Genomic DNA, 101,986 nt, shown 5'->3' with positions numbered 1-101,986 from the left:
CATTTCCAGTTCTCCTCTTCCTTTTGATCTAGTATCTCTCCATTTCAAAGGCATTCCCGGAAGCATCCAGTGATATCACTACTTTATCAGCCACCGTCTCAGCCTCATGCCTCCTTAGCCCTCATCCCAACATCCAAACCCCTCAAATATGCTTTCAGTTAGCTTCAACTGCCATCCATTTCTATACTGTGCCACTGTTCCCTATTTCCCCACCCAGCTTCACAAAATGCTGCTTCTCCTCAGGGTCCCCTGAGTGCTGAGCCACTGTGCTCAGCATAGCTGGACTGATGGCACCTGTTTGTATTTGCCACTGGGCATTTTCCTGTACATATGTGGCTTGTCTTGCCAATGGACTGCAAATGTATCCAGGCTCACACCTTCCATTTTCATTGTATTTTTCCAGCTTCCAGGATAGATGTTACCCATGGTCTTTACCTAATAAATCTGTCTGATTGCTGAAAGAACCTTCCTTTTTTTTTTTTTTTTTTTTTCAGTCCCAAAAAGTGGAAACTGAACAAAATAAAACAGAGGAAAAAACCTGACTGGGAATGTAGCTGGCCAAAGCTTTTGTCTAAGACCCATCCCAAGGCCTGATGGCAATGTGTTTACCAGGGCAGGTAGGCATGGAGGCTGTTGCCCAATGAGTGCCCAACTACTTACCCAAAGGCCACAGTGCCAATGGCTACCCTCAGCCCCTGTTTGGGTGGTGACTCTATTTCTTCTACTATAAAGGTTACTGGCCCATGGTGTAGGTAAGTGAAGTTACCTCTTCAAATTAATAGCACTTTTCCAAGAAGAGAAAATAGCTGGAAATCTTTAATGGTAGTGCCTTGTAATTGGAAAAAAAAAAAAAATTCATGGGTGATCTTTGGAAATGAATGTGCCTAAGGAGAGACTCTGTATTTCTGCTTGAGGACCCTGGTAGTTCAATGAGCCCACTTTCTCCTCTGTTGCCCCAAAAGAGGATTAGAAATAGTCCCCCTCACAGAGGGGGACTTACTGCAGTTCAGCCAGCACTGCTGCCCAAAGGGACAGAATGTGAGTCTCCAAAGGTTCACCAGCTGGTGGGAAAATCATCTTATATGTATGCCTTCAGCTGAGAAATCATCAAAATCAGATGTATTACTTGTCACACCACAATATCTCCAAATTCCAAGTTATGTTCACACTAAAATATTATTTCCATTATTGCACCACATTATATTTCTCATGATTAAGCCAGAAACCAACTTTTCTATCTATCTGCAACCCTCACAGAGGATCGGACAAAGGGAGGACCAAATATTCTTTCTTAGGTTGAAATTCTGAACACCAGATAGGTCTGGTATCGTCACATTCATTATACTGTAAGCAAAATGTAACAACAATATAGTTTATTGTCCACATTTTGTCATTGTCACTCCCAGGCCCCACATTCATTTTGTTTTCATTCTGGTTTTGGTGTTTTCCTACTAACTTGGGGTTCAATTCCTAGGTAATAATATCTATATAATCACATTTCCATTGATGTATTACTAGATTACTTAAAAATGAATCTGTATGCAGGCTTATAAATCAGAACACCACAGAAGTTTTACTCTGGAAAGGAGCTACGAGAAAAATGTAATTGAACTTCAGTATGAAAAGTGACTGTTAACATTTACTCCAAACCCCTCCTTTCAGAGATGAGGAAAATAAAGAAAAGAGAAATGAAGTGATTTGGTTAAAGGCACATAGTATATGGCCAAGCCAGTATCCAAAGGCAGGCGTCCTTGCTATAGGTGTCCAAGACATCTTCCACTGAGCCTATGGCAGTTGGGTAGGAGGGCAAACTAAGTTAATTTAGAGGTTGGAATGCCAGAAAACTTTTTAGAGATATTACCAAGGTGGAACCCCCAGGCTCAGGAGATTCTTAGGCATAGGGAGCAACAGAAGAAGAAAAATACAACTTAGCACGCTACCTTCTACTGGACCAAGGACCTGCACCTGGAGAACCAAACAGAAGGTTCCTTCCTCCACCATTTCACAGATCCCCAGCACCCAATGTCCCCCTCCCCTTGACCCTTCCTCAAACACTACCCGGCCCACATGTTTACCCGACACTATACTCCTGAGTGGAGAGTATCATTTATCCCTACTTATCCCTCTGTCCAAAGAGAGGGCATGGAAGCTTCCCACACACCTTGCCCTAAGCATCTCTTCCATCTGGCTGTTCATCTGTACCCTTTGTAATATCCCTTATAATAAATCAGTCAATGTTTATTTGCAAGACAGGCTTGAGAGAATCAAGGGTAAAGTCCGCTAAAGGGAGGAGACTGAGTAGCATCAGCCCCTGGGTTGAAAGGGATGTTTGGATGAATCTTGGATCCCAAGAAGAGGCAAGAGGAGACTGGAGAAGGAGCTAAGAGAAATCACTCTTTATCCATTTATATTATGATGCATTATGGAAATAAATACCACTCTAACACTTTCAGGACACATTGCATTCTCCCAGCACTTATTTTTTTTTTTTTTTTTTTACAAATTCCATCATCCTACCTTAGGTTTTTTTTTTTTTTTTCTTTTTTCTTTTTTTTTTTTTTTTAACATTTATACTTTCATTTATTCAAGCTGGATAATACATATCCTCAATAAACTCATACTTTCAAATATTAAAAAATAGAAAAAAATGGGAATCTTTTCCACAGAGCCTTTTTGTCTATGAAAACTGCCAGCTTGGCAGTAAGGTGTTCTTGTGAGGCTCCAATCCTCAATAGAACTTAGGGATACTCCTGCCCTCTTGGTCACTCCCAGCAACACTGAGATTCCCTCAGTACATGTCACCATCCATTAAGCGAGGGGTCCCCACACATCCCATCGTGCTCCCTTCAAATAAGAGGCCCTCGCACTGCAGCACTAGCCCATTTATCAGGCCCAGGGACCTGGAAACCCTCGGTCCCGCCCTCTCCTCAAACAGGACGTCCTAAGATCCCGGACCGGCGTGGCGCCCCTCGCCCAGCTGTCCAGGCCTCAGCCCATTCTGTAGTCCCGCTGGTTCCCGCGCAATCCCAGTTAGGCAACGCGACACTAACCGTACTTTGCTGGCTTCCATATTTTTTTTAAAATCCAGTATCTATCTCTGCAATATTAAAATCCTCCAAAGCATTCTGTTTGTTTTGGGGGCAAGAAGGTAGTGGGGAAGCTGTGAGTCTGCATTGCATTCTAGTGTGGGCCACAGAGAAGGGGAAAGTCTAGTTGAAGAATGGATGATGGCAGCCACAAAAGGGAAATGGGCTTGTTTCTGGAGCTGATGGGAGGGAAAAAGGGAGTCAAATGAGAATTCACTTGGGGTTAGCATTAAATCCAAGTGTGTGTTTAGATACAAGCCTTTACTTCAACACTCTCCTTACCCTCACCCTGAATAAATCTCACACCAAAGTAAGAAAGGAAAAGAAAAAAGAAAACCCATTCACATTCATCCTATTAAAAGTAATAATAATAAGTATTGAGGAAACTCAGGCAGTTGTTTTACTCTTTTAATGTATAATGTGTATCCTAAAATGTATCTGTAAAATGTCACCCAGAATAAATGGGACTGCCATAGGAATCTCTCTCTGAGAATAGAGAAAAAAATGGTCACAGATTTTAATCAGTTCTGTGACTCGCCTTCCCTTCCCTTTTCCGCATGATCTTCAAGGAAAATGGTCATCAAGTACTGTACTGAGCTCGTGGTAGATTCTTGGGAAGCACCATGTCCTTCCTTTTTTCACCAAGCTCCAGCCAGACACACCCCTTAAGAAGAATTTATCTGATGTAGCTAAGAACCTGCCTGTGGCTCCCTGTCCAGCTGGCATCAGCTATCAGAAAAGTGCCCCAGAGGTGAAAAAACCATCAGTCTCAGTAGTTCTGGCTTTATTTCCAAATCTTCTAAGAAACAAGAACGTACTAATGCCAGCCAATGCTTTATCAAAGCCTGTCTTAGTCACCTGAGGCAGAGTCAGTGATACTATTATTTCAAAAGCAACAGAACTAAATGAAGTATTTGCTAATGTCTGACTTTCCTTTTAAACCAGAAGCAAAAGCCTTTCTACCCAGCAACTAAAAATCAGACGAAAAATGCAAATGCACTAAAATAATAATAGCTGACTTCATTTCACACTGCCAAATGCCAACTCTGGTAGTCACATGTTTACTGGTGCCTGCCTCTATTCAACAGAGACTCTGTGACATCCAGACATTCAGACTGAGAGAAAAATAATTGAACAACTTCCTTCTTCCCTAATCAACAGCAGCTCTTCCATGCCATCTCTTGGCGCATCTCAATTCACATCTCTGCTACCCCCAGATAGTTCTCATATCTCCTCAAATCTCCCACTTGCAAGAGTACCTGACAGCCCACTCCCAACTATACACACATTTACTCTTATCTCTCATTTTATTATTTTAAAATGGAAATAACTTATTTTCCTGAAAATACATGAAAGTTTTTTTAAAAAATAAAAATAGTCCAAAATCTCATCACTCAATTATAACCAGCACCAACATTTGGGTTCATCCTCTCCTTAAAAAAAAAAAAAAAAAAATCTATCATCTATTTCAATGGATTTAAACTAACCTCTCGTTGGAGAGTGGGTTTCACAGAAGTTTGAACTCTTTATCGTACAAACATGGTAGCTGTGATGGACATAAAAAGATATTTAAGCCTATATGAATTAATGGAAGATGGAGAGATATCATACAGAAAGTAAAAGGCAGAACTGGTATCAATTTGATGTGTTCTTTTGAGTCAAAGTCCTAATTTTTATCCTATGTTACAGAAACTGGTAGATTTCACCCAAATTTCTTCTTATCTTCTCCCATAATGTTAGGACTCCTGAATTTTAGCTGGACACATGGCCACCCAGAATAAAGATAACATTTCCCAGCCTCCCTTGTATCTGGTGTACCCACAGACTATGGTCTGGCAAGTGGAGTGTGAAAACAAGTGATCTGTGCAGCTTCTTGGTTGTGTCTTTCAAGGGACAAACACCTGGCCCTCCCTTCCTTACATCCTTTTGCTTGGACTGTGGCTGAAGGGTTCATCTTAGACATGGAGATGCAGGCAAAAACCGAGCGTTAAGATAGATGGAGCCTGGGTCCCTGATGATTTCACAAAACAGAGCCTCCTTATTAACCTGATTTTTTTTCATTATTTAGAGAATACTTTATTAGTTTCTGTAATCAAACCCATGTAGATAAGACCTTACATATTTAATACAGTGCGTTATGCCTGTACAAATGGGAAAAAAAAATTAAGTTTAACGTTTCTAGACCAATATGGCTGTTAATTTCTGTACAATGCCAACTCAACACAGTAAACTGGGATACTTTTTCCAAAGTTGACAGCACAGCTAAAGTTTCCAAAAATTCAAATTATATATATATGTATATATATATTTATATAAAAAGACCAATAATAGCAGTATGTTATGCATCAATAGCAGCAACAGCTTTTCCAGGTTCTGCAGTCATCTGAACAATATTATAGAGATATCAGCACACTCCATTAAAAAAAGGGGGGAGGAGGGAGAGGTAAAAAATAACAAAACCTCAGAAAACAGCAAAGTTCTGTTAGTGTCGTGGTACCTGGCACCGTTTTTTATATTAGCTTCTGAATCATCATCTGGAAAGAAAATATTCTAGAGTAACATCATTAAAAACAGCTCTGATAAAGCACACTCACTACTACATATCATAAAGCAGGTACAAGATGTTTTACATTCACAGAGGTATGATACTGTACTGTCCTACATCTATAATACTAGAGGATACAGTTAAAAAGGCATTATTTGAGACCTGATTCTACTTTTCCAGCAGAAGGCCCAAAGGATGGTATGACACAGCTCTGTAAAGAAATGCACCTTCTTAGACGGATTTCCTTTCATTCATGGCACAGTTCTAGGTATTCACTGTTCTTCATGAACATCAGCTAAAAACCGCTAAAAAAAAAAAAAAAAAAAAACCGGGGGGAAGGGGAAGGAACCATTGGATTCATACAAAGATGACTGAGTGGAGGCAAGCAAGACTCAGCCTAACTAGTATTTTACCAGATCTGTCATGTTTGAATGGTGAGAGCTCCATGGAAAAAAGGAGACACCAAGTAGCGCTTCAAAGCTGCAGATCACAACCAAAACACAGCATCATTTCAAAGAGAAGCAGTAGTCAAACATCACTCACTTGGATATGGTTCAAGGATGCTGATATCAATATTTAATCATCTGCGCACTTATCCAGGAAGGGGAGATCAGTTACTACAGTACTTTGATTGTGCTCAACTCAATCACCATGTCACAAAAATAGCAAGCTGCCATAATAAAAAATAAGGCTCCTCTATCCAGCACCAGTTATCTTCAGTTCTTCACCTCCAAGCCTACAAACACCACAACCATATCCAAAGACCATAAGGGAGCAAAGAAACCACATCTGATGTATTAGCTGGGACCACCACATTGTTCAGGCTGAGCTATTCCTCTACGGTGTTATTTTCCTTGTATTTCTGGTGTTTCATCTAACCATAAGGATTTTTAGGTCTGAATTATATGCACTCAAAAATGAGTGCACATATCTCTAGATAAGTTCTGACTGAAGATGCATGGCCATCAACTGAACACATGTCATATAGTAGGTGCAAGCTTGCAAAGCCTCGTTTTTACTGGTGCAGCAGCTGTGTGTCTGTGTAAATTGCTCCTATGTCCCTTGTGCATTTCCAAGCTCTGGACATGATAATGTCACAGACCATTTTACCCCTTTGGCTGCTGGCAATATCTGACTTCGTTCTCCCTGTTCCCCACCCCCACCCGCCCAATCCCCTGCAATAAACCACAGCCTTTAAGGTTTTGTTTCTTCAGTTTTGATAGCCTGAGGTTTGATTGGTCCAGTTCTAACAGGTTTGGTGGCTATGGAGGGTGCAGGAGGTGGTTTTTCTTCTACTTTTTCCTGACAGACACCAGGAGGGTCAGTCAGTGTTTCAGGAGGTTTACTTGAATCACTGTCCACTTTCTGGGCTTTTCCTCCTATCTGTTTGCTCTGTTGCTGTTCAGAGAAGAACCGTTGTGTGGACTGAAGGACCTCTGCTCTCTGCTTTGCCAACACCTAGGACCAAATGTCTTGTGGCTGAGTCCTCTTCCCACAGCTCTCTTCTGGGGTGCAAACTATGTAGGAAATGGCTGTGTCATTCTCACAGTGGCAGGGGCTGACTGGAACTGCTTCTGATAAACAATGCTGTTCATTTTGCTGGACTGGCTGTTTGGACTCGTGGAAGTAGCCCGGAAGTTAACTTGATTTTTTTCATGAGAAAAAGATACATTTCTTTCTATCTTGTTTAAGCCACAATTATTTTGAAATTTTTTTACATATAACTGAAGCTAGATCCTAAGTAGTATATCCCCCAAATGACTCTTAGTGCCATAGTAAGGAGCTGTGAATTCCCAGGCTAGACCATTTGAATGAATCTGTTTAAACTGGCATTTCTTATCAACTGAGGTTCTTATGACCGCGTTGCCAAGTTTTCCAGCGTTCGTAAAAATACCTGACATAGTACCAAGAGCCTCCCAAGGGCAGGTCAGATGTAAGAACTGAGCAACAATAATCCACCCCAGAAGATTGGCTGACCACCATGGATAGCACTGCACAGGGATCCCATGCACATTTTAGAACATTCTACTCATGCTGGTTCTGGGCCACCTTGTTAGAACTGTTAGGTAGATAGTGAGGGATTCCGGGTCTCCTAGGGATGAAAGTGGGTGCTGTTGCCTTGGTGCAATGGCCGCACCTGGGAAGAAGGGCAAGGGTGGGCCCCAGGCCCACATCTTGGTCCTGCTCCACCCTAATCCTCTCCCAAGTGACTGCCATACCTGGGGGAAGAGGGAATACCCTATGAATCGGCCAATCATAACTTAGTGTACCAGCTGCAAAAGAATGCAGAGGATTCTCTCACCCATGGGCCATGCAGCATAGGTACCATAGAGACCGGAAATTGACCTAGAACAACCCAAATGGGTAGTAAAACAGGTCATGCAACTCCGAACTGTCTAATCAAAGTGGTTACATGGTGATCTCTGAACCACAAGGGAGGTCAAGATCAGGGCACTATAAAACAAGATGTAAACTGTAACCAACTCTCTTTTTGCACTCTTCCTTTTGCTCTCCCTTTGCTGGGACAGTGGGCCCAGTCGTCATCTGTGGCGTGTGTATCATGTTCTGCAAACCTCAATCTTGCTCTATAATCCTATCTTTCTCTCCTCAATAAACTTCATTTTTGTGCTTGCCTAACTTTGGTGTGTCTGGTCATTCTTCCGCCATGAGCACGCTAAGAACTCGAATTTCAGACTAAAACTCGACAAAACCACAGAACCTTGAGCTTTACTGCAGACCTTTTAAATCAGAAACCGCTTTTTGACAATATCGCAAGTGATTCACGTGCACTTTGAAGTTTGAGAACAGACTACATGTGTGTTTTAAAATATACATTTACCTGGAGCAGAAGATCTCAGCTGAGGTACCAAGAACCCTTCAACAGATATGCCCTCAAATTTTGATCATTCTGTAAAATGCATTTGAGGGACAACTGAATATGCATGATCATAGTAGCTAACAGACAGAGCACTTATGTCTCAGGTCTTGTTCTATGTGCTTTACATGCAGTAGTAATTCATGTCAATTTTCAGTCCCCTATGAGGTAGGTAGGTACCAGTGCAGTCTCTATTTTATAGATAAAGAGACTGAAGTGCAGAGTGATAAGATGGTTTCTATCACCTGCTAGTGAGTAGCAGAGCAGAGATTTGACCCCAGGCCATCTGACTCCATTATCTAGGTAATGACCTTCAAACAGTCCTCTAGACTGAACAAATCCTGTGTTAAATTACAGACCAGTATACAACTTGGGACAAGTAAGAGGCAAGAGAGTTAACATAACATCAAGCTCTGCCAAAGACAGATCATTGTATTGGACTGCACAATGATTTGGCCTCATGATCTTATAAGACAGGGAGGTCAGGGCAACTACCAGTTCTGTTCAAACAGCAAAACAGCGGTGGAGGATAACCAAGTGCCAGGACAATGGTTTTGGACTCTTTAATAACTACTGTAAGACACTGTTATATTGCTATAGTTGTTGAGTCATAGTTCTGGCTGACTGGCTTATTGTTGTTTAGAGCATTTTAATCCTTTCAAGGACCTGCTGAAAACTGCATTCTTTTCTCTGTCTACCATATTCACTCTCACCTATGTACTCATGACTCCTAATTTGATGTTTCTGACCCCAGCATGGCCTCTGCGCTGGTCTTACATATCCTACTTCTTCCTCAACATCTCCACTGGGACAGAAAATAGGCTCCTCAAATCTAACAGGTTCAAGTACAGCTCTGGATTCCCTCTGGCTAATTTACCCCTTACTTCATCTTCCCCATCACCATTAATGGCTTTAATAGTCACCCATTTTCTAGAAACAAAAACATGGGCATAAGATAAAAGAAGGAATTGCTGGCCGGGCGCGGTGGCTCACGCCTGTAATCCTAGCACTCTGGGAGGCCGAGGTGGGCGGATCGTTTGAGCTCAGGAGTTCAAGACCAGCCTGAGCAAGAGCGAGACCCCATCTCTACTAAAAATAGAAAGAAATTATAGGGACAGCTAAAAATATATATAGAAAAAATTAGCCGGGCATGGTGGTGCATGCCCGTAGTCCCAGCTACTCGGGAGGCTGAGACAGGAGGATCGCTTGAGCTCAGGAGTTTGAGGTTGCTGTGAGCTAGGCTGACGCCACGGCACTCACTCTAGCCTGGGAAACAGAGTGAGACTCTGTCAAAAAAAAAAAAAAAAGAAGAAGGAATTGCTTCTTTTATCTCACTTCCCGCCTCCAAACCACTAGTAAATCCTGTCAGCTCTGCCTTCAAAATACACCCTAGATGTGAGCACTTCTCTCCTCCTTTACCACTGGCTCCCTGTGTAAAACTATCACAATTTCTTGCCTGGATTTTTAATATAGCTTCTGCTTCAACTATTGCCTCTATGGTCCCCTATCCATACAATGGCCAGAGTATTGTTTTTAAAGATATATCAGATTATGTCATTAAAATTCTCCAATGGCTTGCCACTATAGTCAGGATAAAGCTTAGGCCCTACTTACACCATCTGGCCCTTGGCTACCTCTGCAATCTCATGTCTTCCCATGCCCTCCTTCTTCTTCTGCAGACATGGAAGGCTTTTGTTGCTCCTTCATTCTCTCCTTAAGTCCTTTGCCCTTGCTGTGTTCTCTGCCTGTCCCCTGGATATGTGCATGTCTCACCCCTCATTTCATTCCAGTTTCTGCTCAAATGCTTTCTCTAACCACCCTCTGTAAAATAGCATCCAACTCTCAACTTCACTCTTCTACTTTCTCACCCTTCACCCTGCATTATTTTCCTTAAAAGCACTTATCACTACTTGAAACTATATGTATACTTGTTTTCTTTATTGTCTGTCTTTATCACAGAGATAAGGGACTACAATAGTAGGGATTTTGTTTTGTTTATAAAGGAAGAAAAGTGGCACATATGAGTTGTTCAATAAAGGACAATCAGCTGATTAAGTTATGAGTGTGTTCAAAGTTCACAGAAGTTTGGAACTGACTTAGAGGTCAGGGCAGGTATGATAGACCTGCCTCAGAGAGATGGCCACTGTTTTTCAAACATATATGAGGATGAACCAACTCCTGCTTACCAGTTATGCCTTTATTATCTTAGCCTCTTTGGGATTTAGCAAATAAAATATGTTCATAACTAAACCAAAAAATTATTCCTTGTTTATATGAAATTCTAACTTAAGTGGACATCCTGTATTTTATCTAGCAATCTTATTTATTTATTTATTTTTACTTTTTTTATTTTAGAGACAGGGTCTCACTTTGTCACCAGGCAAGAGTGCAGTGGCCTGATCATAGCTCACTATAACCTCAAACTCCTGGGATCAAAAGATCCTTCTGTCTCAGCCTCCCAAAGTGCTGGGATTGCAAATGTGAACCACTGTGCCCAGCCCCATCTGGCAGTCTTATTTGAGAGACTTGAGCCCTTATACCCTCTGAATGAGGTAAACCCCATATTTCATCAGAAAACAACTTACCTCAAGAAATTTGTATGAACACTCACTCCCTTTCCTTTTTTGTTTCACCTAATTCTTTTCAAGTGTGAGTTTTGCAACTTAGTTTTTCAATTCTTAATTTTGTTCCTTCTCTATATTCTTTACGATTACTGTAGTAAATGGTTATACAAATGCACCCAATAAACCTCTTCTCCCTGGGCCCTACCTTTGTGTAGTCTCTCTCCACATGGCCTCTGGTTAGGGCCCTATGACTTGCTTTGGCCAATGTGACAGCAAATATTACAGAATGTGAGGCAAATATTACAGAAGCCTGATAAGAGCCTGTGCACTGGGGCATGGCCTCTGGGAACTGCTGCCCCACCACGTGAAGAAACTTAGTCTAGCCTCTTTGGGGATGAAGGACCTTATGAAGAGAGGCTTAACATCCTAGTTGAACACAGGGCATGAATGAGCCCAGGCAAAGCCAGCTGAAGAGCTGCAGAATTGTAAGAAATAGTTGCTTTAAGCTACAGAGTGGTTTGCTATGCAGTGATAAATGAGAAAGTTACTTAAAATTTCTGCGAATGTATTTTACTTACCCTGTTTCTTATTCATTTATAATAGTTTTGCTTTCTGTATTTTTAACATTTTATAAAAATATGGTTTTAAAATGGGGCTTGTTTTCCTTCTCTTTTTGTAGAGAGCAATGCTATTTTTCACTGGGCAACTGAGCTAGTTTAGGATTCAAGTTAAAGGAGCTACTTTATCAGAAGCCCCAGCTTCTGCCCATTTTATTCTGTTTCTTAGGCTTATTGCCTCACTAGAGTGTAGGGCACAGGATGGTAGAGCTTCTGTTCTATTTATTGCTGGATCACCAGCACCTACAACACTATCTGGCACATAGTAAGCACACCCAATTAATATTTGCTGTATGTTGAATGAATGACTTGCTTCTCTTATCTCTTGTCCTCACAGTTGATATCCATCACCAGCCTATGAAAAGAGCACAGGTGACTGCACTTGAAAGGCCAGCCTCCAGTGCCAAGTGGATCTGCTTTGCTGCTGTTCCACATGGGAAAGGGACTGTGTCCTTGTGTGGCCCATCAAGATCCCATCTTCAGTCTCAGCCCTTTGGTCCCATCACACCACTTTGAACAGAGGTAGAATAATGCCCTGAAAGCCCTGCAAAATTACAAAGTCTGTTCTGGGACTTTCAGCTTTGGGATTGTTCTCTCTTCTAGACTCTTTAGTTCCAGTATTTACTACTCTTCATGGTCTCCCACTGATGGCCTTGAGAAACTCTTCGACAGTCAGAGAGCCATGTTGTTGATTATTGCTGCTGGTTACAAAAAATAGCTAATAACGGTAACTGGCATTTAGGGTGCCAGGTGTAGAATTAAGAACTTGCATGAATTAACCCAATTACCTAAAAAACAGCCTATGAGCAATTACTATAGTATTCCCATTTTACAGATGAAGTGCTTGGGGTGCAGAGAGATTAAGTAACTTGGTCAAGGTCACATAATAAGTGGCAGAGGTCACATGTGGGTCTTTCTGAAACCAAATTCATGTTTTAACCACAATACTTCCTCATTCAAATATATATAATATATATTTCCATTGTCTTGTAGCTCAAATTCCTCATGATCTCTCTCTCTTTCTCACTGCTGTTTGGTATATGCATTCACAGAAGATCAACTTTGTGAATAAAGAGGTAAAAGTATTATACCTCTTGGTTAATGAATCTTCTCATGAAGCTGCTATTTCTTCCCCTTCTGGGGATTTTCTCTTTCTCTGGCCTTTAAATTATCTACGTTCATTCTCTGATTATATAATATGATGATATTGGGTGTTGGATGCCTGGAACCCAGAAAAGTTATCCAAATCCTTGAGATATGCGTTTGTCTTCACAAAATGTTTACAAGTTCCTCCCACACAATCATTTCAATAATTGAATTTTAATATTCTCTCGAGGCTGTTTCCATATTATTTCCCAGAAAGGGTGGACTCTATCATTCAGGACACTAGGGAACACCTTCGTTTTGTGGTCATCTCTGGCTATCTCCAGTGATTTGCATTCAGACACCCCAGTGTGGGTGCACATCACCCATAGCCTTATAAGCATTGATTGTAAACCATGCTTTTGACTGCTTTGCTCTGTGTTTTACAAATATTTTGCACGAGAGCCCTGTACACATAGGCTTGAACACTTTTTTGAATGTGGCTGCACCCTCATCCTTAACAGAAAGATGCAAATTTTCTCTAAACCTTAAAACAATGAACTCAAACCTGGATGCCTATTAGAATCACCTAGGGGTAGAATGGGAACCTTAAAACAATACAGTTGCCAGGTGACACTTCCAGCTACTCTGATTTAATTTGTGTGGGGTGGGGAAAATGATAGTATATATAAAAATCTCCCCAAGGGAGAACCACTGTCCTAAGGGATTATAAAAAAAATTATCTATGTGCTTTCATACCTCACTTCATGCTAGTGTGAGGACAATTTCTCTGTTAAGAATTACAGGGTTGGCCGGGCGCGAGCACTCTGGGAGGCCGAGGTGGGCGGATCGTTTGACCTCAGGAGTTCGAGAGCAGCCTGAGCAAGAGTGAGACCCCATCTCTACTAAAAATAGAAAGAAATGATATGGACAGCTAAAAATATAGAAAAAATGAGCTGGGCATGGTGACGCATGCCTGTAGTCCCAGCTACTGGGGAGGCTGAGACGGGAGGATCCCTTGAGCTCAGGAGTTTGAGGTTGCTGTGAGCTAGGCTGACGCCACGGCACTCACTCTAGCCTGGGCAACAGAGTGAGACTCTGTCTCAAAAAAAAAAAAAAAAAAAAAAAAGAATTACAGGGTTATTGCACTTTAAGCCTGCAGTTCTGAAACCATCATGCCTCAGAAGCATGTGGAGGGCTTGTTAAACACATACTGTGGGACTCTATCCCCCAAACTTCTTTATTTACTTATTTATTTTATAAATTGACAAATAAAGATTATATATATTTATGATGTACAAAATGATGTTTTGTTATATGTATACGTTGTGAAAAGGCGAACTCAAACTAATTAACATATCCATTACATCACATACTTACTATTTTTTTTGTGTGGTGAGAACATTTAAAATCTACTCTCTTAGCAATTTTCAAGTATTCAATAACATTGTCATTAACTATAGTCACCATGTTGTAAATAGCAAAACTTCTGATTCAGTAGGTCTGGGAGCGACTACAGCATCTAACTGGTTCCCTGGAGATGGGGATTTAATACTTAACTTAAGGGATTAAGCATTGTATTTCATCATTGGGTCGTGAGTCACCCACGACCAAACCGGAAGGTGTTCAAGAAAGCCGTTTTTCCCATCCAAGTACTAACCAGGCTCGACCCTGCTTAGCTTTCAAGGTCAGACGAGATCAGGCGCGTTCAGGGTGGTGTGGCAGAGGACAGAAAACCGTTTCTAAGGTCCACAGAGGCAAAATGACTTATCTAAGATCATTCAGGCTTCTGGTTCTGCTTGAAATTCGAACTCGGGTTCCCTGACTTCCAGTCCATGATATACTGACTATGGCATCCTGATCGATAACCCTTGCTAGCGAAATTTGAAGTAGGTCACATCTGACCTTTGTGTACAAACTTTAGAAAAGCTGCTGCGGTAGAGGCTTAGTAGCAAGTGCCCCTTGGGCCGTGTTTAATACATACAGAAACTACTCGCCGATTTATTTTTGTTTTGGTTTTTAAAGTTTTTATTAAGTATAACATCCACACAGAAAAGTGCACAGATTCTCGGTGTACAGCTCCATAAACTCAGATCAAGAAGCAAGACAAGCCAGCTTTCTGACTCTCAGGGGCAAGATTAAAACAACTCAAAAGATGATGCGAGGGCTTAGGGAGCACCCTGTTCCAGCAAAAATTGGAATAAGCCTAAAACCTCCTGCGAGTAAGTGTAAATTTAAGCAAGGCATTCTTGCAATGTTGAATTCAACATGGATGGCATTATTTTATCTAGAATTCAGTCGAAAGTGGGAAGTAAACTCCCACTTTCTCCCCAGTACGCCCGCCCCGCACAGCCTGGGGTAGACTCTGTGTTCGCAGAGAAGACGCTGCTCTGTAGCTTTGTCCAGGGTAGTTCGCGAAGTAGCAGTTTAGCTTTCAACAGAATTCCCAGATATTAAAGGGGAAACCAAAAACAACAATAGAAAGAAAAAACCAAAAAACCAAAAAAACAAAACCGACTAGCTTTTAGGTAAAGCCAGAAGTAAGTTTTTAACGCCAACAGCCAACAGCGAGTCAGGATGGCCGAGCGGTCTAAGGCGCTGCGTTCAGGTCGCAGTCTCCCCTGGAGGCGTGGGTTCGAATCCCACTCCTGACAGCTTGACTTCCTTTTTTCCCCCGTGTTTAACGTTAAGTTTTCCTTCTTGTCATCTAAGAATGATTCTTCTTCTTCTTCTTCTTCTTTTTTTTTTAAATAAATTGCCCGAGTTCTGGGATAAAGGCACTCTGTACTCAGAAAATAATTAAAAAACTACTGATTTTAATCTCGTCTCCTCCATTTCTTTGTCTTTGTCTCTCCCTCTCTCCCCTTCACAGGCAGACTTGAATGAATTACTCTTCAGTTCATGTCTCATTATAATTATTGATGTCTTCAGGGCCCTTCTTTCATTTTTTTTTGTTTCTAGATTCCATTTTATTTCACTTTCCTCAGTTTCATTCCTCACTCCACCCCACCCCAAATCCCCATAAGAAATCACTGGAAACGACATCTTTTTCTTTCATTATGTATTTGTAGAATATGTGTTATTGGTTTAAGTGCATGCAAGTTTAAAAAAAAATTTTATTTTAAGTCATTATGGATACATACTAGTTTAACATCTTAATGGCGTACATGTGATAGTTTCATACAAGCACACAACGTGAAATGATCAAATCAGGGTAACTGGGGTAGTTATCACCTCAAGTACTTTTCATTTCTTTGTGTTAGGAATATTCCAATTTCACTCTTTTAGTTATTTTGAAATGTACAATAAATTACTGTTAACTATAGTTGCCCTATTGTGCTACCAAACACTAGATCTTATTCCTTCTATCTAACTGTATTTTTCTGTCCATTAATTATCCCCTCTTTATCCCCTCTCCACTGCTCTTTCCAGCATGCATTTTTAATTTACATAAGGGGCATTGTGCCATGGATCTTATTCTATTTTTACTTTATTCCTTTGGCCCGCAGTTTTGAGTTTATGTTGCTGTGTGCACATCTAGACCACATCTAGATCAATTGCTGCATAGAGGTCTGCCATGTGAGGCCACCTACTCCCCCAGGAATGACTCCCAGATTGGGTCCAACACTTTGCCACTACAAATAAAAGTTTATCAATGAACATATGCCTACATTTTTCATTATGAAGCTGCATAAGGTTTTCCTTGAGATACATTAGGAATGAATTGCAGGCCATGAAAGTCTGACAATCTACTAATTTTGCAGTTCAGAACAGAACCCAGGACCCAGGGAGGATGATTTACACACACAGAAAAAGTTCATATTTAGTGACATCTCCAGAAATATTCCTCAAATTCCATTTTCCAGCTGTTCAGCCTGTTCATCTTGAGCATTAATAGCTATAGTTACAAACATTAATAGGCAATGTTTCTATTTTGCACTCATAATTTATGGCAAAACGCCAATTACTCAAAAATCTCAGGTGACTAAAACCTTCTCACCATTCCTTTTAAAAAAAAGAAATCCAATCTAATATTAGGTTACAAAAGCAAAATATTGGGTGAATCTCTTTTATGATTATTGATATTCAAAATCATTCTGTTCTCTCCCTCTAGCCCAAGTTTCTCAAAACTCACAAAAAGATTCGTACATATACTGAAAGAAAAGTGAATTGATGTCTTAGAAAGATTGTCATCAACAAGGCTAGAAAAGAACAAACAAACAAGGTTTCCCCTTGTGACCCAAGTGGCCACATATTCATTCCATTTCTGTCCACTGTGACATTCTGATTAAACATGATTTTGAGTCCTTGCTGCCATGACAACATAAGAGAAAGAAGGAACTGGCAAATACGGGCACCCCCTAGGGTGTTAGGAAAAACACTTAGAGGTGCTTAGAAGGCCAGGAGGCTGGTCCAATTCAATTCAGGCTGCCTGGGCTCACCGCTGGACTCTGCCACTTACTAGCTATATGACCTTCCAGGCAAGTGACTTTGCAACCTCATGCCTTGGTGTCCTCCTCTTTAAAATGGAGGGAATAATTGTACCTTACTTCATCAGTATGCTGTGAGGATTGCATGACTTAGTATATATAAAATGCTTAGAATAGTGCCTGGCAAATTTTTTTTTGTCATAATAACGTACCTGTTCATATTAGTAAGGGTCCTTCAGAGATACAAAACTAATAGTATATCTATCTATATCTATATCTATATCTATCTATCTATATCTATATCTATCTATCTATCTATATATATAGAGATTAATATTTATGATGAGGAATTGGCTTACACATTTATGGGAGGATGAGAAGTCCCACAGTCTGCCTTCTGCTAGCTGGAGACCAGAAAAGCAGGTGGTACAGTTCAGTCTGAGTTCAAAGGCCTGAGAACTCAGGGAGCCGATAATATAAACCCTAGTCTGAGAACAGGAGTAAACGAGATAAGATGTCAAGCAGTGGGTAGAGGGAGAAGGAGCGAATCTCTTCTTCCTCAACCTTTGTTTTCTTCAGCCCCTCAGTGGATGGGATGATGCCCAACCTCGTGGTTGGTTGCAAGCAAATGGATGCTTCTCTATGAAAGTTTCTTTTCTGAAGTCATGTTGACAAATATTTGTTTGCACTTAGATTTTTCCTTTCCAAAAAATTCTGACCACAATGCAACTTTTTAAGATAGCTAATCATAGGTTGTTTTATATGGTTGGATTTTACTGGCTGCTATGAATTGTCAGAGATGCTACAACCTTCTCAACAACAGCTTTATCAATTATTCCAAAGATTGACCTTTCTAAAAACATTGCCTGGAGATTGTGAGAGAGAATCCATTTGGGATTTCCCCAGGAAAGAAAATAGAACGACAAGAGATTTTGATGTTGCTTGTAGTTTAAATTTGGTGTTTGCCTTCTGCTTTCCCTGGTTCCTTTTGCATTTGTTGAAAAAACATTACCTGTGGGATAAAGATGTAAGAAAAACAAGAAATGCAGAAATCCGCTCTTCCAAAAGAAAGCCAAATTCATCTTTGCCTCTTTTTCATTAACAATAAGGATCCACTTTCAGATCCACATAAAACAGGGAGGTGAAGGCCCATAGGGGAAAATAATTTACAGGGTTACACTTCGATTGGCCATGGTTAATTGGAAGGAAGAAGAACCATGGAAAAGAAAGGCCCCGCTGGGATTCGAACCCAGGATCTCCTGTTTACTAGACAGGCGCTTTAACCAGCTAAGCCACGGAGCCAGCACGTCTCGTGTTCTCCCAGTCAGCTGAGAAAAGGAATGATGTTTGCTTTTGTTCTGTGCATTTATTTACTTTCTTGTTACTGAAGATAAGGAGCAGCCAGAAGCTTCCTCAGACCCTGAAGAAGAATCCTGGCTTCTCCCCAAAAGACTTAAGAAACCGCTCATCTGCAGGAAAACTGAGTACTTCGCGCAGGGGTTGGGTGGGGAAATGCATCGCGGGTGCTAGCCTGACTCCCCGGTGCGCTCAGAGGAGTACGCCAGCTAACCGCTCCGAATGGCAAGAGTTCAGCAGCTTATCCTAACGCGGATGAAGTATGACCTGAGGCATCAGGGAGTACAGGGTAGGAAGGAGGGGAGCCAGCAACATTTACAGAATACTCCTCCAGGTCGTGTAACACATTTACATCAGAACACTCCCAGCACCAAGAATGGGCCTCTGCAGGAAACAAGCTGTTTCTTATTTCACGGATTTTAAATTAAACTGGAATTTAATTAAAATTCCAGTCCTTACCCCATTTCTTTCTGCTAAAATTGGGTTCCACCTATCTGCTTCTTGCTTATAAGATTAACTAATAGAATTCCAGAGTTGCTCCTTTAAAATGCAAGACTTGGTAACTAACAACCTAATCTTGGAAAAAGATAAAGGACAGGCCTCCTCCCCACTGTAGCTGTAGAGAAGCTTTCTTGTCCTAATACTTGTCCAAAGGATCTGATTTGATATGATGTCAAATTGAGAGTCTTCACACGAACTTCTCTATTGTCATGTGGGCTTGTATCAATATTTGTAACTCTTTCTAAATTACTCTGTTCTCTGTTAAAATAAATCTGTCCTTGGGAATGTAATTTGAACAAAGGCATTTAATGAAACTCTGAAGAGTTTGTAAATTATCGCCATAGCTATAGTTTTCCAAAGGGAAACCTATAATTGTGATTAGTTGTTTTACTTGAAATCTCTTGTCCTGGTGATAATGCTGAAATCGGCATTTTGGTATTTCTAAGCTGCATTAATATTTGAAGGATTCCTCTGTCATAGTCTAAGGCAGCCATTGGCACTTACCTGTGCCTACATACATCATGGGGGGAACAATAAGAGTTCATGCCTGTTAGAGTTCTTATTTTCATAAGAAGAGTGAAAGTCTATGGAACTCAACACTCAGTTTGATTGCAACTCATGAAATAAGCACCTATTTATTTAATATTATAAGCTTAGCCATCATATTATTAGTGTGCTTGGAGCCAATATAATCATCATAAACAGGCAATCACAACTAACATGGCTTTGACCAAACTGTGGGAGGTGGCAGGCAACAGAGCCAATGATATTTGGTTTGGGTTTTTCCTTTGGCTGGCAGCTGACAAAAGTCTGCACAGAACTTCTAGGATGTCAAAGGAGTTGTTTAATGAGCCAGAGATAAGCCTTGGAAGAAAATTGAGACTTTGGGCAATCACTTACAGAAATCTTGATGTGAATTCTACCACTCAGTTCCCACCATGATCAAGATGGTAGGGATGTACCATGGAAGCCTCACGTTGGCTCTGCTCCACACATCTGAAATTGCAGAAGGTACAAATCACTGTGTCACAGACTACCAACAATAACATAAAGATATATAGGAGTGGCAGACACTGCAGTTTACTATATGTCTGGGGACAAAACTGAAAAAATAGTGCACTGAGACACAGAGGAGAGTCCACCACTGTGATAGTTTTATGTGTCTACTTGGCTGGGCTATACTACCCAATTATTCAATTAAACACTAATCTGTATGTTGCTGTGAAAATATTTTGTAAATGTGGTTAACATCTACAATCAGTTAACTTTAAATAAAGGAGATTATCCTTGGTAATGTAGGTGGCCCTCGTCCAATCAGTTAAAAAACAGTAAGAGCAAAACAGAGGCTTCTCCAGGGAATAAGAAATTCCATTTCAAGACTAGGACATCAGCTTTTGCCTTCCCCACAGGTTTCAGACTTACCAGTCCCCACTCACAATTACCTAAGCCAATATATATATTTTCCTACTTTTTTTCTTTTTCCTGGACTTTGTTTCTCTGACTGATATAACCACTGAAGAAAAGACTGGAAGCTGGAACTATTATGGAACTGTCAGAAAAGAACCCCCAGTAGAAATATTTCCAGAAACAAAGTAAAAGCATTCCTTGTAATGAATATGGCTGAAAATTTTGAAGCAGCCAAGAAAGTCCTTCAAAATCTGTAAAACAAAGGGAAATTTTTGTAGACAAACACTGAGGAGAGCAAATGTGGACAGAACCTTCAGGTAGCTGGGTTAAAGCCCACTTTAGAAGTGCAGGATGGGACCTGTGACTCCCAGGGATGCCCTAGGATCTGGCGTCCAGTCCTGGGTATGTGATGAGGATAAAATAGGAGCTGGAGGTATCCCAGTTTGTTTCATTTCTGAACATTCAGGCACAACTGTTCATGTTTCCAAACTCCTCTTCAGGGCAGAAATCTACTCTTACTTCTAATGGGGAAAGGATGATCTCTGAACGTGGATAAGAAAATAAATGTTAATTTTGAGAAAGATGTTACTGAAGTTTTGTATTTTCTTCCATTATGAATGTAGGCAACAAACCACAGTGGTATTTAAGCTCTCGTGAGTATCACTATTGGAAATCACAAATATTTTCACATCAAAATATAGTTGTTACAAATTCCTTAAAATATCATTTATGTTCATTACTGCTTTGAGAGTACACTATTTATTAGAACTCCCCAGTCCCCAGCTGGATAGTGTCATTTAGTGTATTAATAAAGGATCAGGCAAATATTACTATGTCATAATCTTAAAATGTTTTGGTAACATATTTCAACATAATTGGTCTCCTTTTGAAATCTTATGTATTAACTTTTTATGTTTAAAAGTATTATTCTGAGGTGGAGTCCATGATCACACTATCCTAGGGGTCCATAGTATAAAACTTGAGAAGATCCCTGTTGTATTGTCTACGAAGGAATCTATAACTGGGTCTACCTTAACGTTTATGCAGAAAGAGCAGAATATTTTTTGTAAGGGCTGTTGAAACCTTATAAACTGAAAACAAAATTTTTTAATCTCAACGTGTATATTCTCAACATCAGGCAGTTTTACTCCTGTTTAGCCCTCAACTTATTTACAGTGCTACCAGGCGTGGGGATAATGATTTCTTCTAAGAAATATAGAGACTGAAACACATCTGAGACACTTGTTTGCTTTCAAAGCGAACCAGTGAGCATTCATGTGTGTGCGAGAGTTGATGATGCTCCTTGTGGTAGGAGCAGCATGTAGTGAAGGTGCCTAGAACAGTCTTGCTTAGTAAATGTTTGAAAAAAAAAATTTTTTTTAAACAACCCACAGAGAGACACAAAAAAGATAGGATCATGCAACCATACAGCAGCTTCCAATTTCCTATGGAGTACCAGCCAAAGTCCTTCCTTACAAGGGTCTACAACAGCGGTCCCGAATCTTTTTGGTAACAGGGACCAATTTCATGGAACACAATTTTGGGGGGGAGGGTCGGTGGGAGATGGTTTCGGGATAATTCAAGCGTGCACTTTATTTCTACTATACATTATAATATATAACGAAATAATTATACAACTCACTATAATGCAAAATCTAATGCCGCTGCTGATCTGACAGAAGGCGGACCTCAGGCGGTGATGCTAGCAATGGGAAGCAGCTGAAAATACAGATGAAGCTTCCGTTGGCTCTCCCGCCCGCTCACCTCCTGCTGTGCGGCCAGGTTCCGAACAGGCGGCGGACCAGGGTTAGGGACCACAGTTCTACAAGGCCGAAGGTGATCTCCCAGGGTTTCCTATCTCGCTGCACTCAGCACCAGCCTTCTCAACATTATTACTCCCAAGCTGGCTCCCACCTCCAGGCCTTTCCCCTGGCGATTTTCTCCTGTTGCAGATCACTCTTTTCCCCCTGATACTCTCATTTCTCTCTTGTTCATCACCACCTTCACTGCTGGACTTTCATATCCTCTTTCCCTGTTTTATATTTTTTTCTCTAGGCGCCTATCACCATTATTTTATTTATTTAGCGCTTTATTATCTGTCTCCACCACGGACATGTAATCTTCTTGAGGTCAGGGGGTCGCATCTGGTTTCTTCATGGTTGCATCTCCAGTGCTTTGAACAGCAATACTGATTGCATGAATGAACGCATGAATGGAAAGGAGATACTGGAGCAGAGAGGGTGTAGAGTTTGCCTTTAACAACCATTTTTCAGCCTGCAGAGAGAGATCAACCAAGAAAGGAGTAAAAACAATGGCGCGTATGCACAAGTAGCCCCCGGAGAGACCATACGCTACGAGCCTAGATAAACCCAGTAGACGGGACTTTCAGCCACAGCCCAGACCTTGCAAGCAGAAGCGGTGCCGCTGACTAGTTTTTTATGAAGGCACACCTGCCGCCATATTCAACGCACGTGGGGCCAGTGGCGCAATGGATAACGCGTCTGACTACGGATCAGAAGATTCCAGGTTCGACTCCTGGCTGGCTCGATGTGCAGGGGTTTCTTTTACTTCTTTACCTTCCTGATTGTACGAGAGTTCAATAGATTAAGAAAATTCGTGCACGGTAAAGGTTGCCTAGAAATCTCGGAAGCAAAGTTCCCGGTTTATGACCACAGGAATCATTACTTCTTTGCAGAGCAAATTCCACGTCCGACCATGTGGTGGCACTAACCAAAGCGTAGCTAGAGAAACGTTCGCCGTCCCCAAATTGTGCCCCGCTTTTCAGTCCATTTTGACTATTCGGGCGGGGCTATGGCTCACGCCTGTAATCCTAGCACTCTGGGAGGCCGAGGCGGGAGGATCGCTTGAGCCCAGGAGTTTGAGGTTGCTGTGAGCTAGGCTGACGCCACCGCACTCTGGCCCGGACAACACAGTGAGACTTTGTCTCAAAATAAAATAAAATAAGTTTGAAGTAAGCTGTTAAGCAAAGGGGAAGACAGCAAAATCTTCAGGTTGAACAGCAATAATGGAGGGTTATTCAGAAACAAAGTCTCTATTTTGTTCTTTCTCATCTAGTCACACTCGTAGAATAAATTATTAAGGATTTGCTTTCAGGTCTGCACGCACTGCAAGGGCTTGGTCTGCGCTTCGGTTCTCTAATTTGAGAGGCCGGTGAGGATGCACATACACACCAACGCAACACACTATTACTGGGATAGGGACAGGAAGAGAGGGTGTTACACAGAGTGAAGTGTTGACTTGGAAGCTCTCTCTCAGCGAGGGTTTCCGTAGTGTAGTGGTTATCACGTTCGCCTCACACGCGAAAGGTCCCCGGTTCGAAACCGGGCGGAAACACAACTGGGCTTTTCCTCGCAAAAGTAGTTCCTGAATTTTTTTTCTAAAAATTTTCGTGCCATCATAAATTTCCCGTCTTTCTAGATCCGGGCCTCGGTGCTAGTGCGGTCTTGGGTGGGTCTCTGGGTGGGTCCGGAGTGCGGCGGACCCACGTATCACGACGGGGAGAACCGCAGGCTCTCCCGAGCTCGGACGCGGGGCGGCCCGCCGCCTGCAGCCCCGGAAGCGTATCCCCGCCTCCCCACGCCTTCCTGTTGCCGGCGGTGCCCGGCGGTGCCCGGCTCCGCTCGTCCTCAGTGTCCCAGCGTCTGCTCTGGCCCTGCCCAAGTCGAGCGCAGCAGCCAGGGCCGCAGCTGGGATTCCCGCGCCCCTCAGACGGCCCCACGAGACTCGGGTAAGTGTCTCGCAGGCCTCATGTGCTCCTCCGGGAAAAGGGGCAGGGGACGGTTGGTGGTCCCGCTGCCCTCCGTATACTTGGTACCCTCTTGTTATGTGGCCTTGGTCGTAATTAGCGGCCTTGGCCTCCGACAGCCCTGCCTTGCCCTCTCATCTTCAGACTAACCACAATATCTTTTCGAGCTCCGAGTGTGAATCCCTGGGATAGACAGAATCTGGAAGGTGGGGGATCACAGAAATCCGCAGGCTGGACAGGGACAAGTCCCCATGGGCGCTTTAGGGCAGATAAAGGGAAAAGAGGAGAGGATTTGAAAGGATTGAGCTCACCGGGCTGTGGCCTTGAAGAGGTTGTGGCGGGCGGGCTGAGCTTGTCCTGGGCTCTCCCTCGCTTCCCAATTTACAGGGCGTCGCCTTCGGAAACCTCCATCGAGAAATCACCGAAGGAGCTAGTCTTCCTCCACTTTGACCTTCTGCTCTCCTAGTCAACAAGAGGAAAATAGATCCCAAAGTTAAGAAATGGCCGAACTATCGATTCTGCGTCTTGCCTTGCAGCTCGAGAAAAGTCATTGGCAGCACCTGTTTAAAATAAGGACTTGTGCCTGGTGTTTGGCCGTGGACCTCTGCCTGACATTTGTCTTGCTTACAAGTTACTTGGATCAATCTTGGATCAAACGCTTTTGTAGGAAAGAAGTCTTGGTGTGCCACTTGACAGCCCCAGGTGTATCCTCAGTATTTCCTTATTAGATGTATTATTACTTTTTCTAAAGATTAGCCAAGCCTGACCTGTCAGATCACATTGTTCCAGGTTCCCTCAAATGACTGATAAGAATGTGATGTTTTTATGACCATAAAAAAAGGACAGTCGTTATCTAATGATTGTTTTCTTTTATCATTTTATCACTTTCTTAAACAGGCTGTTTGGATAGGGATTGCCTTTCCCAAACCTGTAACTCCTTAACTCATAACTTCTCTGAAAGACCCATGCTTTTATCATCTTGCTGGTTCCCTTAACAAGATAATATTTTAGCTAGCAAGATAATGTCTTGGTTAGTAAGACAATAAGCTTGGACAAGACTCAAAAGCAATTTGTCTAATACCTTTTTATGTAAAATCCCTTCGATACCACCCAAAAATACAGGCAAGTTAATGTGGTGCCCTGCAAGGGGGCAAGGTCACCGGGGCCAGGGAGGTTGGCATGGATTTATCCTCTCCATCTTTCTATGATGTCAGTGGGCAGGAGTACTTTAGCCCAGAAGCTGTGCCTCTAACCAACCTTTGCAGGCGGGTGACTGTTTGTTTGGGAGGCCTATGGCTCACTCCACTCAAACCAGATGCATTCTGGCAAGATGCAGCAGCAACCCTACCCTTTTATAGACATGCTGCCCTTTCTTACCCTTCCTTTCAACATCTGCCTCCCCCAAGCTCTCTCACTTAACCTCAAATGGAAATTCATGCTGTGTCTGTAATACTTTGGAAGATGGAGAACAAGTAGGCCCTGAAAAGTGACTGATACCATGTGACCTCTTATTCCTGTACCACACTGCATTTTGTATGTGAACCGTTTCTTTTTAATATATCCTTTATTGTCTCCTTCCTAAGTTTAGCATTAATAACCTTCTTCCAGGTCTTCCCTCCAACCCAAAGGCACTATCTCTCCATAAGTAAGAGGCAGGGAGGGAGAGAGTAGCCTTCTGATTTGGGGGAGGGATTGAGGCTAGAATCCAAGTTAGAACTACCTCCTGGAAATCCAGTTCAGTGTTCATCAGGGGAGCAAAAGGATGCTGCTAAAATGGACTTTGCATGTGTTTGCTGGTGGGAGTACTGGATGAGGTGGGATTTGGTCCATGGACACCTAAGACAGACTTGCTATGAAAGAGAAAAAAAAAAAAAAAAAAAACCAGAAAAAAAAGATTTTGAGAGCATGGGCAAGATCTCAAAATTAATCTAATCCAAGAGGTGTCCCAGCTCACTAAGTTCTTACACTATTCCCTTCTGTGTTGGTCTGCTATGGCTGCCATAACAAAATACCACAGACTTGGTGGCTTAACCAACAGAAATTAATTTTGTCACAGTTCTGGAGGCTAGAAGTCCAAGAGCAGGGTGTAGGCAGGGTTGGTTTCTTCTGAGTCCTTTCTTCTCGGCTTACAGATGGCCCACCTCCTCATTATGTCCTCACATGTTGTCTGTGTCCTACTAATCTTCTCTTCCGATAAGAACACCAGTCATTTTGAATTAGGGCCCACCCATAAGACCTCAGTTTACCTTAATTATCTCTTTAAAAACCCTATTTTACTTTTTATCTCACTGTTAGTCTTTTTTTTAAATCTATTTCTGCCAGTCAATTTAAACTCACTTTTTCTAATGAAAAAATGCAAGTTTCATAGCTAACAAAGGATTGGAAGAAGGATGGAACATATGTTCTTTCTCCCCTTTAGCTGCTGAGGGAAGAAATACCTTTCTATATTACAAAATAAGCAATATGGTTAAATGAGTACATTGAGAACTTTCATAAGAATTTCAGTTCTGTGCAATGCAAAGATGAGAAGAGTGATTCAAAACTTTCACTAAGTTGTTCTGTTCTTTGTTACCATAATTTTGTTCTTGGAAGAGTTTTTTTTAACAAAGGGGAATTGTTATATTCCTAAAACTTTAAAAATTGTTGCCATGTCTTGGGACAATAACTTCAGTATCTGTCTTGATAATTTCTTGCCCTGGTGATATCACTGAAAGTCAGTTCTCTGTATTTCCAAAAGCTATAAAATTATTTATAAGATTTATCTGCTAGTTAATAATTCTTTTTTCCCAAATGCATGAGAGAGTATTTGTAATGACTCCTATATTTTATTATTAACAAATTATTTCTTTTTGAACTCTTAAAATGTGAATTGTTTACATTAATAGACTTAATTTTTCAAGCAATTTTAGGTTTACAGAAAATTGAGCAGAAAGTACAGAATTCCCACATACTCCCTTTCCCTGTACCTCTTTCTCCTGTGAACAACTTGCATTGGTATAAATTTGTTACAATGGATGAACCAATATTGATACCTTATTATTAACTAACATCCATAGTTTACATTAGAGTTCATTATATAAAGTTCAATAGGTTTTGTCACATGTATAATGTCCACTGTTATATAATATATACCATTACAGTAGCATACAGAATAGTTTCATTTCCCTAAAAATCTTCTCTGCTTCACCTCAGATAATTTCTTTTAAGTTAGTGCCACTGTGCGGTAAGAGCATCCTTCTTCTCCAACTCTCCTTGGCCTTTGTGGATATGAAATGAACTTTTACCCCTCTGGCCCTTTTTCATTATTTCTGTATCTGTCTCCCACATTTGTAAGGTCTCCGAAGAGTCAGCCACCCGGTCTCCTGATCAGCTTCTTAAAGGTGAGTTTCAAGAATTTAATCCATATTCACATATTCAGATACAGTATTCAGGCAGCAACCTGTCTTCCCTGATTTTATTTTGTCACCTGCTGTATTTTGGCATTTGACACATGAGGATCATGTCCCCCCTACTTGGGATGGATTACAAGGGATCTAATCTGAAGAAGACTGAAACCCTAACACACAGGAAACAGATTGTGTCAGCATTTCCCCACCAGGAGATGGGCTGAGAAACACAATTTTGGAGTGAGATGGAAGGAGAATGGTATGGAGTGTCCATTCTTTAAGGAAATGTGTTCTAGATCAAAAGCTCACTCTTACTCTTATGGTTAAATAAACACTGTCATTCTCTTAACATAAAGGTTTCTAAGAATATATGCAGACTATTTAGTACAACCTTAATATTTATTGTCTGAGTTGGGAAACTTTTTGAGAGTAAAAGGGAGCTTTTTTTTTTTTTTTTTCCAAGGGACAAGGTCTCACTCTGTCTTCCAGGCTGGAGTGCATGACTCAGTCATAGCTCACTGCAGCCTTGAACTCCTGGGCTCAAGTGATCCTTATGTCTTGGCTCCGAAAGCTCTGGGATTACAGGCGTGAGCCATCACACTTGGCAGAGCATTATTAATGACTACTAGGGCAACAGGTGTAAATCAAGTCACCCTTCTATTAGACCGGATGATTTTCATGCCATAAAATGTCTCTCAATATTGGTTCTTTCGTTGTAAAAATGGCTATCTTTCTCCTACCCATTTCTTTCTGGTCACACTGTTACCATACTCAAAGCTGACCTATGTGATCTCTGGCATCCTTCTCAATTATTTTCTTTAACAATTATTTTTCTTTATGGTGTCTGAATTTGCATTTTTTAAAAAACTTTTGTTTTCTAAGAATTATTAAAACATTTCTTTAGAGTACGTTTGGGGGAGAAGGAAAGGGGCAAAAATTAGGTGTAAATTCATGTAATGTCTAGAGAAGAATGTCTTCCGAAGAGAGCAGGTCAGGCGTAGCTGGATTGGAACCGCAGTGTGTCTCAATAGCAACAGAGAAGTCAGTGGCACAGTTACTTTTTGACCCCTCAGTAATTCAGCCTTCCTGAAAAGAAGGCAAGGGAAAGCGCAGTCAGAGAAGAGAAGGATGCAGCTAATTTCACATTAGCTTTCCAGTGAAGAGCTATTCAACATTTAAACAGAACTGTTTCATTATAATCCTTGTTCCCAGAGTGCCTTACAAAGTACCAAGGGAAATAATGACGACTAGTTCATGGCACACTCTCACTTTGGTTCCTCCCTCTTCTTTATACTGTCTCTCCCCTCTGTTCTGTAAGAAGGAAAGAAAAATGCAAAATTTGCAGAAATTCTATTTATAATGAAAAAATTTGGGGGGAAATGGATAATTTAATGTCTTAGCATGCTTTACAGCAATTATTCTGTTAGCCTTGGGACATACAAATCATATCTAAGTCTGCTCACATATGACCATGTTTGCCCACTATATTTAGATGTAAGGGCAAGCAAAAAATCAAAACTCTGGAGTAATTTAGAAACAAGATAATTTTTTTCTTAAAATATAATATTGTGGAGTGGGGGCAGCTAACAGTGTTACAAAATTTCCCAGGAAATGTTTTCAAGGGTGGGGCAGAAGGTCTGAGTAGCTAATCTTCGCCAAAAGCTTTAAAAAAAAAGGCAGAAGTGCCCATGAATGCCAGCCATAGGCCCAGGTTCTAATTACCCAAACTCAAAATGAATCATTTACTATTCCTACCTATATGGCTCTGAATTTGTGCTCTGGACTACGCACATTTTAAAAATATTTTTATTCTTCAGCAGACACAATTTTTCTGTGTAAGATATAGAGAACACATCAGGCATGTGCTTTCCTCCTCTTCAGTTTAAGGAAGAGAATGCCACTCCCACCCCCTTATCTCTGGACTAACCTCCATACCCCATGCCCTCTCCAAACATGTCCCTTTCCCAACCCCCAAGAGGTGATTCCTGTCCCAATTTTTATATTTATCCCTTTTATTTTACTACCTCCTTGTACCCTAAACATGTCATTGTTTTACACATATAAATGGATCTATACATATTCTTCTGTAGCTTGCTTTTTTTGCTCAACATTTTCTTCTTGTGATTTATCCTTGTTTTCGCATGTAGCTGTAATCTATTTGTTTCTGCTGCTGAACAGTATTCCCTTTTATAGATATCATCAAAATGTATTTATCCATTCTATTATTGAAGGATATTTGAATGGTGTACAGTTTTTTGAAATTGCAGTGTTACTATAAACATTCTTGTAGGGGTCTCCTGTTTATACCTCCAAGAATCTCCCTAAGTAAACATCTAGAAGTAAAATTGCTTTACATAATACCACATTGTTTTCCAAAGTGAATACACTAATTTGCACACATACACCCCCACCCATCAGTACTTAAGGGTTTTGATTGGTTCACACCTGCTGAGCCCTTGATATTATCAGACAACTTAGTTTTCATAAATTTGATAGGTATAAAATGTTATATCCTGTGGCTCTCTTATTAAATATTTTATGTGCTTATTCCCCATTCATGCTTCTTCAAACTACTTGTTAACACATTTGCCCATAGTTTTAAAATTTTTGTTTTGTCCTATTCTCATGGATCTGTAGGAATTCTTTATTTATTTTTTTTGTAGAGATGGGGTCTTACTGTGTTGCCAGGCTGGTCTCAAACTCCTGGCCTCAAGCTATCCTCCTACTTCAGCCTCCCAAAGTGTTAGGATTATAGGCGTGAGTCATCAGGCCCAGCCCAGGAATTCTTTATATATTCTGGATTCTAATCCTTTGTCAGTTATATGTGTTACAAATATCTTAGCACAGTTGGTAACATATTATTTTACTTTTATGCTATCTTTTTGATTTACACAACTTATTAACAGTATATTTAAATTTGATTTTTAATGTTAAATTTGTGTGTCTTTCCCTTTATGGTTTACACTTTTTATGTCTTGCTAAAGAAATCTTTCCAGGAGCAGTGTAAGGAAGACAAGCACCCCTGGGACTGGCAAAGCCACCTTCCAAGCACTGCAGCCACCATGCCCAAGAGAAAGGCAAAAGGAGATGCTAAAGGTGATAAAGCGAAAATGAAGGATGAACCACAGAGGAGATCAGCACGGTTGTCTGCTAAACCTGCCCCTCCAAAACCAGAGCCCAGGCCTAAAAAGGCCCCTGCAAAGAAGGGAGAGAAGCTTCCCAAAGGAAGAAAAGGAAAAGCAGATGCTGGCAAGGATGGGAACAACCCTGCAAAAAACCAAGATGCCTCTACAGTCCAGTCCCAGAAAGTGGAAGGCACTGGGGATGCCAAGTGAATGTACGTTTTTGATAGCTCTCTACTTTTAGTGACTCTAGTGTTTGAAATACTATTTTTTTTAAGTCAAGTTTTATAAAAATGTAGGATTTGGGTGTTTTTGGTTTTTTTTAAGTTATATTGTTAGCACCCAGGACACTTTGTTGTTTTTTGTGGAAAGGGCAAATACCACTAATAGAGTGTGTCTCAGAAACTGAATTGAAATGGGGAAAATAGTATTTTCTGTTTTGGTTTTCGAAGACTGTTCTTGGTTCCCAGGAGAAATTCTCTGACATTCACATGTTAGCCACTTTGGCACAGAAGCCTTACAGTATGGGGAAGCCAAACTTCATATTCTCCTTCCCTGATGCCATCAGCATAGACTTGGCCTTGCCACCCCTAAAATCAACTGTGTTAGGTAACGAAACTGAGGCTCTCAGGTGATGACATTGAGATATTGTCATTCAAAAGGGCCAAGATTCCAATTTTTAGTTTATGGATTCCTCCTGTTCAGAACTCTGCAGGTTTTAGTTAATTTCCTCCATGTCAGAGTTGGCCTGTGAAAAGCTTATACATGCCTCTTGTGAAGTGTCCACCCTCTCTGAAAACCTTTCCTGTTCAAAGCAGCAACAAAAGATGTTGACTTTTACAGTGACTTTTTCGGTATGGGAGTTTGGAAGTTATAAAATGTTACAGGTTGTCACCTATGTCCTGCTGGAAGTAACTGTTTTTGAAAAGTATTTTATAAAGCTGAATATAATTTGGCTTGGGGAGATAATTTCCTACCCAAAGTCATAAAGATATTCTTTACTGCCTTGTAAAAGTTTTGTAGTTTTGCTTTTCACATTTGTCTTTAGCCTGCCCTGAACTGATTTTTATGATAAGTATGAGGTAGAAGTTCAATTTAATATTTTTTCCCATATGGATAAGTGCTTGTCTCAGCACTATTTACTGAAAAGTTCAACCTTTCCCACTGATCTGTAACACTGGCTCTTTCATAAATTAAGTTTTTTGTATGTGTGTGGGCCTATTGATGGTTTCTATTCTGACTCACTTGTCAGTTTGTTTAACCTTGTGGCACAACTATATAGTCCTAATTACTACAACTTTAGAAAAAGATCTTGATGAAAACTGAAATGCCTGCACATTTTGTCATAGTGTTGACCAATCTCACCTCTACCTCCAACATTACCACTGATTTTTTTTTTCTCCTTGGGAGTGTCTTGGCTATTCTTAGCCATTTGCTCTTCCATACAACTTCTAGGATTACATTGACAAGTTCTAAATCAAACAAACCAAAAACATGTTGGAATTTTGATTGTATTTGTGTTAAATTTATAAATTAATTTGGTGAGCCATGTCATCTTTGCAATGTTGTCTTCCAGTCCATAAATGTGGTATAGCTCTCTATTTAGGCTTTTTAAATATCTTTCAATAAAGTTTTATAATTTTCTCCATAAATGTTTTTTGTTAATATTTTCTAGGAACTTTCTGAAACTTTTTTATGGTATATTTTTAGTTATTACATTTTCTGTTTTTAGTTAATGTTTTAATTTTTGTATCCAGCAAACTTACTACCTCTCATTAATTCTCATATCTGTAAATTCTTGTGTGTTTCCTATATAGACAACCATATGTTTTGTACGTACAATTTTGTTTCTTCTTAGTCCTTATACCTTTTATTCCTTTTTCTAATGTTAGGCATAGTCCAAATGCTGCGGATAACAGCAGAAAAAAAAAAAAGACGTCTCTGCTTTCTCAAAGCTTATGTTCCAGATGGGGAGGGGGGAAAGGGTAGAAAGTATACAAATTTATGTGACAAAGGGCCTTAAGTAAAGAAGTGTAGGTGGGTGCTATTTAGAGTGGTTAGTGGTTATTTCCCTCTGATGAAATAACATTTGAACAGAGCCCTTAATGAAGTAAAAGAACAAAAGATGTGAATCTGAGGGGAAATCATTCCAGCAGAGGGAATAGCAAGTGCAAAAAGATGACGTGAAAATGCATTTGGCATACTGAGGAAGAACAAGGAGGCAAAAACAGCTGAATTGGAGTGAGGGTGAGGAAGAGTAATAGTTGATAGATTGCAGAGATAGCCAGGGCCAGAAAATGAAGGATTTTTGCAGCCTGTAAATTTTCTTTGAAAGTAATGGGATGCTCTTATAGTTTTGAGCAGAGATATGACACAATCTAAGGTGATATATATATATATATACACACACACATATGTGTGTAAATATATGTGTGAGTGTGGATGCCTGCTGCATGGGCAATAGACTGTAAAAGGCTAAGTGTGGAAGGAGGAAGACCAGTTAGACAGTTGTCACAACAGTCCAGGCAAAACATGTTGATGACCTGGACCTGGTAGGGAGCTGTGGAGGAGAGTGAATTGGATGTGAAGTGTGAGAGAGCTGGCAGTAAATAATGAATGCCAAGCTTGGATGATTGCTTAACCTCTCTGAGCGATGGTTTCCTCAGTAGCAAGACAAGAAATTATACCTATTTTGCAGTTTCTAAAAGAATCAGAGATACTGTAGGGAACTGATTAGTATAATTTACCCAATTAGCATATGATGCATAAAGCTCTGTTGGAAATTTGAAAAAAAAAAAAAAAAATTCATATTTACCGGGACCTCATCACTACTGAAAAACTGAAAAGAAAAAAAAAAGATTACTCTGCAAAACTGAGGGCCAGGGCCAGGCCTCCTCCATAGTAAGGCCTCTCCCTTACTAAACCCAGTAGTGTATGTACTAAAACTGGAATTACATAATTTCAACAACAATGTCTCCCTTTGTAATATTGAATTGCTGGAAATTCTGCTTTGTCATGCTGTGTCACTATGCTTCCTCTGCTGAACTATTTCCATTCCATTTTCTTTGGTAAACTACAAACATTTATCTGTATTTTCTCTTTGCTAGACAACAAATCAGGATCAAAGATAAAAGAAACATTCTCTGTCTTCAGAGCTGTAAGTCGAATGGAGTAGAGAGATAGGTCACCACAGAGTAGTGTGCTTTGTGTTGCGGTAACACTGAAAGAGACTGGAACCCTGATGCCAGAGCAGAAGGGGTCTTCAGGAGAACTTCCTGGAGCATGTTGACACCTGAACAGCAAAATGAAAACATATATGAGGTGGTCAGGCAAGAAGTGGGGAAAAGGCTTCTAGAAAGAGTAATAACATTTGCAAAGATGTTAAGAGAATATGGTGCATAGAAGTCAATAAAGTATTTGTTGAATCAAAAAAATGATTAGGATGAATAACCAAACATGTTATGCTTTTGACTATAAGGAAAATTCTTATTATGTGTTAATGTTTACCACACAGTGTGTGTGCCCAGTGATTTACATGCATAATTTTATTTCCACAACCCTATGAGTTGACTAATATTATTCTCATTTACTTTACATTCAGTTAAATTGAGGCAAACAGAGATGAAGTAACTTGCCCTGAGGTCATACAGTGAGTGGTAAAATCCAGAATAAGACCCAGGTAGGTCTATGACTCCAGGGCATACAAGTCCCTGTTGTTGAAAAAACTGAGGCTCCCTGGTATAAATCTCAAATGTAACTCATCCCAAAAAATAATTTGGTGTTTCTGAGTAAACTAAGGAACTTCTAAGATACTAGGAAACCGTATTGTACAGGCTAAACAGTTAAAATTTCCAGTGAAGGGTAGTAATGAAATGACAATAAATTCCAGGGGAAAAAGTGTTCATAAAATTTAGAATTTTAGTACGTCTTCTGCACAAAGGTGCTAATTTTTTAGATAGAAATATTCCTCTACATAGGGGCCCATGAAATCTAAGGAAAAATAAAAATAAAAAAAAAAATTCCTGAAGTGGGGAAGAGTAAATTAGGAAATCATAAGTCAATCTATAAATCTTTTTGCCCACTTTCCTGATCCATTTGGCACCTTACCATCCCACCTGTAAATTTACAAATTAACATCCTGGTTTATAACTATTTTGAGAAGTTCAGTGTCTGACATGAATGAGCCTGAGTGATCCAGAGTTTTTAATATCAAATTTCTGACCCTCAAATCTGAGACATTAAACCTGGAAGAGTTGGAAAGACGAGGGAGGGAAATTTATTTTGCTGTATCCGCCCTTATTCCACTACATTCTTTTCTCAACAGTGGTTACAATGATCCTCGTAAAATGTACGTCATTCCTCTCTCAAAACCCTCCAGCGGCTTCCATCCTGGGTCATACAAATGACCTACAAAAGCCCTGCTGGAACCGCCCGACGGCCTGGCCCTCCAGCGGCTCGGCGCTAGGGAGCCTTTCTAACCCGGTCTAGGCCCATGGGAGATCGCACCTCTCGGTGTCACCTTGCGCCGACCCACTCTGGATTGTGTCCACATTCCCCAGCTCGTAGGGGAGGCTGGGACCCTACGTACTTAACAGGTATTTCTCCTCAGACCTCTGGAAGACCTTGCTCCCGGCTTCACGCCCTGGCTCAAAACAGCACTGAGAGGTCTCTTCTGAGATTGTAAATGTCTGTGGGACTTCTTAACCTCTTAGGTGCCAGGGAGCCCTCTGGCCCCAGGATGAAGCCCTTGTCAAAATTACATTTTTTAAAACACACAAAAAAATACATAGGATTACAAAGAAAACCAATTACACCAACCAAAACAGTTATCAAACAAAATAATTTGTGATACAGTAATATGTGTGCTTCTTCATTAATGTATTAAACATTAAACATCAAGACCTGCCTTATGACTACCATAATTTCAAAATAAGTATTGGATATTTGTAACAACCTACTGTGACGTTAAAAATGTGATTTTTTTGTCGCCTAGATGTATAAGTGAAGGAGATGTTAAATTTCAGTTCTAGGTTAGAGATTTTAAAGATGTAAAATTTTTTTCCCCATCCAACTTCACCAGCTCCCAGGCTAAGGAACTCTGCAAAAGTGATTAACACAGTGCTTGGCACATTGAAAGCCTGGCACATTGAAAGCCTTCCATAAATGTAGGTTTTTAGTAATTTGTTTTTTCTGCCTACTACTGACTTGAGAAAGATTTTAGTAATTTTTTTTTTTTTTTTTTTTTTGAGACAGAGTCTTGCTTTGTTGCCCAGGCTAGAGTGAGTGCCGTGGCATCAGCCTAGCTCACAGCAACCTCAAACTCCTGGGCTTAAGTGATCCTACTGCCTCAGCCTCCCGAGTAGCTGGGACTACAGGCATGAATCACCATGCCCAGCTAATTTTTTCTATATATATTTTTAGTTGTCCAGATAATTTCTTTCTATTTTTAGTAGAGACAGGGTCTCGCTTTTGCTCAGGCTGGTCTCAAACTCCTGACCTCGAGCGATCCACCCGCCTCGGCCTCCCAGAATGCTAGGATTACAGGTATGAGCCACCGTGCCCGGCAGGTTTTAGTAATTTTATCATTACTTTTCCTGTACCTGCTCAAATTTCTTTTAGGTGATCATAATGGACTTAATCACATGAAGTCTTTGAGAGTTAAAGACTTCAAGACTAGTCCCAAGTCTCACACACTCCTCGTACTACTATGCCTTATTTAGGGGACAATAATTTTGAGACAGATGGTGAGACAAACAGCCATGTTTATCACCTCTGACAGGTATTCCTTGATTCATTCAATAATAGTTGCTCACATACCAGGCAGGTGTCAGGAGCTGTGCTGGCAAGGGGATGAGGACACAAAGATAAATCAGAGTTCAGCCCACTAATTTAGTCAATTAGACATGAGTGCTAGGATAGTGCTGTCCATATACTTCAGCAGTGGCATAAGGAAGGGTATATTAATCTGGTGGGTGTGGGAAGTAGCAAAGTAGGAAGAAAGAGCAAGAGGCTTTAGGGAGGAGAACCTGCTTTTAAAGATTAGTTCCTTGATTTATTCACCAAGCATTTATTGAGATCCAATTGTGTGCCAAGACTAGGAGGCAGGCCCAAGGGCCCTGACCTCACCAGAGAGAGGAGGAGATCAGCTCCCAGCAAAAGAGAAAAAGCTTCCCATCTGATGAAAGAATAGGAAAAAGCGAAAGTAAAAAGATCAAGGTTTGACCTCATGGTTTCCAAGCCATCCATCCATGCAAAGAAAGACTCAAAGGGGACTTTGCACAAAAGGATTTGGCTCTAAGCATGAACTTTGATGGGAAGAGCTCCTAGAGTGCTCATATCTTTCCAGAGACCTGGCAGCCATAAGTTAAATTGAGATTAGGTGAAGCATAAGAGGCAAAGAAGCGGGTTGTGGGGAGATTTACCATCAGAGGCAAAGCCAGGTCAGCAGGACCTTCTTTCCCTTGCAAAGGACTTCAGATTTTATTCTCTTTTCCTGGGGAAAAAGCCTGATGAGATTTGAATTTCACAAAAATCTCCCTGTCAGCCTTTCAATGGTTGAATTAGAAGGGAGACATTGGAACCAGAAATTTCCTGACTATAAAATATACTGCTTTATTTGGGCCTAGAAATCAGGACTTTAAGAGAATGAGGTAGAACAATTATCCATTTTGCTAAAAATAAGGTAGGTTTTTTTTTGTTTGTTTCTTTGTTTGTTTTTGTTTTTGTTTTTTGAGACAGAGTCTCACTCTGTTGCCCCGGCTAGAGTGCCGTGGCGTCAGCCTCAAACTCCTGGGCTCAAGCGATCCTCCTGCCTCAGCCTCCCGAATAGCTGGGACTACAGGCGTACACCACCATGCTTGGCTTATTTTTTCTATATATATTTTTAGTTGTCCATATAATTTCTTTCTATTTTTTTTTTTTTTTTAGTAGAGATGGAGTCTCGTTCTTGCTCAGGCTGGTCTCAAACTCCTAAGCTCAAACGATCCACCTGCCTTGGCCTTCCAGAGTGCTAGGGTTACAGGCGTGAGCCACCGTGCCCAGCCCATTTTGCTAAAAAAGGTAGTCATAAGACAATTGCCATAGTCCCCACAAGAGATGGCAAGAGGCCAGGCGCGTTGGCTCATGCCTGTAATCCTAGCACTCTGGGAGGCCATGGCAGGAGGATCGCCTGAGGTCAGGAGTTTGAGACCAACCTCAGCAAGAGTGAGACCCTATCTCTACTAAAAATAGAAAGAAATTAGCCAGACAACTAAAAATACATAGAAAAAATTAGCCGGGCATAGTGGCGTATGCCTGTAGTCCCAGCTACTTGGTAGGCTGAGGCAGAAGGATTGCTTGAGCCCAGGAGTTTGAGGTTGCTGTGAGCTAGGCTGATGCCATGACACTCTAGCCTGGGCAACAGAGCAAGACTCTGTCTTAACAACAACCACAAAAAAGAGATGGCAAGAGCCTTTTAGTGGTAGGATGAGAGCATAAAAGGAAAGATTTTCACAAAATTCCCTGCACTTCTCCCTCTGAAATATTAACAAGGTAGATTTGGCAGTTGAATATGGAAGGATGGTGAGGGAAAGGAAGGAGTTTGAGAGGGCACCCGAATTTCCAGCTTTGGAATTTATGTGGATGGTTGTATTACTAACCAAGATAATACATGAGACAGAAGAGGAGAGAGGGGGAGGCTGATGTGTATCAAGAATTGTAAAGTGTCTGAGATTTTACCCAACTTGCAAGCTAACAAGTTGGCCTGACACAGTTTCATGGATGCTGGTAGAGTTCATGATGCCTCTGGGTCGAGACAAAAAACATTTTATTATTCACACTAATAGCACTAGCCAGATTATCAGCATTTTTGCTCCGTTTCTTCAGCTCCAGTTTCCAGAAGGCAACACCAAGAGGGCTATATGACACCTGAACTTGCAGTGGCTTGTGTTACAGGAGAGGAACCACAATTCTGGGGTTCCAAATCTGGTACAGTGGGCAGTAAGCATGCCTGCCTGTTGCTATGGAGAGAGACATTACAACTATCTTCCAAGGCTGTTTGCCATATAAGCATCCTTGAAAAGATAATCCAGAAAAAAGAGCAGTCAAGAGCAAGTCAAGAGCAATTGCCTCAATAGCAAGACATGAAGAAATGTAAGAAACCCATGGAGAATAATCTCTTAACAATGAATTCTGTTTTTAGTAGTTGCGTTTTAGGGGTTCAAAGACATCCAGGCTAATGGAGACAAATGGTCATACAGGTTTAGAGATCAGAAGAATGATAAAGACTGGACTATAATTTAATACAGTGTCATTTAATGGATGCCTAATATATAAATTGTTTGCCTCTTGGAACTGGAGTAACATCCTTGGCCAGTCTGTCAAGCAACCAGTTGAAGTTAGCTGGATTCTTATTGCTGAAACATAGATAACAATCAATACAATAAGGCTGATATTTCTGCAAAATATAAAAAGTTCAAGCAACTGTCTTCTCTTTCTGTCCCAAACTTCCCCAAAGACTGTGAAAAGAAGGGAAATCTTTTCACTCTCATCTAACTACCGTCATCTAACTATACATACTGACATATAAGTAAATCCTTAATTTTCTTAAGCACTGTAGCAGGCTCAGCATTTATTATTTTACTGTTTGGCACACTCTCTGAGACCACAATGTCTGAATCATTTTAGAATGTTCAATTTTGTGATGCCCTCTGACCCTTGTTTTTTAATTTTTTTTTTTTTTTTTGGAGATGGGGTCTTGCTTAGTCACTCAGGCTGGAGTATAGTGGCCAATCATAGCTCACTGTAACCTAGAACTCCTGGGTTCAAGTGATCCTCCCAAGTAGCTGGGACTACAGGAGCCCACTGCCACGCCCTGCTAATTTTTAAATTTTTGTGGGGGACAAGGGGTGGCATCTTGCTGCATTGCTGAAGCTGGTCTCACTCAAGCGATCCACCAGCCTTGGCCTCAGCCTCCCAAAGTACAGGGATTACAGGTGTGAGCCACCACACCAGGTCATCACCCTTTATTTTAATAAGATTATGAGAGGTGCCCTGCAATATTTAATTAAAGTTAGTGGAAGTTTCTTTTCTTTTGAGAAAGTGCTGAGCATTGTAAAGCAATGGATTAAATATGGAGTCACAACCCAAGTGGACTTTATTAGCCCTGACAGACAGGAAAAGCTTTAGTCTATAGCTGTGTGGCTTTACCAAAGTTATGAGGTGATGAGCACTTAAGATATTTCTTATGTGACTCTAATAGCAATGGTAATAATGATTACAATGGTTTACTTTTTCTGTAATATTTTTCTTGCTGTAAAATGCTATACTTTGAGGATTAAGCTCAATACCTTCAGATTATAAGGCTGACATGCTACCTCCTGTACTAAGAAGACAATTGTCAGGAAGTGTTCTGTTATTTTTGCTAGAGATTTTGTTCATTTGATGTTTTTAATAGCAAGAAAAAAATCTAATTTCTTCGTTATCCTCTGGATCCATTAGGCTAAAATTTCTTCTTTGGTCAATTACTAAATTAAGTTCCAATCAAGAGCTGCCAATTTCTGTTTTCTTTAGTGGCTTCTAGAAGGGCAGAGATGATGTTGGTGCCTATATGCTTAGGTGACTTGAGGCTTTGGGTCACTCTAGGAGAGGGGACTTGAATTTAGGGGAAAGGGCAGGGCAGGCAGGCCGCCTAGTACAGCACCCACTGTCCTGTATTACATGTTATACTTCACCTTTATGATTTACATTACAGGCCGGAGTTTCCCAATGAGGGCAACATAAAATCAACTGAATGATAGGGAGCAGCAGTTTTAAGAACAGGATAGAACTGGAAATAATTGGAATGCAGTGTGTGTGGGAAGAGTAAGGAATAGTTCATGCAACTTTTGTTTCTGTTACATGGGTATGGCTGGATGGAAGTGTAAACTAAACTTCAAACTGTAGGTCACGGCCAAAATAATTTGAAAGCCACAGCCACTAAGCCCAAACTCTGACCACATCTATACACCAAGTCTGTGCAGTTTACCTGGGCATCCTCAGAGCTGAGCAAAGCAGGGGATGAGAAAGGAACACATGAATGGAAAAGAGAGGGAGTTATTCTGCAACTTTTTTGATTTTCAAGAAAGAGTTAACCTTTGATAACCTGTGACCATTGTTATTGAAACTTTTACTCCTGTTGTAGATTATCTTTTCAAGGATGTGTATATGACAAACAGCCTTGGAAGATAGGGGTCGTGCCTCTCTCCATAGCAACAGGTAGGCATGCTTACTGCCCCCATACCAGAATTGGGTTCCTGTAACACAACTCACTGCAAGTTCACTATCTACACTCAACTTCTGTGGCCCCAATGTGATCAATCTCTTCTACCATGAATTCCCGCAGCTCTTCCAGCTCTCCTGTTCCAGCACCCAATTCAATGAGCTGCAGCTCCTTGCTGTGGGTTTCATAATGGCAGGTACCCCCATGGTTCTCATTGTCACTTCCTATGCCTATGTGGCAGCTGTGGTCCAGCAAATCTCCTCTGCTGAGGGCAGGAAGAAAGCCTTCTCCACGTGTGGTTCCCATCCCCCTGTAGTTTTTGTTTTGTTTTGTTTTGTTTAGACAGAGTCTCACTTTCTTGCCAGGACTAGAGTGCCGTGGCGTCAGCCTAGCTCACAGCAACCTCAAACTCCTGGGCTCAAGCAATCCTCCTGCCTCCACCTCCCAAGTAGCTGGGACTACAGGCATGTGCCACCATGCCCGGCTAACTTTTTTCTATATATATTTTTAGTTGTCCAGATAATTTCTTTCTATTTTTTTTTAGTAGAGACAGGGTCTCGGTCTTGCTCAGGCTGGTCTCAAACTCGTGAGCTCAAACGATCCACCCGCCTCGGTCTCCCAGAGTGCTAGGATTACAGACGTGAGCCACCGCGCCCGGCCCCCCTGTAGTTGCCATATTCTGTGGTTCAGGTACGTTAACTACAACTTTAACTACAAATGCAGCTTGGTTCAGCCAAGCTTTCATATAACGATATAGCTGTTGGAATCTTTAACACGGTCATCAGCTATCCATGTTGAATTCAATCATCTACAGCCTCGGGAACCCTGATGTACAGGGCGCCCTCTGGAGGATGCTCAGTGGGGTGCGGTCGCAGGTTTGAGGAGGTCTCAGTAGCCCTTCTTCCCTGTGTTTTTTTGCACTAAGGGGAAATTCTTCTAGAGCCAGGGATTAGGACAAAATGGTCCAGAACTGTTTCCATCTCACTGAGGGTGAGGACAAGTTTTTGCATAGGATAATAGTTATTGTTTCTCAAAGAAGCCCCAGCCCAATTGTAGGCAATGGGTGTATAGGTTCTGCCAGGACAGCCCCTTTGACAAATTACAGCTTTAGTCACTGTGTCCTCCCTTTTCTGGGTGGAAGTGAAACCTACGAAGCTGCGAATGCTTACAAGGTTCATGCTTCAGAGGGAATGACTCTTTGGTTGGTTATAGCCTAGGTTCCCAGAAGTTTCCCAGAAAACTTCTCCCACTTCAGGGGACATATTTTTCCCTCAAGTCAGGTATGATTGTTCTGTTTATAAAACATAGGCCTAGAGATCAGGATTATTTTATTTCTCCGGTCAGTCCTCTCTAAACAAACAAAAAAAGTAGCCCGTTCGTATTACACAAACCTCCCAGAGGATATAGAGGGGACAGATGAGAAGCTGTATGGTTATGTATTCTCTAGTAATTCTGGAGAACATGGTAACCTGTGTACAGCCCACTGACCTGTTTTAAGTGTTAAAACTCCAGTCACACATATGATGATATATCTCACGATGCAAAAACGAATTTTCCTCATCTATCCTTCTATATATGTTTAAAATCTTTTGAAAAGATAAGAACTCATAATCTAGGCCAGGCACGGTGGCTCATGCCTGTAATTCTAGCACTTTAGGAGACTGAGGTGGTAGGATTGGCTTGAGGTCAGGAGTTCGAGACCAGCCTGAGCAAGAGCGAGATCCTGTCTTTACCAAAAATAGAAAAATTAGCCAGATGTGGTGGCACATGCCTATAGTCTCAGCTACTTGGGAGGCTGAGGCAGGAGGATCGCTTGAGCCCAGGAGTTTGAGGTTGCAGAGAGCTATGATCATGCCACTGCCCTCGTGCCCAGGCAACAAAGTGAGATCCTGTCTCCAAATATAAAAAGAATTTATACTCTAGACATTATTTATGTATTCCAAAAAATCCCAGACTACTCAATATGAAAATCCTCTCTAAATTCTCATTCTTAGTCCCCAAACCTCTTAGCTGAAACAATCTATAACTACAAATACAAGTCATATGGTGATGCCTCACCCTAAATATCCCTTATCAATAGGGGAGCACGGCGATGACCTAAAACATTATCTCATCTTACTTGCTGTTTACCAGCCTTCAGTCCAGTCATTATTTAGCTGTATCTTCCTTCCAGCTCTCCTTTTAGGACTAATTGTCCATTTCTGGCAACTCTACTGTGCCACTGATGTTTCCTAATTCATTTCCCTAAAACTTTCTTTTGACCAGCACCTATGACTTGGCTTCTCCATAATATTTTATGGGGGCAAGGAATTGGAAGGATGCAGTAAAGTAGAGACGAAGAAAAGTGACATGAAAGAGGAAAGCAACACAACATTGTAGGTGCAGAGTTAGTGGGAAAATGAAGATGAACAATAGGGAATAGGCAAAAATGGGATAGATTACAAGCAGAGGGGGTTGAGGAGGAAGGATGGGAATGTCAGAGAGGACCAAATAGGGTACAGAGATAGAGAAGGAGATGAAAATAATGGAGGGATTGGACAAGATGCCTGAGATTCTTGAAAGATTAGAGGAAGAAAGTAGGGGAATAGAATTAGTAGGGCAGGGATGGGAGGTCTGGGCTTCCCATTCTGTGTTGTCCAGCAATAAGCAGTTCTGGCAGCCCTAACACCATCATTGTAGTCCATCCTTTCTACTAAGAAGGAAATAATATTTTAAGTTTTGCAAAAGGTGCTAAAAAGTACACAGGGTACTCATTTCCAGTTTCTCTAAACAGAAGTCCTCCTAGAATGTCAGAAAGAAGGTTTATCAGTTGAGAAAAGACAGGAGAAAGAGTGCCAAGTACTTTGTTCAGCTGCACGCATTCTAAAATATCATCAAAGCTTGTGACTAACTGCCCAATATACACCCCCTGCCTTTGGGGCCATGCCTGCTAACAGTGTTAACAGACAGAGAAAAGAGAAAAGAGAAAAGAGAAAAGAGGGCTCTTTCCTGATTCTTCAGTCACCAAACTTCAGGGATACAAACAGTGAGCTTCCTCCAAGAATCAAGAAAACTGCTGGTGGAAGATCTGTGATGTGGTTCTCACTTCATCATTTCTCTCATCCACAATGTACTTGACCTTCAGGAAGTTCATTACCTTCTCCGGGCCTGTACTTGGCAGAAGGCACAAAGTAATCATTAAGGTTCTTCCACCACTAATGTTCTCTTATTCTACTAGTATGATTGAATAGAAAGACTGTCTCTGTTTATCCTGAGAGAGTTACCACATCTTCCACCATCGCTCCTCCTGCCTACCAGCATTTAACACTGCAGCAAAACAGAGCTTACTGTTTACCTCCAAAGACCCCTGTGCCTCTGGCATTTTTCCCATCTGGTCATTCATCTCAAGCCCCAAGGGATGATTTTGTCTTGGTATCATCACTGGGGTGGAATAGAGCAACTGGGTTCAGCATCATAGAGAATGACCAAGGACACTGATTCCCAGCTGTCTGTTCACCCTCCAGGATCATAGGGTTTCTTTCACAACATGGAAGATTCCATTTCCTTTAGAATGTCTTCTTTTTTTTTTTAGTCCAAACTGGAAATCACTCACTACTTAAAAATTCCATTATACATGTTATATCATATTATAAAAGTCCAAACAATACAGAATGTGATCATCACCCTTCTATACCTCAATAATCTCATTCTTTAAAAGTTTAACTATTATTGTTTTGTGTTCAGCTTTCCAGACGTGCACACACACACACATTCAAAACCCTACTGTTTTGTAATTTATTTTTCTCTGTCCACATTACATAATTCTTACATATCAGCCTACAAATATGTCTTGTCCATTTTAAAGGCTACATAATATTCCATTCTATGTATAAATTATAATATATTTAAGCAAATCCCTATTGATGTAATTTATTTCCTATTTTTGCAACTTCTAATAATATTGAGATTAATATTTATATATCTTTCTATACATCTGAAATTAATTCCACTGGCTAAATTCATGAAAGTAATTTGTGTATGTGTTTGTATATGTATGTATATGCACGTGCACTAAAGGAATTATGAATGAAAAGTTAAAATTTGGTAAGTATTCTGCCTTTCTATTTGCCAAAAAATGTGCACCATTTTATAATACATCCTGATTGGCAGTATATGAGAATGATTGTTACTTCACACCTTGGACTTCATTGGGTGTTATATCTTTTTATCTTGAACATAGGATAAAATATTGAATTATTTTTAAATTTGAATTTCTTTGTTTATGGTTGAATAGGTTTTTACACACAGTCATGCATCACTTAATGATGGGGATAACATTCTAAGAAATGTGTTGTTAAACAATTGTGTTGTGTAAACATCACAGAGTGTACTCACACAAACCTAGACGGCATAGCTTAATACACTCCTAGCCTATATGGAATAGCCTATTGCCCTGATCACTGTTACGTATGCAGTCTATCACTGACTGAAACATTAGTATGTGGCACATGACTGTATTTGTTATTTTTATTTCTTCTATGCAAATCACCTGTTTATATTTTTTTGCCCCTTTGGTGGTAGTTTATCTTTTTTTAATGATTGGTAGAAACACTTCATGTTTTAAAATGGTAGAACTCTTTGCCATATATGTTGCAAACATATTTCCCAATTTTCCATTTGTCTTTGACTTTGTTTAGAGTGTCTCCTGCCCAAATTAAATTTTATATTTTTTATGAACTTTATCTTCTTTGTTTTATGTCATGTTTAGAAAAAAGAACTTTTCCATCTAAATGCTGTATGAATATATGTCTGATGTTTTTCTAGTACTTTTACATTTCTTAAGTAATATTTAATACAGTTAGAGCTTATATTTGTATGTGTTCTAACTTTTTCCCAGTTGATAATAATTGTCCCAGCACAAGAAAATGTAAGCTTGATTACATATATAGAGTATGTGATATTATATATAATAGTATTAATATAACAGTGAAAGAAAAAAATATCTGAACTGAGACAAGAGCTGCCACCCAAGAAGTTTGTAGTTCAAGTGTAGCCAAGAGAATTATCTGCTAACACACAGGAAACGATACTCAATAAATAACCAAATCTAGAATCTCCAGAACTTAATATTCATGATGTCCAGGATACAATCCAAAATTACTCAGTATATGAAGAATCAAGAAAATGCAACACATTTTCTAGAGAAAAGAAAATCTGTCAAGCTCAACCCTGAAATGAACTAGATGTTGAAACTAACAGACAAAAATTTAAAGGAGCTATTATAACTATTCTAAATTAAATAAAAAGAAAAGAAAAAGAAAACATGTTTTCAATGAATGAAAATCTTAGCAGAAACAGACACAATAAAATGGAAATTCTAAAAATTAAAAATACAATTTGCAAGATAAAAATTCATTGGGTGTATTTAACAGTCAAATGGAAAGGTAAGTAAACTTGAAAGTCAAGAAAAATTATCTAGGTGAAAAACAGACCAACATGAGAAAGTAACTTTGACATATGTTAGAGGAATGTAAACCTTCAACAAGATGCAGGATGTACTTTCTGACTTAGAAAATAAATGAAAAGAAATAGACAAATATTAATCTACAGATAGAAATACTAATTTTTATGGGAAAGAGGCTTGTAACCAAAAATAAAATTGCAAATGTCCTACCTTTACCTTTGAAATGGAGATATACAAAATTAAACTAAGCACCTTTGAATTTTGCATTTTTAATACAAGAAAATTTATTTGCAATGAATGCATCTAATTTACAAAGAGGAGCAACTGTCTTGACTCTTTGATATTCTGACAATTTGTTTTAATATATTGCATCTTAAATGGCTTTAAGCAGAATGCAATAGTAGTTTTTAAATCTCCAGTATTTGGATCTCCTAAAATTGATTTGTGATATTTTCTTAGTATGTAGTTAAAAAAAATTTGGTAGTGGCCTGGATGTATTAGTATTCTTAAACAATACTAGTCATACTGAAATGCTGTAAAAGATGTTTCAGTGACCTGAACTTCATTAAAAATATTTTATTGTAACTGGGTTATGAGAAAATGTCAAACATGGCAATATTTTCATTTAAAAACAAGATAAGCTTAGAATTATATCTTAAATATATTTTGGGCCGGGCGTGGTGGCTCACGCCTATAATCCTAGCACTCTGGGAGGCCGAGGCGGGTGGATCGCTGGAGGTCAGGAGTTCGAGACCAGCCTGAGCAAGAGCAAGACCCCCCCCCACCCCCCCCACCCCCCCCCACCCCCACCCCCCCGTCTCTACTAAAAATGGAAAGAAATTATCTGGACAACTAAAAATATATATAGAAAAAATTAGCCGGGCATGGGGGCACATGCCTGTAGTCTCAGCTTCTTGGGAGGCTGAGGCAGAAGGATTGCTTAAGCCCAGAAGTTTGAGGTTGCTGTGAGCTAGGCTGACGCCACGGCACTCACTCTAGCCTGGGCAACAGAGCGAGACTCTGTCTCAAAAAAAAAAAAAAAAAATATATATATATATATATATATATATATGATAATTTGGCTTTCCTTAAAGCCAGAAAAGTAAAATTATAATAAATTCTGATTTGGACATAAATAAAATATTGAAACTTAATGTTGTTTTAATACACCTCCTCTTTACTTTTTCAATGTTTTTACAACTACTTTCACGTTACAGGAAAAATTAACCATTAAACATTAATGAGAGTGTGTATACAATTGTAAACTCTTCCTTTTCCCTTGGGGCATCTCGGGTTGACCCATGCCTGTGATCACTAGCAGGTCCTTACACCCCTTTTTCCACAATTGTACTTCCCCACTTCTGTATCTGCTCCAGGATCCCTCCCCCACCAGCAGCAGTCCCAAATCTCCCACGAATGCCTCAAACACTCCAGGAATGGCCCTTTTGTAAACTGAATGTATAGATAGAGCACTCTTGACATAAGTGACTCCATCTTAGAAAACTACTGCATGTCAAAAGGCATCATGCCAACAGAGACCTGATGTTCACAGACTACATCCAACCAGATAAAGGCATAACCCTTTGCTGTCAATCGTCACCATAGGATTGAAGGGCCATAAAAAGAGCAGGACTTTACCAGCTAGGCCCGGTCACCCTCACAGAGACTGTGCTGCTGTCACTTGTGGTAAGTACCCAGCATCTGCTACAGAAGGCTGTGCCCAAATCAAGCACTCTGCCTTGCATGACGCAGACGTCCGTCGTCCGTTGACGGCCGACTGGCCAGGCCCAGGGCACTCTCCTTGTCAACGTCACTCTTTTTGGACTGGTTCATTAACCCCTTTTCTATCCCCTTTTTTCTTGCTGTTAAATGTCACTTTGTGACATACGTCCATAACATTTAGATACTGATTAAGTATGTCGACTGACTTGTGGGTCGGCTTGAGCCTGTGCGCCCAGGGCTCTGAACAGGAGTGAATGGGAATACTGAGGAGAACTATCTCCTTGGGAACTTCACCCAGCTCATGACTTTTGTGGTTGAAACAGCATCAATAAAAGTCTGATCTTATGAAAAGACACAAACTGACGTTGCGCTGCTCACAACACTGAGTCTCACTCAAATATTACCTGATGTGGGCAGAATAAGCTGGTGGGAACAGCATGACGCCCTGTGGCCAAGCCTCTCCTCAGCCTCCGACCCAGGCAGGCGTCTTGCCTCATTCCTCTCTTCCGCCTGGGACTGCACGGAACACGCATGCGTGCCGCGGACCTGCGGGAGCGGGGTCTGGCACCCCCTTCCGGTCGCCTGAGGTGTAGGAGTAGGACACTTGCTGGTCCTTTAGTGTTAGGGGTTAGAGTTCAGATTCCAAGTGGCAGCCCAGCAGGAACTTCCTGCTGCCCAAATACCTTTGCGGGCTTCTTTCGTCCCCGGGCCCACCTCTCTCCCCCATCCGGCCGTGCTTTCTCCAGTGCTCGCTCCACCCACTTCTCTACCAGTCCAATCTGCAGGCCTTCCTCATGCCATGAGCGCTGGTCTTGGCTGTCCCAGCCCGGGTCTCTCTAAGAGGGGACAGCGGAGGCTCAGGGTGTATGCAGCCACACGCTCTTCTGCAGGGTGGTTCTGCGCGGTACGAGGTCAGGCCGCTGGTTTTGCAGGTCCTGCCCCTCCAGGGGCGGGGGCCCTGGGTGCTGTCGCTGGATGGACTGACCAAGGCCCTCATTACTTATTTTGCAGGTTGTTAAACACTGAAATTCACTGAATTAACACAGCCGACAACTCATCTTTTAGCAACACTTCTTAGCCAAAGGAATGAATCTCTAATGGTGAAATAGCAGCTGATGACAGGGGAGATTTCTGAAAGGAGAGCCCCTTATCCCTCTCTCTCCCTCCTTGTTCTGGAGCTGAGGCCAGCTGCTCCTCCGTAGCCGTGCCTGGAGAGCGACTTGCACCAGGGTGAAGGGTGGCTTGTCCAGGGCTTGAGAGCACAAACAGGTCTAGATAGGTCACTTTCCAGATCTACAGGGCTGGGCATTGTAAGGCTGGTGGCAGGTACCCCTCCTCTCCCTAATGGAAAAAGAAGAAGCCCACGAGACCTGCCAAGGACAATGCTTGCAAGGCCCAGCTAAGTTAAAGGACAACCACACCTGCATGGTTACCCTGATAGGAGTCTCGGTTCCTAGAGTCCACACATACCACCGGCCCCTCCTGTTTCTCAATACCCGCCCTAAAACTGCAAGGGACAATTCCTTGCTTTCCCCACCATAAATCTTCCTGCCAAAGAAACCCCTACCCCCAGCCCTAAAAACATATTATAAACCCACTCAGACTTCTGGGCGATGCGACTTCTCGGGTCTCTCTCTCTCTCTCTCTCTCTCTCTCCCGGGACCCGCAAATCTCGCCCAGGTCCCTCTCTTGGGACTCGTTACCCTCACCCAGGAGCGCCCCAATAAAGCCTCTTTACTTATCCCTTTCAACTCTGCTCGTCTTTCTTTCTCTGGCACCGGCCAATCCTAAAAATCTTACAGTTAGTATCTCACAAGGCCTAATTTCAGAGAGTTGCTCTCTGAAGTGTTCTCTGAGCTGTCTCTCCCCTCCCACCTGGCAGAAGAATTAATTGCTCCTTTATCTATCTTCTCATTATGTATTATTCTAACTTCTTTGGTAGCTTTTTGTATCACATTTTATTAGTGTGTTTGCAGGTCTCGCTTCCTGAGCTGTGACCTGCTTGAGAGGAGAGGCAATGTCTTATTTTGTAGATATTTCTACGAAATAGTAGAACTATGTAGTAGTAGGAATACTACATAGTAGAGTTCAATAAATGTTAGTTGTGTGAATGTATGAACTACATTCTACAGATACTGTTTTAATGGAGTTTTAAAAGATTTTGCCTCAGAATCGGTTCTTCTTCAGGCTTTTGGGGATCCTGTGGCTGCTCCCAGGGACAGTGGTCAGGATGCAAGTGAATCAGCACTGAGGAAACCTCCTAGGAAATTGAGGACAGATGAGAACCCTAAACTCATAGCTAATCTATACCGAGTTTCTTCAAATAGTAGTATATTACTCTAGTAGAGCTTTTGGAAAACATTGCTTCTTGGAGAAAAAATAACCAAGTACAGTGTGAAATACAGGACCAGACTTCTATGGGGTAAGGTAGGTCAGTTGGGAGATGTCATGGGATGGTGAGAAGACCTCACTCTCCCAGAAGCCACCTCTGCCACTTCCCAGTGGCTGCCTGACATGCTCTGGTGGGAGCTTCTTACAAGCCTTAGTGGTTAGATATATAAAATGTGTGAAATGTATTCCTGGGAGGAGTGACAATTTAAACTTTTATTATTCATTGTACCTTACTGGGAGTCATATATAATATAGTTCTTGAAAGCATACAAGGGGGATAGAAAAAAACTATAAAGATACTCGTGCTAAGAGTAGAAAGGAAAAGTTAGCTAATAGGTGATAGTATACCTAAAATAGCTTCTCTTTATTTCCCAAATTTGCCAGTATTTAATGGACAAAGTGAATATTCTTAGCCACACGACTCCTTTAATTGTGGGACTAGTATATGCTTTTTATTTTAAGAAATCACTTACTAATACTGTTTAAAATAGAAGCATTGCGAATGTAGGAGATTTGTTAGGGCTCTGCTACTCAATTACCGTGTAATCTACAGAAGTCACTTACCCTCTCTGAACTTTGGCTTTATTAATTGATAAAATGGGCACAATAATACCTGCTCTGCTTATCTCACAGGGTGGTTATAAAAGTCCACTGAGATTGCCGGAAATAAAATTCTTTATAAATTACACAAAGTTATCATTTACAGTTGTTGCTGGCATAGAGAGAATGAGTGCTATGAAGCTCTGCCCGTCAATGTCAATGGAGTTTATTGTTGGTAGTACAAAAAACAAACAAACAAATAAAAAAAAGAAACAAATGTACCTTTCATCTCTTATTCCTTTAAATTTTGAAGGAGAGTCTAGCAGGTTCAGGAAAGGAATCTTTATCAGCATTGAGGAGAATCCTTTTTGGTGAAACTGCTTGTAGGTCTTAACTCTAGACCCTCATATGCTTGCAAGAATATCTAGCCAATGAATGCTATTTTAAAAGAGAAAAGCTGTTCTTTGGCCATCTTCTCAAAGAATTGTTAATTCATATCAGAAAATCGGGGAGGGTAAACATTCAGGAATGCTTTGCTAAGGGGCATGATGTGTCTGAGCAGTTTATGACCCACAGGATCTGATTTGTTCCAGAGATCACTTGGCAATCACAAATGCTGGGGGTAGGGAAACCTCTTCTCTGCATTTGTATAGCTCTGGAACTATGTAGGACTTAATGCTAAAACTACATTATAGATCAAGTGCAGAGCCCCCAACTCATAGATGTTTGTGTCTCCAAATTTCCTGAAATAAATATTTATTAAGTGAAAACTTGACTGAGGATGCCTATCAAAGAGAGGAAAAAATGGCACCTCTTGGCAGATTTTATCCTCAAGGCATATACCTACTTCTGCGTAATTGAAAGGAGATCTTGCCAGGCTTGAAGACTGTTTTACCCCTTCAAAAGAGATTAAGTCACAGTGTTAGCCCACCGGTGTCAAGTAAAGGGCTGCACAGTTTAAGAAAGACATGAAAAGTTAGGAGAGAGTTCACAGGACAGCTGTCATCTGACAAAGAGTTTAGAAAAGAAGATGTAGGCAAAGTGGTAGGGGGGATATTGGGATTATTTAAACCTGACAAGAAAAGCCAAATAAAGTGTGACATATTAGTTGATATTTAGACATTTGTAAGGGTGATTATATAGAGCAGATCTTCTCAAGCTTTTTGTGTGTGTGTGTGCCAAGGCATTCTTAGGAAGAGATCACATTTACATGGCCCATAGGATAATCAGGTGAAGCTACTCAAGACTAGATTCTGCCCTAAGGCTGCTTTGACATTCCTAGATCTTCCTATCCTGCCACCAAGGACTGAGGGAATCAATATCTTAGTACAGTATGACCTGTGCCTACCTTGGGTGAGTCGCATACCTGTTACAAAATTGATACAGAGGGTTGGGACTATCTGTATTTTAGGTAGGATTAGAAAAAGTGTGGTCAATATAATGAATGAAAGATTAAAATAAAAGGAGGAAACTATTGATTCCTGGATTTGAAAATACTGGACTGATTTGTCAAAAGAAGTGTGTACATGTGTGAGTACGTGCCTGTGTATAGAGCACGTCCCAAAAGTCTTTGTATAGCTTAAGCTTCGTTAACTTTAGAAAAATAAGTGCTATCAATTTGCCCCCAAAATCACTTAAGTTTTTAATTATATACATTTATTTTATACTTATTTTAGCTTTATGGGTGTTGAATAATGAATTATGAGTTTTAATTATCTGAGTCAACCCCTCTGATTGAAAACAATAAAGGCTGACTTTAAAACAAAAAATTTGCTATTCAACATTCAGGAAACTAAATAAGTGTAAAAGAACTTTAGGTTTTATGTGTGGGTTAGTGTAAGGCAAAAACATTCTGTAGATAACATGAATTTGAGGATATGTGTGATCCTGAGAGTATAAATGTCTAGGCAGAAGCAGAAATTCCAGGTAGTATTTCAGACTTTCAAGGTCCAAGTTAAGGGCTCCACAAAGTAACAAGGGACTCAGGTTAATATCTGGGTTACAGATGAAACAGAAAATTTCACTGAGGCAAATATATGATGTGAAGAAAGGGTGAAGCTGGAAAATGGGATGGCACAGTGTCTATCTTTCTGTATGAGATAAACTCTATATATGTATAGATAGATTCTATATTATCTATACAAAACATACAGATCTATACTATACTATATAAAATTCAGTCTAGTTAAAAACTAACAGAATGCTCATCTTCAGATAAATATCTCAAATATTCAACATTTGAGCCCAATTAAAACACTTCGAATGTAACCTGATTTGACGCTGGTGCACTTAAGGGAGTAGTAATTGAATCACCTTTTCAGAGACACACTTTGGGCGCTTGAATGTGAAACAAAGGACAGAGGGAGCTGTTTGATTTACTAGTGCTTGGTTTCAGCTGTCTTGGTTTTCAGTGTTTGGTTTCTTTGAGAAAAAGGAAAAAGGAAATAAAGAAGTTTTTAAAAAAGAGTCCTACTCTCCTTTTCCTTGTCAGATTTCCAGGCAGTTAGTTTTATCCCTAGGTTAAGTATTTGGCAAGCGTCCGATGGCTGGAAGATTTTTTTGTACTTTGAAAGACGATGGGTGCTGTCTCAATAGCCGTTTCAGGATTTTGTTGGCTAAATAAATGAGAATTTAGCGTTAGCATTCTGCAAACTTCAGAATTTCAAAGGGAAAAAAAAAAAAAAATCTGTTTCAAAGAATTGGGGAGGGCTACAAAGAGAAACGTTCGAGGGTCGGGGATGTAGCTCAGTGGTAGAGCGCATGCTTCGCATGTATGAGGCCCCGGGTTCGATCCCCGGCATCTCCAAGCCATTTTATCAGCCTAATACAATTCATGTTTTTAAAATGTCAAATCAAGATACTTTGTATCCTCCACTTCATCAATTTCCTGTGCTGTTCTATTAGCCACTGTGAATACTACTGTATATGTAGCAAGAGGAACAAGATTGCTTTGAGATATTTTGAGGTATCTCTTAGCTGAAACTACTGTAATTGGGAACATAGAAAAACACGCCCAAAGGAGAGATGCTAGAAGAGGAGCAACCTGGAAAACTACCCGGAACCTATTAATGAGTGTCTATTTGTGGCATATGGACGGCCCTTGAGGCACAAATAATCTTGGCTTGAGAACACGGAAAGGGGAGGACGGGCTATTGTTAGTTCCATGGGTCAGAGGAAAAAAAAATAGAATATGGGGAAAGAATGAAGCCCAGGTCAATGTAGGCGAACTTGCTTGCTCTGGTGCACCTTTTTCCAGCAGAATAATCAACGCCAAGACATAGAACACATTCTTGTGGTGGTTTCTAAGCACCCAGCGATGTAGGTGGCCGGTTAGCTCAGTTGGTTAGAGCGTGGTGCTAATAACGCCAAGGTCGCGGGTTCGATCCCCGTACGGGCCAACTTATTTTTTCCCCCCTGTCATTCTGGTTAAACTTCGTAACTTTTCCAGAAAGAAAAAGAAACAAATCGTCCGAAGACAGTAGTCACAAGACAGACTTCTAAACCTCCACAGATAACACTGCCAGAAGTCCAAACCGTCCTAGGGAAATGCAGAGGTCTAATCCTAAATCATAGCGCTCAAAAAGTTTGCCCTAGAGAAGGAGAACAGCAGTGGGACACCTTAAGAGTTAGATTTAAATTCATTACAAGGAAAAACAGTGTCACCAATTTATTTAGTGGCCAAACACTGCCCTCGGAATAGTCTGAATAGATGAGTCTTCAGTTACTGAAATGCGGAGCAAGTGTGATGAAAGCACCGTTATCTCCGATTGCCCAGATGAGGATCCCTACTTGAAGAGAACATTATACATCCAGACAGGAATTCCATCCAGACAGAAACATTTTCTTTGTAAATTTCTCAAGTAAGAAAAGACTAAGCCCTTTCCCAGATTCTACCTTACCCTCTGTCAACAGCCCGTTGGTCCAGGTTGGCCGACGCCAGGAATCCCTCTGCTCAGCCCATTTACTGTTGTTACGCCTCTCTAATCAGCCACATCTTCCACCAACATCGACTTTCAGCACCCGGATTATATATTCCGTCTGTTCCTTGTACATCCAGTTTCCTCTGTTTTTTCACGATCTCACAGCTGTGTATCCTGTTGGGTGAATTTTCACCTGCTGTACAATTTTCCGTGGGCAATGGTGAGATCAAGTCACGAGCTCCAACGTGGAATTTCGGAACCAGCAAGCGAACACCCGGTTATCCCAGGCTTACACCCAGGAGTTTGGGAACTTGTCAAAAATGCAGCTTCAGGGACTTTGTAGATGGTAGAAAGATCCTAGATTTCTGCATTTTTAACAAACACCAGAGTTGTTTCTCTTACAAAGGACAGTCGAGCGCCCTTTGAGAAACGAGCCTCTATACAGTTCTTAGGGTTGGATTCAGGGAAAATCCGGGGAAATTCTGAGAGCCACGTTGACCTGATATAAAAAAAATAAACAAATAAATAAAAGTCACGACAATTATACTTGCATACATCTTCATGTGAAACTTTAAAAAGGGAAATTCCATCAATATTTATTACATCTCAAAGAGGGACTACTAGTGGTGGCTCGTTGGTCTAGGGGTATGATTCTCGCTTAGGGTGCGAGAGGTCCCGGGTTCAAATCCCGGACGAGCCCAGGTTTTCTTGCGCGCTTTGTGTTACTTCCTGGTTCCTTTCATCACCGTAACTCGAAGCATAACCAAAATTTGTTGAGCTGTCAAGAAATGCTACTACTCTGCCTCATGGGACCATGATATGCACTTGATCCCAATAAATGGTGAGCAGATCCGTATCATGGTCGGTGTTGGGGCATGGGCACTGTATACCTACTTTAATAGAGGCACGTGTTTTCTAATTTTGACTTTTCTTCAATTTTCCATCTGCTCTAAAGTGACTTGTAAAATTACTCTTGTAAAGGCAAATGTTTATCTTCTAGAAGTTCTGACTCCACAGTTGTGGTCATATGAAATGTTTAGGACAATGATCACATCTTAATTCAATGTCATCTTTCATTCGTTCATCACATCAAACGATGAATTTAAATGAAAAAAATCAAGCGCTGAACCATAGAGTCAAGGTGTTAGGAACCTTTATATGAGTTATTTCACTTTTCCTCCATTGTTGTCCTCGTTAGTACTACATCGAGTTACTCCCCCGTCATGCAGATCAGGGTTCTGCTGCCTTACTGAGAAGCTGCATTTTTTCTCTTCTCCGGGAGCGTATCGTTATTAGACTCATTAAGCAGATATTTGTTAATATTATTCTATTGTGTGCCATCCACTTTTGCGGTCGCCAGTAAACAAAACATTAAAAAAACACTGGATCCTATATTCTAATGGTTGTCAGATACTTTATACTAAAATATAATTGCAACTCTCTCCCCTTTTTTGTTTGTGCATTGATTATGAAGAACAACAAATAGAAAAGGAAGACGAACACCGCAGACATTTTCTTCAAGGCCACATCCAGGGTAGCGTGGCAGGAGGGGCAAGAGTCAGTTGACTGGTGATGGGAACAGGAGAGGAACGCCTCAATGGGCCACAGAGAGGCCCTGGGATAGTGTCTGGGCTCGAGGACCTGAGCTCTTTGGGGCTATGCTTGGAGCCACGTAACCGGGTCTGAAGCTTTAGGAGTGCCCGAGTTGGGGTCACTTTTAAGAATCCAAGGACTCCGACTCTTAGGTCCTATAAACATTTTGTGATCTATAAATCCAGGTTGGTTAAAATGGGCAAAAGAGGGCAGATGTAGAGAAAGTGAGTGGAATGCATGTTAATGATTTCAGGTAATATTTACATTCATTGAGTTTCACGTCATCTTATCTATAAAACTAAAATGAACAATCAGATAACATGTAGAATCCTACAGTCTCTAGGCCTTACAAAAAGTATTATGTATTCTCATAATATATGAGGGAGAGGCTTTTACAGGGTGCCCGGCTAGCTCAGTCGGTAGAGCATGAGACTCTTAATCTCAGGGTCGTGGGTTCGAGCCCCACGTTGGGCGTTGAGATTTTTACCTAAATTTTTGAATACTTTTGTCAATTTACTCTTTCCATACTTTTTCTGCCCAATATCCCAAATAAGGCTTCTCACTGCCACCAGGAAAGAGGCATTTTCAGAGTAGATTACTCTTGGAATATGGAATCATAGAAGCACCGTAAGCAGCTACGGTTTAAACTGACTCGATTGAGCTCTTCCAGCCCGCTCTGTAACTCTTAAAGAACTTAGGGTTGGCGTTCCCTGGGTGCATGCATTTCTCTAGCCTATTAGAGATTTTGTAAAACCAGTAATTCCTGTTAACATTGGTTCTGTAGGTCTGTGGTAGGATGTGAGCTTTGCATATTTAAGAAGTTCCTCCGGTGATTCTGGAGCACAAATTCCACCAAAAAAATGTTTAAGATACGGGAAGGAGGATGCAGAGATGTTAGAAAAGGTAAAGTCTGCAGGTGGAGAAGACAATCCAAGCAAAGGGAACATTTTGATGGGCAGAGACTTGGAGGCAGCAAAGTCCACGGAGAGCTTTGAGAACGGTGACTCTACTTTCTGGCCCAAACAAATGTGGTTATAGAATAACGGGAAGATGAGTTTTCTTTACTATAGCCACATACACCTTTTCAGTTATCACCCATAATGAACTGCACAATAGACCTCCTACCTTTCTTCCCTTCCTCATACGGCAAAGAACCAACCACCCTATAACAGGTTGCAATTCCCTACAAAATAAAGGCCAAAGATTTGAGGCAGGTTTTTCAGAGTTCAAACTGGATTTCTACCCTGATCTCCTCTAAACTTTTTACCATCTAGAAATAACCTGCCCTTTCTAGCCACTGATGTTTCTTCATTTCGTTCCTACTATGTACTCATGCAAATCCATGCTGGCTGTGAAGTAGGTCAAATCAGCCATTGACTGTGGCAATATTATCCCAGAAAAGAGTGAATTTTGCTACTATTTAAGCGACATGAAAATCAGTCCCTTTCTCAAATTGACCAAGACTTTTGATGAGAGATTGTTCTGTCCTTCTGTGAAAATTCCACCATGTATGTCTTCCTTTATCATTTCTTTGAATACTTCATAAGCCCATTGGTATGTGTTTATCGCCAAAACACCCATGACCATAAGTAGCAAAAGCATACTATACACATCTTCATTGATTTTAGAAGCCCAGTTAACCACATACCTTCAGATATCCAAGTCTGGCTGTACATGTGAATCACCTGAGAAACTTCTAAAATTTTAGATTCCTGGGCCCTATCTCAGACTTACTAAATCTGAATTTCCAAAGGTTCAGAAACCATTGCTTTTAGTGTTCTTTTTTATTTTATGGTAGATATAGCAAGTTGGCTGCCTATTCAGTCTAGAATTCCATAGGAAATCAACACCGTGTTTCTAGGTATAAGTTATTAGCTGTTTGGGTTGAGAAATTTGATATTATATGTTTTCCTGCCATTCTCTCTTCTTCTTCCTAGTTCAAGGAAACTCCAGAGGGATGAGCTTCTGATTCTTACATTTTTCATAAAAAAATTAAACATATTTATCTGTTCATTCATTCCACATGTTTGTTGAGGACCACTAGGTGTTAGGCATTGTTTTGGGTGTTTGGGTGAACAAAACCAAGATCTCTGCCCCTCACATTCTATGGAGGGACAGAGGCAGACAATAAGTAATAAACATAAAAGTACACTACATAGGACATATTAGCATGTGACTGGAAGTGCTAGGAATGGGTGGAATGCACATTGCAGCACTGAGTAAATAGAGCAGTGGAGTTAGGCCTCATGGACGTAACATGTGGGCAAAGAAAAGCCACAAAGATATTTTCAAGAAAAGTTTCTTTCTTGTCTTACTGTGTTTTCCTGGTTGGAGTTGAGTGGCATCTCACCATAGCTCAGTGCAGCTCGAACTCATGGGCTCAAGCCTCCTGAGTAGCTGGGACTACAGCCGTGCTCCACCGCACATGGCTAATTTTTCTATTTTTTGCAGAGATGGGGTATGATCCTCTGGCCTCAGCCTCTCAGAGTGCCAGCTAGGATTTCAGGCGCGAGCCACTGCGCCCAACCTCAAGAAGAGTTTCTAAGCCGAGGGGATAAGATAGGAGCATGCTGGTGTACTATAGGAACAGCTCAGGTAGTGTGGCCAGAGCAGTATGTTTGAGGAAAAAGAGCAGGGAGAGGAGGTTAAAAGGATTCCAAGCCTTATAGGCTTACTTCTCTGGCTGCATGTCTTACACAGCTGTGAGTGTATGCATATCTTATGTAGCATTGTTTATATTTTTTATTTTCTACATATTATGTTTTGACACCTTAAAAATCTTTTTGGTTGGGGAGACTGCCCCTTCCAGGCTAGCCAATTCTTACAGATAACAAAAGGCTCAACAGCTGAAGTCAGCATGAACTGTGACTCTCTTAGTAGCAATAAAATCTTGGACAAGTTATATCTCTGACAGTATTAATACTACCTCATACAGTGTTTTGAGAACTACTTAAGATCATTCGTTTACTCATTAAATCTTCTTAAGTAAGCATTAATCATAACAGTTATCACTTATTAAGCCCCTGCCACAGGCAGGTAGGGCACTTATGCTATGTGCTCAAAGGCTAACTGAATAAAACAGGACAGAAAATCCGTGACCTCAGTTAGTGAAGGATATGTATGTAATGCCTAGACATACCAGGTACTTAGAAATGTTAAGTTTTTCCTGACAGTTATCTAATGTCTAGCAAAATTTTATCGTTTTTTTCAATCTTATACTTCTAGTATAGAATATCTTTACCAAAAGTCATGGAGGAGGGAGAAGTTATGAATCAATTAAGAAAACAACTCAAGGGAAAATAAGATAAAATTTTACTTTGAAAAACTTCAGGAAATATTGATATGTGTTGGTACGTACAAGGTATATTTTAACCATCTTATGACAGCCCTTGTGTTAGATACTTGCAATCAATCTATATAGCATACCAGGGAAGAAACTTAAAGCAGGGAAGTTGTTGGCAAGTATGATCAATTTAGCTTTGCCTTGTCTAATCATTTTCAATATTTGCCTGTGTCCCAGTACATATTTTCTACTTTCCATAATTAGGTTGAGTCTAGAGTTCAGAGTTCTAGGATTTTTTCTAAAAGAAAAATGTTTACATCAACAGAATGCACTTTTATTATAGTATGGTCTAAATCACCAACCAGAGAGGTCTCATAAATCAGACTTTCAAAGCTGTAAATCTTTAACTCCGTAACTTACGTATGACTTATTCTTTGCGCATTTAAATTGTGACAGCTTTTGAGAACAATGTCTTATTTCTGTGTGTTCCCAGCACTTAGCATAGTGCCTAGAATAGTCAGTGCTCAATACATGTTTGTGAATATAAAGGTCATTGCTGTGTATATATTGCTTTCTTTCAGTAATTTTAGTTTCAAAATTCCAACTGCTTAAGTTTTCATTCATTTGACTACCGAGCCCAGTGTAAAAAATTAAAATTAAAAAAATCAAGTAACTTTTAGATCTTGCTCACATATACATAATTCTGAAATCTATTCAAAATGTCTTAACTTTTGTCAAAAGTGATTTTGGTCAATCATTTCTTTCAAAACTCCTCTCTAAAGAGTATCACCCCATCTAGGAGGCTTTCCTTGTTAATCTCACCCAAATCTGATCTTTTACATAGTCTAAATTCTGTGTACTTAGCTTTCTTGTGGTATTGTTTGGGACTTGTTTGTTTTAAGGATTACATTATTGCTCCTATGCTTTCTATGGTGTATTCCTGAACTCTTCAGACTCTCACCCAAAGATGAGGCCCAGATGAAATCCTTTCAAAGGATTTGCGTTCTCCTGCTTTAAGCCTGGGGAGTGAGAGAGCAGACACACCCCCCAAGCACTCTGCTTTACAAATGCTATTTCATTTGATATTCACGATGACCCCCTTAAGGTCGGTATTATCTTTATTATCATCATCCCCATTTTGTATTAGGCACAAGGAACTTAGAGAAGTCACACTATTGGTGAGGCAGATTCAAAAGTGGACTAAGTGGATCCAAAGCCTGTCTGTGTTTTTTCCATTACATCATGCATACTATTAAATAACCTGTCATGTTGCTGTAATTTCCACTTCCGAAATTCATTATTTACTTTTATTTTATTTTATTTTATTTATTTATTTATTTTTTTGAGACAGAGTCTCACTCTGTTGCCCGGGCTAGAGTGAGTGCCGTGGCGTCAGTCTAGCTCACAGCAACCTCAAACTCCTGGGCTTAAGCGATCCTACTGCCTCAGCCTCCCGAGTAGCTGGGACTACAGGCATGAGCCACCATGCCCGGCTAATTTTTTTGTATATATATTTTTTAGTTGTCCGTATAATTTCTTTCTATTCATTATTTACTTTTAAATTGTGTTCGAAAGTGTCAATGTATACAATTAATTCTGCATATATCTACTTTTTAGTAAGTATTGCAGTGTAGTTACTATTAAAATATATTCTACAGAAATTGATTCTGCACTCACTCCCGAAGGACACAAGTAGTCTCCAATTGGGGTTCTCCTGGCGTTATCCAGCCCTGCTTCATTAATTACCACGTACTGCCCTATGCTCGGAGGTCGGCACTCTGCAGTCCTCACCCTCAGACCACACGCTGGTGAAGAACACAAGGCCTCTTCCTCCAGCCCGCAGCAGGTGCACAGTAAGCATTTACTGAATAAATGGAAGTGAGTGAATTAATCGCACTTTTCTTTGCACCATGCGCTGTATTTAAAATAAAATGACACTTATTTCATTAATAACTACACAGATGCATAGCGCGCATTACAGAACTTTCCTCTTCGTGTCGTCAGCCGGGTTTTAGCCCAGACCTGTGCAGTTCAGCAGCTAATGCAGCAACTGCGATTGCGCACTCGGCCACCCAAACGGGCCACGCCCTCGCCGACACGTGATCACACTGACGTCAGGCGATTCCTTTCGCTGCGCGCGCTTACCCTGCACTGCACATTGTTTGCGGCCTTTATTTCTCTAGTTTTCCGGAACAGCCCGCTGAGTGCACTTACTGTCGGGTTGCTGGCCACCAGCTGCCGATTTCGACTATTCGGAGAAGCAACTCCATTACTAAACACACGGGAAGACAGCGTATCGGATGGAGGCGAGTGAAGAAGCTGAGAAAATGAAAGAGAGGGCCAGTGCTCCCAGCCTGGAGCTCACATGGCCATGTGGGCGCAGAGATAAGGACGCCTTTTGCGCATAGATGCGCGGAGAGTCTGGCGAAGCTTTCTTTTTCTTTGTGTGCCTATCGACCCTCCTTTCCCACACCCGCGTCGCAAACTCCCTCGTCCCCTTCCAGTTAGCAAGTCAATGAACCCTGCCCTCCCACACCCAAACCCAGCGGCGCCCTCGGCGTCCGGCACCATCCTTGGGCTCTGGACGCTGGCACTGCGGATAATCTTTTATTCCGCTTGGCTGCGGGAGTTCGCTTGGGGGTTGGGAGTGGGAGAGGCAGGTTGGACTCAGAGACTTATCTCCTACCCATATGTGAGAGTACTGTTTGTGAAGGAGAAAAATAAAGAAAGAAAGAAAACCAGTACTTTTCCTCCTCCTTCCCGTGTTCACATTGGGTTATATCTTGTTTTGAAAACACACAGAAGAGAATTCTAGCTATACATAGCAGAATCATACATAATTCCTGACCTACAATACAAATTTTCTTACACACCCATCAGAAGCCCCCAAATCTACCGTCTGTTCCCACCATTTTCCCCTCTCCCTCAAAGGTTCCTTAAGGCCTGTTTCTCTGTCTCTCAATCTTCTGTAAGGTGAAGCTGGAGAAATGAAGGAAGGAGTGATTCATGTCTCCTAGGGCTGGTGTAGTGTTACACACAAATTCTCATAAGTATGAGCCCCAATCCACAATCACAAACAAGGACTTATGCTTCCAAGACTTCATAAATCACATTTATCCTACGCTGGATGGTTCTGGTGGTAGATCAGACTTCTAATATGAGTATTCATTTTCCTTTTTGTGAATCAGTTTTTATTTTAGGTGAACCCAATTATTTTCTTTTACAGTAAAGAGTTTGTGGGGAGACTGGCAGGAAGGAGGAACTTCTTTTAATGGTGCCAATCTTGTGGACCTCAGATTCCTCTTTGTGTGAAGAGCAGAACCCAGGGGGCCAATTTGTACAATGGGAGTCAATTATAATAGAAGATGATGGCAGAAGTTCTGGAAGAAGGTGGTGAGGGTCTAAATGAAGTGGTATTGTAGAGATTGAGAAAAGAGAGAATTATAAAATGTTAACATCATAAAGAATTCAAAACTTTAGAGATGTGAATGATTAGAGAAGGGTACAGATTGGGAGTGTTAAGGGGTCTATATCACTTTTAAAAATTAAAAAACCTTAAACTTTAAAAATACATGAATGGATTCCATTTTAAAAAATAGCTTCAAATCAACTTCAAAATATACATATTTTGTATTTGCTAGACTTTCTCCAGTCTTTAGGTTTGAAAAAATGGAAATAGGAATAAACAAAGGCTACAATGCCTTTTTAATGTCATTCTAGACCTAGAGCATTTTCTAATAGGTCTGCCCAAGGATTTTTATTTTCATTCTCTAGGGTAGAATTTCTTAACCTCAGCACTATTGACATTTTGGACTAGATAATTCTTTGTTGTAGAGGGCTGTCCTGTGCACTACTGGATGTTTGCTAGCTAGTAGTCCTGCTTTTTACTGCTATTTTCCAGTCGCACTTCCTCAGTCATGAAAATAAAAAATGTCTCCCTAAGTTGCCAGATGACCCTTGTAGCAGCAAAATTGCCCCATTGGAGAACCACTACTCTATGAGTATGTGCCATGGTTTTGACTTAGTATTTATTAATTAGGGTATCTTTCAACTTTATAGGGGTAAATGTTAACTTTTAGATAACTGTTAGTGATGCAAATGAACTTCGTCTGATATTTAGTTGTTTTTTGTCCTGTGGAAAAAGTAAACAGTTTCATTGTCCTGTAGGGTGTTTTCCAGTTCTGTTTCTCACTGAGTGATAGTAATTTACAGCATTACTTCTTTCAGCGACTATTCGTAAATTCTTTGAACCAGTTTTACCATCCTGTTGGTTCTTTCATTAGTGAATGAAATCTTTTGACAAGTGTTTATAAGAATCATACCTTTAACCTTTTGATAAGTGTATTTTGACAAAATGGAAAATACTAAATACATCTATAAAATAGAATAACATTCAGTCAATTGGGGTTGGAGAGGAGATAAAATGTTATATTTATTTCATTCAGACTGGCCTCACTCAAATAGATGTTTCATGAAGACTTGAGGTTAATGGTCAAGTCAAGTGATTAACAATCTGCTTTCAATTCTTGTTCAGAAAAAATCTGTGTGCTGTGGAGGAATGAATGTTGGTTTCAATGGTATACTTGCACAAGGGGGATCGTTTACTTTATGTGTGTGACTCATTGTTTGACAGTGTAATGATTTTTAATGGAAGGTGAAGAAGAATGAAACATTTCTGAGGCCACATGTCACCTCAGGTAGATTTCTTCATTAACAAGGAAGCATAATAGCCATTCTGAGCTTCAGACAGTCATAGAAAACTACACAAGAATCTTACACTTTGCAAAATTTACTAATATTTGAATGACATTACTTTCCACCTATGTTAAGATCAATAATTTAAAATATATCATTTTAGCTTCCCATCGATAGGTTTTTGGTGAGTTAGGAATTAATGTTATGATCTGTTTATCTACAGGGACTAATGTCTATTAAAGAACATTTTAGTATGCTTTTGAAGGGTTTCATTATTTAACGACCTCCTCCTTTTTTTCCTTCTGTTAATTATCTCGTTAAAATCAGGTTAAAGTAGTAAATATTTCAAATTTTATTTGTAAGTGGAGGTCAAAATTGGTTATTTAAATTCATTCTAATCACAGTGAAATAGGCTCATTGCTAAGTACTTGTCAATTCCTTATGCGTCCTTAACAATTTTTTTTTTTTTTTTTTTTGCAAACTGGTGAGTGGCGGTGCTCCCATTTTCTCCCTGATCCAGGGCAGAGGGCTTCTGAGTGCGGTCAGTTCCGAAGGGGTGGTGGATCCTCCCAAAATATGAAAGTGACTGTCAATAACGTAAGTAAACAAAATAGTGAATACCCACGGTCTACCCACCTGGTGCAGAGATGGCATCCCTAGCGGGAAGAGAGAATCTTGTGAATCCTTCGATAGCTCAGTTGGTAGAGCGGAGGACTGTAGTGGATGTTTAAGCCTTCAGGCATCCTTAGGTCGCTGGTTCGAATCCGGCTCGAAGGAGTTCATGGTTTTTGTGTAACTTCTGACTACACCCTCGGAAAAGCATATTCCGGTTACATATACCCTCGGTGAGAATCTATTTCAATCTCTTGTCCATGTGCGGAGAATTGCTACTTTTTTATCATTATTTTCCGTAACAATTTTTAATACGCGCGATCAAGACTTCAACCTCATAGTTTACTCAGTTCCACCCTCTGAGAAGCCCTGGGCCCTGACGAAACGGATTAGAGACGGGCCCACTGGGCTAGGGCTCCAGAGCGACATCTTCACCCGTCAACCGTCGATCCCGAGCCAGGAGGAGGGGCGGCTGGTGGAAATTACTCGGACCAGCCCGTAATTGGTGGGGCACGCACGCCCCCTCGTGGTCTGAGAGTTACGAGTCGTTAGGACTCGGTTCCACGCTCGACCACTGGCCAACTCCCACAACGCCTAGGGCCCGGACGAAATTCAGGGGGTCTGTTCGCCCTTCTCCTTTTAACTATGTCACGGTGGTGGTTTTCAACCCTGGCTGAGAAAAATGTAGTGGAAATCAGAATCACCTGCGGAGATTTTACAACGTGCCTATGCTTGGTCCACTTTGGAGGTAAGACCCAGGTGTTGGTTGTTTAAAAAGCTCCCCAGGTGATTTTAATGTGCTGCAAGGTTTGAAAAACACTGGTAGAAGGAAACAATAATTTTAGGAGAAAATATATATAAGGGAAAAAATGGACAGGATTTCTTACCCACATGGGAAATTAGCTCAAATGTAGAGATCTCTCGCTTAACAGTAAAACACATTTGCTAATTTTGTGCCAATCTCATTAAAATATATTAATCCCATTTCTACCCTGTCTCAAAAAGGTGATCCTGGATAGCTATGAAAGAGTCCTCAATGACAAAGATATTGTCAAAGGTCAAAGTAAGGAAGAATTGTCTGAGGATTTCGTGCCTGGCAATTTCTTGTGTCTTCCTTCCCATGCTTTGGAACTTTTATTGTTTAAGCAAATGATTCTCAAACTTGAGTATGTATCAGAATCACCTGGAGAGCCAATAAAAAACACAGAAGCCCAGGCTTATTGAATTAGGGTAGTGGTTTGCAAGCCCTGCCTAAGATGTGTCGGAAACCACTCCTATAGAAGGGCTGGAGTCTGGTCTAAACTGGCAGCTCTCAATGAACTTCTTGCTTTTTGAAAGCTAGTTGGGGGCAAAAGAAAAATGGTCCAATTTTCTAAAGACAACATTTCGGTCTTGGATGCAAAGTTTATTAAACAGGCCTGGACTAAACTTCCTTGCCATGGCACAATAGATTCCAATCCAGGAAGTCTCTACTATAATTTTCCTTCCACAGTTTGGACCATATTCTGCCATATTTCCACACCAGTAACAGCAGCAGACCACTCCCTCGCCCCCCAAAATATAGCTAGATGACTCCAGAAGAGGAAGAGAGAATATATTATGAAAAAACAAACCTCAAACTTACCTACATATGCTTTGCCTCTCTACCATCTCATTAAGAAATGGGAGCGCGTTTGTTAGAGTGAGAATTTGAGGGTGGTCCTCAATAGGTCGGACGTATGGAAAATAGATTTTGAGAGTAAATCTAACTTTTTGTAATATTAATACATAAATGATTGAAGTGTAGATTTGCAAATTCATTTGGCAAAGACCAACATTCAGATCTGCAAAACGTAAGAGAAATTCCAAAGAACTCAGCCCTTTCCACCGTAGAGCTGTCTGTGAATGAGGGAACCACGAAGTGTGTGGGTCTTCATGGACGGTGAGGGAACCTCCCACACAAGTTTCCTGAGGGAAAAACCATCGGTATTATGAAATAAGCGCGTGTTTTTAGTTGCTCATGTTTCAAGGTATAACGGGAAGATGGGAATAAAGACCAAAGAGTAAGAATCATAAAACTGGAGAATGCGGGCGTCGATCCCGCTACCTCTCGCATGCTAAGCGAGCGCTCTACCACTTGAGCTAATTCCCCACCTACAACGACCACTTTATATCCTTTACCTGCTTTGATATCTGGAAGTAATTCAGGACTCACTGCTTTTTCGATTGACGCTGGCCGGTAGCCAATAGAAAGAAATGAGGGACTGTAGCTCAATGTTGATCAAGCTGCCCCAGTATGATTTCCGTCCTTCAGCACCACCTGGATCCTGTCGAAAGATCCAAGAGTGCAGGTGGACCAGGGCGCGGGAATCCACAGAAACACTTGTCCTGGGAATTGGGGAAAAGTTTAAAACTGGAATCATATAAACGGAAACCGGGAACTGGAAAGAAACTGAGGATACAGACAGGAGGGAAAGTCAAGTTTCTCTAGCCGTGACGCTTGGCCTTGGCCTTGGCCTATTTAATAGTTCCCAACAATCTCTGCACCCCTGAAATTTCCACCAATTGATTCAGCTGGCTCCAGAAACAGATTCTGCAGTTACGGTGGATCTACGAATGTCACTTAAAATCCGCTTGTTGTCTGGCTTCCTTTGTCATCGCCGGAGGATGCATGACCACTAGAGGGCATGCGTCCCATTTAATTTCTCCATTCTGGCTTCTGTAATCTCAAATTTTGATTAAAAGGTGTGCAAGCTATTTTTCTAAGCTTGTACATATTAACAAGAGAAGCGAATATACTTATGGCTGAAGACTTAGAACCAGAGTATTTGCAAAAAGACAAAGGCAGTAGTTGCCACTTTATTTCCTAGGCCTATAGAGTACCAGGCACCAGGTACTGGCAGAAGCTAGTTGTGAGGAAGGGTCCACTGGGCATTGCTAGAGGCCCATCACTTTCAGGAAAGCCATATGAAAAGCCCTCACCCAACATCTGCACCTTCAACTGCTTCTTTTCCTGAAATTCCATCGTTAGAGACCTCTTTTTGGTTGAATGTTATTTTCTAGTCTCAATGAAATTGGGAAAAGATGTTCAAAATTGAAATGGAGAAAAATCTTATTTAAGAAAGCAACTCTGTGCAATGCAGGGCATCCCTAACAGGCCTTTTCAAAATCTTTAGACTGCCCTTAATACTCGCTCTTCTCTTTTACTTTTTTATTGTAATTAGGGCTAGACAAAAAAGTGGATAACTCTTTCTGTGGGAAGAAGCCTCCTATGTTCCTGCCCTAACCCCCACATCTTAGACAAGACAGTTCAAAACTCAAGTGTTCTAAGTGTGCGTAGAAGCCCACCATTCATCTCAAAACTTGGCTCAAAATCAGCCTTGCCTTGATCCTCATATCATATAGGTTCTTTCTCCTACTTGTCCCTGGACAGAATTTACCCAGTCAGTTTGGCATCCTCTTACTCTTTTCTCCCTATTTCTCCCAGGAGTGCAGATGTGGAATTGGCATGAGTGACTGGCTGTAAACTGGAGTGACTGGTTTATCTGGGTTTTCCGCCATGAGTTGAGAGTTCTGGTTTCCAGTAACATTGTATTAGCTATTAAATGTTTCAACTTCTCAGTTTCCACAGAGGTAAATGAAAATCAGGATTATCTTAAAGTTCACATGGAAGTTTTACCAGTTGCAAAGCTACTGACTCTCAACTCCAAACTCACTGCTACAGACTGAATTGTGTTCCCCCCAAATTCTACAATGAAGCCCTAATCCCCAAAGTGACTCAATTGGAGTAAGGAAGTAGTTAAGGTTAAATGAGGTTGTAAGATAAATGATCCATAAGATTATTATCCTTATAAGACACCATAGCACTTTCATTATGTGAGGACACAGCAAGAAGGAGGCCATCTGCCAGCCAGGAAGAGAACCCTCATCAAGAACCGAATCAGCACCTTGATCTTGGACTTCCTAGCCTCTAGAACTGTGAGAAAATAAATTTCTGTTGTTTTAAGCCACTCAGTCTGGGGTATTTTGTTATAGCAGCCTGCTATGTTTTGAATGTATGTATGCCTCCAAAATTCATTTTGTTGAAACTAAGACCCAGCGTGATAGTATTAAGAAGTGAGGACTTTAGGAAGTGATTAGGCCATGAAGGCTCTGCCCTCATGGATGAATTAGTGCCCTTACAAAAGAGCTTGAGGGAGTAAGATCACCCCTTTTTTGCCCTTCCATCTCTTCTGCCATGTGAGGACACAGCACCAAGGTGCCACCTGGGAAGAAGAGAGCAGCTCTCATTAGACAGCAAATCTGTTGGTGCCTTAGTTTTGGACTTCCCAGCCTCCAGAACTATTAGTAATAAATTTCTACTCCTTATAAATTATCCAATCTTGGGTATTTTGATATGGCAGCACAAATGGACCAAGACAGCCTGGGTAGACTAAGATACTTAGTCTTCTGTAATCACCCTTATAATACAGGAGGTGGACTCTTAACCATGCTGCAGTTTTACTACTTGACCCTGTAGTTAAGCCTTGCCAAAAGGGAAGCTAGAGAGAGACTCCAAGGCTGGAAGGAGAAAGGTGTTCTTGGTCTTTTCTGTTTCCTTTCTGGGGGCTTCCTGTTTCCCTAGGGGCCACTCCAGTAATCCCAACAGAGACAACAATTCTGTAGCAGCTATTGAATCCAGCCTCGTCTTGAAATTTTGCCAGTAAATTGGCATCTCTGTAGCTTTTCTACCTGGTATCCAAGGCACAGATAGAACACCAAGAGAAATTGCCCAAATCCTAGGATTCCTCCTCTCTGGCTGCTATTAGGTTAGGAACGTTGAAAGGAAAGTTACCAGATACTATTTTCTTAGTAACTCATGGAAGGGATTTAATTACTGAGTTCAATATCAACTATGTGCTATTAATATTCCTAATGGGAGGCATTGGTAGTTGCCATTTGAAGAAAGAGTTGGAATTTTTCTTTCAAAGCCTTTTCTTGTCAGATAGTTTAGCATGTTACCCATGTCTGCTTTAGGCACAAGCAAGCTGAGTGGGCAAAATCTCCACTGAGTCTCTCTCTATGTTTGATGATTTACTTTGAAAAAGGAATATTTATATTTCCACTTAAAAATTTCAGGGGTTCTTGTCTCATTTTAATTGCCCCACTTTAAGTATGTAACATAATATGAACCACCCCAATTATTTATCCAACAAAGGAAATTTACACATACACACACAAAAAACATTTCACATTTTATAACTAGGGTTATGAACATACACTATTTCCCTTTCAGAAAGGAGAATCGCAATGGTACAAAAACACCCTGCACATTGCTTTGGTCACAACCCTGAGATCCTCTTTAACCAGTTGTCTGTATTTAGGGCTTGCTTTTTTGTTGAGCAAGCCCAGATACTTTTGAGAAATAAAAGAGTAGATAATCAGACAGAACAGCAGGACATCGGCCATAAGCCTGGGATTTCACCGTTCTTGTAAATATTTAGGTGATGATGTATGACTCTATATCATGGGATCCTGGTAGGGGTTTTGTTTTGAGGTATACATAAATATCCTAATGTCTGAGATATGCAACCCAGTGAATTTTACATATGTATAATAAACCCATAAAGTCAGCTACTCAGATCATTACATATTAATAGAACACTTCAGTGTCTGAGAAAACTGCTTTTAAGTGGCCTGTACTTTTTAAAATTAATGTAACTATAATTAAAACCCAAACTATCAGGACATATTATTTTAAGAATTCTGAAAGATACCTTCACCTGTGTCCTTCGATAGCTCAGTTGGTAGAGCGGAGGACTGTAGTGATCAATGATCTAGATATCCTTAGGTCGCTGGTTCGAATCCGGCTCGAAGGATGGCAATTTTGAACTGTGGACTTAAATTTAAGAAACACGAACCTCCTGTATTTACATCCTCGCCAAAATAAGGCTCTAGACAAGATCCCGTCGACTACCGTGTTGTTTCTATCTAAACGTACACGCGCACACCCCTCTTATTTACTTGCAGCAACTATGTCCAGAACAAACTATTAATAGTAGAATCGTGGTTGCTTCAGGGAAGGCCAATCGGGTAGCTGAAAAACAGGGTTTTCAGGAAGTGTCAGTTTTCACTTCCCACTTGTGAAATTCGCACTTCATCTTGACTCGGACCCCTTCACCTTCACTCTGTCCCCGAGCCTCCAGCCGGCTCCCGGTTTCTAGGCGCCATTCTTGTTCCCGCTACTGATCATCAAATGCAGTTTCTATTCCCACTTCTCTCCTCCTCCTCACGCTGGACCAATAAACCACAGCCAGCGCCCGCAGCGAAGTTCAGTTGAGGGTGCGTGAGCGGTGCGGGGAATGAATGCCAAGAGCGCCCTGTCCCCAAGGTTTTGTTTTCACTTTAAGTTTTCTTGAACGTTAGAACTTGCAACGGCCTTCGGAGTCCTCTGTAATCTTCGTACTTTTTGAAGAAGACTTTGATGAGCGAGGATTTCAAACATACGAAAACGTAAAACTTCATCGTAGCCATCACCCAGATGCAGCACTATCTACCTCAAATACACACACCCCCGCCCCATATTTCTACACAAATCCAAGATGTGTTTTCTTTCGCCCACTGTTGTTGTGTTTAGAAAATGTTGCTGTCAAGGACCAAAAAGGGGACAGAATCCACTCCCCCTCCCAATTCCCCATACACACCTCAGGAGTGGAGGATACTTGAAAAATTGTCTCTCCTAAAATTAGCAGAATTCGAGTGGGAACTCGAGGAAGGAGCCGCAGCCGCGAGCTATTTTAGGAATGTAGTTGGGACCTGTGCAGGGAAAAAAATGTCAAGCATGCATTGTAATTTGGTACATATTTGCCACTGCTTCTTTCCTTCTGGGTAGCTTAGTGCTTAGAAAAGGCTGGAGTTGGGGTAAAAAAAAATTGTATCGGAGCCCCCAGGAAGGGCGATGTATATTTATAAATAATTTAGTGGGGCCGACTGGAGGGTCACAGCCCAGCCCAGCGAGGCAGCAGCCCCTCACCCTTGGAAGTTGCCAACCAGAACTGAACGTGTGATCTTCTAGATGTCGTTTTTGCCTGGCCAAACAAACAAGACATGAATAAGAAGGCCCTAGTGCAGCCTCTCAGTGGGCCCCGCCAGGCCGCGGGTAGGAGGAACCGCAGCTGCAAGGGCGCCCCCTGCTGGGCGCGTCCTCCGGCGTCGGGGAGGGACCGAAGCCGAGCACCCGCGCCGGGCAAGCGCCCTGGGGTTTGGTGTTGGGATCGCCCCCAGGGCCGTCAGGCGCGGGTGGGACCACCAGGATCAGGTGCGTTCGTGGGGTTTGAGATCTGAGGGGAAACCTGTGAGGACAGGACGCAGGAGAGGAGGACTGAGGGCGCCGCCCCCTTGGGGCCGCCGACCATAAGAAAACGCAGGATTCCGAGCGGCCGCCTTGTGCAACTGGGAGCCCGCGCGAGGGAGGAGGGAGGCAGCTCAATCCAGCTCTGCCTGTGTTGACCCTGCCGGATCGAAGGGAGGCCCAGTTGCTAGCCTGACTTGGGAGCTGACATTCTTCATGGAAGGAGCCTTCGAAGTCACTTTTTAACGGTTCTGCCCGTACAAAACCACAGGCCGGGGCGTGTACAGGAAATTTCATCCAGATGTGGCTTTGTTGCAAGAGTCCAACGCTCAGTAGCATCCATAGTTAGTTTTGCAATAATCCCCATCCGGGATCAAGTTGGCCCCGTGCTCTCCCACTCCTACTGAGGTTTGTGTGAACCACAATCGGAGTTAAACTTGTCAGGGCATCCTTGTTTGGTCTACTGTTTGTCCTCAATTTAAAAACGTGACTTATTTACTCCACAAATGGTAATGAGTATTCCTAAGAAGAGATACTGTTCTAGACACGTAGTCGACGTCAATAAACCAAAGATCCTAGTCCTCCAGTCCATAACTTTTCCAGAGTGGAAAAGATGTCATACACTTAAAAAGTAAGTTTGCAATATATCAGAAGATCGTAAGTGACATGGAAAAAAGGAATAAGTAGAGGAGGCTGGTGGCATCTGGATGAGTAGAGGAGGCTGTAGGGGTATCTGTGGAATGACTTGGGGGGGCTACATCTGGAGTAAAGGTTGTGTACAGGATTAAATAGGATGCTCAGGGAAGAACTAATTTTTGACGCTTTCTTTTTGGCATGGTTTGGTGAAGTTTTTACACTATTTATCTTTGTCTATAAAGTTCTGTTCCATCCATCTCCTTCATAGGTTTGTTTATTTTATTTTATTAGATATAAAACTCCTCTTTTTCATGTAAAAAGCCTTGAGAGATTAAGCCAAAAAGAAAAGAAAAAATGTAAAAAGAAAAGAGAGATTAAGCCAAAATGGAATAAAAGGAACAAAATAGGTTGTTCTGCTTCTGTTGGGTAGGACTCCCTGAGATTGAAAGAATGTTATGACTTGCAAAAATGGAAATTTTTATTCTTTGGGTATAAAAATGAGGAATAAAACTTGAACACTTTTTCTCGTTATCTTGAGAGCAATAGGTAGGCTTTATCAAATGTAGTTACCCTCTTAGATTTGAATTTTATAAAGGTCACTCTAGAGGCACTATGAGAGTGGGGAATAGGGTCGGAGAGGGGTTTGGGAAAGGAGTTTGGCAGAGCGGGAGAGAGATTATCTAAAAGGTCAGATGAGAGATGGTAAAGGGTGAGATTGATGTACTATTCTGGCAACAGAAGCAAAAACATTCAGGGTTTCTAAAAAGTTATCATTACTACTCTCTTGCATAGTGAAAGATGCTGGTCTGAGTTCAGGGAGTATCCTCGCCTCCCAAATAAAGGTTACCAAAGAAGCAAAGCCCCAGGACAGTAGGATCATGTGTGGATAGTGGATCTATATTTGTATGCCAAGTGAATGGGCAATTTATTTTGGTTAAGCAAGTTACTAGATGTAATGATTTTACAAATACTCTTACACGATCATTCTACTTTTTTTTTTTTTTTTTTTTTTGAGACAGAGTCTCCCTCTGTTGCCCCGGCTAGAGTGACGGGGCATCAGCCTAGCTCACAGCAACCTCAAACTCCTGGGCACAAGCAATCCTCTTGCCTCAGCCTCCCGAGTAGCTGGGACTACAGGCATGTGCCACCATGCCCGGCTAATTTTTCTATATATATTTTTAGTTGTCCATATAATTTCTTTCTATTTTTTAGTAGAGACGGGATCTTGCTCTTGCTCAGGCTGGTCTCGAACTCCTGACCTCGAGGGATCCTCCCGCCTCGGCCTCCCAGAGTGCTAGGATTACAGGCGTGAGCCACCGCACCAGGCCTAAATTTCATATTTAGCTTGCCAATTTCTAAAAAGAAAAACTCACTGAGATTTTGATTGGGGTGGCATTAAACATATAAATCAATTTGGAAGAAATGGAATTAATATCTGAAAAATATTAACTTTTCTGTCATGGAAACAATGCATTGTTTTCATTGTGTCTTGTTAAATTTAATCTCTAAATATTTCATATTTTCTGTACTATTCCAAATATTAATAGTATTTTATATTTCACTTCTAGCTATTCATTGTTAATAAGTAGAAATATAATTTATTAATAAATAGAATTACAATTTATTATATTCGTGTCCTGTAGCTTTGGTGAGCTCACTGATTAGTTGTAGTAGCTTCATAGTAGTTTCCTCGGGATTTTCTTCAGAGATAATCACATTATATGCAAATAAAGATAGTTTTACTTTTTTCTTTCAAATCTGTGTTTTCTCTCTCTCTCTCTCTCTCTCATCTTATTATATTGACTAGAATCTCCAGGACAAGGTTGAATACAAGTCATGAGAGTGGACATCCTTGTTCTGGACCTGATGTTAGGGCCAAAACATTCAGTCTTTCACCATTAAGTATGATATTAGCTATAGAATTTTTAAAGATGTCTTTTAGAGTTGAGGAATTTTTTTTTTTCTAAGACAAGGTCTCATTCTGTTGCCCAGCCTGGAGTACAGTGGTGTCATCAAAACTTGCTGTAAACTCAAACTCCTGGGCACAAGTGATCCTCCTGCCTCAGCCTCCCAAGTAGCTGGGACTACAGGTCTGCACCACGACATCTGGCTAATTTTTTTTTTTTTTTTAATTTTTTGTAGATACAGCATCGTGCTTTTGCCCAGGCTGCTCTGGAACTCCTTAGTTCAAGCAATCCTTCTGCGTCAGCCTCCCAAAGTGCTAGGAGGTGTGAGCTGCTGTATCTGTCCAGAAATTCTTTTCTTCTAGTTTGCAGAAATTTTAACATGAATGTATGGTAAATTTTGTCAAATTTTTTTCTACACCTATTGAGATAATCATATAGGATTTTCTTTCTTTAACCTTTACGTTAAGTTTTTGAAAGTTACTTTTCTCATTTTTTAGATTAGGATACAATTTAAATACAGTAAAGTCATCATATTTAATGTACATTCTTTTTAGTGTAGCAAATTTTGACAAATGTATACACAATCATGTAACCATTACCACCACAATTAAGATGTAAAATAATTACATTGCCCTCCCTCCCCCATGAAAATATCCCCACGTTTCTTTTATAGTTAATTTTGTACCCTACCAACTATTGATGTTTTCTGTCCCTCTAGTTTTGCCCTTGCAAGAATATCACATGAATGGAGTAATACAGTATGTAGCCTTTTGTTTCTGGCTTCTTTTACTCAGCAGAATGCACAGGCATTTCATCCCAGTTGTTAAATTTACCAATAGTTTGTTCTTTTTTTCCATTGGAATATTAGGGTGGTATGTGGGCTTTAAGAGAAGAGAGCAAGATTGAGTTAAAACCATCTAGGACTCAATTAGCAAGTTGAGAAGGTGCTAAGACAGTGGAGAAGGCACAGAGTGAGATTTGTAATAGGCAAGATTCCAGAGAGTTAGGTTTACCCATAAACCAGTTTTGAACTTGCGTCTGGAACAAGAGGGAAAATAAGGGTAGTTCTGGCACTAGATTCTGACAAAAGAGAATGAAGGAAGTCTTCCCACAAAGTGATATATCTAGTGTGAAGAGGTTGGAATGACTTACACTTGTACCTCCAGGAAGCAAATCTTGGGGGACATCAGGGGAAAGAGCATTCCAGGCACATGAAATCCCAACTTACACAGCCCTGAGGTGGGATTATTATGCCAAGAGTAGTTTATAGGTAAAGAAACTAATTGGTGAGATCAGCTATTAGAGTTTTCCCAGACTAAAATCAATTCTGCAGTGGCTGGGAGACAGGAGGCTCTGTGATCTCATGAGTACTTGTAGCTTAGCACCAGTTGATGAGAAAAATGTTGATCCTTTTTTCAGACCCTATTGCTGGCCCCTGTGAAAACTGGTGAAGCTTTTATATGAGAGAGTATGTGAACTGAGATCCTGGGGTTTAGTGGGGGAATGACAGCTCAGCTGGGTTCACATCTGGCGTCCAAGGCTCAGTTAGTAGGTTCATATTGAGAGAGACTGTCTCTCCCAGAAAATTCCAGTTTCTCTACTGCGGTTTCTCACATTTCCCCCTGATTAAGTTACATTATTGGAAAGAAATTTACCAGGCCATATATTCTTAGTTTCTCATGGAAATGAACTGAATAATTAAATTAAATATTAGTTATGTGCTGCGGATCTCTCTTGTGGGCATCATTGAATAGGGTCTTTTGAAGAAAAATCTGTTAGTTTTTTCAAGATTACAGTTATGGAGAACTTTAATTTTAATAAGTAATGATCTTTTATAGATAAATTCACCAAAACTCTTTTCCATAAATTGCATAATTTATTTTTTCCATATAATTTTATAATTCATTCATTTCATAACCTGTAAATTCCATAAAAATAAAAGTCTCTCCAGATGGCTTTCTGTTTTTCCTGTTGGTGTTCATTTCTGTCTTAGAAGCCACGAAGCTGAATGCCACAACAGGCACTTGTCAGCAAAGCATGACAGCATACCTGTGTGAAAGTAGTCAGAACCAAAATGGAGTTACTAGTGTTTAAAGAAAAAAAAAAAAAAAGACTCAAAAAAGCTGACAAATAGAGCTAGAAAAGGATATGAAGAGAGGGTTCTCATGCTTGTATGCCTGATAACAAAAACTATCACAAAAGATTCTGCAAAAACCATGACCTTGCACAAAGTCCATCACAACTTTACACAAAAAATACTTTTGCAAGGACATCTGCCCAGCCACTGCCTGACCAACCTTGGACTGGTGTCACCCTTGTTATTAATCTTTGTAACAAAGGATAATTATTTGAAAATGATTATATAAGCCTCCTCATTTTTTCCTTTAAAAACTTTTGTTTTCTTTTACCTCTCTGAATACACACGGTTTACTGTGGCACTTGTATTCCCATTGCAATGCTCTATTCCCAAACATCATTTTCTTTTACAGTGCCTCCCTTCGTTATTTAGGTTGATACCTATAAATGGAATGTTAATGTCATTTAAAAAAATTTTTTTTGGGGGAGTGTTGTTTCATTTATTTGTCCCACTATAATTGTGCAATATAATGAGCCACTCAATTCCTAAATATATATATGCACACAAAACACCTCTCATGTTTTGTGTCTGGTACATTTGTGTGTACCCATCATTTCCTTCTGAAAGCAGACTCACAATGTTTCCAAGACGAACTGGGGCAGTAATGAAGTAGGCGTCCCCCTCTTCAACCCAATCGTCTATGTTTAGGATAACTTCATCATTATCATCCACTTTCAATAGAGAGAGGAGGCGCTACGCTAAGCGGACAGGATAGCTGAACAACAGCAATAACGGAGATTATCTGTTATACCTAAGGGACACGGAATACTGGTGGTGGGTTTTTTAAAAATAATTTTTATTTTTTAATGACCTATGTGAAACACACAATAAAAAGCACAACTCTTAAATATTTAAGATAATGAATTTCTCATGCACTCGTATAAGCATTACCCCAGTTTTAGATCATTTCTATAATAATACTCTTGAAACTTCCTGTTTACCTGTTTTCATAATAAATAGGAATATAATAGCCAAAAGAAAAAGCAGTAAGTAAACAAATATTAAAATTTCCTGAAGTACCAAACTAAAATCCTTCGATAGCTCAGTTGGTAGAGCGGAGGACTGTAGGTCAGCTTGTATGACCATCCTTAGGTCGCTGGTTCAAATCCGGCTCGAAGGAGCTCCTCTTTAGGAGCTCTTTTGTGAGCCTGGAATCTCAGCGCTGTTCTTAATAAGGAATTTTAAAACAACACAGTGAAACAGTAAATTAAAAAGAGAAAGAAAAAACAAACAAACAAATAAAAAAACCCACTAGTATACGTACACAGGAAACTGCTAACGGGTTACTTCAAGGAAAGTCAACTGGGTCAATGGATAAGGATCGAATTTCACTTTCCGCAGAGTTGAGAGGAGATGGTGAGGAGTGTGGGCAACGGGAAGGACACTGCCCCAAGGTTTTTATTTAATTTTTTTGTAAGTTCGACGGCCTCTTTAGGACTGGTGAACAAAAAGTTTATAATAACTATTTTAAACGTACACAACGTAGAGAAAATAACATGAAGAACTACTACTTAGCCATCAAGCTGGCACAACTAACACTCTTGCATCATCTACTACCCACATGCTCCTCCCCTAGTTCCTGATCTTTTGAGGCAAGCTCAAGATGTGCTTTCATTTCATTCACTGTTACTGTGTTTTGAAGATGTTGGTGTTAAGAATTAAAGGTAGGACGGAGTCTATTCCTCACACCGCACCCGTCTCTGCTCCCCACACACAAGGCAACTAACATAAAGTTATCGTCAATAAATCAATGAAACAGGCCTGTGAGAATTCGAGAAGTCTAGTCAATAGACTAGAGCGAGATGGGAAATTTTGTCAGGTCGCAGCAAGGGAGGATTTATATTGATAGTCCTCAAACTCCTTCTAGAAAGCTAACCGGATTATTTGCACGCGGTTCCCGGGTGAGGCCTTTGCAGGCTGACACGCGGCCAGTATGATGGGTCAGAGGAACTGAGGCTCCTCAAGGGCGCGGATGGCGCCCCCTGGTGGGGACGTCCTCTAGTGACCAGAACTGGCCGAGGCCGAGCGTCCGCTCTAGGAAAGTGACCCCGGGCTTGGTGTAGGGTTCGTCTGCTGGGCAGCCGGGCGGGGGCGGGACCGCTGCGGCCTAGTCTGTTATGCGGTTGCATCGGGGACAGGGGGAAAAGCGGGTTTATGACCTGAGGGGGAATCTGTGGTGACAGGCCCAGGGAAAGCAGAACTAAGCGCACCGCCCGGGATAGCCTGAGTTGGGGTCATGTATGCATCTGACAACATGTATTTGCAATATCAATATACATCTGGATGATATGTCAACACATACGTATAACAGGCCCCAAATAAGTTCTTTAAATGAAATAGTCACATTTAAATTTTTAGTCATTCACAAAATCAAATTTAAAATATTAACCTAAATTAAAAGTTCACAAGTTAAATCTTCAAAAATTAAATCTAATTAAATTTTCAAAATTTAAATTCTAAAATATTTCAGTTCAATTTCCAAAAATCATTAAAACTTCAAAACTTAATAACATTAAAAAACGAAATTTTTTAAGTTTTAAACTTTAAAAGGTGAGTCATCCCTCAGCCGGAGTCGTACCCAGGTCTCTCAGGTGGAATGCTATTTTCATCGCTAGAAAACATAGACTCTCCCCCAAAATTGTTCTACAAAATTCCCGGAAGAGCCGGCATCAACCCGCTTTTTTAGCGACTCAATAAAGCGTTCTACCAGGTAGGTCATACACGGAGGATCTGCCTTTTCCGGCTCTGCCTCTCCAACTCGGGGGTAATGTTTGGCTATTCCGAGCTTTGCACCCCGCTCCCACTCTCTAAACCTCATTTCGGACCTGACCCCCCCACTTCTGCCCTCTCCACGCTGTCTTCTCTTGGACCCGCCTGCATCACCCAATCCTTTCCTTGCATCAGTCTTCACTGCCTTAGCCACGCCCCTTCGCCGCAGGCTGTCGCACACCGTGCGCGTCAGTCGGCTCAACGCTTTACGGCAGTCGTGCTCCCTGTTATCAGTCAGCATGGAGGCAGAGGCGTCCGAGAAGGCAGCTACGGAGCAAGAGTCGCGGGAGGAGACAGACCAGAAACTAGAGGAGGAGGAGCAGGAGGAATCCGAAGAAGCAGCTCGTGGCAGCAAGAAGCGGGTAGTTCCGGGTATTGTGTACTTGGGCCATATCCCGCCGCGCTTCCGGCCCCTGCACGTCCGCAACCTTCTCAGCGCCTACGGTGAGGTTGGACGCGTTTTTTTTCAGGCTGAAGGTAAGTGCGCAGGCCCTGACGGTGAAGGGAGGAGGGTGGTATTGACCAGTGGGCGCGCATGCATATCCTGTTGCCTCGGCTGCGCGGGGCTGAGGCGCAAGCTGGTAGCGTTTCGCGGGGAGGAGGAGGGGGCGTTTGGGCTGGGGGCTGTTAAGTTGGTCTGTGAGGAACCTGGGGCGGGTGGCGCAGTGTGTCTGATGGTGCTTTAGTTCTCGGATTAACGTTTGTGTTTTAATCCCCGCTCTGTCCACCTCTTTTCGGACCCGTTTACTGTTTTGTTAAATGGGTACAACCTGAGTAAAAGTCTCAGTGGCCTTTCTACAAAACTGAGCACATCCCTTTGGCATCGCGGCCCAGGTCAATAAACAGTATTTGATCATCTACCTCTCCCAGCCCCTTACAGGCACTAATTGGGGTTGGGGGCTTGTGCAGGTTTTAAATATTGTTCAGGGCAGGCCACATTAAGGAGTTGAGATTTGAGGAAAGGATTTAGACAAAGGAAAGGATGCATCTCACAGTTCTCTCACTTTCGAGCAATGACTCTGAGGTGGGACTCCAACCGGCAGTTTTATAGAATGATGTGGCCACTGGGAGATGTGTTCTTGTGGATGTTGTGTCGGCCTCCTTGACTGTGGTTCTGTTTTTGGTGCGCAGACCGGTTCGTGAGACGCAAGAAGAAGGCAGCAGCGGCCACAGGAGGAAAAAAGCGGTCCTATAGCAAGGACTACACCGAGGGCTGGGTGGAGTTTCGTGACAAGCGTGTAGCCAAGCGCGTGGCAGCCAGTCTACACAACACGCCTATGGGTGCCCGCAGGCGCAGCCCCTTTCGTTATGACTTATGGAACCTTAAGGTGAGGAGATAGGTCTCTCTGACTCACCTTTCATCCTTCCTGCTCTCCAACCCTGGGCCAAGCACCACCGTAGCCTTGTTAACCCTGCCCCTCGCCTTCTCTTTGTCTCTGATCTGCCCCGTTTTCATCTTTTCTTGTCTTCCTGCCCACAGTATTTGCACCGTTTCACCTGGTCCCACCTCAGTGAGCACCTTGCCTTTGAGCGCCAGGTGCAGCGGCAGCGCCTTAGAGCGGAGGTTGCTCAGGCCAAGCGTGAAACTGACTTCTATCTTAGAAGTGTGGAGAAGGGACAACGTTTCCTTGCTGCTGATGGGGATCCTGCCCGCCCAGATGGCTCCTGGGCATTTGCCCAGCGTCCTACTGAACAGGAGCTGAGGGCCCGGAAAGCAGCCCGACCAGGGGGACGTGAACGGGCTCGCCTGGCTACTGCCCAGGACCAGGCCCGCTCCAACCGAGGGCTTCTTGCCAGGATCTTTGGAGCCCCACCACTCTCAGAGAACATGGAGGTACCCTCCCTCGTCAGAGACTCCTGAGGGGCAGAGAAGCCCCTTTCATCTCCTGGCCTTGCCCTGCTTCCTGTCTACCTCATACTAGAGTGATAATGACTACCCAGACACATAATTTTATTGTGTTTCTCAGATAGAGAGTCTCTGGTGAGGGCTCAGACGTGGAGGTTTTGTGGGCTTCCCCTCTCCCCCTAACTCCTCTATATGCTTGGCTGAGTCACCTAATTCATACTAGCACGATTATGACTATTGCAGATGTCTGTTTTGTTTTGTTTGACTTTTGGCTGCTTGCCTCCAGCCCAGTAGGGTCCCCTAAAAATCCCACTTCCTGACACCAGGAAGGGCCTTATTTGCAACTAGGGTGATCATACCTTGTCCAGGAAATCTTGTTCTATTTAGCAACTACAGGAAAGGGCAGCAGCATCCTTTTTATTTAGAAAAAGTTAACAGATATAGGAATTAACAGTGTGGGATTAGGTTGGGAACCACTTTCCAAATGTATTTATAGAAAAGAAAATACATAATTTCTAAAAAAAAAAAAATACATATTTATAGAAAGGAAAATACATATATACTGTTTTAGTTTCATGGTTGGGGGTCATTGGGCAATTTTCACTTTTATTTCCTTTTGTTCCATTCACCTTCATCCCTCTCCTGGTCTTAGAGTTCCCCATTTAACCTGAACTTTTTTCCCCCTATTCTGTCTATTTAATTAGCCCAGTTTATCAGTTATCTAATTCAGCATTTACTAAGCCACTGTGTGAGGAAACAGTGTTAGTGGGTAATAACATGTGGCTCTTGGCATTAAGAGTCTTATAGGCCACTAGAATAAGAGAGATAGGCATCATGATACATGCATGTAAGCGGTGGAGTGGGGACTGTAGCAGGACATGGAGTGCTCTCATGGTGAACCTGATACATGATCACAGTCTTTGGAAATGGGTCAGACTTTACCAAGGTTTCCAGGTCATTCCTGGAACGTGAACTGGGAGAATGATAGCAGAATCCTGAAAGGGCCTAGTGTGCTCCTATAATTGCAAACAGCACTTCATGAATGGAGTGTTGGGTTGGAACCATTGTAAAGGTGGGCAAAGCTTAGGAGGGGAGTCAGGAACAAATGCCTCACAGGTGCTTTTATATGTGTTGGGGCTTAGACAAGGTAGGGTTCACAAACAGGCGTGCAAAGCAGCCCTATAGGCTTCAAAGAGTAAGCGTAAGCCACTAGAGAACTAAAAATGTAGGTGTCACAATAAACTAAAAAATCTAAACAGTCTCATGTAGATTAAAACTCTGATCATTATCCACGCTGTTAACTTCAGGAAGTAGTAGAATGTGATTATGGTTATTTGGATTTTGCTTGTGCTGTTTTAGTTTCTTTTTTTAAAATTTTCCCCAGTGTGCTGATCCATGTGTTTTCTTGGGGGGGTGGGTTGGAGTGGATTTATCCACTTTTTTAGCTTTAAAGTATCCCAGCCACATTATGGTCTGAACTTGATGGGTGCACTTTATTTGGAAGAATAAAAATGTCCACACAGTAAAGCTTAAAACATTTTCCACAGCCCACATACTTCTCATACTCAGCACACAAACTACATCTCCACTTCTTAGGAACTTGATATCCTTGTTTCTGTGTTCATTTCTTGTGGGTTTGTTTCCTCATGTCATGATGTCAAATCAGCCAGAACAATCCAACATCAGAATTGACAAGCTGACACATTCACTTATTCAGAATTCCAAGTGCCCATTGCTACCTCTGCTAGCTAAAGAGATAGCAAGGTGAAGAAGAAACTTTTCTTTCCCTTTAAGTTGCTAATAGTTAGAAAGTACAACAGAAATACTAGAGTTTAATGAGACTTCTTTGAATTAAGAAAGGAATTGTGTTCCCATGTTGGGCTGTGTTTAGATATCAATTGATAGACTCAAGGGTCAGCATCTCAGGCTCCACCTCAAATAGTTATGTACAAAGAGCTCACCCCTGCTGCCAGGAAACCTGGGTAAGTCACAGGCAGAGTGAGGAATGAGAATAAATGGGTGCAAGAAAATTTCCCAGGAGCTTTCATCTTGATCACCCCATTGAGGCCTGGAAAATGATTTTTTTTTACTGTCACAATTTTGTTTCCATCTAAAGCAAAGTTTGTTTTTTACATGAATTAACTTATTTAATATATAAGCATATGTTATCCCCTTATTAAAGCTGAACTCAGAGATAGGACATAATTTGCCACTTATTTATCTTTTGTTCCCATCATTTTTCCCAAATGCCTTTTCTAGGCATATGATAAATGCTTATTGCATATCATGAGTGCTTATTGCATGAATTTTGTGAGTAATGGACACATACTATAGACTAGAGAGTGAAGTGTACCTGCAAATATGAGTGGATTTATTTTAACTAAGACCAAGAGTAGCAAACTGGGTGATTTTGGTCATGATCCTGTGATCAGGATCTGATTCAACTTTGTTTCACTCCCAACTGAGAAGCTGGTACTCTACATTTGATGGCAATAGAGTGGGCTGATTCTTTCCAAGTAGAATGAATGAGGAAGCAAGTTTCCTGTTAGAGTAAGGAGGCTTTAATAGGGTATGTCTGGGTGCCTTGTGAACTTAGTCCTAAAAACTTGAAAAAAAATGTTTACAGCCACTTTTTCTCAATTTTCTGTGATTCCTCATGTAACTTTCTCCCTGGAATTTGTCTTATTATGTTACAGTAGAGTTACGAGGGGAAAAAATTTTGGTATAAGCCTCAAGGATGTGCTCATGCTCCCTAGGATGGTGAATATGAATTTTAGCAGATTGCTTACAACCTGCCTGGTATTAGAACGCCTGCCCTTTTTGAGGGAGTCAGGGGCTGTAATCCCAGCAGATGTGATAATTTTCTACTTTGGTCAATTTTGTCTGCTGCTCCCAAGATCACACAGAACTGAGACTGAGTAACAACTCAGCCAGAGGAATAGAAAGAAATGGGTTAGGTCGTGTGCTTTTTTAGCAGGGCAGAGGTTAGCGTGAAACACACAGGGAAAGATTAAAAGGGGAGGGAGGGACGGGAAGCACTTTAGGAGGCAATCTTCTAAGCAGGAAAGAGTGGCTTCAATGGATTGCCTCTTGCTGGGAGACCAGTGGGAACCAGCGCGAGGGCTAGACCACGCATCCCTGGACACTTCCGAGGGCTCCAGCGAATAAACTGGACACCAGGCAGGTTCCTGCCCACTCATCTCCCGGAGGGACTGTTGCAGCCTCAGCACAATTTCCCAGGCCCCAGTGTGATCCAACCCCTGGCCTTGCTCTGGCTTGGAATTTAAAGAGGACTGTATGTATCCATCTGTTGTAAACTCAATCCATTTAGGAATAACTAATTCCACTGTAAAGGTTCTCAGTGAAAACTTTCAGAACAGTTTGCCAAAACACATGTCTTGGGCACACCCAGAAATTTACTTGGAGTAAGTGGAAAAGTGTACTTTTGGGGCACTTCCTATGCATATATAAATAGATGGCAAAATTGTAACATGCTTTTTAGGGAGCACAGCAATACAATTTGGTGCTCCACTATCTTTTTAACCACTGCATGGGCTTCCATTATATGATTATACCATGACATTTTAGCCATTCAGTAAGTGGGATATTTAGGTTGTCTCCAATTGACCATTATAGAAATGCTGTAGTGAACATTCCTGTACATGTATCATATTGATGGGTATGGGTTGAATATGTCTGCAAGACAGAATATTAAGATTCTAATTGTCGGCTTAAGTGACATTTACATTGTAGTTATTGGCAGGAACTGTTAAATTGTCCCTCAGATGGGTTGGGACAATGGTGTATGACAGGGACCTTTCTCCACAGTTTTGCCAACAGTGATGATCAGCATTTTCAGTTAATGTTTTGGTGATTCGTTTTATCTATTAAATGTCCTATTTAACACAAAGGCGATTTCTACTGCATATCCAGCACTTCACTGGTATCAGGCACATCGTGGCGCTCACTGTACATCTGTCAAATGAATGATCACTGGCTGCAGAAGGGATTCCTAAACACAAAACAAGAAATTCAAAGAAAAAGGGGGATATATTTGAAAAAATTATCATTGTAAATATTTTAAAATAAAATAAGCACATGTAGCTTTAGCTTAAAATAAGTTTGCATGTTGTTACTTCTTAAACTTTATTTCTTAGTTTTAGATTAACAGAAAAATTGTGAAGATAGTACAGAGCATTCCCATATACTCTGCACTAAATTTCCCCTACGTGAACACCTTATGTTACTATGGTGCATTTATTTTTTACAATTAATGAACCAATATTGATACATTATTACAAACTGAAGTCCATACTTTATTCATACTTTCTTAGTTTTTACCTTATGCCCTTTTTCTGTCCCAGGATCCCATCCAGGATACCATATTACCTTCAGTTGTCAAGTCTGCTTATGCTCCTCTGGGCTGTGACAGTTTCTCAGACTGTTGTTCTTTTTGATGACCTTGATAGTTTTGAGAAGTACTGGTCAGATATTTTATAGCACATCCTATAATTTGGACTTGTCTAATTTTTTTCCCATGTTTAGGCAGTGGTTTGGGTGGAAGACCACAGAGGTAAAGTGCCATTTTCATCACATCATATCAAAGGTTCCCTCTTTCCAGACTGCATGAATCTCCAGGTCCTCCAAATGACTACATCATATTATGCATATCTTAGTTGTAGACCTCTGGGTAGTTATTTTATCGTGCACATTTTATTAGACTTCTGGGTTTTTACAGTTATATTGAAGACATAAATATTGTCTTAACTAGGATAAATGCTATTTAGGGACAAGGAACAAGTCTTGATGTTCTTGGGATATCTTTCTTGTTTTTTAAAAATCTGAATGGTAAAAAGTGAAGACAAATATGCCCCATCCAAACTTAGAATTTTCATTGATTGCACAGCTGAAATGATCTCAGGCGCCTGTTACCTAGCTAACATGCCTGTCCTCTTTGGGACAGTGTGAGCATGGGGGAGAATTCTAAGTTAGAATAAAGGTTTTTAAGCATTAAAAAGACAAATTCCAAGGTGTGTTCATTAATTCAGGATTCTTAACATTACACTAGGGATGATACAGACTTTAAACCATCCCTGAGGTCAGCAAGATGGACAAAAACCAAGAGGAGGAAGAAGCAAGGGAGGGTCAGCCATGCACCTGTACCTTCCCTGGTCTCCTCTGTCTCCTAAGAAAATTCATGAAAATCAGTGCATAGTTTGACAACTCAGAAGTCAGCACCTAGAATATGTATAGAAGAAACTCCTCATTTCTAGCTGTTAAGTTCAACTGCTTAGGGCTCTGGCCCTTAGGGTGGTAACTCCAACTAGAGGTGCTGTTTCTGAGGGATGGGGCTTCCAGACTGGTTTTCCTTAATAAGAGTCAAAGCTATTAATAAATGATATCTTCCTTCTCTAAACTCTAACTGGACAAAGTCTGTGTCACAATTAAGTTCCTTCTTGGTATTTTATGTTCAAACCATTTCATGTGTGAGTTTCTTCTCCCCAACAAAAGCAAAATGTATAAAATTTTGAGCATGAGGAAAACTAAGGGAGAAAAATATGAAAAGAACTTAAGGGAATGTGCACCAGAGAATCCGCTCAAGGTCTTTTATTAACATAATAGACCATTTTTTAAAAAAGGAAACTCTAGTTATCAGGTTTCATTTTATAGACAAAACAAGAACTTCACTGCATCAAGGTCCTAGAGGCTACAGGAAGAATTATTTTTAAAAATACACGGATTAATGTGCTCGCTTCAGCAGCACATACACTAAAATACATGGATTAAATGGTAGAAAAAACCCAAATGTCCATCAACAGGTGGATGGATAAATAAAATATGGTACATATATACAATGGAATATTATTCAGCCTTAAAAAGGAATTAAATTCTGATGCAACATGAATAAACCTTGAAAACATTACGCTAAGTAAAATAAGCCAGACAAAAGGACAAATATTATATGATTCCACTTTCATGAGGTACCTAGATTAGGCAAATTCATAGAGACAGAAAGTAGAATAGGGGTTACCAGGGGCTGGAGGCAGAGGAGAATGAGTTATTCTTTAATGGATACAGAGTTTCTATTTGGGATGATGAAAATGTTCTGGAAATGGATAGTGATGGTGATGGTTGCACAACATTATGAATGTACTTAATGTCACTGAACAGTACATTTACACATGCTTAAAATGTTTTATGTTATGTACATTTTGTAATTTTAAAAATGAAGCTTTTTTAATTTTAAAAACTTGTTTACTATGAAATATTTGGAAAATAAACTTATAAACCATCAACAGACATAATCACTGTTATTTTAATAAATACATTCTCAGTGTTTTTCCTATATATAACTATGTATCTTAAAATTGAAGTCTTATAGTACATACCATTTTATAACCTGCCTTTTAATTTTAACAATGTATAATGTACATTCCCCAGTGTTAGATATGTACATTTTATATTAATATAAATATGTGATAAGCATTCTTGTATGTACGTTTGCCACATTGTTTTTCCGGCTTTCTAATGGTAAATTCCTTAAAATAATTTGAAACAAAATTCAAGAGGATTTGAGCATTGAGGAAAAACTAAGGGAGAAATTCCTTGAAATTTATACCTCTAGTATAAACAGAAGAAAAATGATGAAAACTGAGAAAATAAGTTGGGTTTTAAATGTCATGATCTACCATGTAAACAATTCTCAATGATTTACAGTACAGCTATGCCCCAAGAGTTGCCCAACTCCAGTAAAATAGTTGTATTCTTAATGTTTTGCTTAAATAGTTCTTTTTTCTGTATTATAAAATTTAAAAAAGTATATAAAATACATAAATTTAAAAAATGAAAATGTTCTCTAACATTCATAAAAACACTATCAACATATTGGCTTAATATTCTCCTAGAATATTTTTCTATGCATATACAAACACACCATTTTTTTACCATGAGGAACTAATGTACATACAATTTTGTAACAGTACTGTTGTATGCAATATCTTATATATTACAATGAATATATTTGGGGCATTTTATCAAATGGATTCACCCTAGTTTATTTAGTTTCTTTAACTTGGCATTTAAATTGTTTCCAGTTTTTTGCTATATCACAAACTGGCTACAAGAAATATCCATGTAAGTATATAGATTTGTGTGAGTATATGTATAGAAACATTCTTAGAGTGAAATTACTGGATTAAAGAAAATACACCTTAAATGTGAAAGCTACTGCTCTTCCTATTTTCAAACCATTTCATGCATAAACTTTGTCTCTCCAATAAGACTAAACATAAAAATATAAAATATTTACATTCATACGAATATAGTAAGTCCTCACTTAATGTTGTCAATAGGTTCTTGGAAACAGTGACTTTAGTGAAATGACATATAATAAAACCAATTTTTTTTTCACCAACGAAAAGATGTCATTTGAGGACCTGTAGTGTATAAAAGTGTCTATTTTTCCAAACTGTCACCAATATGGCTATTATAACTTACTAAATCTTTGCTAATACAAAACCTTGCCAAAACAGTTTGATTATGCAAAATAATCAAAATAGTTTGCATTACTTTGAATATTAATATGACTGAGTCTCTTCTCAAGTGTATATTGGCCAGATATATTTCCTCAGTGAACTTCCCATTCACACCTTTTCCCATTCTCTTTTAATTATTGAGTTGTAGAACCTCTTTTATATCATGATTAGGAACGCTTATCTATATTATATAATAAGTACACCTCTTTATTTGGTTTGTGTCATTAGATAACAGAAATTTTAGTTTTTATATTTTAAGTGTGATAAACCTTGCTTTTATAATTACTAACATTGGTATCATGTGAAGAAAAGCCTTCACAACTAAGGATTATTATTTGTTTACTTATCCTAAGTTTTCTTCTACCACAGCCATGACCTTACATTTTAAGATCACATTAAGAAAACATTTAACTCCTTTAGTCTTTGTTTTTAGATTTGGTATGGTAGGAATTTAACGCTATCTCCCCCCATCCTTACTGTTCTAAGAGCATTTTCAAGTAAATAATCCTTTCTTCACCATTTAAATACTAATTTAAAGATAAATAAATCCCAATATAAATCAGTGATCTATCTCTATAAATCAGTGATCTGTCTCTTGACTTTCTATTTTGTTCTATCTACAGCCTTTAGAGTAAAAATAACCCTTGATTTCTTATTAAGTATGCCAGTGAAATTTTTCCAAGTGGAGAGAGAAGCAAGGTGCAAGTTAGAAACCTACATAGGGCAGCCCCAAATGCTTGTTTCTTTTTTTGTTTGTTTGTTTGAGACAGAGTCTCACTCTGTTGCTGGGGCTAGAGTGGGTGCCATGAAATCAGCCTAGCTCACAGCAACCTCAAACTCTTGGGCTCAAGCAATCCTACTTACTGCCTCAGCCTCCCAACTAGCTGGGACTACAGGCATGTGCCACCATGCCCGGCTAACTTTTTCTATATATTATTAGTTGTCTGGTTAATTTCTTTCTATTTTTTTAGTAGAGTCGGGGTCTCGCTCTTGGTCAAGCTGGTCTTGAAATCCTGACCTGGAGCAATCCTCCCGCCTCAGCCTCCCAGAGTACTGGGATTACAGGCGTGAGCCACTGCACCTGGCCCCAAATGCTTGTTTCTTTAGCCACATAGGTCTCTTTCAAGATTAATTTTTGTTACTCTAGGATATTGCTTCTTTAACTGCTCTCTAATTCTTGTAGAAGCTTGAGGTTTATATCTAAAGAGGCAAGCTCCCATCAGCTTTATCTTTTAACACTGAAGCTCATCTGTACCCTCCCAGGAGGGAGGCAAGTAATAAGACACAAGAAGGAAGCCCTCCCCATCACCACACTACCAGTGACATGGTCCTTTTATGACTTCTGAAGAACAAGTCCATGGACATGCAAATAACCTCTAAGTGGGCACCAAGTTCCATGTGCTACCTTTGTCTGATGCTCAATGAAACCTGCCAGAATCCAGCCTGGGAACACAGCAGAATGAAATGAGCATGCTGTAGTCCTGACTCCACCATATAGCCCTTGAAACTGTAACCTAGAGTTTTAGTTTCCTCACCATCTGTGAAATGGGGATAACAATTTTCACCCTTCCTGAAGCCACACAACTCCTGAGAATATTAAGTAATATATTATAAAACAGCCCTAGGAGATATAACACATGATACAAAGAATCACTGTATGAAAGGTGGTTATACAAATTGGGTCATTCTTGTTACACCCAACTAAAACAGAGTCTAGAAACCAGGGGAAAAAAAGCACTCCGGGTATGTAACATTGTTCCAAATATATAATTCTCTGTGAGCTTGGCTACTGAAACTGCTTGTTGTAACCTGAGACCAGTTTTATCTACAGCTGCTGATAAATAATTTAGTAACTTGCTACAACTTTAGGACTAATTTTGCCTATGCCCATCACCTACCAATTAGAACTTGCCAGCTCCCCAAACACTCTTTACTGGTGCCAATGAACTTTCTCAGAGAGCAACATGTAACATTTCTTCTCCTTATAAAACCTCTAATCTTTTCTTTACCACCCAGTCTGTGTGTGTATGGCCCAAATTATAATTCTTTCTTCCCAGATAAAACATTAGAGATTTGTCTCTACATTTCTATTTTGACTTCAACAACTGCAAAATACTAACCATAGGCTCTCAATACTTGGTATAGCCTTAAATACTATATAGCAGTGCTATTCAATAGAAATATAATGCAAGCCATATATGTGTTTTTACATTTTTCAGTAGCCACATGAAAGGAAACAAAAAAGAGGTGAAATTTGGGTAATACATTTTAACACAACATATCCAAAATATCATTGCAACATGCAATCAATATAAAATATTGAGAAACATTATATTCTGTTTCTGTACTAACCTTCCAAATTCAGTGTGTATTTTACAGGTACAACACATCTCAATTTGGACTAAAATTTCACATGCTCAATAGCCACATGTGGCTAGTTGATACTTTAATAGTGCAAATATGTAGTTTTAATGCTTATTTTATAGAGTAGAAAATTGAAGTCCAGAGATGTTATGGGACTTTCTTCAAGGTCATCTGGCTTTATTATGGTGGAGCTGGGTTTAGTGTTCTGATCTTTCAACCTATCTGTATTTTATTTTTATACTTAGTGTGGTAGAGATTTAACATTCCCCCAACCCCGCCAACTTTTACCCTACTAATACCATTTACTGAGTGAACCATTCTTTCTGCACCGATTTAAAATAACACCTTTTAAATATAGCAAATTCCTGTATAAAATGCCGATCAGCCTCTGGACTTTTTATCCTGTTCTGTCTAGTATCTTTGGAGGAAAAGATACTAGATTTCTTGGTTGTATGGCTGTGAACACTTTTCAGTGCTTTTCCATTTAACTTAACATTGTTAGACCAAAAAGGAGATTTGTGTGTGTGGTGGGGCGGGGGGAGGGAGCTGTTAACAATATACCTGAAGAAAATTTTACAACTACAGCCCAAAGAGTCAGATCCCGAGCAGGGCATGGTGGTCCCACTGAACTGAGATGGCAGAGATGATGGTTTGAAGTGGCTGAGGCAGCTGTAATCAGTGGGGCAAAGCATCAGAAAGGAGTGTTCTGCACAGAGAGGGTCCCCAGATGTCTGTGTATAAGTATTCCCCACATATCCTTGGCTGAGGGCTAGGCTCCTAATGAATAAGTGACTGCTATGAGGTTGAAAAAAGATCAGAAATACTGGAGGTCAAAGAGTACTCAGAATCGTTTGCATTGGTGGTTCAGTGGTAGAATTCTCGCCTGCCAAAAAGTACTCAGAGATGTTGGAGATCAGGTCCAACCATACTGGAGAAACCTTTTTACATTCTGTGCATCCAGCCAATACAAAAAGGAGGCTAAACATCAGAAGTAATGATCACGACTTAGAGTAAGCCTTTCTTCAGATCTGCTTTAACAAAGCCTAAGTACAGATCCACAGAAGACACAGTGTTTGGAGGTTGAATCCTACCAAGTAAAAGTAGCTTGGCTTTTCCTTAGATCCTCCCTAACGGAGAGTAAAACTAAGCTTACATCAATTCCAGGTGATAGTAACTGAACTGCTAAAATAAAAATAGGAAAATTAAAGAACCCAGTGTCTTTATGACATATTATTCACAAAGTCCAGTAGAAAATCTTGTGCACCTGATACAAAGGGATATGATTCATAATCAAGGAGAAAAAGCAATCAATAGAAACAGCCCCAAGATGCCAAAGAGATTGGAACTAGAGGATAGAAACTTTAAGGCAGTTATTATAACTATGTTCAATGAAAAAGTAAAAATGGCTTCAATAAGTAGACAGGAATCTCATCAGGGAAGCCAAAAAAATTTAAAATGAGACAAATTGAGATTCTAGATCTGAAAATAATTAAAAATTTAAAAATTAATAATGTGCTTAACAGAAGATTAGAGATGGCAGAGGAAAGGATAAGTAAACTTTGAAGATAGATCAATAGGAAATATTCAATCAGAAAGACAGGAAAAAAAGAAATTGAAGTGAAAAAGCACAGAACCTCAGATATATGTAGGACAATATCAAATGTTTTATGTGTAATTGGAGTCCCAGCAGTAGAAAAGAGAGATAATTTGGCAGAAAAATATTTGGAGAAATAGTAGCTGCACATTTCCAAATTTGATGAAGAACAATGCTTTACAGATACAAGAAATCCAGCAAACTCCAATCAAGATAAATATAAAGAAAACTACAGCCAGGTATATCATGCAAAACTAGTGAAAACCAAAGTTAAAGAGGGAATTTTGAAAGCAAAAGCAACAAGAGAAAAAAATTACACTAACTACACAGGAAACAATGATAGGTCTGATGGCTGACTTCTTGTTCAAAACAATGGAAACAAGAATACAACGGAACATCTTTAAAATAGTGAAAGAAAAGCTGTCAACCTAGCAAAAAATATCATTCAAAATGAGGGTGAAATAAAGATGTTTTGAGATAATTAAAAGCTGAGATAACTCATTGCCAGCACACTGCACAAAAACAAATGCTAAAAGATATTTGTTAGGCTAAAGAGAAATGAAACTAGATGAAAATTCAGGTCTACAGAAAGGAATGAAGAGATTGGGCAATGACAAATAAATTGACAACATAAAATAATATATATTTGGTTATTATCCCTTTCATTTTTCTTAAAAGGCACTTGACTGTTTACAAAAAAAAATAATATTGTGAAGTGGAGTTTATAAAATGGGGGGAAAAGGACAACAATAGTACAAAGGAAAGAGGGAGCAGGTGGAATTACACACTTGTAATGTATTACATGTATGAAGTGGGCGTGTCAAATATGAGAGGTGGTACAATACTGTCTCTGTGTGTACTTTAAAGATGCATACTGTTAGCCTTAGAGTAATCACTAAAGAATAATCAAAATAGGTATGGCTAGAACTAATAGAGAAAAAAAGCATAATAATTTTTTTTATTAATCCAAAAAATGGTAGGAAAGAAGGAAAAAATGGAGAAGAAACCAGAAGATACATATGAAAAACAAATATGATGGTAAAACTAGTTATTTAAATAATTGCATTAAATGTAAATTACCTATACACTCCAAATAGAAGGCAGAGATTGTCAATGGATAATCAATGATGTTGTGAAAGAAGACAGGGTCTTAAAGAGAAGGCAAAAGGAAGGGGATTCATGATAAAGCCATGGGAATACACTAGGCTTCAGGTAATTAAAAATCCCAACTCAACTGATAAAACAATAAAAAAATGTATTAGTTCACATAACCAGAATCCCCACAATAGGACATTTTTCAGATTTGGATGATGATTCAGCAGCCCAGTGATGTCATCAAGACTTACGGTTCCAGGCCGGGTGCAGTGGCTCACACCTGTAATCCTAGCTCTCTAGGAGGCCAAGGCAGGTGGATCTTTTGAAACCAGCCTGAGCAAGAGCGAGACCCCGTCTCTACTAAAAATAGAAAGAAATTACATGGACAACTAAAAATATATATAGAAAAAATTAGCCAGGCATGGTGGTGCACACCCGCAGTCCCAGCTACTAGGGAGGCTGAGGCAGGAGGATTGCTTGAGCCCAGGAGTTTGAGGTTGCTGTGAGCTAGGCTGATGCCATGGCACTCACTCTAGCCCGGAAAACAGAGTGAGACTCTGTCTCAAACAAACAAAACAAACAACAACAACAACAACAACAAGATTTATAGTTCCTTGAATCAATCTGCTCTGCCATTTCACTGAATCAGCTTTGTCCTCAAGCTGGCCCTATATCTAAACATTACATCCAAACAGCAACATTCAGTGGCCAAAGGAAAATAAAAAGAAGAATGCTTTATAACAACTAAACACAACCCCATCCCCCAGATAGTCTCTCAAACTTCTTGATTACGATTATAACCAATGTCCACTCCTAAACAAAATAAATGACAAAATAATTGGGTTGCCAGATTGCATAGGCTAATCACAGAGAGTGGAACAGACATTTTGAATTTGATATGCATGAGGACGAAACACAGACACAGAGGAAAAATATCTTAAATAAGTGTTGGTAAACGGAGGAATTCCATCAGGCTTGTGGGTAGGTGACAGTGAAGTCAGTCTGGCCCAAAGGAAAAGGGAATTGGGTCCATTTCTAGGCAGAAAGACAAAATGAGAAAATAACTTTTACAGAACCATGGTGTGTAATGAGTTGAATGGTGACCTCAAGAAAGATTTGTCTAAGTCCTAACTGCTAGAACCTATGAATGCAACCTTATTTGGAAAACAGTCTTTACAGATGTAATTAAGTGAAGGATCTTAAGATGAGATCATACTGGATTAACACAGGGTGTGATGTGAATCCAATGACAAGTGTCCTTATGAGAAGAGGAGAAGTAGGCACAAAAGAGGTTCTGCAAGACAGAGGCAGAGATTGGGGTTATGCTGCCACAAGCCAGGGAATACCAGGAGCCACCAGAATCTGAAAGAAACAAGGAAGGATTTTCCCCTGGGGTCTTCACGGGGAACATTACCCTGTTGACACCTTGATTTTAGACTTCTGGCCTCCAGAACTGTAAGAATAAGTTTATATTGTTTTAAGCCACCAAGTTGTGGTGATCTGTTATGGCAATCACAGAAAACTAATACATATTGATGACTCTGCAAAATATTCCTGTTCTACAAGTGTAGCAATAAATCAGGAAATAGCTGCCATGTTCAAGTTCCCAGAGCTTTGTGACAAACACCTTGCCCTCAGACAAATTAAAATCACCCATGTCCTATACTCAGAGACCATGTTAGCTATCCCTCTTGTCAGTGTCAAAGAAGGACTTCATTCAATCAGCAGCAGAACCCAAATAACAACTCAGAAATGGACATTTTATGTCTGGAGACTTTGCCAAGTACCTATGTGACTTGTCTGATACATGTCCCACATCCATCCCCCTCCCCCCCCCAATGCCCCTGAACACTTATGAGTCCAGGAAATGGAGGGTGTCTTAGTCTGTTTGTGTGGCTATAAAGGAATATCTGAGGAAGAGCAATTTATAGAGAAAAGAGGTTTATTTGGCTCACAGTTCTGCAGGCTATGCAAGAAGCATGATACTCACATCTTCTCAGCTTCTGGTGAGGTCCTCAGGCTGCTTCCACTCATAGTGAAAGGCAAAGGGGAGTTGGTGTGTGTAACCATCACGTGGCAAGAGAAAGGAAGTGACGCGGCGGCGGTGTGTGTGGGGGGGGGGGGCGGGGGGGGGAAGATGCCAGGTTTTTTTTTAACAACCAGCTCTTGCTGGGACTTTTGGGAGAACTAATAAAGCGACAACTCACTCATTACTTTGTGGACAGCACCAACGCATTCATGAGGGATCCACCTCCATGACCCAAACACCTCCCATCCGGCTTCACATCCAACACTGGGGGCAAAATTTCATCATGAGGTCTGGAGGGTAAAATATCCAAACTATAGCAGGGTAAAGAAGCACCTGTACATGTTGTAGGATGGTAAGCAGAGGTGAAATGAACTGAACCAACCCAGTACAAAATGAGAGGAGCTTGAAAGACAATGAAGAGACAGGGAATGAAATGAACAGTAGAATTCCCACTTCCCTTTTCCTAAAAGAACACTGTTTTTGTTCAGGTATTCATGCTTTCCTCAAAGAGCTCGTATGTCTCAAAGAGAGCTTAATGCACTCACAGCACCAGTGCAAAACAGCTCTAAACAGATCAGCCCATGGCATTCTCTAGTCCACAGAGATTGGATCAATGAACTTGAAACCCAATCCTGGCCAGGGGGAGGGCTTCCAGGAATTTTTCTTGCTCTTTTAGAAATGGCTGTGTCTAAAAATAAAAGTGAACCAACCGTTGTAGAAAAACACATGTATGAATAGAACCAAAGTGTGGGGAAAGCCTTTCAAATAATGCCTTAAAATCTAGATGCAATAAAAAGAAAGATTAACATATCAACTATATTTTTTCTAAAAACATTGTGCATAGCAAAACATACTACAAGCAAAGAACGCTGAGAGAACATACAGTCAGCCTTCCATATCCATGGGTTCCATATACATGGATTCAACCAAACATGGATTTGAAAATATTTTTTTTAGAAAAAGGATGGTTGTATCTGTACTGAACACAGACTTTTTTCCTTGTCATTATTCCCTAAACAATATAGCGTAACAACTGTTTACACAGCTTTTATATTGTATTAGGTATTATTAGTTGAGAGATGATTTAAAGTATATGGTAGGATGTTCATAGGTTATATGCAAATACTGCACTTTACATGGGACTTGAGCATCTGTGGATTTTGGTATCCATGGAGGGTCTCAGAACCAATCCCTCATGGATACTGAGGGACAACAGTATTTGCAAGCTAGATCACAGATAAATGTTTAATATTCCTAATATAAAAAGAGCTATTAAAAATAAAAAGATTTTTTTAAAATTCAATAAAACTAGGCAAAAGACAAACAATTCACAGAAAATGTTTTACAAGTTTCCATTCAACATTTTTTAAAAAATGTCAACTTTACTCATAATAAAAATGTAAATTAAAAACACATTGAAATTCCACTTTCATGTTAACAGATAGACAAAAATTAAAAATCATGGTAACAGACTCTATTTGTGAGACTCTGAGTAAGCAGGTACTTTCATACATTGCTAGTGGGACTGCAAAATAGTCTAACTGTGGAGGGAAATTTGCCAGCAACACTACATATGCACTTACTTTTAACCCACATCTAGGAGTTTACCCTGAAGTTATATCCATACAAGCATGGAAAAAAGTTCACTGTGGCATTATTAATAGTCACTTTATTGTTAAATGCCCATCCACAAGAGATTAGTTGAATAAATCTTGAGGTAGTCACACAATAGATTATACAATAATTTAAAACACTGAGGACATTCTCTATGAACTAATATTAAGAAAATTCCAGGATAAAGTGAAGAAAGAAAGTACCAACAAGTATATGTAGTGTACACCCTGTAAGAAAAGGGTAGGATGAATGTGTATGTACACACATACATCAAATTGTATATGCATATTAATACATAGATACATGTATTTGCCTATATTTGCAAAAAAAAAAAAAAATGAAGGATGTACCTACCAACTTTGGGGATGGTAGGAATAGGGTGGATGAGATAGGGATGGGGTGAGATTTCTTTGAGTAAAACTTTTTCTATTGCTTTGGCTTTTGAATCATGGAAATATTTTATACATTCAGAAAAAGAGTAAAAAAACCAAATCTTTATATTTAATAAAATGAAACAAATGAACTTAACTGCATATCAAAGCAACAATAAACAGAAAAAAGAATTCATTCAGGTAGCTTTTGGACACAGGACTCTGGCTCTATTCCTGTATTGGGATATAGTCAAAGGACAAAAAGAACTATCAAGAAATCTTAATTTTACTTAATACACTAATTGTTGATTTTTTGGTATAGTAATTCTGAAAATATTTTATTGCACAATTAATATATTAATGTTGGGAATCAGGTCCTAATTATGGAGAAGGAAGATACAAACATGGAAAAGAAGAAGCGAGGGAGAACTCTGAGAGGTTGGATTCAAATCAGATTATCTGTTGAACTCATGAAAGTGTCTAGAAGTGAGCAACGCTGAGTAAACCCAGCAGGCAGATTTTGGTTTCTAAGTACTATTTCCAACCAAAAGGAACCAGGGATACTTGGAGAAATGGCTAATTCCAAGGCGGGGGCAGGGAAAGTACAAGTGAACTTGGAATATTATGTTGTGTTAGAAAGCAAACAAGTGCTCAATGATTTGTAGGGACACATCACAAGAACACAGGAGCTGGCTTGAAAAAATATCTACTGGTCATATTTGGAATAATTTGAACATCAAAAAGAATGATGGTAATGGACTATAACACAACAAAATAAAAATCCATAAATCCATAGTGATACTTAGAACAAAATAGGAAAGAAGTTACAAAGAACCCCCTTTTAAAGAAGACTATCTAATAAATATAGAAGTAAGTATAGAAATGGGAAATATCCATTTTGTAACTATCAAAATAATAATAAATTCAGGCAAGGATCATCATGGATGTTAAAGCCATACACATGTTCTTAAAGTATCATACCACATCTTTACCATGGAAATATCTGGTATATACCCCTTAATCAAGTGCTTAAATCTAGCATTATCAATAATGGGATAAATAGACATCATGTGCCTCCTGATATGAACCTACCTTAGATAGTAGTAATGTGCAACAAACGTTCCAGTTCTTAGGAGATACATATTGAAGCATTTAGAAGTGAACGGTCATGATCACTGCAAACTACTTTATGTTTTTGAGGCAGGATCTCGTTCTGTTGCCCAGGCTGGAGTGCAGTGGTGCAATCCCAGCTCACTATAACCTCAACCTTCTTGGCTCAAACAATCCTCTAGGCTCAGCCTCTGGAGTAGTTGGGACTACAGGTGTGTGCTACCATGCCCGGTTAATTTTTAATTTTTTTTTGTAGAGATGAGGTCTTACTATGTTGCCCAGGCTGGTCTCGAACTTCTGGCCTCAAGTGATCCCCTGCCTTGGCATCTCAAAGTGCTAGGATTACAGGCGTGAGCCACTGAACTCAGCCCAATTATTTTTTAATACAGGGAATGAAAGGGCATCTCTATCTTTGTGAAGACAGGAAAAATCCCAGTGAAGGAAATGAATGACAAAATCAACAAAAGAGATAAAAGAAGGTTCCAAATGTTGTTGAAGAGAATGTAACTGGAAGAAAGGTAGAAGGTTTTGGCATGTTAAAGGAGTCAAGACACTCCTTTGGGAAAAGGCATGCTGGATAAAGAGACTCATTTTGAAGTGGTCAGAAGGGCTCTGACCGCCAGAGATCTTTCTTGGTGGACTAGATGATCCTATTGGGGGTGAGGGACTTATAGAAGGTTGGAGAATGAGGGCTGAGTGTGGACTTAAGACATCAGCAGAAGAGACAAGAGAGAGACCAGTTTACTGCACCAGTGGCTATTCCATACAACTCTCTTATTAGTCCCCTGCCCAGTCAGAAACAACTGGTGTGATTTAAACTGCCCATTGGTGAACCTCGAGAAAGCCTTACTGCCCTTGAACTGACTGCCCCCATGTCTCCCAAAGCTGCTCCAACTTCCTAATTTATAAAGAAAAGAGGTGACTCATGGTTCAAGCTGTGCAATTAGCATGGCCTCAAGCTGCTTCTAACTCATGGGAGAAGGAGAAGGGGAGCCAGGGTGTGCAGAGACCACATGGTGAGAGAGGAAGCGGGGGTGAGGTGCCAGGCCCTTTTTAACAGCCATCTTTCAAGGAAACTCACTCATTTACCAAGGGAAGGCACTAATCTATTTATGAGGGATCTGCCCCCGTGACTCAAACACATCCCACTAGGCGCCACCTCCAACTTTGAGAATCAAATTTCAACATGAGGTTTGGAGGGGACAAATACTCAAACCATAGCAGGGTCCAATTAGAATTCCGCACAAAAGCCTTCTCCTCATTTTTAGTTATATAACACAATTTTCCCAGACAATTAAGACCAAGAGTCCTGAGAATAAGAGGGTTGCATAGAATTTGAAATAGGAAGGCCGGGCGCGGTGGCTCACGCCTGTAATCCTAGCACTCTGGGAGGCCGAGGTGGGCGGATCGTTTGAGCTCAGGAGTTCGAGACCAGCCTGAGCAAGAGCGAGACCCCACCTCTACTAAAAAAAAAAATAGAAAGAAATTATATGGACAGCTAAAAATATATATAGAAAAAATTAGCCGGGCATGGTGGCGCATGCCTGTAGTCCCAGCTACTCGGGAGGCTGAGACAGGAGGATCGCTTGAGCTCAGGAGTTTGAGGTTGCTGTGAGCTAGGCTGACACCACGGCACTCACTCTAGCCTGGGCAACAGAGTGAGACTCTGTCTCAAAAAAAAAAAAAAAAAAAAAAAGAATTTGAAATAGGTACTTTAAGAGTTCACTCTTTACTCCATTAGGCTCTAATTATCAATTTCTTGATGCTATCAGTCATTACCAGTGGACCTCCATATCCCTACATTTTAAGTTTCCTTTGCCAGACAGAAAAGGGATTCCCTCTGCAAGGCTTAACTGCTTTCAACCTCTCTTGCCCATTCAAAATCCAAATCCTTCCCTGGGTAAAATGGTGACACAAGCTAAAGTTTCGAGGACATGGAAGCTTTAATTGTACTATGAGTTTGTTTCGTTTCTCCAGAAGCAATGTAAAGACCATTTAGAGAAAGAACCACTTGTGTGTACTAGATAGCACCTTTCCCTTTCTACTTCTCCAGAGACATTGGGGCATCATTTTTCTTTCAGTTACTTCTAGGGGACATGACTAGTATTTTTCCCAGAAATATTTCTCACCACAGTCCACTTCAGTGTTGGGATGTAGCATCACTTTAAGTTAGGGGAAAAAAAGCAAGAAGGCAGCAGGCCTTGTTCTTTCCACACTCTGTACATGAACATCAGGAGGAAAAACCAAACTTGTAGCTGCACCGTTTTCCCTTCTCCTTTTCATCCATCCATCATATCTCTTTCTTATCCTTTTTCACAATGAAAGCCATTTAAATACCCAGGTTCTATTCTTCTGGCAAGGCAAACGGATATAAACTGGGGCAAACTTTAGAATGGGAGGTGAATCAGTGTAACCATTTTTACACTGCTTCCCTCACCCCACCCTAATTCAACAAATGATAAGGAGGGAGAACTGTAACCCCAAATGTGGATTCTA

At 40.5% G+C, this 101,986-nt stretch overlaps 2 protein-coding genes and 12 non-coding genes across 15 annotated transcripts; 12 read left to right on the top strand and 2 right to left on the bottom strand.

Annotated features, from left to right (window-relative positions):
• Nucleotides 1-15,341: 15,341 nt before the first annotated feature.
• Nucleotides 15,342-15,424, top strand: TRNAL-CAG (transfer RNA leucine (anticodon CAG)). Its single transcript has one exon. It is a non-coding gene; the product is annotated as a tRNA-Leu (tRNA).
• Nucleotides 15,425-18,428: 3,004 nt separating this feature from the next.
• TRNAT-AGU (transfer RNA threonine (anticodon AGU)) lies at nucleotides 18,429-18,502 on the bottom strand. The gene has a single exon. It is a non-coding gene; the product is annotated as a tRNA-Thr (tRNA).
• Nucleotides 18,503-22,938: 4,436 nt separating this feature from the next.
• TRNAR-ACG (transfer RNA arginine (anticodon ACG)) lies at nucleotides 22,939-23,011 on the top strand. The gene has a single exon. It is a non-coding gene; the product is annotated as a tRNA-Arg (tRNA).
• Nucleotides 23,012-23,745: 734 nt separating this feature from the next.
• Nucleotides 23,746-23,818, top strand: TRNAV-CAC (transfer RNA valine (anticodon CAC)). The gene has a single exon. It is a non-coding gene; the product is annotated as a tRNA-Val (tRNA).
• A 284-nt stretch (nucleotides 23,819-24,102) lies between these two features.
• HMGN4 (high mobility group nucleosomal binding domain 4) lies at nucleotides 24,103-32,337 on the top strand. Of its 2 annotated transcripts, XM_069493282.1 has the most exons (3): nucleotides 24,103-24,212; nucleotides 27,565-27,610; nucleotides 30,601-32,337. In XM_069493282.1, exon 3 carries the CDS (start codon nucleotides 30,679-30,681, stop codon nucleotides 30,949-30,951), a length of 273 nt encoding a protein of 90 aa, XP_069349383.1. In that variant the 5' UTR covers nucleotides 24,103-24,212; nucleotides 27,565-27,610; nucleotides 30,601-30,678; the 3' UTR covers nucleotides 30,952-32,337. The 2 variants fall into 2 exon arrangements, with proteins under 2 accessions (XP_069349383.1, XP_069349384.1); XM_069493283.1 differs by lacking the exon at nucleotides 27,565-27,610.
• Nucleotides 32,338-53,805: 21,468 nt separating this feature from the next.
• On the top strand, nucleotides 53,806-53,877 carry TRNAA-CGC (transfer RNA alanine (anticodon CGC)). Its single transcript has one exon. It is a non-coding gene; the product is annotated as a tRNA-Ala (tRNA).
• A 518-nt stretch (nucleotides 53,878-54,395) lies between these two features.
• On the top strand, nucleotides 54,396-54,469 carry TRNAI-AAU (transfer RNA isoleucine (anticodon AAU)). Its single transcript has one exon. It is a non-coding gene; the product is annotated as a tRNA-Ile (tRNA).
• A 1,150-nt stretch (nucleotides 54,470-55,619) lies between these two features.
• On the top strand, nucleotides 55,620-55,691 carry TRNAP-AGG (transfer RNA proline (anticodon AGG)). Its single transcript has one exon. It is a non-coding gene; the product is annotated as a tRNA-Pro (tRNA).
• Nucleotides 55,692-56,985: 1,294 nt separating this feature from the next.
• TRNAK-CUU (transfer RNA lysine (anticodon CUU)) lies at nucleotides 56,986-57,058 on the top strand. The gene has a single exon. It is a non-coding gene; the product is annotated as a tRNA-Lys (tRNA).
• Nucleotides 57,059-65,245: 8,187 nt separating this feature from the next.
• On the top strand, nucleotides 65,246-65,339 carry TRNAY-GUA (transfer RNA tyrosine (anticodon GUA)). The gene is made up of 2 exons: nucleotides 65,246-65,282; nucleotides 65,304-65,339. It is a non-coding gene; the product is annotated as a tRNA-Tyr (tRNA).
• Nucleotides 65,340-67,232: 1,893 nt separating this feature from the next.
• On the bottom strand, nucleotides 67,233-67,305 carry TRNAA-AGC (transfer RNA alanine (anticodon AGC)). The gene has a single exon. It is a non-coding gene; the product is annotated as a tRNA-Ala (tRNA).
• A 3,616-nt stretch (nucleotides 67,306-70,921) lies between these two features.
• TRNAY-GUA (transfer RNA tyrosine (anticodon GUA)) lies at nucleotides 70,922-71,011 on the top strand. The gene is given in 2 exon segments: nucleotides 70,922-70,958; nucleotides 70,976-71,011. It is a non-coding gene; the product is annotated as a tRNA-Tyr (tRNA).
• Nucleotides 71,012-78,194: 7,183 nt separating this feature from the next.
• TRNAY-GUA (transfer RNA tyrosine (anticodon GUA)) lies at nucleotides 78,195-78,283 on the top strand. The gene is given in 2 exon segments: nucleotides 78,195-78,231; nucleotides 78,248-78,283. It is a non-coding gene; the product is annotated as a tRNA-Tyr (tRNA).
• A 1,888-nt stretch (nucleotides 78,284-80,171) lies between these two features.
• Nucleotides 80,172-82,183, top strand: ABT1 (activator of basal transcription 1). Its single transcript, XM_069492915.1, has 3 exons — nucleotides 80,172-80,409; nucleotides 81,064-81,260; nucleotides 81,413-82,183. The coding sequence occupies exons 1-3, from the start codon at nucleotides 80,172-80,174 to the stop codon at nucleotides 81,791-81,793; spliced, it is 816 nt and encodes a 271-aa protein (XP_069349016.1). The 3' UTR covers nucleotides 81,794-82,183.
• Nucleotides 82,184-101,986: the final 19,803 nt, after the last annotated feature.

Source organism: Eulemur rufifrons, chromosome 18 (genome assembly GCF_041146395.1).
Source record: "Eulemur rufifrons isolate Redbay chromosome 18, OSU_ERuf_1, whole genome shotgun sequence".
In the NCBI taxonomy this organism is placed as follows: Eukaryota; Metazoa; Chordata; class Mammalia; order Primates; family Lemuridae; genus Eulemur; species Eulemur rufifrons.
The sequence above is the reverse complement of the archived record's forward strand: the minus strand, read 5'-3'. Positions and strand labels throughout refer to the sequence as shown.

Coding starts and splice junctions, on each gene's coding strand:
- HMGN4 (XM_069493283.1), top strand. CDS start 30,679: ATGCCCAAGAGAAAGGCAAAAGGAGATGCTAAAGGTGATAAAGCGAAA.
- ABT1 (XM_069492915.1), top strand. CDS start 80,172: ATGGAGGCAGAGGCGTCCGAGAAGGCAGCTACGGAGCAAGAGTCGCGG. Junction 80,410..81,063: donor CGTTTTTTTTCAGGCTGAAG/GTAAGTGCGCAG, acceptor TTTGGTGCGCAG/ACCGGTTCGTGAGACGCAAG. Junction 81,261..81,412: donor ATGACTTATGGAACCTTAAG/GTGAGGAGATAG, acceptor TCCTGCCCACAG/TATTTGCACCGTTTCACCTG.